The sequence below is a fragment of the Dromiciops gliroides genome, chromosome 2, assembly GCF_019393635.1.
Source record: "Dromiciops gliroides isolate mDroGli1 chromosome 2, mDroGli1.pri, whole genome shotgun sequence".
Classification (NCBI taxonomy): Eukaryota; Metazoa; Chordata; class Mammalia; order Microbiotheria; family Microbiotheriidae; genus Dromiciops; species Dromiciops gliroides.
Window position 1 is genome coordinate 502,014,446 of NC_057862.1, and position 144,179 is coordinate 502,158,624.

Here is a 144,179-nt window from a genome sequence, read left to right on the forward strand (position 1 = left end):
TTAGAGTGATTCTTTTCTGGTGGCAAAGAATTGGAAATTGAAGAAATATTCATTAACTGGGGAATGACTCAACAAGTTGTAGTTTATGATTGTGATGGAGTACTATTGTGCTATAAGAAATGACAAGCAGAGGGGTGGTTTCAAAACAACCATAACATGATAAGACCTATATGAACTGATGCAAAGTGAAGGAAAAAAAATGGAAGACCACTGCACAGTAACAGCAGTGTTGTAATGATGAAGAACTGTGAAAGACTTGACTATTCTCATCAACACAATGATCCAAGACATTTCCAAAAGACTCATGATGGAAAAAAAAATGCTTTTCACCACCCAAGAGAATTGGTGAATTCTCTTTAAAAAAAAAAAGTTTAGATTTTTTTTTTAATTTTAAATTCTGAATTTCAAATTCTATCCCTTTCTCCCCCACCCCCTATCACTGAGATGGTAAAAAATCAGATAGAAGCTATACATGTGCAATTATGTAAAACATTTCCATATTAGTCATTTTGTACAAGTCTCAAATAAGAAAAAAAAGAAAGTAAAAAATAGCATGCTTCAGTTTGTATTTAATTTATATCACTTCTTTCTCTGGAGGTGAATAGTATGCTTTATCATTAGTCCTTTGAAATTACTTTGATCATGGTATTTCTAAAAATAGCTGTCATTCACAGTTCTTCATTAAACAATATTGTTGTTACTGTGTAGAATGTTCTCTTGGTTCTGTTTACTTTACTAAGCATCCATTCATGTAAGACTTTCCAGATTTTTCTTAAATCATCCTGCTTGTCATTTCTTATAGTACAGTAATATTCCATTACAATTGAATGCCACAACTTGTTTATCCATTCACCAATTGATGGGCATTTTTTTGATTTGCAATTCTTAGCCACCACAAAAAAATGCTGCTATAAATATTGTTAGGCAAATAGGCCCTTTTCCTTTCTTTTGGATATCTTTGGGATATAGACCTAACAGTATCATTGTTAGAACAAAGGGTATGTACCATTTTATAGTCCTTTAGATATAGGTCCAAATTACTCTCCAATATGGTTGGAAGAACTGGTGAATTCTGAGTGCAAATTGAATTAGAGTTTTCTCAATTTATTAATTTATTTTTGTGGGTTTTTTTTGTGATATGGCTAATATGAAAATGTGTTTTTCATGATTTCACATGTGGGGTGACTAGGTGGCACAGTGGATAAAGCACCGGCCCTGGATTCAGGAGGACCTGAGTTCAAATCTGGCCTCAGGCACTTGACACTTACCAGCTGTGTGACCCTGGGCAAGTCACTTAACCCCAATGCCCTGCAAACACACACACACACACACACACACACACACACACACATACACAATAAAAAAATCAGTGTGCATGATTTCACGTGTATAATTGATATCACTTTGCTTGCTTTCTCAATGGGTGGGGGAAAGGTTGGAGGGAGGTAGAGAATTTGGAACAGAAGTTTAAAAAGAAAAGAAAGTTAAAATAAATAATAAAATTCTGAAAATAAAAATTAAGAAATATGTGTAAACTTGATTTGCTTTAAACCTATTGATTGCATGACAATACACATTGATCAATTACTTAGGTTTTCTTGACACAACTGTCTCTTATTTCTTCTACCCATTGACTGTTCCTTCTCAGTCTTTTTTGTTGGATGGCAATCCATTTGATAACCCCTAGTTTTAAGTGCTTCCTTAGTCTGTCCTGAGGACTTATTTTCTTCTCCTTCTCTCTCTCTCTCTCTCTCTCTCTCTCTCTCTCTCTCTCTCTCTCTCTCCCCTCTGTGTTTGTATCCCTGACATCAGATGAGATCTAATCAGTTTCATTTTCATGTCTATGCAAATATCTCATAGACCTATATATCCAGCCACAATCTCTCTCTTCAGGTTTATTCCTACATCACAAACTCCACATTGGAAATTTCAAATTGGATGGCTTGAAGATATTTTAAGTTCAATATACCCAAAAGAGAAATCATTATATTTTCTCCTATACAAACCCACTTGCACCCCAAACTCATTATTTTTCTTAGGACACCACCTTTGTTCCATTTTCCCAGATTTGTAATCTCAGACTTATTCTTGTCTCCTTTTTCTCCCTCACTTCATAAGTCCAATCATTTGGCAGATCTTGCCATTTCTGTCTCTACAACATCTCACATCTGAAACTTGCTCTCTACTCATATAGCTACCAACATAATTCAGGCCATCATCATCTAACACTTAAGCTATTGCAATGGTGTCTAATTGGTCTCTCTGTATATGTGTGTATGTCTGTGTGTGTATATATATATATATATATATATATATATATACACACACACACACATACATACATACACTATTAGGTATATATATATATATATATATATATATATATATATACATACACTATTAGGTATATATATACATGTATATATGCAATAAATTTAACAATTCAATATAAATACAAAAGGATAAATCCAAGGGAGGGATGAGACTAGTAGTTATGGACATGAGGAAAGGCTTCATTGAAAAGGTGATGCCCAAGATGAGTCTTAAAGAGAATAATTACTATGAGGCACTGAAATGGAGGATCGCCATTGAAAAGGAACAGAGAGGAACAATGGAGTGGTACATCTAGTGAACAGAGAGAAGGAAAATTTGGCTGAACTATATAATAAAGAGTTGGTTAATGTAAAATGATACCTGTTAGCTAAGATGTAAAGCACCTTATAAGATAAATTAAAGACTTTAGAGTGTACTGTACAGGAAATAACTATCCATTAGAGTTTTTGAGTAAGAGAGTTTCATTGTCAAATCCTCATGACAACATTGTAGAACATGTCTCTCTCTCTCTCTCTCTCTCTCTCTCTCTGTGTATACATGTGTATGTGTATATATACATATACATATATTTACCTAATAGTATATATATGTGTGTGTATGTATACGTACTTTATGCACATTTATTAGAATGTAAGCTCCTTAAGAGCAGGAATATATAAATTCTTTGTGTTTATATGTTACAGTGCCTAACACAGTGCCTGATGTACGGTAGTTGCTTAATAAGTGCTTGCTGTTTGATTGATTGAGCACCCAAACTGTCAACATGGATATATTGTTCATACTACAGACTATTTCATGTATACCTATCATTTTTATTAAACCAAAATGTTATTAACTTGACTAATCTGAGATAGGATCATAAAATTTAGAGCTTGAAGGGATCTCACAGACCATCTTATTCAATACCTCCATTTTGGATAAGTTGAAACAAAGTCCCAAAAAGGGAAAGTGAATTTCTCAGGCTTGTTTTTTGTATTTTTTTTTCTGGGGCAATGGGGGTTAAGAGACTTGCCCAGGGTCACACAGCTAGTAAGTGTCAAGTGTCTGAGGCCTTACTTGAACTCAGGTCCTCCTGAATCCAGGATTGGTGCTTTATCCACTGCACCACCTAGCTTCCCCTCTCAGGCTTGTACATGTAGTAAATGGCATACTCAGAAATAAAATCATGAGCTTCTGATTTAGCATTTTTTTCTACTATGGTATACCTTGTTTTCATGAGAACATAGTTGAAGGTAGTTCAGAAAAAGGCCATATATTTTGCAAAATCTCATAGTGAAAGTTCACTTTGGATGCATCTATATGGTGTCATCAAATAAATTGTTGTCAGGTTGACCTATTTTTTTTTTTTTACTGCTGTCATAATGACCAAGCACCAAAGAACTGATCAATCACTGAATGGTTGATTTAATTGGGTCATTAAGATGCCTGAAATAATCGCATTTGGTTATATATGCCATATTAATGACCAAATGGGATTGACTGCTCCTAGAGTAATTGATCTTCCTTTATGATGGTCCCTAAACAATCAATTTGGTGACATTCAATAAATGTGGCCTATATTTCAATTCATTTATTGAACCAGGTATAAAGTTGTATAACAATGAAACATGCTGAATAGAAGTTAACCCATCTAAGCCTTTATCTTCAAAAGGAAAGTGAGAAAAATTCAGCATCACTCAGTCTATTTCTTTTCAAAATTTAAAACTGATGACAAACTGCTGGCTTGCACACTGAGAAATATTTTGGATGTATATAGTTATCATGCTGTAAGAAATAAATATATAGCCTAATTAAATATATAGGGGGACAGTGAAGTTTTGCCCCAGGAAAGGGCAGGAGGTTTGTTTATGGCAGATATACATAATATAGAAATGCTTTCCCTCAATCTTCATTTGCATAATAGTTAAAGAAATTCCTGGAAGAAAGCCTCTTTTAACCCCAGCCAACACATAGCTCCATGGGTATTATGGTGTGCAGCCTCAACAAAAAGGGGGGGTTTGGAGAAATAAGATTACAATCTGTGAAATAACAAACTTTTGATAAGGACAGACATGGTTAATAGAGTAGATAATTGTAACCTAGGATTTGTTGCTAGCATTTGTTTGCTTCCTAGATAGGAATGGTGGCTTATAGCACTCATACATACATAAAAGCTATAGTTCTCCCTGTCAGGGAGCACCTCTCTAGCCCTTGAACTCCAGAAGATAGACTTAAAGAAGTTAAAGATAGCAACAGCTGGTCGTGAAGCATCTTGATTGTCAGAGTCCCACATGTAAAAGAAAGCCTGCTGATCACAATTCCAAAGGAAACAATGTGATGGAAATGGAATGAAAAGGCATTAATTAAGTGCTTACCATGTGTCAAGTACTGTCCTAAATACTGGGTATACAAATAGAAAATTGAGATAGTCTCTGCTCTCAAGGAGCTCACACTCAAATTGAGTGCCAATTAGTATTCTATGAGCAAAGAATTCATAGAACTAGTATACTACGGGCAAAGTAGAATTGAAGTAGCTCAAAAGAAATGTGAGATGTGCAAATTTAGAAACATTTCCACTCCAAATGTTTATATGAACTATGTGTGCACAACCTATGGTAGAGCATTCCAAGCTCATATCTGTCTGATCAGCCACAGCTGCAGACATTGTACCTTGACCCTAACATAATGATGTTATCCTGGTCCTCTTTGAGGATGAAGGACAACAACCACTTCTTGACTTAGCTAGAGGAAACTTGGTGATATAAACTCTATATGCAACATGTGATTAATTATACATTATTAACGTGAAGGTGAGTGGAGGCAGCATGAGGTAGTAAATAAAGAGCTGGGTTTAAAGTTAGGAAGTTCTGTGTTTAAAGCCTGTCCCTGCTGCTTACTAATTGTATGACCCTCAGGCAAATCACCAGAACCCCTTTCTGACAATGTACTCTACAGTCTAGTGGATCCAGTGACACTGGTCTCTTTTCTGGTGTTGTGTGTGGATGAAGAAAAGAAATAGACAAGGAAACACAACAAGGAAATCAGGATTGGGTTTGACCACAATGAGTTCATATTCTGGCTCATTGAGTTACTACTTGAATAGTTTTGAGTAAACCATTCAGTCTTTCTTGGTGTCAGTTTCCTCATCTATAAAGTGAAGGAGTTGGTCCTTTCCCTTTCTAATGTATGTCACTATGAAAATGCTGCCTAGAATATTTTTTAGCATTGTAAGTATCAAGGACAGCTAGGTGGCACAGTGGCTAAAGCACCAGCCCTGGATTCAGGAGGACCTGAGTTCAAATCTGGCCTCAGAAACTTGACACTTACTAGCTGTGTGACCCTGGGCAAGTCACTTAACCCTCATTGCCCCACAAAAAGAAATCATTGTAAGTATCAGAAATTCATTCCTTCTATAAATATTTATTAAATGCCTACTCCATATAATACTCTATGCTAGGTTTTGGAAGGTAAAAAAATAAATGAACTCTCTGTAACTTATATTTCTCATGCAACTGGAATTGGTGGGTAGGATGGAAAATAGAGACCCCAAGACCCAAATGGGTCACTTGAGGATACAGACCTAAAACAGGGTGTCTGAGATGGGTCAAAGAAATGATGAGCTTGATGATCTTAGAAAAACCTGGATAGACTTGTGCAAACTATTGAAGAGAGAAATGAACAGAACCAAGAGAAGATTATATATAGTAACAACAATATTGTTTTAAGAACAACTTTGAGCTAATACATCATTTAAATTTTGTGCAGGGCAACGAGGGTTAAGTGACTTGCCGGGGTCACACAGCTAGTAAGTGCCAAGTGTCTGAGGCTGGATTTGAACTCAGGTCCTCCTGAATCCAGGGCTAGTGTTCTATCCACTGTGGCAGCTGCCCAATATAAGTAATTTTCACTATTATAAATAACCAAATTAAATACAAAGGACATATAGAAGAAGATGCTATCTGCATCTAGAGAAAGAACAGATAAATAGAGGTATGTATAAAATGACTTTACATATATAATATAGATATTCGTGTCTAATGGGAGCCTTTGCTAGGGTACGGGGAGGGGAAAAAACAAAAAAAAATTACATGATAATTTTATTATATATTTAAAAGGAATAGCAAGTTGTATATAATAGATTTTCAGTTCCATGTACAAAAGCTTTTCATTATAACATGTAATGGAAATCCTTGTTTTATTCCATGAATTAAAATAAATAAATTTAAAAGGAAGACATTTTCCAATTTAATTAATTTTTCTTGGTAACTAGGTGTTAATATAAGTTATTTCTTCAGAAATGGTATAACTGATGAAGGATTATAAGTATTGTCAGCACTCTCAAAATTTTGGTACCCTGAGGGAAAGTCGCTCTTACACTGTCTTAGTCATGTTTCTTCTCACAATCTTTGTCCTCAAAGAACTTCTTGTCTTGGAAGGGAGGTAAGAAATGTTCATAAGAGACTATAATACAAAGGAGGTTGTGAAAGTATGATAAAAGAGTAACAAAGTGATATTTTAATTTAGCAAAGGAAGAAATAAGTTCTGCCTGTATAGAAAAGAGAAGGCTTCATAGAGGGAGGGGCTTTTGAGTTACAGCTTAAGAGATAGGTAATATATGAGTATGCTGGCAAAACTGGAGAAAAAATAGCATTCTGGACAGAAAAGCCAAATACTCCTTGGTCAAATTGAATTTGATTGGTATATGCCCTTACTGCTGAATACCTTACTGTCATGAAATCCTAAGTGAACTTCAGTTAGGATTTCCCATGTTTTTCACTACGCAATTGAATAGTTATCAGCTTTGTACCAGATTCCTAGGAGCTCATTGCTTTACCCCATCAGCAGCAATATAGCAAAGTGAATGGTGAAAAAGGGTTCTTCTAAATAGGAAGATCTTGGTTCAAGCTTTGCCTCTGACAAAAAACTCACTTTGTGGTCATGAGCATGTCATATCTTCTCATATCCCCCAGGAAACTTTCTAAGACTATAAGCCAAAGAGGAGTTGCTGATCTATACATGTGAAGAGATTTTCAGAATAAGTAGTTCCCAATGCTGATGAAATTATAGTTCAGGACAAAAAATATATCAAAGAGAATTGAAAACTGGTTGACTTAATTCTTACTGTTTGGCATTTGACTTCTATTTTATAAATATGCAGGTTGGAGGACAAGTGATAAATGGTAACAATAGGGTGATGGTTAATTCTTTGCTGATCCACATCCAAATAGGCTATAAAAATGGTAATGTATGTATTCATAATTAACATGCTAACTATAAATCATCACTGTTCTAAATTATTAAAATGATGAAACGCACACATCTCTATTAAGGAGGAAAATTTATTTGTGGAAAAGTTAGGAAAGTCAAAACTTCAGATGACTAAGGCATCTTTCTCCTGTCTGCTCACATATGAGCTAGTACATAAACCTGACAGGTATGGAAGCAAGATCCTCCTACTATCCTACTTAAATCTCAGAGCAACATGAAATTTCCAGTCATTTTCAGGGAGCATGTTATAAGCTGTTAAAAAAAAAAGATAGAAACTGCATAAGTTGGAGGGTGATGTAGTAACAGTAGAATATCTGAATTTTATTCCCAACTGTACAATTAATTTTCTGAGTTACCTTGGTACGTCATTTATCTGTTGACAAGTGTCCTCATTTAGAGGCACAGACGTGTTCAGTTGAAGGAGTCATAGGTTCACAGAGTTGAAGCTAAAAGTAACCTTAGAGATCCATTCTAACCCCCTCATTTTATAGCCTGAGGCCCGTGGGGTTTACCCATGATAATTCAACTAATTAGATATATTGCTAGCACCAGAACTTGGGTCTCTATCTACTAGGTGGAGACTGTGATGGGGATAAAAATACCTGCCCCTCTTCCCTTCAGGAATATCATAACAATTAATGAGGTGGCAGGTCTAATTTGGGGATAAGCTGGGATGAGTGAGAACTTCTCTAAGAGTGCAGTGCTTACACATGGAAGATATGTTTATTTTTCCAAGACACTGGGATACCATTTGGTAAATTACCTTTTCCAGGGCACTGAATGGTCCCCTAGTGTCCTCCAAGAATTAATGTGTTCCACATGGGTGAGCTCCTCATGTCCCAAGAGCCTCTTCTTCAGTCTGCCTCACCATAGAATTGAGCCCACTGCCACTGAATTCTATAGGCAGAAGGGCCCATCTCTGAATGGAAGCAGCTAGAAATAACCATTAGGGTTCTGAGTTTTGGCTGCCTTACAGAATTGAGGTCCTTTCATAAATACACTAAATCAGAGGTTTCTAACACGCTTCCCCATGCAACAGTACTAAGTGTTGTCAAACTAGACTAAAACACAAATAGGAAATATTTAATAAAATAAATTAAAATACAATCAAAACAATAGATAACATTACATTTTTGAAACTGTCAATATGTGGTAGTCAGGGAGCCTTAGGTATCACTTGGTGGTTCACATTTCTATTTGAGGTTGACAACCAATGCAATTTGAGTTTAAGGGCCAATGCAAAAAATGCAGACAATGCACACCATATTTTCAGATAAAGGGCTATATTTCATACTCTAGCTTTATTTAAAATGAGTAAATGAGATGCCAAAAAGAACTCCAAACATAACATTAATTAATTCATACTTTAATGTTCAAAATTCTCTTGTGATTGAAATATTTTTCTATTATTAATATTGGTCACCTCACATTTTCCTTGTTCTGTGTTATTTTCTCACTTTTGGAGTACCCATATGGTACATTTGCCCAGGTTTCTAGTTTGCACCTTTTTATCACCTCACTTGAAAGTCACTATTCTGAATCATTAAGCACTACATCAGGGATTTCCTGTGCAATCTGGAGCTGACAGCCTGGGATTATGATTTTGACTTTATAGCACAACTGTCCCTTCCTGCATTTCCAACCCACTGCCAATCAAATAAGGGTGGAGAAATCAATTAATTTCCAGAAATTTGGGGCATCTGCCTTCTTTGTTGGACCACACAGAGTCAATATGGAAAACAGAATATGTTTCATTTTTAAACAAATGCCATCTTCTATTTTATTATCATATATCTAAATGGAATTCAGAGGACATCTCATCCAATTTTACAGATGAGGAGACTGAGACCTATTGGGATATTGAAGGGACAGGTGGGAGAGAGGAAGTCTAATAGAATGGTCAGAGTGCTGACTCTAGAGTTAGGGAGACTGGTTTGAAACAGCCTATCAGGCACTTGGGGTATATGGGGTCTTCAGGGAGGACTAGCACTTCTGGTGTGAGGGCTTGCCAAGTCATTCTCAGCACTGCTCATACACTTTTGGTGTCCACTTGTTAACCAAATCTTACCTGTGGCTCCAAGAAGCTGTAGCATGCACAGTGGCCAAATCCCAGTAAAACTGTCTTGATGGATAGGTTGTGAGTAACCAGCAGACCTCAAACCCATTGGTGATGTAGGGGGATGTCTACCGCAAGCATGTGAAGATTTGCTCCAGCAGAATGGATGGATGAGAACAATTTGTTCCAGTGACTATGAAGGCAGCTGAATCAAGTGCTGTTAGAGCTTGGTCAGACATCGAAGATGCCAAGGTCATGAACTGTAGCCCAGGCCATGTACAGTCATCTTGACTTTTTGTCTTGCCACTGGACTTTAATGACACTGGAAGAGAGACTGAGGCTGATGACTTTATACAACGCTGCCTTTCTTAAATCCATATCATGGACAAATCAAGACATTCTGTGATGCCATTGGTCTTCAAACGAAGGACAAACAACAATCTGGCACATGCTTTATATGTGACCTTAGAAAATCACTTAAATTGTCTTGGTCTGATTTTTTTCAACTCGAAAATGAAGGGATTAGATTAGAAGGTCTGTAAAATAATTTCCAGTTAAGATCTATGATCCTGTGACCTTTCATAACAAGACTGAGGTATATGAGATGGATACCTCAAGTGAGACAGAGATATCCAATCAATCAACAATCAACAAAGATGTCTCAAATGCCTACAATGTGCCAGGCATGGTGTTAATGACTGAGGATAAAATAATGTAAAGGAAGTCATCCTTATTATACATATTCATATACGTGCATATCTGACACACACATTTTGTATGTATGTATAATGTATATATACTATATATATGTGTGTGTGTGTGTGTGTGTGTGTGTGTGTGTGCCTATGTGTATACACACAAAATAAATTATAAGTTAAGGTTTTTTTTCCCATTTTTGGGTGAGGGTTTGAAATATGAGCAATTGGGGGTTTCAAAGAAAATTAGGTAGAAGGTAATGCTGACCTTTGAAGAAGACTAATAATCCATGGCTCTGAGGCTTTTTTCCCAATTCTCACTCACCCTGAAGAGGTTATTTCTCCAAACTGTGGATACCACATCCACTCAGGGATCTAGAGGTAGCACTGAAGGCATTGGGAATGTCTTTTCCAATTCTATAGCTCATGAGCCCAGACTGTTATGCTTTCTCCTGAGATTATCAGTTGAGAATCATTTAATGAGCCATGCTTAAGTAACTTTTAGAAAAAGGTATTTACTAAGGTAGTATCGTTTGTATAAAACATTTCCTTAAAAATCTGTGATGCAGTCTCCTAAAGGAGTCCAAGGAAAAGTAGATTTAAGCTTAGAGAGCTCATGTAGCAAAGGGGTAACTCAGAGTTACCCCTGCTTATTAGAATTCCATTTCTTCCCTTTTTGAGGTGCTTAGGAAATAATCCTTAGGCACAGTATATCCTCTTTGCTGGGTTTCTTTATAGAATTACGAACCTAATTCAATCCACCCTTGTCCTCTAATGTGTGTAGTCATTGACATGAACCACTGTTGTCTGGGCCGGGGGTGGGGTGGGGTGGGGTGGGGATGATGCTAGGAAAGATGGGAAGTTCAAACCACTGAACTCTTGAAAGCTCACAAGGTCCTCCTAGGTCCAGGAAATAAGGTGGAGGGAAGATCAAGATCAAAACCAAAGTGAACTTTTTAAATCTACCCCCAAAGAAACTATTTCTTAGGGGAATTAATTCTAATAATCTCTCCATTCAAGGCTGCCAGATGGCATAGGAGATAGAGCATTGGTCCTAGAATCAGAAAAATGTAAGTTCCAATCTATCCCGACACTTAGTAGGAGTGTAACCCTGGACAAGACACTGCCTACCTACCAACTGCCACCTGCAATGGGGCAGTCTAAAAGGGAGGCAGGAGGCAGCCTATGGCAAGTGAATCAAATCACCCTGATCACCACCTCCCCTCAGACCCTAATGGAAACAGTGCAGAAACTCTGAGCCAAAGAACTTTATGAATAACTGTTCCCCAAATCTCCAAACCTGAAAGACTAATCCAGTCCCCACAAGCATCATTTTGAGGAGAAATTATTTTGGAGAAAGTTTCCACCTTCATCATCATTATCTGCAATAGTTGCTGACCAACTGCTGCCAATAGGCAGAAGAGTACAAGGGCCATGGGAGAGGAAGCACATTCAGACAACTGGTCCTGGTTCTAGTCCAGCCCTCACAACATCCTATATCAAAGCAACTCCTATGGAATTGCTAGGGGTTAACCACAAGTGCTGACCAACTGCCACTCAGAGAGAAAACAAGCTAGCCTACCTGAAGCATCACAATACCCCCAAGGGAGAGACAAGAAGCACCTCCAGCATGACTACCACCACCCTGACCATCATTTGCCCTCTGACCCTGATGGAGATAGACAAGACCATGAAACCAAGATCTCTGGGAATATTGGTACCTTCCCTATCATCAGCTTTGCTTTCAACTCAGTCCTCATAGCCACCAACCTGAGGAGTAACTCCTGTGGCAACTGGTTTTGCAAATATTGGAGCCACAGTTCCCAAAGACCTGGAAAACAAAGTGCTTTGCACCAAAGATGTTGGCATTGCCTAATGACTCAACATCAGAAGCTGTTATGATTTTATCACTGGAAATGACATTGAAGAAGAGGCATTGCCATCTTTTTTCTGTTGCCCCCTAAGGAATTTGTGACATTTCCATTTGTCTTGCTGTCAAAACCTCCATACATTGTCTCCCCCCTAGAATGTGAGCTCCTGGAGAACAGGGACTGTAATTTTTTTTATAAATATTTGTATCCCCCGAACTTAGCACTATCATTTGCACATAGAACTGTTTTATGAATTTTATTCTTTCATTCATAAACGTTATACTCTTCAAAGCATCCCTCCATCTGCTTTACTAATATTTCTGGAAACTGAGGAGGAACAGAGCAAGCTCAAAGTAACAATTGAAGAAGAGACCTTAAAGCTCTAAGTCTAAAAAGGAAATAGTCTTTTTTACAAATAGCACACGTTGAACAATTTTAGCTATTTTAACTAATTACACTAACACCTCTGATAATGACAGGGCTGCAGGAACCAACTACCAAAGGTATAAATGATAAAAGTGACATCAAGAATTGATCAAAAGCATCCAAGATGGAATCCCTTGTAAAATATTAAAAGTGCCAGAAAATAACAAAGTGTATATGGAAAGGGAGGCCTTAGATTGAATTTGGGGAGGTTGGTTAAGAGATGACCTGTGTTTAGGCCTATCTGGAAAGAGATTAGGAAGTCTAAAGTGGGTATATTAGGCTCAGGGAAAAGGACTCTATGTCTCAGAAGAGAATCAGATCAATGATTTTTTATATATTCTGTATAATTTATTTTGCTAATATGTATATGTGTACATGTCTCCTCATGTAAAATATAAACTCACTGGGTGAAGGAACTGTTTAATTAATGCCTGTGTTCCCAGTACTTTTTAAAAAAAATTTTTTTTCGGGGGCAATGAGGGTTAAGTGACTTGCCCAGCGTCATATAGCTAGTGTCAAGTGTCTGAATCTGGATTTGAACTCAAGTCTTCCTGAATCCAGGGCTGGTTCTTTTTCTACTGAGCCACCTAGATGCCCCTGTCCCCAGTACTTTTTAAACTATCTGGTACATAGTAAATTAATAGATTCTCATTGAATGATTGAATTTATGATTTAGAATTGGAAAATCACCTTATTTTATAGAGGAAGTAGTGAATGCCTAGATAGATGAAGGGACTTACTCACAGTTATACACAAAGCTAAGGATCAAAGCCAAGATTCAAACACAAATCTTCCACTTCAAATCCACTTTTATTTCTACAGTGTTAGAAGTTGATGATGCAAGCACCTTGGGTCTTCCACTAATGCTTAGGAATAGTCAGCCCCCTGTATCCTTAGCCAGGCAACTTGTCCTAAGGATCAAGCAAAAGAAGAATATGAAATATTTCTTTTGCCATCTCCCTGCCACTTCCCTCCTTCCCCCAACACACACACCCAAACCCACCCACACACATATCATTCCTGAGCGATTTGCCTGAGGTCACAAAGCAGATTCCTGACTCCTGATCCAGCTACTCCCATTCCAGCTCTACTCTGTCTGGTTCAGAAGCTAAACATAATTTAACCCTAATAGATTCTGCCATTTAAAGGTCACTAAGAAGGTAAGCTAAAGCATCTATGAAATTATAAGTTAATGTGAAAATAGAAGGTAATTATAAATATTCAATTCATATATGTAATCAGAGTGTATGTGCAGACCTCAACACCCTGCTAAGATGATGTCTCCATATGGAAGATGCTAGGGAGTTGATTCTTGGAAAATGATAATGCCATTTGAGGGAATCACATGCATGGACATTCTGTAACTACTTCCAGTAAGCCTACTATATGGTTATGAGGAGCCTTTTCCCATTGACTATATAGCCAGCACAATCAGTATTCTTAAGAAGGCTGAGTCAGCTCTGGATGCATCTTTTTCTGTAATTGAGTCTAAGAAAGCAAAGCAAATTCTCTCAGAGGTTTTGATGGAAATTCCCCCAAAATGGTCCTGGGTCATTGGTTTTTTCTTTTGCTCTTTATCATTATAGGTACAGGGAGTGGGTCTGTAACCTTGGGAGTTTCAAAGGCTGGGAGTAAGACCCACAAGAATTTAGGATTCTAGGAATCCAGGCTGGGTGTTGAGGCCAGCCGAAAACAATCATTTGGGATGGTTTTCAGCACTCCAGTTCAGCAGAAGTCTTTGGATATAAACTTGGTGGGACCAATGCAGTATAGCAGTTAAATGGTAAACCTTTAACTCCACTGAGGTTGTGTGTGTATGTGTAAGGAAGGAATTATTCCCTTGAACATAATAGCTTCCCCTTTTGGGGAAGATATATTCTTCTTCTTCTTCTTCTTCTTCTTATTATTATTATTATCATTATCATTATTATTATTATTATTATTACAGGGCAATGAGAGTTAAGTGACTTGCCCAGGGTCACACAAATGGCAAGTGTCAAGGATGTGAAGCCGGATTTGAACTCAGGTCCTCCTGAATCCTGGGCTGGTGCTTTATCCACTGCATCACCTAGCCACCCCAGTGTATATTTTTTTCTTGTTATTTTCTGAAGTAATCATTTTTTTGTAACAACTATCCAATGTTAAATAGTCACTGAGCCCCTAAAGATGGAGGAAACATGGGGACTCTAGCCAATTTCAGAGAAAATAAATACCATTCCCTCAGGGTAGCTGAGAAATCTGAGAAAGAAGATTAAAAAAAAATGGTCTGACCCTGAGAGAGGAGGGCTGAAGCTTCCTAGGTCATACATATAACTTTCCAAAAACTAAATTATACACAATTGTGCCCCCATGCCATTAATTTAATATTTTGTAAGTGTTTCTATAACATGTGTGTAAATGTATGTGTGTATTTCTCTGTGCTGAAGAGATGTGCTATTATGGAAATAGATCCATGATATTTCCTGGATAATTTCAAAGATTATCTTATATTCTGGAGAAAACCAAACATTTCAAAATTTCAAAAGAAATGATAAGAGAACAAAAACAAAAATAACCATTTCTCTGCCACACTTCAGAAAATTAAGACTGACCTATTTCTCCAAAAAGAAGTGGATATCAAAGGAATGCCCATCAATTGGAGAATAGCTAAACAAGCTGTGGTACATAATTGTGATGGAATATTTGTGTGCTATAAGAAATAACAAGCAGGATGATTTCAGAAAGGCCTGGAAAGACTTGTATGAATTGATATATAGTGAAGTAAGCAAAACCAAGAGAAAGTTGTGCACAGTGACAGAAGTATTCTTTGATGAAGAACTGTGAATGACTTAGCTAATCTCAGCAAGCAATACAATGATCCAAGACAATCCCAAGGGACTAATAATGGAACATACTATCCACCTCCAAAGAAAGAACGGATATTGATTGAACACAGAATGAAGCATTCTAGTTTTCACTTCCTTTCATTTTTTCTTTTATTCAATTTTTCTTATACAAAATTAATAATATAATAATGTTTTACATAATAGCAAATGTATAACCTATATCTGATTAATTAACACTCAGATGGTGGGGGGCAAGGGGAGGGAAGGAAGGAGGGATAAAAATTGGAACTCAAAATTTTAAATGAAAATTTTTATTATTAAAAAATTAAGACTTTGGGTCTAACAGGATAATTAAAAGTACTCAAATTCAGTATGTGTGGTGATCTATCAGGAATATTGAAAAGAGATTCACAGGCTTATCAAATGTGACAGTCAGAAAGGACTTCAGCAGTCATCTAGTCCAATCCATACACAAAAGAAATCCCCATTATAGGCTACCTCACAAGTAGTCATCTATCCTCTTGGAAGCCACCATAAAAGGGGAAAGGGAAATCTACCATTTCTTTAGGTAACTTATTCCAATTTGAAAGCTTCTTCCTCCTATATCTTCATGTATGTGTATGTGTATGTGTGAGTGTGTAACACCTGTTAGATTTTCAAGACATCAGACAAATATATTTTTATCAACCTTTGATAGATACACTCCATCTTTGGCCAGGACTTTATCATCTTTATATTGTAAACCAGGTTGAAAAATACAAATCCTCTTCTCAGAAGCAGCAGTTCCATCCAGCTATTTACTTCCCAAATTATTTTGCCTCTCTAGATCTCTTGTCTTCAATGGACAAAAGTGAGGAAAACACATCCTGTGTCCCCATAGTCTTCAATTTCTTGCCAAAGTCTCCCTAATCTTTGGCAATACTTGTTAAGGTACCTTCTGGCAGTGTCATTTGTACCAGTGTGAATCACCAGAAATGGGTACTTGTCATCCATTTTTGATAAGTCTTTGTTATGTCTTGGATATAAGCCCTGGGAAGACAACAGACATCTCTATTGTTGTAATCAGCTGGATAAATAGCTGCCTCAGTACCCTTCAGCAGGGAATAGCCTATCATTCTTCTTTTTATTCCTTTCTTTTATCGAATGGGTTCTCACCTGACAGCATCATTAGTTAGATGCTATGCCTTTTGGTCTATATGTGTTAAGTATTGATACAAATCCATTGTCTATGGTGCCTTTAAAATAATGTAGTTTCCTTGTTTGTCTGTTTTAGGCATCCATCTTTACTGTTGCTTTTTCTGAGATCATAATTGCCACCTCTGGATTTTTTAATTCACTTGAAGAATAATACATTTTGCTCTAGCATCTTACATTAACTCTATGTGATTCTTTCTTTCAAGTGTGTTTCTTATAAACAATGTCTTGTTGGATTTGCCTCCTAATTCTTTCTGCTATCCTCCTATATTTTATGGATGAGTTCATCCAATTTATGTTTACATGTGTAATTGTTTATTGTGTGAGAAATAAGAAAGTTTGAAAGAAGGAAAGGTTTTAGGGAAGAGATAATGATTTCACTTCAGGACAGATGGAGTTTTTATTTCTCTGAGACACTCAGTTTGAAATGTCCAATAGATGATTGGTGAAACAGTAAGGAAGAGACTGTGACCAGATATATAAATAAGCATGTCTTCTGCATAGAGATGATAGTTAAATCCATGAAAGTTGATCAAGATCACCAAAAGACAGAAAATAGATACTGAAAAGGGACTGGGACATATACATGGGAGATACCCACCATTAGAGGACATAATGTGGAGTTTTAACCAGTAAAGGAAATGGTAAAGGAGTAGTCAGATAGGTCAGAAGGCAACCAGGAAAATATATTGTCCTCAAATTCCAGGGAGAAGAGAGTACCAGAGGGTAGCAAATGATGTAAAATGTGTAAAGAATGATGAGAGTTGAGAAGTAATGGTTTGATTTGGCAAATGAGAGAATAGTTTCAGCTGAGTGATGGTGTTTAAAGCCAGATGGCGAAATTTTAGGAAGTGAGTGAAAGGAGAGGAAGTCAAATTAGAAAGGGCAAATTACTTTTTCTAGGAGTTAGAATAAGAAATGGAAGAAAGGCATAGGGCATTATCTTGAGGGAATGGTCTAGTGAAGTTGCATTGATTTTGTTGTTTTATTGATAGGGCTGATTTGATCTTATTTACAGGCTGCAAGAAATGAACTAGTGGATAGAAAGAGATTGAAGATAAGAGAGAGACAGAGTCCGAGAGAAACAGAGAGTATTTCAGGTTTGTGGGGAGTGGTGAGAAATGATTCTTTTTTTTTTTTAAATTAATATGGCTCTATTAAATGTCTTTGCTTTGAACCAGTCACATCTTCTGGTTAACTAACAAAACAAACAGACAAACAAACAAACAAAAGAAGGCCTCAAAAGTTATATCTTCAAGTAGTTGCAGAACCAAAGAGGACTTAGAACCTGGAGACTATTTTAATTCCAGTTCTCTAACTCTAGATCCCATATTCTTCCCCAATGTATGCCAGATGCAGGTTGTATTTATATAACTTATAAGATTTCTTCCAATTCTGCATTTTTATGATTTTATATGTTCAGAGTAAATTTCTAAGGTGTCTAAAACATTAAAAGTGAAACTTTTAGAACATTGGAAAAAAAGCGATTTTGAAAATTATTTAATATATCAACATAATTATTTAATCAAATAATATAGAGATTGACATCTATAGACTGACTGTGATTCTAACAATTATTACTAAATCCAGTTAACTATTAATAAGTTTCAAGAATTAATAAAAAAAAAATCATACCCTTGGCCTAAATAGGATGTGACACTAATTGCATGTTGTATAGCTTCTGGTTTCTGGCACTTTGCCTAAGGGTGACTTTAAAAAAATTTAAAATAAAACAATGGTGTCTTTGAAATGAAGAAATTGGGCTTTAGCTTTTTTGTGGTAGAGAGGACAACAGAATGGTTTTCAGATAATCCTACTAAAAGATTCATTATATGCCAGCAAAAATATATATATCCTGGAAAGGTAGAAATTAAAGGGTAATTCTAATGGAGCAAAGTATAAAAGCTTCATTTACAGATAACACATTTAGGGGTTCTTAAGTCTATGAAAAAGGGACTTGCTTTTGTCTAGGCACTGAAAAGCAATCCATTTAAATGTCCACTAATGAAAGCACTACTACATGGGGAGCAACTCATATTTAGAGGGCAATTTGAGATGATTTGTTGCCATAATGTCTGTTTTAGTGCAGTGTAAAAGGTTATTTACTTCATTATTAAAAACACTTTTAAAATGTCTTTCATGTTCAGTAAACAGGGGTAATTTGATCAATTGAGTCACCTCCAGTTGATTATAAAACTTTTAGGCTTTGAGTGGTCCCATTTATAGGATGTAGGTCACAGGTGACAGAAATATTGCTAAATGCTTTATAAATATTTCATTCTATCCTGACAACAACCCTGGAGAGAAGTTTATCCTAATTTTGTAGTGAGGAAACTGAGGCAGACAGAATGAATTGCTTAGAGGCACACACCTGGTAAGTACATGAGGCTAGATTTGAACATACATCTTCCTGACTCCAGGCTACCTTGCTCCCTAGAAATAAGATTTAAGACTTTTAGTAGCTACATTTGTATGTGAACAGTTGACAGACATAATGGGTTTATCCCCGTGTTCAGAATTTTCTGTGACTTTTTCTACTTGCTCAGATAAATTGGAGAACCTTCATACGGAGAGTTGGAAAGTGGAGGGAAGCCCACCTCATTTTATTCTTCAGAATTTTCCTTGTGGAGATACAATAAAATGGGTTGGTGATGAGTATTTCACTTCCTCATCTCCCCACCCCATCAATGACATTTTTTTAAAAAACAGAAGCACATGTCCAGTGGAGACTTGTACTTCCAAGTGACCTCAGAAAGGAATTCAAAGATATTATTACTTGAACCCCAACCTTCAATTTAGGAGTACAGCTGCAAAGCTGAGTTGAGTTTAGTGAAGTTAAGTTAAAACTAGAAAGGAGCTTGACTCCTGGAGTTAGATGCCAGAAGAGGAGGTAGAGATAAACAAACAAATAAACATAGGAATGAATATATACATATACATACATACATATATATGTATGTGTGTGTGTGTGTGTATATATATATATATATATACACACACACACACACACACACACACACACACACACACACATACTCCTGGAGTTAGATGCCAGAAGAGGAGGTAGAGATAAACAAACAAATAAACATAGGAATGAATATATACATATACATACATACATACATATATATGTATGTATGTGTGTATGTGTGTATGTATGTGTGTGTATATATATATATATATATATATATATATATATATATATATATATATATATATATATACACATACACACATACATACTAGGTAGGAGGCAGAGTAGATAGAGAGCTTGACCTGGAGTCATCAAGACCTGGGTTAAAATCTTTCCTCAACATTTATTGGCTGTGTGACCTCAGACAAGTTGCTCTGTTTGCCTCAGCTATCTCATCTGTAAAATGGGGTAGTATCGTCAGGATAAAATGAGATATGTGTAAAGCCCTTTGCAAACCTTTAAGTGCAAAGCTAAAGTGTATATGTGTATACATACATGCCTGCAGAATCAGTAGAAGGAATGGTTATCTAAATAATTTACAAGTGTGGTAAAATTATTGGAATTTGGCAGACTGATTGGGATGAGCCACACCTGGCCTGCCCCTAGTGATGTGTGCTGCTGATGTCAGCAGGAGAAACCCATCTCGACAGGCAGTTTTGAAGGACCTCCCCTTTTGGGGGAGGAAGAGTAAACGCTCTCTGCGGAGAGTCGCAGTCTCTTCCAGAGTGACTTTCTCTTTCGGTGGTGTGAGCAGCAGAAGCATGAGAGTCCTGAAGGCCCTGGATACAAGCTGGTTTTCCATTGAAGCTATGGACCCCAGGTGGTGAGTTACTATAGGAGCCCTTCTCTTGAATTAGCTGAACTGGACTCGAGTTTGGGGATTGTATAGACTTAGGTTAGAGTTAGGAAGATTATTCCTATTTCTTTTTCCCTCTCCCCTTTGATTTTATTAATTTCCCCTTTGCTGTTTATTCCATTCCCATTAATAAAACCTAATTCTTTTGTGGGAAAGAGGCTGTTAGGCTCCTTTCTTATTGGCCTGGGAGAAATATCTAAAAAGGCAGTTCAGAGGGGAGGGAGCTTTGGGCCTAGAGGTCCCTCATTATTTCTGGGATCCCAATATTACGGTGAGCCACTCAATTATCTCTCCCTATATTAAATTTGGCCCTCACACAAGTATTGAGGTATGAATATAAAGAACATGTTTGGCCAAAGCAATCAAAACGTTTGTAATTTAGGCCACCATTGTGAGGTCTTGAGGTCTTGACAGTGTTCTTTCTATGGTGTAGCATCTTGTTAGAAAAATTATTCTTCCAGGCCCCATGGGCCTGCTCCTGAGAAAGGTGTGATAGTATCAGGCTTCCTACTGTTTCCAGCTTTGTATTTAGCTGATATTCTGGCCAAGGTACTGCTATGTTCTTTCAGAAAGACTCAGAACTCATACCCAAGGAGAACAGGAGTATTATATCTGTGCTTTTTACCCAGCAAGATACTAGACCCAAGTGCTTAATTCCCAAATCTTTTCACTTAACTTATTACAACTCCACTTTGCATTTGGACTCCTGAGAAGAAGATTGGTTTTCAAGAAGTGATGCTTTTGAATGAGTCTTTCAGCCTGTGTGTAAGCATTTCTCCTATGCATATGAGTGCTGCTGAAAGTTGTCATTGCCAAAGATGGATAAAAACACCTTTTCCCCACCCCCAAGCCTACCCATGATTTACTCTTCAAAATGTACAGAGGAAAAGATGAAGAGCAAATCCAGCAGTTTATAGTTCCTTATCATTAACTAGGTCTCTTTTCAACTGACACAACTCAATTAATTTCCCCCATTCTTAAACTCCAGTCTCCCAGTCTCTCCTATTCACTCACTTAGCTGAATGTGTGGAGAAAAGGCACTTAGGAAATCCACCCCTGAGGATAAATCCACTGTCTCTACAAATACTCATCTAAATCTTTACTTTTATATATGAAGATGACTACTCAAAGTGTGGTTGGGGTTGGAGTGGGAGAGAGAACTATTTAACCTACAATTGAATATAGCCCTCATCTAGGACAGAGATCATTATCCTCCCTAGAGAAAATGGAAATTTGGTAGACCTGAAGTGTCTGCTCACAGGTGAACAACATGGACAGGCATTGCCCAGAATTAAGTTCCTGATTGTTTTTTTACATTGAAGTACTTAGAGAAGTGATGGTGAGGTGGACATATTGGGAAGAGTGAAGGTTAGTATTTGGACTGACCAGAAACCATAATCCTCCTTGCTTTTCAGTACTGCAACTGGCAATATCTGAGTTCTGTACAGTTTTCTTTTCTCAGGAACCATGACAATATAGGTGTCAAATAGCATTTCCCAGTTTGTCCACTATTTTTTTTTTTGGTACAACTCCAAGGGCAAAATCCATGTAATTATGAAAAATCTAGATAATGCCTACCAACCCACAAACAATTATTTCAGAACCAAAAATTTCTATGTTCTGTAAATGAGGAGTTATTTACCTAGAGCATCACAAAGTGTGAATGGACATACCCCTCTCTGTCTTTTTTACCTAGCCCTTTATACTTCAAACGGGGTCACAGTCTAAGAGCTTTCTCCCACACACCATCAGCAAGTGGATTTTTTAATTAAATTGATCAGCAATCTTGGATCAAGTCCACCTCCCACCAACTACACACATTGTGAAAGAAACACCCTAAAGGAGGACTTGGATGATGTCAGTAATAAAAGCAATAGCTGAAGTTTACATAGTGTTTTATAGTTAAAGCACTGTCACAAACTTTAACCCATTTGATCCTCACAACAACCCTTGGATACCTACAATTCAAGCATTGTTATCCCCAACTGAAATAGTAGAAAATTCGTCTCAGAATAATTTACTCTAGGTTACATACCATGTACTATTAGGAGTTGAACCCCAGACTCCAAATCCAGTGCTCAATCTACCACTATGAACCCATCTTTCTCATTTCCAATTAAAAATAAAATAAAGACTGAGTGAAACTGAAATAATTGGTTTCTTTTGTCCCCCCCAGGACATTGATTACTCTGCTTGAGACAGAAAGGTCATAAGGTGATCAAATTTAGGATGGGAAACCACCCTCTCAATCTGTAGAACAAGAAACTGAGTCCCAGAGAAAGGAAGAAACTTACCCCAGGTCATATAGGTTATAACTTTGGAGTGTCCAGCTTTGATTCTCAAATACTGTATTTTTCTTTTTCCTTTTCCTTTTGTTTAGCTGTGGATAGAAAGAGTTGCCCTTGTCTATCTTCAACATTCATTTCAAAAACTTTGGAGTAGTTTGTTATTTTCTTTTCTTTTTTTCCTTTGGCAGAGCTAAGTACTTTGTGGAAGATAATTACTAAGATTTCTTATAGGGATGTTAAACAGAGAAGGGTGGCAATTAGTTCTATTAGAGTGTGGTTGTGTGTATATACTCTAATGCAAGTAATTGCACGCCTCCTCTAATATGTATATATATGCATATATATGTATATATGTGTATATATATAATCCCACCTTCCAAAATGCCCTTTTGCCAACTTTTCAAGCTTTCTGAAAATATCCTGCATTTAGTTGTGGGTGTATATGACCCTGATATTAAATGTATCTTTCATATTGTTTAAAAAAACAAGCTTTATGATGAAGTTTCTCCCACTCCCTCATCTAAATATCTTTTATAGTGTGATGAAACAATGAGATTTAGCAGATACTCAAAGACCCACCTGGAGATTAATCTAGACTGATTGAATCAAGTGAGAGTGATTAACTGCTGATTAGCCTACTTCAAGTTAACTGGATTGTAATCACACCTTAAGAACACCTTTAGAACCAATGGATTTGGATGATGCCAACCAATCAGCTTGAAGCAGTGTGTAAGGACCGCCTCTGTTCCAGACCTATAAAAAGCTTCCACAATCAATTTGCTAGAGAAGCAGGCTTGTGGCAGAGGACTTGAGGAAGAACCAGACCAGACCAGTCTGGAACTCTAGGCTAAATAGACTTTTTTCTTAACTTTCTGAACTCCATGGGAATATCTGTATGCTTTAATAAATGTTTAATGCCCAAGGACTGGTGCTAAAGCTTCAAATTTAAGGCGACCAAAATTTAGATTTTAAACATCACAATAGTGACAGAAAAGCATTTCCTTTTATTTCTGCCACCTACTCCCCAAGGACATAGAAAGCAACTTCTTTAGTCTAGTCAATCATAATCATCATCATCATCAATATTGTTAATAATTATCACTAATAATGACATGTGTATATGACATATTGTGGCTACAAATTATTTTCACATGATATATTAGACATAGCTAGGTGATCCAATGGATAGAGTGTTGGCCTTGGAGTCTGGATTACTTGAGTTCAAATGTGACCTCAGATATTAGCTATGTGACCTTGGGCAAGTGAAAACCTATGTTTGCCCTATTTTTTTCATCTGAAAAATGGGGAAAATAATAGTACCTTACTCTCAAGGTTGTTGTAAAGATTAAATGAGAGCAACGTTTAGCACAGTGCTTGGCACATAGTATGCACTATATCAATGTTAGCCATTGTTATTAGTATATAGGTCTGAATAACTGTGGTATTTATGTTCAACATCTAATTCTCAGAATTTCAGAGTTTGAAGGAATTTCTAAGGCATCTAATCTAATATGTAGCCGGAAAAAAAAAAGATCTCCTTTCAGTCTACCCAACAAGTAGCAATACAGATTTTGATAGAAGATTTCCAAAGAGGATGAAATTACTACCTTCCAAGATAGACCATTAAACTTGAGGCTAATTCTAATTGTTAAAAAGATTTCCCTTATATTGAGCCTAAATTGGCCTCCCTGAAACTTTTACCCATTGATCCAAGTTCTGCTCATGGGAGTCAGGCAGAGCAAGTCTCCACTCTTTTCTTCAATATAGCCTTTAAAATGTTTGAAAGCAAATATCACAACTTCCACAAGTTTTCTCTTCTTCAGAGTATGTGCCTTAAGGTCCTTTAACCAAAGCTTGTTTGTCAATCTCAAATTCCTTGTCCTTCCTGGTTTAATCAATCAAGATGTATTGATTAAGTACTTTTTTCTGTATCAGGCACTGCGATAGGAAATACACTGGTAATACAAAAACAAGAAAAGAAAGAGTACCTTCCTTCAAGGTTTTTATAATCCATTAAGGCAAAAGTCCTTAAAGTTGTTCATGTCTGGTAAAACAGGAAACCTTTTGAAGGTCTGGTGAAATAGGAGAAAATTGGCCTCAGAGCCAAGTGGCTCTGAGAATATGGCACAAGAATAACTTACTAAGAAGTAGAAACTGAAGGAATGTCCATCAATTAAAATATGGCTAAACAACTTAGAATACATGAATGTGACAGAGTGCAATTTTGCACCCTATCCATGCTGCCAGAGGAATTTACCCCAGAGTCTCTGAATCAGCATCTTCTAGAACTGAGCATGCAGTTGTGTGAGAGGGCTGAATGGCTGCTGGGGGGAAAGTGCAGGGGCACCAGCAGGACCTAGGGAGGAATTAGGCTGTCCCACCCCAGCGGAGAGCCAGGAAGAAATCCTGAGCATCTGAAGGTACAGGTGGGGGAGGGGCACAGGCTCATAGAAGCTAAGAAGCACACCATAGAAAGCTTTGCTTGTTGGTTGTTTAGTAAGTAGGCTTGAGGTTATAAATAGGAGTGAGGGATAGGAGGAATAGACTGGGGGAGGGAAAAGGAGAGAGGTGGAATGGGGAGAGGTAGCTCACATGAAGGAAACAAGAAAAAAGTCTATGGAGGGGAGGGCAAGAAGGGGAAGGAGAGGGGGAGTGAGTGAATCTCACTATCATCAGATTTGGCTCAAAGAGGGAATAACATACATACTCAATCGGGTATAGTAATATATTCTTTTTCCCTGAGGAAAAGTGGGAGGAGAAGGAGATAGGAGGGGGAGGAAGAGGGGAAGGAGGGAAGGGAAGTTGGGGGAGGGAACTGTAAAAAGCAAAACACTTTTGAGGAAGGTGAAGACATTCTGCATAACACCACATGTATGACATATATTGAATTGCTTGATTTCATACGGAGAGTTGAAGAGGGAGGGAGGAAGAAAAATTTAGAAAACAGAATTAGCTCAAAGGCCTTAACCTCATCAGAGTGGGCTCAAGGAGGGAATAACACACATACCCAATTGGAAAGAGTAATCTATTTAACCCTACAGGAAAGTAGGAGGGGAAGAGGATAAGGAGGGAAGGGTGAATGAAGGGAGGGTAGAGTGGGGGAGGGGGCAGTCAGTAACAAAACACTTATGAGGAGAATTAGGACAAAATAAGTTAGACAATAGAGTAAATATCATTGGAAGGGAATGGGACGGAGGGAAATAGCTATTATGATGATTGACTACCATGTCAAAACATATGTTACCTACACTTCTGGGCTATTGGGAAGAAAATTCTTTGTCAAGTTTAAGGTACTATATAAAAATTATGATGAACAGGATGCTATCAGAAAAACCTGGAAAGACCAACATGAACTGAAGCAGAGAGAAATGCACTGTATAAAAATAAGAGCATTAGTGTATGATGATTTGCTGGGAAGCATGTGGTTATTTTCAGCAAGGCAATGATCCAATATAATGCTGAAGAACTTATGAAAATTATAGTCCATCTACAGAGAAAGAACTGATAGTATCTGAAAACAGAAAAACACATTTTTTTTGACAATTCCTTAAGCTGAAGTTTTGTTTTTATCTGTTTTCTCTCACAACCTAGATAATGTAGAATTGTCTTCCATGACTACTCATGTATAGTTTATGTTGAATTGTTTGAGTTCTTGGGTGGGGTGGGAGGGGAGGGAGGAAGAGAAGTTTGAACACAAAGGTTTTTTTTTTTTAATTGATGTCAAAATTTGCTTTTATACATAATTTAGAAAATAAAAGTCTAAAAAACAAAAAAGAATTGATGGAAAGGTTTCAGAGAAAGCTAGGAATACTTGTATAAAGTGATGCACAGTGAAATGAGCAGAATTAGGACAATTTGTGCAATATCAACAAAATTATAAGGACAAATTTAAAAGACTTAAGAACTCTACTCAACATAACGACCAACTATAATTCCAAAGGACTCATGATGAAAAGAGACTAATCATCTCGCTTTTTAAAAATCACCTCTTGATAGAGAAGTGATGAACTCAGAGTGCAGATGGAGGCATTTTTTTTTAACATGGCCAATACAGGAGCCTTTTGTTTTTGGTTTGTGTTCTTTTTTTTTTTTACTGTACATATTTTAATATGAGTATTATTTTTCTTCTTTTCTTTAATACTGGGTATGGGGGAAGGGAGAGAAATCAGACCTGAAAATTAAATACAATTGAATTAAATGAACAACAACAAAGAATAACTCACTAGTAGTACTATGGATAAAGTACTGGACCTGGAATCAGAAAGATGTGAGTTCAAATCTGGCCTCAGACACTTAGTAGCTATGTGGTTCCAGGAAAGACACTAAATCTCTGTCTGCTTCAGTTTACTAATATATGAAATGAGGATAATAATACTTACCTTCCAGAGTTGTTGTTAACATAAAATGAGATAATATTTGTAAGGTATTTTTCAAAACCTTAAAATACTACATAAATGTTTATTTTTATAATAAGTATTATCATTATTATTGTTTATAATTAATTGAAGGCAATAATAAATTTCAGTTAGAAAGATAAAACTAATTTGTTTTTCCAATCTAAGTTCACAGACCCCCTCAAATCTATCCATAGTCCATTGTAAAGAACCCTTCTATAAAGGGAAATACAAAATGAATACAGCAGCATATAAAAAAATACTGAGTAAATGGAGTGGGCAGTATATTAGTTGGAGAATTAGGAAATGCCTCATAAAGGAGGTAGTACTTGAGTTGAGTTTTGAAGGAATTTAGCATAGAAATTGAACAGCTTTGGGGGATAAGGGAAAGTGAAGAGAATAAAATGATTCTAAGGTTTTAAATTTGAGTGACTGGCAGAAAGTTAGTGTCCTTGAAAGATAATAGGGATGTTATGAAGAGAGTTGAGTTTGGATAAGATGCATTCTGTTTTAGACATGTTGAACTTGAGATACTTGTGACATCACTTTATAGAAGTACAATAGATGGTTATGTGTGACTGAAGCTCAAGATATAGGGACAGATATACATATAATTGTTGCCTGGAGATTATCATTCAACCACTGAGAGTTTCTGGGATCTCTGCAGTAGGGTATAGAGGGAGATAAAAAGGGCAGAACAGTGTCTTACATATATCTAAACCCTAGTTTTCACCTCTGGATATTTCCAATGTTTTGTCTAAAATGTGAGTCCAGAACTAAGCTTTGAACTCCAGATGTGGTCTAACTAGGTCAGAGAATAGAACTACTACTTTCATTTTGTGGACATTTATGCCTCTTTTTAATGTAGTTTAGAATAGCATTAGCACTTTGGGCTTCCATGTTATATTGCTGATTCATTTTAAACTTGCAGTCAACTGAAACACCTAGATCACTTTTAAAATGAAATAATATTTAAAAAATGAAATAATATCCAAACATATCAGCTGTCCCTCACTCAAAATATCAACCATCCCTTTGTGTCATCTGCTTGCTTGTCTGACAAGCATACAATCTAGAGTATGCCTTTAAGTCAATGATAAAAATGTCGAAATGCAAAAGACCAAAGGAAAGAAACCTGTTTTACTCTTAGAGACCTCTACCCTTAACGTCTAGTGATTTAACCAGTTTTGAATCCACTGAAATGTTTTCTTGTCTAGCCACATGTTTCCATCTTGTCCAGAAAAATTGCCTTGAAAACTGTCAAATGCTTTACTAAAATCTAGGTAAACTACACCTACAGCATTTTATGATTTAATTGCCTAGTTACCCTGTCAAAACAGAAAATGAGGTTAGTCTATTATGACCTGTTCTTAATGAAACTATGCTAGTTCTTAATGATTTTCATTTTTCTTTATAAATGCTCACAAACCACCCCTTTAATAATACATTCCAGAATTTTATCAGGAAATCAAAATCACTGATTTGTCCTTTGCTGACTCTCTCCTCATACCTGAAAAGTGGGACAGCCTTTGTCCTCTAAATTTACAGAACCTCTTCTGTTGTCTGTGATATGTCAAAGATTACTGACTATTGCCCAGTAATCTTATCTATTTTTTCATTTCCTTGATATCTATCTAGATAGCTATCTTGATATATATTTCTAGATATGTCTATAACTATCTATATATCTATCTATACATCCATCTATCTGTCATCTACCTATTTATGAATAAAAAGAGGTTCCATATGTTATGGAACCAGTGATATGTGAACTAAATGTAAATTGAGGTGATTTCTTTATTTCTCTTCAGTTACCCTGGAGTTTAACTCCTGGTTAACCAGTTTTGTTCTTTCTTTTTCCATACAAAACCCTCTTTTCTTTGCAAAAGAAAACAGATGCAAAAAAGAGGTGAGTAGTTTACACTTCACTGTCACCTGTCACTCTAGTATCAATTATATTACCTCTTTTCTCTTCCTCTTGCCCCCAACAAAGTTTTTAAAAAAACAAACAAACCTATTTTTGGACTTAGTCATCATAACCCATCTCAACTCATTTTCTTTAGTGCTCTTGACACTGTTTTTAAGAGTTTACTATTTTTTAAAAATGTATATCCTTAGCTATTTGATCTTCTATCTTCTATGCAAGCTTATCTCACTTGCTTATCAATTTAACAATTCAATCTATCAATCATTTATTAATCACCTGCTATGTGTATATCACTATGCTAGGCATAAGGATACATAGACAAAATGAAGGAGCAAACTACCCTTGGTTCAAAGGGCCAATTATATAGGACTTGCTCCTCATTGGTGGAAATTAATTACTCAATGCCTTATGTGGAGTGGAGTGGTGGGTGGAATTAGTAAATGAGGGAAAGAAGAAAAATTGAGCTCCTTTGGCATCCAGGTTCAAGAGAGAAGATACAGCATACCACCTTCTCCTCAGGTTACTGAACGGAGAGAGGAGAGGAAGCCTGGGAAAAGCTGACATTAGAGTAACTAGCAATATCTATCATATTCCTATCTTTAGCTTTCTATACTATAAACTTTGGGGAATTTTCTCTTGTGTGAGATCTAAGCCTTTCAGATGAACTGTTATCCCACTACTAATGGGAAAGCTAATTCATTCTGCATAATTACACACACATGTATATGTATGTATATATGTGTGTATGTATATATACATACACATACATATATGTGTATACATACATATATACATATACATACACACACACATATATATACATATATATACATATATATACATATATATACATATATATACATATATATACATATACTATGTGTTTGTTATCCAACTGGCATTTGGTGGGAAGGAAGTCAAGACTTGGATATAAAGTCCATGGTCTTTCTTTCCCAAACATGAATAGTGATCAGAACCTTAGTCCTAACCTAAAATTTACCTCCTCTAGATCAGGACTTCTTAAACTTTTTCTACTCATGACCCCTTTTCACCTGAGAAATGTTTAAGCAACCCTGGCTATGTAGTCATATAAAATAAATATGCATAACTTTTTACTGTTGCAAAATTTTTCATGAGCTCCACATTCAATTACATATCTCCATAAGAGGTTTCATCTCACAGTTTAAGAATCTAGGCTCTAGACTAATAATTAGCAGATAAATATAATTCTAGACTAGTGCCTCCTTTCTCTTAGGAGAGGAGAGTGGCCAGCCTCTGCCTCCAGACTTCTGCTTTCCTTTCTCATGGAAATCAATCAATCATTCAATCAACATTTAATCAGGCCCCTACCATATGCCAGGTCCTTTGCTAAGCTTCATCTCTAAAGATACAAAAAGAGGCAAAATAGAAACTTTGCCCTTGAGGAATTCACAATCTAAGTCTCCCTTGTGAGGGCCAAAATTTGATATACAGAGCATTATTTGGGTAACTCACCTTAATATTGGGGTCCTGGAAATATGAAGGACCCTTTTAGGTTCACCCTCCCCTCTGAACTGCCCTTTTTAGATATTTCTCTCAGGCCAATAAGAAAGGAGCCTCTAAGATTTAGTTCACAAAAGGGTCAGATTTTATTACTTGAGAATTACTTAAACAACAAAGGTGAAACTAATAAAAGTCAAAGATAAGGAAATAGGAAAATAGAAATACAGATAAATGATCTTAACTGTAACCTTGACCTATGCTACCCCAGACCATTTCCAATTAAGCTAGTTCAAAGGAATTTAGGGTTTTCCATAACTAACTCACCAACACCTGGACAGTCTGAGAGCAAGAGAACACACCACCACCAGAAGGCCAGAAGACCAAGAGCCAGTTCTAGTAGACCCTAGCATTCCGGAAGCAGCCTAGCATCCTGGAAGAACCCTCCGCCTCCCTTCAGGAACTGTTCAATCTTTCCTCCCCCAAAAGGGGAGGTTACTTGAAAAACTGCCTATGGAGAGTTCGCCTTCTGAGCTCAGGAGCATACGTAATAATTTTTACCACATTACCCCCTTTGTTTCTTTGGAAAACACGTATGGGTTTGCTCAATGAAACAGCCAAAAATAACAGAATATAATACCCTATGCTAGCAAACAATATGTTAATTTCAATATAGAAAAGGGAATAAAGTTTTGTCCAGAGGGGTGGTCCCTCATGAATGTGGTGCTTTGACACTAGCCTGCAGAGGGAGGGCCTCTGCAGAGAGTACATGTTACAGATTGTGTTTATAATAACAGAAGGGAAAAAAACCCAACAAAACAAAACTGTTTATTTAAAGTCTCTGAGCTCTTGTCTTCTTGGAGTGGTAAGATGTCATCTGGAGAACTGGACTCTGGTCTGGAAAGCTGGACTCACTTCTTTAGCTGTTGAATTGCTGGATTTTTACTAATCCTTAGCATAGCATTGTCTTTTTTGTTTTTTTTGTTTGTTTTTTGTTTTGTGGGGCAATGAGGGTTAAGTGACTTGCCCAGGGTCATACAGCCACTGTCAAGTGTCTGAGGCTGGATTTGAATTCAGGTCTTCCTGAATCCAAGGCCAATGCTTTATCCACTGTGCCACCTAGCTCCCCAGCATTGTCAATGATCAAATTAAACAGTGAGAGTTCTTCAAAATATAATTCATACTCAAACTCTGTGTGTGTGTGTGTGTGTGTGTGTGTATTTATGTACATCATATTACATTCCATTACATTCCCCTCCTTTATATAATACAGGGTTGAGGTAGTTATGCAATCTATAACACTTCTTACCACCATGTGTCTGGATCAAAGCCAAATTTAGTAATGTGTCCATGACATCTGAAAATGTTATGGAAAAGTTACCATACCACATCTCATGGTTCCAAGACATCCAGCAATTGTGCTAGGCCACAGGTGGAGGGATTCTGACCATGCCATCAGACTGAGTGAAAGAAAAAGAAAGCTTTTAGGAGAGAGAGAGAGAGAGAGAGAGAGGGAGGGAGGAAGAAACTGGACTATGTCCAGCAATTGTGGTCTACATAGTCAACATCTTAAGCAAACCATGGACTTATGTGTACCTGTCTCTCTTCCTGCTGTTAATATATTCTCTCCAGGGCCTGCATCAAACTCACTGTAAGAACAGTTAGTCTCTGAAATGATAAGTTTCCATAATTCATAAATCTCATATTAATTTCACCAAATACAGTATGATGGTTAAAATGTGTGTTATGCTGCATAACTGAGGATATACTTATAATATATATAATAATTCCAAACCATACCCAGTTGAACTATGAATGTGGTATTAGAATTGTAAAGAATTAATTGTTATTTGAGGTTTTTATGACCCCATCTTTTGGCTAGAAATTAAAAAAAAACAAAACAAAACCTCGGCACGCGCACTAGCCTCTGGGGCTCCGCAAATGGCACAGTATTCCACCCACTGGTTGTAGCTGTTGCCATGGTGCTGGCACCTCACGTCATCACCACTCGCTAATGCCTACATGAGCCTGGCAAAATTATAATGATTGGAAGCCTAGTGAGGGCAGTAGTGACTGTCAAAGCGGCCAGCCAATTGGCTGGGGGCTGCCTGGGGTTTGCTGGGAAGGGGGAGGAAAATTAGTCATTGTAGCTGGAAGCTGGAAAGTGAGAGGACACTGCTGTGTATTCTCAGCTGATTCCTGGGCTGTGGTATTATTCAGGTTGTATAATTTCCCTTTCCCCAATTTATTTCCTTTCCCTTGATCCTACTGATCCTGTTTGTGTTTGTTTGTTTGTTTGTTTTTTTTAAGTTTGTTCTTGTTAAATAAATCCTGCTCTGTTTTGAGGGAGGCTGCCGGTCTCCTTCCTTGCCCCAATATTGAGGCGAGCCACTTAGCTAACACTCCCCAATTAAAAATTGGTCCCCACAGAATTTATTTCAAATGCGGGTATGAAACTTCTACTAACATTAAACACGTGCTCAGTGGAGACAGTCACACCCATGCCATTATACCAAATTTTAGCCCCTTACACCCTTGTACAAGGATGGATGGAGGAGATGCTCTAGATGTCTGTTTTTGCCACACTGAAAATCCTATTTATACATACCTATGAGGACAAACATAACCTATATGGCCAAACATATCACGCTCTCTATAAAATGCAAGATTTTGAATTTTGGAGATGAAACTAGCAAGACGTAAAATCAAGAAAATCTTTAAATGGGATATATCTGCAGAAATGGGATCTCAAAGAACTCCTAAAGTTCTAGAAGGCCATAAAGGACACCATTCTAGGCATGGAAGTTTGTGCAAAGTCACAGAAGCAAATGGTTGAATGCTAAACTATCTGGTCTACTTGTTGGTTACAGGTTGAGTGTCTGGAAAGTGAATACTACCCTGGTTTCCAGATGCTCTGTGGGTTAGTACTCTTAAAACTATAGTTCCCAAGTCCCAGTAGGTATGTTTGCCTTTAAGAATCAGCTAGTAGGGGGCAACTAGGTGGTGCAGTGGATAAAGCACCAGCACTGGATTCAGCAGGACCTGAGTTCATATCTGTCCTCTGACACGTGACACGTATTAGCTATGTGACCCTGGGCAAGCCGCTTAACCCTTATTGCCCCACCAAAAATAAATCAGCTAGTGGACACGATTAGTTCAAAGCAAATGTATATATTAAGATAGCATCATAATAATATTAAAGACTAAACATCTCAAAAATATATATTTGTATATACACATACATACACATATATACATACACATATACACACACACACACATATACACATGTACATGTATATGTGTGTATATTCAGAGATGGTTACTCATTTGGGCTCCTGGGCATTCCCTAAAAAGTTTGTCATGACTAGAAGCAGCTAAGTGACACAGTGGTTAGAACAGTATGCCTAGAGTTTAGATGATCTGAGTTCAAATCTCATATCCGCTGCCAGCAATCATATTCCTAGGAGTTGAATGTTTCTTTGGCTCCCTGGACCTGCTCCAAGCTGATTGTGGTATTTCCTACTGGCCAAGTGTCTATGATGTAAAGTGTCATAGCTGATGGGGTGAGGAAGAAGAAAGAGATTCCCTTTTACCCTTCTTCCCTTTCTGAAAGAGGCACAAGGGTAAAGAGAAAGCACAATTCTTTCTTAAGAGCTTTTTTCCCCCTTTCTCTTTATAACTGGCTCTTTTCTCTGTTGGCAGTGGTCACACTTCACAAAGTTCAGGTGCCTTCACTATGTGCAGAGCTGGCAAGCAATGATTTTAAAGGATATTTTTTGTGTGGTGAATCTTTGGCCAGCCAATGGCTAGTTCTCCTTCTAAGTCCATTAAGGAAGAACTTTGTACCTGGTAAGTAGATAACAAAGCAAAAACCCATCTTTGTACTTATTTTAGTGCATTAACACACTGCTGTCTCCTTACGCTTCTCTTCTGTGATTTCAATTAGGTTGGGGGAAGGGAGAATCAATTGAGGGGACTTAGACTGAGGAACTTACACTGAGTTTAGGAAATAGGAAGTGAGTCAGTTTAGGATTCATGAGGGGCAGCAATGTGTAATCCTGGAAAAACAAGTTAGGACTAGATTATTAATGCTGAATAATGTGCAGTTTATCACAGAAGCAAAAAGGTATTCACCTACTATTTATATAGCACAGGGCTGGGGGTGGAGAGGGTTCAGGAAGGAATAGAAACAGGCAAATAAGATTCTGTCTCTTGCCAATGAATTTGAAGTCTGTAGGGAGTTAAAATGGGAAAATTGAGCATCATAATGTACAATATTGTATAAATAAGTGTATAAAAGAGATACCAAATGTTACATGAGGTCTGAAGAAAAGGCTGCTGCTACTACCAAAAGAGTAGATCGGGGCAAACTTTATGAAGAACTGAACATTGGAATTGAGTTTTCAAGGCTAAATAGTAATTCAACAGTTAAGGAGGAGTGAGGAGACTATTCTATGCAAAAAAAGAATGAATCATGCTTAGGTACAAAGACAAAAGAATGCCAAGGGCAGAGACACAGGCTGTCTTGTTTTCATAGCATAAGAAATGAAGGGAAACTGCTAATATGACACATAACAGATGATGAGTCAATGAGGTATCATTGTGGGGGAGCATATACAGGACATTGCTGTGGATGGTTGTTGAGTCTTCTTCAAGAAATGCTTAATGACACAAAATGGAGGATTATCAGCTGTAGTCCTTACCAGAGTTTTCCAGGAACCATTGTATTCCATGTGATATGAATAGAAAATATTACTATCCCAAATAATTCAGAGGTATTCCATTCTCCCACACCTTCAAAGCAGGATTAATGCATGAATATGATTCAAATCCCACAGTATTTCCATGACCAAATTAGTTTGGGAGACACTGACAGAGAGAATATAAACTACTATAATTGGGGACCACTTATCACAGGATGCTAGGTAGGAGGCACATAGGTTAATGTTCCACACAATACCAGGCACTGTGCTAAGCACTTTACAAATATTATCTCACAACAGCTCTGAGAGGTAGTTGCTGATTGTTTTTTTTTGTTTGTTTGTTTCTCTTATTCATTCCCAATTTTTTTTCTCATTTTATAGGCAGCTGGGTGGCATAGTAGAGGGAGCGCTGAGCCTGGAGTCAGGAAGGCTTATCTTCCTCAGTTCAAATCTGGCCTCAGAAACTTATTAGTTGTGTCCCAAAGGCATTTGGAGAAAGTGAGACTGAAAGTTTCCAGAGAGATTGGGGAAGGATAGGCAGATCTGAGAATCATCAACATAATTTAATATGTGATAAATTATGAGATAACCAAGTGAAATAGTATGGGAAGAGAAGAGAAGTGGTGTCAGGATGGACCCCTGAGGGACACCTAGAGTTGGGGAACGTGATTCAGAGGAGGATCCAGCAGGAGAGACAGAGAAGGAGCCATTAGGTAAGAGAAGAACCAGGAGAGAGTAATGTTTTGAAAACCTAAAGAGAAAATCAAGGAGTGACCAATAGTGCCATAGTCTACAGAGAGATCAAGTAGAATGAGGATTGAGAAAAGGCCATTGAATTTAGCAAATAAGACATCATTAGTAACTTTGGAAAGAGAAATTTCAGTGGAATAAGGATTAGAATTCAGATGCAAGGGGTTAAGAAGAGAGAGGAGAGACAGTAGAGGCACATACTATTTTAAAGGGACTTTCATAGGGAACCAAGATTAGCTTCCTCTGTTTGGCTACAGAGGATAAAATCAGGAACAATTAGTAGAAATGATGGAGGTAGATGTTGGCTAGATGATTACATCATCCAAAGTAGAATAGAAGGATTGAGGGTCTCCTCTCTTCAAACAGAGGCTAGATGACCATTCTCTAGGCATATTATAATGAGAATTACTTTTTCTGGTTTGCACTAGACTAGATCAATGGTTCTAAAAGTGTGGTTCAGTGATTGTCAGGGGTCCACAAGGATCTCGCAGTGGATCCATATGGACAAAACTATTTTCATAATACTGAGACTTTAAATTTCGAAAATAGAACATATCAATAGATATAACCCACATAAGCAAATGTTCTTTGGAGTTTTCAATAATTTTAAAGTGTTTAACGGTGTCCTGAAACCAAAAATTTTGAGAACTATTGGACTAAATGAATGAAAAAGTGTTCGCTATGAAACAAGTGCTATTTTATATTCCGAGAATACAAAGAAAGGCAAAAAATCCCAAAAAACAAAAAAACAAAAATGCAACAACAATAAAACCACAAGCCTCTGCTCTCAAATAGGTCACTGTCTAATGTAAATGTAAAAATATTTACAAGGGGAGTGGTGGTTAGGAAAATGACTTATGATTTTAAGACCTTATATATATTACAAACATAAAACCAGAAATTGTTCTCATTATCACAGCCTTTTTGGAAGCAAAAGTAGTGGTATTCATCAAAGGAGGAAGGGATATAAGTTCAGCAAGAAGACAGAAAATGGTCAGGATGAAAATGAGGGTCTATTGTTTCAGGGAGTGTAATACTTAATAGTTTAAGTACTTCTAGACATTGTCTCTCAGGTCTAGTTTGGAGAATGGATAAACAGCAACAACAGGGGTGGTAGGGACAAAAGTGATCAGGCCTCATCTCTCTGATATTCTGTGATCATGTAAAGAAGTCAATTATCTATGTTTCTTCAGTTTATACACTTCCTCAATCAACATAGAAAATATACTTTTTATAAGAGTTGATAATTTTTGAAAGTTCCCATGTATCCCAGACTGAAGCCTGGTGGAAGCTGGTTAATTTGTTCTAAAACCAAACCAAACCACAATACTACAAATAATCCATCACTGGGCTATGCTCCTGAATATTAAGATTGCTACTATTACTAGCTGTATGACCCTGGGCAACTCACTTAACCCTCATTGCCCGGCAAAAACAAAACAAAACAAAAAAACCAATTGCTACTATATAACAGTGTCATGTTCACTACCCCTTCCTCCTCCACTCTATCCACTCTTTGATTGTTATTAGTAAGATTCAAAGGAACAGAGATTTAGAACTGGAATGCACCTTAAAGATTAATATTGTTCAAATGCTCTATTTTTACAGGCAAATTGTTCATCTTTTGTCTTTGAAGAGGAGCAATGAATTATGGGGTGATGTCTTAACTCATAGGTGAACTGAATTTAAGTGATGCAGAGTAGTGCAAAGTTGTCAGACACATTCTCTCTTCTAGAGTCATCAAAGTCCAGTGGCAGGACAAAAGTCAAGATGACTAGTGATGGCCCAGAATGCAGAGGGTGATCTTGGCATCTTCAATGTCTGACCAAGCTCTAAGCAATCCACAGTGCCTGATTCACCCACCTTCACAGCAATTGCAACAAATTGTTCTCATCTACCTATTATTTTGGGGAAAGTGTTCATATTTTTAGTGTAGACATTCCCCTAACTTATCAATGGGTTTGAGACCTGTTGATTATCCTCAATTGATTTAGCCCTTCTGTCAAGACAGTTTTCCTGGGGTGTGGTCACTGTGCATACTATAACTTCTTGGAGCCACAGGTGAGAGGTGAGTGGACACCAAAGGTTAATAAGGAGACCTGATCACCAGAGGTGCTGGTCATTCCTGAATAATCTATACAGGCAAGTAAACTGAAGTCCATTGAGTTTAAATAACTTGTTCAAGGCTGCACAGGTAGTAATTAGCTGACTCAAGATTCAAATACAAATCCTCTGATTCCAAATCCACCCCTACATACCATGCTAACTCTTAGGTCAGATTCCCCTCTTAAGTGGAGGTCTTCAGTCAAGCTTAGGTATATAAGTGGTAGGTTTACTGAGGGTCTACACAGCTCTTCAAATGATATGAAACTATCCATCAAACATTAACTAAAGTTCATATGAAGGATATTTTTGAAAATTACAGTCCTAATTGCCAAAAAGATTTACATGAACCTCAAATGAAAAGTGAGTGGAGAGAAATATTTTGTTGGGATGCGAAATAACATGCACACTGCTGCCCAATTCATCATTTACACAATCACCACCTTCCATTTGAAGTTTTCAGGAAAGGAACTTCACAAAATGATATAGGACTTTTCAGGTTGCCAATGATGGGGAAATACTTGCAATCAAATTACTCAGAATCATTTTCAAATTGGCTTCCATCTCTTTCTTTCTCTGCTCCAGAAATGTGCTGTTTAAGTGTCTTTGAAGCCATTACTATATCTTTCTGTCATTTCATGGGAGGAAAACTGAGTCATCGAGAAAACCACAGTCCCTTAATATAAGATGAATATGGTGTTAATCTAATTCACTGTCAACACTTGTCAGGCTGTTAATGTCTGTGAACTTACTGCTTCTCCTTCTCCTCTCCCTGGCAAAGTACTGTAAAAGAAATTCCACACCAAAGGGCCATGCAGAGCCCTTAAAGACACTATTGTTATCACACCTGAAAATAAAGTCAATCATTGTAGAACTTGGTTTTCTCCTTTTTTTTAAAGAGACATTTCAAGGGAGTCAGGAAAGGAGAAATTTCCACATTTGAATACTCTTGCAAGTGACAACTCCTATCCATTAGAGTTCCAGTCAATAGAACTTGTCAAAAAGTAAACTGCTCAAGAAGCAGTCTTTATCCATTACTATAAGAGCCTTTAGGAGGATAAATATTCATTATATTGGGTAGCAAAAATTGTTCTTTGGTAGGAAACTGATATGGCTGTGGAAGCCACAGGACTACAGTGAGAGATAGGTAGGAGTGGAGTTCTGAAGGTTTTTTGAAGTCACCTTAGGGGAATCAGTAATTCAACCAAACCATAAACATGGGGAAAATCAACAACTGTTGTCAAGGGGCAGGAGTTACATCACTTAGCTGAGAATGTCCTTCCTTTGTTTATGTGATGGGTGAAAACTGAAATACCTTTGTTCCTCAGCTATTTCAAATTTCACCTATCACATCTATACATCTTCATGTGTTCCTATCCCTCACCTGTTGGAGATGGGCACTCCCCCCTAAGTTATTGCTAGCAGTGGCAGCAGGGGTCTAGCCAGGTGAAGCTCATTTGAGTAAAGCTGGGAGGTGAAGGCAGCCTAATGCACCAGGACATAACAACACAAAATTATCTTATGTACTTAAATGTGGGAAATGATGTTGCACTGTTAGATTTAAATATTCTTCATTTCCCACCTCTTTCTTATCTTAAGAAGCCATGTCTCTTCGTCTGATAATTGAATAAATGTGGTACTCTAATATCAACTCACTCACATTTGTAAATGTGCCTCAACCTTCTATGGACCCTTTGCTTAGCAACCTTTTTCTTTGATGACTGATCCCTATTAGTAATAATTATCTATTGTTGCTGGCAGCATCTACCAAACCAATTTGGCAACAACAGTAGAGATGTGAAATACATTTATGAAGTACATTTTAATCCTGTATTGAAGGGTACAGAAGAAGGGAATACCTATGGAATATTGTGGATAGGAATATTTTAGACCTGTTTTCTAGATTGTCTATCTAATCAAAGGTAATAATATATACCATAGGCCACATTCATACGAGTAATAATGGCTCTGTTTAGCAAGTTCTGCTTATAATCAGCACAATCTTATCTACAAACAGAAGCATCTGGAATTCTCCAGATACATTGGAGTTGTTCAACTTGGAATCTGCAATGGATGTCCTCTTTGATAATGGTGAATATGTATTGTGATCATATATCTCCATTTGTATATCCTACATTTTATCTATAATCAGAGATTTGTCAAACAAAGTTATTATTCCTCGTGATATTTAAAGAAATCCTGCATAATTTTTGTATATGCATAGGTGACATGGTGTTTGAAACTAAATAAAATACATTTTGTAGAATCGTGGAGATGTATGGCTTAGTCATAGAATACCATAGTCTCTAAAGAATTGAACTGATGTGGGCATTACCCAAAAGACAATGGAGGGAGTATGTAAATGTGTTATAAATGAGAATTTATGTAATTTATGTAGTTTAAAGAATGTCATAAAATAAATGTATGACTGGAAAATTGGTTTTCACTTAGTATGAGACAAATAACAGATAGACAAGCTGCATGTTCCATAGATATCAATGCAACATAAAGATAATTTAAAGAACATGGTAGGACATAGAAGATAATCATGAAGAACAGGTAAACATGAATGGTTTATTATTTTGTGTCTAAAGGGAATGTTTGCATAAATGATATCAAAGATCCACTGGAGTATTGAAGTAATAGAAAATATCTCTCCTCCCTATTTTTTGGTATCATCTTTCCAGAGATTTTTTCTTCAATTATCAAGTATTACTTTTTTTCTCTCTCTCTCCAAATCCCCTCTTCCCTGGAAAATGAAAGGCAAAATGTTTTTTTTTTTTAATCATGCATAATGAAACAAAAAAAAAATCCCTGCATTTGCTACTTCCAAAAATGTGTGCCTCATTCTACATATTTAGCCCAAGACTTCTATCATGAGGTGACTAGCATTCTATATTATATGTTCTCTGGAATTATGCTTAATTATTGTGTTCCTCAGAGTTTTTAAGTCTTTCAAAACTGTTTATTTTTGTAATGTTGTTGTCATGGTATCAATTGTCCTGCCATTGGACTTTGATGACTCTAGAAGAGAGAATGTGTCTGACAACTTTGCGCTACTCTGCATAACTTAAATTAAGTTCACCTATGAGTTAAGACATCACCCCATAATCCATTGGTCCTCCTCAAAGACAAAACATGATCAACTTGCCTGTAAAAATAGAGCATTTGAACTATATTATCTTTAAGGTGCATTCCAGTTCTAAATCTCTGTTCCTTTGAATCTTACTAATAACAATCAAAGAGTGGATAGAGTGGAGGAGGAAGGGGTAGTGAACATGACACTATTATATAGTAGGAATCGGTTTTTTGTTTGTTTTATTTTTGTTTTGTTTTTGCCGGGCAATGAGGGTTAAGTGAGGTGCCCAGGGTGACACAGCTAGTAATGGTGGCAATCTTAATATTCAGGAGCGTAACCCAGTGATGGATTATTTGTAATTTGTGTGGTTTGGTTTTGTATTAGAACACATTTATCCTCACTTTATTTTGCATCAATTCATACAAGTCTTCCCAGCTTTCTCTTTCACTGATTATTACACAACAATAGCATTACATAAGATTCGTAAATAATATTTTGTTCAGCCTTCCCTAACATATGGGCATTTGCTTAGTTTCAAGTTCTTTGTTTCTACAAAAAAGTTGCTATAAGCATTTGTAGGCACATAGGATATTTAAAAAAATTTTTTTGGAGATAGTCTTATTGGTGATAAAATTGGGTCAAAGGATAGGCACAATTTAGTACGTTTTGAGCAGAGTTCCTAATTGCTTTCTAGAATGAATAGCTATACCAATTCATAGCTCAAACAAAAGTACATAAATATGCTTGCTTTCTTACAGACCCTTTAAAATTTGGCATTCTACCTTTATGTCAACTTTGCAGTATGAGACTGAGCCTCAGAATTGTGATCATTTACATTTTTCTAATTATTTGTGATTTGGAGAATTTCTTTTTCTTATGGCTATACGTAACTATAGGCTGTAAGTTGTGGCTATAGAGCATGTAGGTGGCTCAGTGAATAGAGTACCTGGCTTGAAGCCAGGAAGATACAAATTTATTCTCAGATACTCACTAGCTTTGTGACCCTGGGCAAATGCCTCAGTTTCTTCAGCTATAAATTGACCTGGAGAAGAAAGTGATAAACCACTGCAATATCTTTGCTGCGAAAAGCCCAAATGAGGTCATGAAAAGTCAGACATAATTGTAACAACTGAACAACAACTACAATACATAGCCTGAATTCCTTCTAATGATATATATATATATATATATATATAAATCCCTCATTCTTTTCTCTGTGGAATGGATACACACACACTCCTCTTTGTAATCAACCATTCTCTATTGTATTATTTCTAAAACAAAGTTTGCATTCTAAACAGCTCTTACCTTTTCTGCCATTTCCCTCTTGCAAAGGAGTTAAATGTATTTTGTCTAAGATAGTTTCTGGAGGGTTTTAGCCTCTTCATTGTAGCTATTGCTTTCTATTCAACTCTATTTTTGTAGAAAATCAATATCAATCCCTTTGTCTTTTTGTTTGCTTCTTAATGAATGGATATTTTAAATAGATCAGGTGGAAGCTTTCATGATTATTAAAAATGTCATCTTCTTATCTGTATACTTCTTGCTAATTTGACATGGATTTTCCACCTTTGTACTAATTAGTTAATGATCTAATAGCTGCTTCTGATAGGAGTTTCACACCAGTAAATAATTTCTCATCTGTTAGAAATTGTCAAAGAAAATCAGTTTTTCCTTCTCTTCTTCCTCCATCCTTCTCCCTCTCTTTTCCTTCTCTTTCCTCTTTTTCCTCTTCCTCCTTCCTTCCTTCCTTCCTTCCTTCTTGATAAGCATGTCTAGCACTGTAAGACTCTCTTCTGGAAAATAGTATTCATGAAAAATAATATTCATGAAAATAGTTGTCATGATCTTCTAAATAGCCTATTAACCTTTGACAGAGAATGAATAGAAGAAAGGAGAGAGTTGAGGCAGAGGGAATAAATAGAAGTCTGTTATAATAATCTGAGTGAGAAATGATGGTCAGAATTCGCATAGTAGTACAGCTGACTTGTGAGGGGGAAAATAAGAAGACAGCAAGAAGAAACAGTTTGAACAAATTCACACAAGAAGGCATGCTACAAATTCAGGGATCTGTTAATAGTCCACTTTGTCTACAGTGTGGAATACCTGTAGCTGAAGACTATGAGGTATATATTGACTGGCCAAACCAGACCTGGTGATCATGCACAGCTGATACATTTGGCATGTAGATTTTTGAAGCACCCAGAAGCATTCCCTTACTGGTTTTGGTGTGTTAGCTACTTGGTGAAGAGAGGAGCTTTTGAATGGTTGCTGAGTCAGACATGAGGTATATTTAAAAGGTTTTAAGTGGACAACATAAGCCTCTTCTTTCTGGTTGTATTTGATTGAGGAGGCAGAGACTACTGCTAGTTCTCAATGGGAAGAGAGGCCTTAGGTCTTTATCTAATCAGAAATAGAATCAGCTAGGTGATGAGGTGGGTGGAATTCTGGGCTGGGAGTCAGGAAGACCTCAGTTCAAATTTTGCCTCAAATACTTATTACCTATGTGACCCTAAACAAGTTATTTAACATCTGTCTGCCTTAGTTTTCTCAGCAGTAAAATGAGGATTGTAATAGTACCTCCCCCTTCCAGAGTTGTTGTAAGGATCAAATGAGATAATATTTGTAAGCACTTATCCCAGTGCCTGGCACATAATACATGCTTAATAAATGCTTATTTCCTTTCTCTTCCATAGTCTGTGGAACTATGGCTCTGATACTCTCTTTGCCTCTGTTCTGCTTATTTTTCCAGCTATTAGGTGAAGATGTTTTGGAGATGGCTTTGAAAGGTCAGAAGAGCAAGAGGGAATACCAGAGATCCAGAAGCTAGACTCCATGCTAGTATTTGCAGGTTGCCAAGCATGGATGAAGTGATCTCTGAAGATTTAAAGAGAAATCTTTTTGATTTAGTCCATCAGTAGTGGCAGAGATATAGTTTCATCAGCTATGTCACATTTGAATCTGTTCTTGATAGAGCAGTGCTCTAAGTGTTAGCCCACTTTTCCTAAGAAATGAAGTGAGAAATGGGAGTGGGTACCTCTTGATTCAGGCCGGGGTGGGGGAGGGTTCTTTGTAATTTCTGTTCTTGCACTATCTTCATTGTAAATATGCCTTATGTGAGAATTAGAATGCTACCAAACTGTTGAGAAAGATACTGCAAGGTAGCTCCGCCATGAAAAGAACGCGTGTGAGTTAGCATCCATAAGTGACCTTTATGTGGTTTAGAAGGTCAGATCATCGTCAGGAAGTGATGTCTGCCACCTATAGGTCCTGTCAATCAGTGCTACCAAACAATTAGCTTGGAGCTGTGTGTGAGGACATCTCTGTTTCCTGTTTCACAGGAGGCTTCTGGGAGAACCCACAGAGGACGGGGATCTTTTGGCATCCCGGACTGGGGCTTGGTGGCAATGACAGGCAGAATAGGGAGAGTGGACAAATCTCATACTTTATCCATGTGTTTCTCTTTACTAAACCCTAATATACTTTAATAAATACTTACTGCCCAAAGATTGGTGCTATACATTTTCTAATTTAAGGCGATCACTCATTAGATTTTAGACATCACAGCTAGAATTTCAGACCTTACAGGGGTTTTTTGTTTGTTTTTGTGGTGAGGCAATTGGGGTTAAGTGACTTGCCCAGGGTCACACAGCTATTAAGTGTTATGTGTCTGAGGCAGGATTTGAACTCAGGTTCTCCTCATTCCAGGGCTGGTGCTCTATCCACTGCGCCACCTAGCTGTCTCAGACCTTACAGTTATAAAAGTCAATTGATGTTAACTGGTTAAATGGTACTGATCAACTAATCACAGAAGATTGACATTAGGGAGAACACACCAGAATGTGGGCTGAAGCCAATTTTATTAAAGGATAATATGCCTAGATCCTTAGGGATATTCTAAGGACAATGAAAGGATGCTCTTTTTTAGCAACCTGACTTCCCTATACATATGGTAGTTGAGATAAGGATGCTTAGAGCTTTAGATGGGCAACCAAACTTTGGAAAAAAATGAGTCAAAGCCAGATTGTAAAGGACATCCAACTAATTGGGCTCTATTCTGGGCAGGTAGGTGCTATAGTGGATAGAGTGCCAGGCCTGAAGTCAGGATGACTCATCTTCCTGGGTTCAAATCTGGCCTCAGACATTTACTAGATTTGTAAAACTGGGCAAGTCACTTAACCCTGTTTACCTCAGTTTCCTCATCCATAAAATGAGCTGGAGAAGTAATACATGCATGTGATCTCTTGTTACTCCCTTTCTTTTTTTAATCATAAAAATATTTTCTTATTTTGCAATTACATGTAAAGATAATTTTCAACATTTGTTTACATAAGATTTTTAGTTCCAAATTTTTTGTCCTCCCTCCCTCCTTTCCCCTCCCCTCCCCAAGACAGAAAGCCATTTGATATAGGTTATATACGTACAATCACATTAAACATATTTCTGCATTAGTCATGTTGTGAAAGAAGAATCAGAACAAATGGGAAAAACCTTAAAAAAGAAAAAAATCAAAAAAGTAGAAACAGTACGGTTCAATCTGCATTCAGAATCCACAGCTCCTTTTTTCTGGATGTGGAGAACATTTTCCAACATGAATTCTTTGCAATTGTCTTGGATCATTGTACTGCTGAGAAGAGCCAAGTCTATCACAGTTGGTCATCACTTAATGTTGTTGTTACTGTGTATAAAGGTTCTCTTGGTTCTGCTCACTTCACTCAGCATCAGTCCACTTAAGGCTTTTCAGGTTTTTCTGAAATCTGCCTACTCATCATTTGTTACAGCACAATAGTGTTCTATTACATTCATATACCACAACTTCTTCAGGCATTTTCCAATTGATGGGAATTCCCTTGATTTCCAATTCTTTGCCAGCACAAAGAGAGCTGCTATAAATATTGTTATACATGTGGGTCCTTTTCCCTTTTCTATGATCTCTTTGAGATACGGATCTAGTATTGGTATTACTGGGTCAAAGGGTATGCACAGTACCATAGCCCTTTGGGCATGGTTCCAAATTGCTCTCCAGAATGATTGTATCAGTTCACAACTCCATCAACAATACATTAGTGTTCCAATTTTTCCACAGCTTCTCCAACATTTACTATTTGCCTTTTTTTGTCATATTAGCTAATCTGATAGGTGTGAGGCGGTACCAAAGAGTTGGTTTAATTTGCATTTCTCTAATCATTAGTGATTTAGAGTATTTTTTCCATGTGGCAATAGATATCTTTGATTTCTTCATTTGAAAACTGCCTGTTCATATCCTTTGACCATTTCTCAATTGGGAAATGACTTGCATTCTTATACATTTGATTTAGCTTCCTATATATTTTAGAAATGAGGCCTTTGTCAGAAATGCTGGCTATAAAAATAGTTTCCTAGCTTTCTGCTTCCCTTCTTATTGCTTTTGTTTTTGTTTGTTTGTTTGTTTGTTTGGTTTTGCAGGGCAATAGGGGTTAAATGACTTGCCTAGAGTCACACAGCTAGTAAGTGTCAAGTGTCTGAGGCCGGATTTGAACTCAGGTCCTCCTGAATCCAGGGTCGGTGCTTTATCTACTGTGCCACCTAGCTGCCCCTCTGCTTACCTTCTAATTTTGGCTGCATTGCTTCTGTTCACACAAAAACTTTTAAATTTAATGTAACCAAAACCATCAATTTTGCATTTCATAATATTATCTATCTCTTGTTTGGTCATAAATTCTTTTCTCCACACATCTGAGAAGCAACCTACTCCTTCCTCTCCTAATTTACCTATGGTATTACCCTTTATGTTTAAATCATGCATGCATTTTGACCTTATTTTGGTATATAGTGTAAGATGTTGGTCTATGCCTAGTTTCTGCCATACTATCTTCCAGTTTTCCCAGCAGTTTTTGTCAAATATTGAGTTCTTATGACAGAAGCTAGAGTCTTTAGGTTTATCAAACAGTAGATAACTATAGTGATTTACTACTGTGTCTCCTGTGCCTAACCTATTACATTGATCCACCACTCTTATTTCTTTCCCAGTTCCAAACAGTTTTGGTAACTGCAACTTTATAGTATAGCTTCAGATTTGGTACAGCTAGCCTACTTTCCTGTGCATTTTTTTTTTTTTTGGTCATTAGGTCCCTTGATATTATTGATCTTTTGTTCTTCCAGATGAATTTTATTATTTTTTCTAACTCTATAAAATAACTTTTATGTAATCTGATTGCTATGACACTGAATAAGTAAATTAATTTTTATTCCATTAGTTCAGCCTATCCATGAGCAATTGGTATTTTCCCAATTATTTAGATCTGTTTTTATTTGCTTAAAAAGTGTTTTGTAATTGTGTTCATAGAGTTCCTGGGTTTGTGTTGGTAGGTGGACTCCCAAATATTTTATATTGTCTACAGTTACTTTAAATGGAATTTCACTTTCTATCTCTTGCTGCTGAACTTTGTTGGTCATGTATAGACATGCTGATGATTTTTGTGTATTTATTTTATATCCTGCAACTTTGCTAAAGTTGTTAATTGTTTCAAGTAGTTTTTTAGTTGATTCTTTAGGATTCTCTAAGTATTTCATCATATCATCTGTAAAGAGTGATAGTTTTGTTCCTCCTTGCCTATTCTCATTCCTTTAATTGGTTTTTCTTTTCTTATTGCTAAAGCTATCAATTCTAGTACAATAATAAATAATAGAGGTGATAATGGACATCCCTGTTTCAACCCTGATCTTATTGGAAATACCTTTAACTTATCCCCATTATATATAATGTTTGCTGATGGTCCAGGCAGATACTGTTTATTGTTTTAAGGAAAGCTCCATTTATTCATATACTCTCTAGAGTTTTTTGTTGGTTTTTTTTTGCGGGGCAAATGGGGGTTAAGTGACTTGCCCAGGGTCACACAGCTGGTGTCAAGTGTCTGAGGCCGGATTTGAACTCAGGTACTCCTGAATCCAGGGCCAGTGCTTTATCCACTGCGCCACCTAGCCGCCCCCCTCTCTAGAGTTTTAATAGGAATGAGCGCTATATTTTGTCAAAAGTTTTCTCTGCATCTATTGAGGTAATCATATGATTTTGATTAGGTTTGTTATTGATGTGGTTGATTATGTTGATAATTTTCTTAATGTTGAACCAGCGCTGCATTCCTGGTATAAACCCACTTTGTCATAGTGTATTATTCTGGTGATGAATTGCTATAATCTCCTTGCTAAATTTTATTTAAGATTTTTGCATCAATATTCATTAGGGAAATTGGTCTTTAATTTTCTTTCTCTGTTTTAGCTCTTCCTTTTTTAGGTATCAACACCATTTTGCAGTCATAAAAGGAATTTTGTTGAAATCCTTCACCTGTTTTCACAAATAATTTGTATACTATTTGAATTAATTATTTTTTAAATGTTTGGTAGAATTCACTTGTAAACCCATCTGGCCCTGGAGATTTTTCCTTAGATTTTTTCTTTTTCTAAGAAGGGCTTATTTAAGGATTTTATTTCCTCTTCTGTTAATCTGCACGGTTTATATTTTTTGAAAATATTCATCCATTTCATTTAGATTGTTAAATTTATTGCTATATCATTGAGTAAAGTTGCTCCTAATTATTGATTTAATTTCCACTTTATTGTTGGTGAATTCATGCCTTTCATTTTTGATATTGATAATTTAGTTTTCTTCTTTCTTTTTTTTAAATTAAAATAACCAAATGATTATCTATTTTGTTGATTTTTTCATAAAACCAGTTCTTAGTTTTATTAATTCCATAGTTTTCTTACTTTTAATTTTATTAATCTTTCCTTTGATTTTCAGAATTTCAAAAAGAGTGTTTATTTGGGGATTTTTAATTTGTTCTTTTTCTAGCTGTTTTAGTTGCATGCCCTATTTATTGATCTTCTCTTTCTCTATTTTTTTTCATGTAAAATTTAGAGATATAAAATTTCCCCTAAGAACTGCTTTGTCTGCATCCCATAAATTTTGGTATGTTGTCTCATTGTTGTCATTCTCTTGGATGAAGTTACTGATTGTTTATATGATTTATTGTTTGACCCACTCATTCTTTAGAACGAGATTATTTAGTTTCAAATGAATATTCTGTCTATTTTTCCATGGTTCTTTATTACATGTAATTTTTACTGCATCATTATCTCAAAAGGATGCATTTACTATTTCTGCCTTTCTACATTTGACTGTGTGATTTTTGTGCCCTAATACATGGTGAATTTTTGTATATATGCTTTATAGTACTGAGAAAAAAGGTATATTCTTTTCTATCCCTATTCAGTTTTCTCCAGAAGTCTATCACACTTAACTTTTCTAAAATTCTATTCAACTCTTTAACTTCTTATTTATTTTGTGGTTAGGTTTATCTAGTTCTGACAGGGAAAGATTAAGATCCCCCACTAGTATAGTTTTGCTGTCTATTTCATCTTGTAACTTGCTTCACTTCTCTAAGAATTTGGATGCTATACCACTTGGTGCATATATATTTAGTATAGATAACACTTTATTGTCTACCTTCTTTATCCCTTTTAATTATATCTCTTTTTGATTTTGCTTTGTCTGAGATAAGGGTTCCTAGCCCTGCTTTTTTTTTTTTTTTACTTCAGCTGAAGCATAATATTTTCTGCTCCAACCTTTTACCTTTACTATGTGTATATCTATCTCTCTGCTTCAAATGTGTTTCTTGTAAACTATATACTGTAGGATTCTTGTTTTTAATCCACTATGCTATTTGCTTCCATTTTACTGGAAAGTTCATCCCATTCATATTCACAGTTACGATTATTGTCTATTTCCCTCCATCCTATTTCCCCCCTTTGTTTGTACTTTTTTTCTTTCACACCATTCCTCCTTACCAGCATTTTGCTTCTGACCACTGCCTCCATCAATCTGCTGTCCCTTTTGTCACCACTTCCCTTTTCTTTCCCTTTTCCTCCCCTGTTTCTGCCCTCCCTTCTGTCAGTGGCCCCCTTTTCCCTTACCCTTTACTTCCCTAAAGAATAAGCTATATGTCTTTATCCAAATGAGTGGGTGTTATTTCCCTCTTTTAACAAAATCTGATGAGAGTGAGTTTGAAACAATGCTCACCTCTCCCCTTCTTTCCCTCTCTTGTAATAGGTTTTTGTACCTTTTCATATCCTGTAATTAACCACATTCCACCTCCCCTTTCCTCTTTTCCCCATATACTCCTTTTTTCACCCCATAATTTTCCTTATATCATCACATCAAGGTCAATTTATACTTATACCCTCTATGTATACTCCTATCTGTCCAAATAGAGATAAAGTTCTCAAGAGATATAAGTATTATCTTCCCCTGTAGGAATGTAAACATTTAACCTTATTGAATTACCCTTTTTTTCCTGTTTACCTTTTTATACTTTTCTTGAGTCATGTATTTGAAGATCAAATTTTCTGTTCAGTTCTGATCTTTTCATCAGGAAAGCTTGAAAGTCCCCTATTTCACTGAAAGATAATGCTTAGTTTTGCTGGGTAGTTGATTCTTGGTTGAAATCCAAGCTCCTTAGTCTTCTGGAATATTATGTTCCAAGCCTTCTAATCCTTTTATGTTGAAGCTGTCAGGTCCTATGTAATCCTGACTGTGGCTCCATGATATTTGAATTTTTTCATTCCGCCTGCTTGCACTATTTTTTCCTTCACCTGATAATTCTGGAATTTGTCTACAATATTCCTTGAAGTTTTCCTTTTGGGGTTTATTTCAGGAAGTGATTGGTGGATTCTTTCACTGACTATTTTATCCTCTGATTCTACAATATCAGGGTAGTTCTCCTTGATAATTTCCTGGAATATGGTGTCTAGACTCTTTTTTCTGATCATGGCTTTCAGGTAGTCCAATAATTCTCAAATAATCTCTCCTGGAAATATTTTCCAGGTCAGTTGTCTTTCTGATGAGGTATTTCACATTTTCTTCTATTTAATGGATGATTGGTATCTTATGGAGAACTGTAACAATTGGAATGACGCCACCTGCTGGAGACTTACTGTAGAAGAGTTCCGCCCATGAAGCGAAGCTAATTTTTAAAGCAATATTTTCTTCAGTAATCCTTTGAACCTCTTTTTCCATTTGGCCATTCCCCCCCCCCATTTGGCCATTTGTATTTTCTAAGGAATTATCTTCTTCAGTCAATTTTTGTGCTTCCTTTTCTAAACTGTTGACTCTTTTTTCAAATTTTTCTTTCTTATACCATTTTTTCTTCTATGTCTCCCATTTTATTTTTTTTTAATTTTTATGTTTTGCAGGGCAATGGGGGTTAAGTGACTTGCCCAGAGTCACACAGCTAGCAAGTGTCAAGTATCTGAGGTCAAATTTGAACTCAGGTCCTCCTGAATCCAAGGCTGGTGCTTTATCCACTGCGCCACCTAGCTGCCCCACCCCCCATTTGATTTGTAAAATCCATTTTGAGCTCTTCCAAGAAGGCCTTTTGGTCTTTAAAGGAATTCATCTTCCCCCTTGAGGCTTTACATGTAGGCATTTTGACAGTATTATCCTCATCTGAGTTTGCGTTTTGGCCTTCCCTATCACTATGGAAGCCTCCAATGGTAAGGGCCCTTTTCTGTTTCTTACTCATGTTTTAGACTATTTTTTGACTTATAAAGTTGAGGTCTGATCCTGGGGCACAGGGGCATCTGACTCAAGCTTCTTGTGCTGGGCGATAGGGGCCTGATCACTGGCTTTCTGCTCTGAGGCCTCTGTGACTTGTATATTCCTTACCACCCTCAGTTTGCTCCCTTAGCTGGGATGGCTTGACCTAGTCATGCCTATCCTGTGGGTGCTTCTCTAGCTGGCAGTTTGCCCTCCCATCAGAGGCTGACAAGTCTCACAATTGGCCTGCTGTGCACCATCAGTCTTATGAGATAAGACCAAGGGGCCTCAGCTGTTAATTTATGATATGGCCAAGAGTCTCCTGCTGACTTACCCAGACCCCCTCCACACTGTGCTGAACTGCACTGACCTCCCATTTTGCACAAGTGAGACCAACCTTTCCTGAAGTATTGTAAATTACCTCAAGTTGGAAGATTGTGTCTCTCTGTCTTTTTGTAGGTTCTGTAGTTCTAGAATCTCTTTAGAGGCTTGATTTAATGCTGTTTCTGAGGGAAACTCAGGAGAGTTCAGGCAACTTCCTGGCTTCTCTCTGCCATCTTGGCTCTGCCTCCCCTGTTACTCCCTTTTATGCATCCTTTGCTCCAGTTAAACTAATATCCTTGATATTCTTCAAACTCAATACCCCATTTTGTTTGGCAAGGCTTTTGCCAGACTCTCTTCCCTACCTGGAATGTACTCTGTCTTCTGCTTACATCTAAGTTGTGCAATGGATACAGTACTCACCCTGGAGTTAAAAAGACCAGAATTCAAATTTTTTCTCAGATACTTACTAGTTATAAGAGTCTGGGATAATCACTTAAACTCTAATTGCCTCAGTTTCTTCAAATGTAAAGTTGGTAACATTGTGATAATCAAATGAAATAATATTTGTAAATGCCTTAGCATAGGGCCTAGAACATTATAGATACTTAATAAATGCTTGTTCCTAATGTTGAATCATTAGCTTTTAACTATAAAGTCTTCAAAGAATACCCCATTTGTTATTTCTCTTTCGTTCTTTAAATTATCTCTTTTATTTCCCTGTTTATTATCATAGGAGTATAAATTTGGAACCTGAAAAGACCTTAGAATTCATCTGGTCCCCTCCTTTTATTTTATAGAAACTGAGACCCAGACTAGTTAGGAGACATGCCCAAAACCATATAGGTAACTTTACAACTTACTGAGGGAAGTCACCACACAAAAGGAGTGGAAAAGCCTGGGGATATGTTTGAGGGGATGTTGACACAATCAGAGAAGTCCTAACTAGTACAGCCAGATGAGAAATGAGGAGATATAATGAGCTGAGTCCCTTCCTTAGACATTTCAGAGTTCATATCTCAACCTTCTAATCAGAGGAACAGAGGCTGGTGATGACTGATAAGATCTTGCATGATGGTGGCAGATTGGAAACAGAGCCAAAAATCAACCCTGTATCCACTGAATCCAGATCTAGTGTTATTTCTCTATCTTCTAACCTGAAATAGACTGTGTTTCTTAAAAAGCAAGGATTATTTTTTTATTTGTTTTTCATTCCTTTTATCTTGTACATAATAGGTATTTAATAAATGTTCATTGGATACAAGAATACATAAATATGTATTTCAGCAATATAACATATAAAGCATCTTTGGACAGCTAGGTCACACAGTGGATAAAGCACTGGCTCTGGAGTCAGAAGCACCTGAGTTTAAATCTCACTTCAGAAACTTACTACCTGTATGACCCTGAGCAAGTCACTTAATCCCAATAACTTTAAACATCTAGTGCCATCTCCAGTCATCCTGATGTATATCTTGTCACTGGACCCAGATGGCTCTGGAGGAGAGAATGAGGTTGGTGACCTTGAACAGCCTTCCTTCACTTAAATTCAATTTACTACAAGTCATGACATCACCTGTATTTCATGGTCCTCATTGAGAATGAAGGACAGGGGGCAGCTAGGTGGCGTAATGGATAGAGCACTGGTCCTGGAGTCAGGAGTACCTGAGTTCAAATCCGGCCTCAGACACTTAACACTTACTAGCTGTGTGACACTGGGCAAGTCACTTAACCCCAATTGCCTCACTAAAAAAGAAAAGGAGAGAGAGAATGAAGGCCAAGCGACAACAAATAACAAAAACAATAATATAAAGCATCTTAGAACCAGAGGTTTAGAGATGGAATGTTTGTTGTTTTTTTTTTTTTTTTTTTGCGGGGCAGTGGGGGTTAAGTGACTTGCCCAGGGTCACACAGCTAGTAAGTGTCATGTCTGAGGCCGGATTTGAACTCAGGTACTCCTGAATCCAGGGCCAGTGCTTTATCCACTGCACCACCTAGCCACCCCGAGATGGAATGATTCTTAGAGGCCATCTATTCCAACCACTCATTTTATAGCAGAATAAAATAGATCCTAGAGAGGATAAATGACCTCCTGGAGTTCTTGCAGGAAGTAAACAGTAGAGACAGGATTTGAACCCGCCTTCTGACTCCAAATCCAAGCCCCTATTCCATTGCAACACACTGAGTCCCAGATTAACTTACTAATATCTCACAGGTTTTACCTAACAAAACTCCAAATTCAGATCTATTTCCTCCTTAACCTACCCCCTACAGTGCATATAATGCATAACATTACATAAATAGATTAGACTATAAGTTCTATCAGGTTATCTAAAGAATGTATGGTGCTCCAGACTCAAAAGGTACTTATGTGTTGAAAGGAATAAGGATATATAAGTGATGGGGGGAAAGAAAGAGGAAAATTATTTCTCTTACAGAGGGAAATGTAACAAAAAGAAGGGAGAAAGAACTGAGAAGGCAAAAACCACAGACATTGAAATTGAATAGGAAAGCACCCTATATATTTAATAAAGAAAGGAATCTAACTGCTTCCCATGTTTTACAGGAACCCAGCTGTGGCACATCATTTGACTCTCCAAGTGTGGGGTTTATTTGAGTGAAGAATGAGGTTGCAATATACTCTTCTAATTTTCTCATGTACAGAGATATCACTTTTCTCATTCCTCTATAGTCATCAGTTTATCTTTGATGATATCTTCATCAAATGAGTTCATGTGAAGTTTATATCCTTCAAATCAATTTCTTCCTGCCACATATGTTCAAACTGTCCCTCGTCTTGGTTCTCATGCAGAATTCTTGCTGGTTTTGAGCAAGCAACATTTCCAAATAAGCAGCTAAATTTCTTTTTTTTAATAATAAACATTTTTTTTTTTTTGGTGAGGCAATTGGGGTTAAGTGACTTGCCCAGGGTCACATAGCTAGTAAGTGTTAAGTGTCTGAAGTCAGATTTGAACTCAGGTACTCCTGACTTCAGGGCTGGTACTCTATTCACTGTACCACGTAGCTGCCCCCACAATAAACATTTTTATTTAAAGTTGTTTTTTTTTTTTTTTGTTTTGTTTTGTTTTGTTTTAGTGAGGCAATTGGGGTTAAGTGACTTGCCCAGGGTCACACAGCTAGTAAGTGTTAAGTGTCTGAGGCCGGATGTGAACTCAGGTACTCCTGAATCCAGGGCCAGTGCTCTATCCACTGCGCCACCTAGCTGCCCCTTATTTAAAGTTTTGAGTTCCAAATTCTATCTCTCTTTTCCTCTTCTCCCACCCCCAGGTGATAAGCAATCAGATATAAGTTATACATGTGCAATTATGTAAAACATTACCATAGTAGTAATTTTGTGTAAGAAAGCTTCAACAAAAGAAAAAATGAAAGAAAGTGAAAAATAGCATGCTTCAGTCTATGTTCAATCAATATCAGTTCTTTCTTTGGAGGTGGATAGTATGCTCCATTTTGGGATTGTCTTGGATCATTGTATTTCTGAGAATAGTTAAGTCATTCACAGTTCTTCATCAAACAATATTGCTGTTACTGTGCACAATGTTCTCCTGGTTCTGCTCACTTCACTATACATCAGTTCATATAAGTCTTTCCAGGCCTTTCTGAAATCATCCTGTTTGACATTTCTTACAACACAACAATATTCCAACATAATCATATACCATGACTTATTTAGCCAATACCCAATTCATAGGCATTCCTTTGATTTTTGATTTTTAACTACCATAGAGCTGCTCTAAATATTTTTATACAAATAGGTCTTTTTCTCTTTTTTTCTGATGTCTAAGGGATATAAATCTAGCAGTGGTATTGCTGGATCAAAGGGTATGCAAAATTCTACAGCCTTTGGGCAAAATGGTCTCATTTTCTTTACTGATAAAATATCACAAATCTGAGGGTAAAAAGTATGCTCATTCGGGTCCTTAGTTAATAAACATTTATTGTATACCATAGAAGGTCCTGGATCAAACTTAATTTTACAGATGAGGAAAACAAGGCAAGTTTAATGACATGTCCAGGGTCACACAGTACCTAAGGTAATTTTCCAACCCAGACATTCCTCCATTAAACCTACTATTCGGGGGGCAGCTAGGTGGTTCAGTGGATAAAGCACTGGACCTGGGTTCAAGAGGACCTGAGTTCAAATCTGGCCTCAGTTACTTGACACTTAATGGCTGTGTCACCCTGGGCAAGTCACTTACCCTTCATTGCCCCACCAAAACAAAACAAAACCTGCTACTATTCTATCTCTCAGACAACATTGCTGTGCTTTTTTCCTGAAATACAGGACAATCATAATAACCTACATCAAGTTGTGATGAACTTATTTTTCCATGCAACTAAACCTGTCTCTATTTAGCCAGGTCTACCTGTATAAACATACTTTATACAATAATGTAAATGGAGATGACAACAGCAAAACAAAGGAAACAGAATGGTGTGAAATAACGACTAGACTTGACCTCAAAGAAAACCTATGAGAAGGAACCTCCCCATCCTACCTCACCTTGACAGAGGTGGAACAATTGGTTGTAGAATACTGCCAATACTATTAGATTTTTTCAATAGGTTTTCAAATTTTTCTGATCTATTTGTTTTTACTTTTATTTCATTCTATGTTATAAGAGATGTGTCTCTGGGAAGGTTCAGGGATGTATTAAGAAATATAGACATGGGGCAGCTAGGTGGCCCAGTGGATAAAGCACCAGTTCAGGATTCAGGAGGACCTGAGTTGAAATCCAGCTTCAGACATTTGACACTTACTAGCTGTGTGACCCTGAACAAGTCACTTAACCCTTATTACCCTGCAAAAAAAACCCCACAAAAAAACAAAAAAAAAAAACCCCAGTAATCAATAAATATAGACATTATAAAAATGTTTAAAGTATTAATCCCTAAAAAAACCTAAGATGCATTTTACTTCTGCAATGCTGTTAGTGGTAGATCTGCATTGCTGTCACACACCATATTTTATTTTTATATGTATATCTACATAATATGTGTGTATACAAACACACCTATACATGTATGTGTACATGTATATGTATATATAATATATGTGTGTGTATAAATATACATACACATAGAGTGAAACAGAGACAAAATGCAGTATGTCTTTAGGGGATACAGATTAAATTAAATAAATCAAAGAAGAGATCTCTTTAAAAAACTTCAGAATCTGTAGTCACATGTCCCTTTGGAACCATAAGCACCACTGTTAGCAGGGAAAGAAAGTCTACTAAACTATCTTAGGATCCCCACACAAATGTGTGATTTCCAGGGAGTGTGAAATAAAGATGTCGTCCTTATAGTCTCAAGAGAGAAAAAGAAAGAGTAAGCTTAAAAAAATACAAATTGACAGCTACTTAGGTATAGGAGTCATGCATCTGAAGAGGAAGTAGGTGAGTACTCTAGATGCTTAGGAATGAGGGGAGGGATGTAGTGGGATGTGGAAAACTTCTGTCTATTAAGTATCACCTGCTTCATGCTTAGTGACAGACAATTTCAATCATAGTTGTCAGCTAAATCAACCAGCTGGATTCTAAATAAGCAGGAGCAATGGAGACTGCCAAGTTTCTCTGCCTCTTATGCTGAATGAAGAGAGACCATGGCTGTCTGGTCTGACCCAGAGACATGGTCAAAGCCTGCTAGTGGGATCTTGGTTTAATATTCTTTACTTATTTTCAAACAAATTGCCATAGCTTTTCTGTTCTGGTTTACACTGTTAAATAGAAAATAATTAACAGGGAACTGTCCAAAAGAATGGCCAGGTACAGGAAATAGAGTGATTGGCATTGTTTAGAAAGAACCTTAAAAACATATGTGTATGCATAATTTCCCCCAATTACAAATAAAATAGTTTTAATATAGTTTATTAAATTTTTTGAGTTACAAATTTTCTCCCCCCTTTCTCGCCTTCCCACTTCATTGAGAAGACAAGCAATTTGATATGAATTATATATGCACAGTCATGCAAAATATATTTTGGTTAGTCATGTTGTGAAAGAAACAGAGACCAAAAAAAAAAGAACCTGAGAAAAATGAAAGTAATGCTTCCATCTGCATTCAGACTCCATCAGTTATTCCTCTGGAGATAAATAACATTTTTGTTTCTTAGTCCTTCAGAATTATCTTAGATCAGTTGTGTTGCTGAGAGTAGCTAAATCATTCACAGTTGATAATCATACAATATTTCTATCTCTGTATTCAATGTTCTCCTGAATCTGCTCATTTCATTTCACATCAGTTCATGTAAGTCTTTCCAGGTTTTTCTGAGAGCATCCTGCTCCTGATTTCTTATAGCACAATAGTATTTCACCAAAATCATATACAACACCTCATTTAGCCATTTCCCAATTGATGGACATCCCCTCAATTTTTAACTCTTTCTCACCACTAAAAGAGCTAATGTAAATATTTTTGTACATATAGGTCCTTTTACTTTTTTTTTCTTTTTGGAATACAGAACTAGTAGTGCTATTCCTTGGTCAAATGCTATGAATGGTTTTATAGCCCTTTGAGCATAATTCCAAATTCCTCTGCAAAATGTTGAATCAGTATACCACTTCATTAACAGTGCATCAGTGTCTCAATTTCCCCATATCCCCTCTAAAATTTGTCATTTTCTTTTTCTATCATATTAGCCAATCTGATAAATGTGGGGTGGTACCTCAGAGTTGTTTTAATTTTCATATCTCTAATCAATAGTGCTAAGAAGTATTTTTTCACGACTATAGTTTTGATTATTTATCTGAAAACTGCCTTTCATATCCCTTGACCATTTATCAATTGGAGAATAGCTCTTATTTCTATAAATTTGACTCAGTTCTCTAAATATTTGATAAATGAGATCTTTATCAGAGAAACTTGTATAATTTTTTCACAATTATGATTACTATGTATTTCTTTTTATCCTATACTCTCTCACTCCTTTCACCCTATCCATTCCCCAAAGCGTTTTGGTTCTTTCACTTCTCCCAATCCACCCTCCCTTCCAAAAGACCCCACCCCTTTTTTTCTATCCCCTTCCCCTCCTATTTTCCTATAGAAGATAGATATCTATGCCCAACCAAGTATGCATGTTATTCCCTCTTTGAGTCAATTCAAATGAGATTATTTTTCACATGCCATCCCATCACCACACCCCCCATTTCCCCCTTCATTGTAAAAGCTCTTTCACATCTTTTATGTCAGATGATTTATCCCCATTCTACCTTTCCCTTTCCTCTTCTCCCAGTACATTCTTCTTTTGCACTCCTTAATTTTGTGTGTGTATGTGGGTTTTTTAGGTAATTATTCCATCACATTCAACTCACACTTACGCCCTCTATTTATACTCCTTTTAACTTCCATAATAATGAAATAGATTTTTAGGAGTTACAAGTATTACTTTCAAATGTAGGAATGTAAACTTTACTCTTGTTGAATCCATTATGATTTCTCTTTCATGTTCACCTTTTTATGCTTTTCTTGATTCTTGTACATGAAAGTCAAGTTTTCTATTCAGCTCTGGTCTTTTCAGTGGTTGTTGTTCATCCTTTGTTCTCAAAGAGGATTATGTCTTCACTTGTGAGTAGATGGGATTTAAGTGAGGCAGAGCTGCCCAAAGTTATCAACCTCACCTTTCTTTGGTCTTTTCATCAGGAATGGTTGAAAGTCCTCTATTTCAGTTAATATTCATTTTCCCCTGAAGAATTATACTCAGTTTTGCTGCATAGGTGATTCTTCTGGCCTGTGCTCTTTACTACTCCAAGTCCTCAGATCTTTTAATGTAGAAACTACAAAATCTTGTGTTATCCTGAATGTGGTTCTAAGATACATGAATTGTTTCTTCTGGCTGCTTGAAATATTTTCTCCTTTATCTGGATGCTCAGGAATTTGGCTATAATATTCCTGGAAGTTTTCATTTTGGAATCTCTTTCAGGAGGTGAATTTCAATTTTTCTGATTCTAGAATGTTAGAGGAGTTTTACCTGATTATTTATTGAAAGATGATATCTAGGCTCTTTTTTTTCTTTTTTTAAAATCATGGCTTTCAGGTAGTATAATAATTCTTAAATTATTTCTCCTCAATCTATTTTCCAGGTCAGGTCAATTAATTTTGTTTGGCAGGGGGAGGGGAGGGCAATGAGGGTTAAGTGACTTGCCTAAGGTCACACAGCTGGTAAGTGTCAAGTGCCTGAGGCCGGATTTGAACTCAGGTCTTCCTGAATCCAGGGCTAGTGCTTTATCCACTGTACCACCTAGCTGCGCCTGTCAATGGTTTTTCAAATGAGATAGTTCACATTTTCTTCCATTTTTTGATTTTTTAAAAATTTGTTTTATTGTTTCTTGACGTCTCATAAAGTCTTTAGCATGCACTTGTCCAATCTTAATTTTTAAGAAATTGTTTTTGTCAGTGAGTTTTTGTACCTCTTTTTCCATTTGACCATTTCAAGTTTTTGAGCCATTTTTCTCTTTATTTGATTTTTGTTTCTCTTTTACCATTTGGACCCCCTTCTTTTCAGGGCAATGGGGGTTAAGTGACTTGCCCAGGGTCACACAGCTAGTAAGTGTCAAGGGTCTGAGGCTGGATTTGAACTCAGGTCCTCCTGAATCCAGGGCCGGTGCTTTATTCACTGCACCACCTAGCCACCCCATGGACCACTTTGTTTTTTAAGGTGTTGTTTTCTTTAGTATTTTGTGTGTCTCCTTTACTAAGCTGTTGGCTTTTTTTCTATAATTTTCTTTCATCACTCTGATTTCTCTTCCCAATTTTTCCTATACCTCTCTTACTTGATTTTTGAAATCCCTCTTGAACTTTTCCATGGCCTGATACCAATTCCTATTTTTCTTTGAAGATTTGGATATAGCAGTTTTGAATTTGTTGTCTTGTTCTGAGATTGTGTTTTGATCTTCCCTGTCACCATAATAACTTTCATAGTCAGGACCTTTTTCTACTTTTTATTCATTTTTTCCAGACTATTTCTTGAATTTTACCTCTATGCTAAAGTGGGGCTCTGCTTCTGGAGTGGAAAGGGCAGTATCCCAAGCTTCAGGATTTTGTGCAGCTATTTTCAGAGATAATTCTGGGGACCTATGTTTTGTTTCTTTCAAAGTGGTATGGTTTAGGGAGAGGTGTGTTTACTACTCTTCTGGCCTGTGCTCTTTACTACTCTTTTCTGCCCTGGAAATATGACAAGGGTTGCAGGTCCCATATTGCCACAAGCTCTGGTGTGCTAGTGTTCCTCCTTACCCTGGGACTGAGATCCAGGACTTCAACCCAGATCCAAGTATTTTCAATTCAATAGAATCCTTCCCCTGGTTCCAAGAAAGGGACCCTTGTAATCTATTTCTGACAAATTGTCAGACCCCCTTATTGTCCTGTGGGCTGAAAGGTCTAGAAACTGTCATTGCTGTTACTGATTCAGTCACCTACTGCTGGCTGCACCTGCAGTGCACTGTGCTCCACTCTCACCTCAGTGCAACAGACATTTCCTGCCCACCTTCTAAGTTGTCTTGGCCTGAAAAATTGTTTCTCTCTATACTTTTGTGGGTTCTGCTCCTCCAAAATTTGTTTTGAGGTATTAAATATTAGAGGAGCTTGGGGTGACCCCAAGAAAATCCCTGCCTTTTCTCCACCATCTTGGCTCCCTACACCGCCACAGAAAGAACTTTTGAGAGGTCTTTATGTTGCTAGTTTCCTCACTACCACACCAGCATTTGACAATCAATGACAATTTATTGAGCTCCTGAGATCACTGTGCTAGGATCTATGATTAATAGCCCCAAATACCTAGAATCAGAGAATGTTATTTCTGGAAGATACTTTGCAGTAGAATTTTATAGGTGATTTTTTCCACCATGCCCTCTGGTTCTAAGAGATGGGTGCAGTTTTCTTTTATGATTTCTAGGCTCTTTGATTTTCAGTAGTCCAATGATTCTTTTTTTTTTAAATCATAAAAGTATTTTATTATTTTCCAGGTACAGGTAAAGGTAGTTTTCAATATTTGTTTTCATAAGAATTTTAGTTCCAAATTTTTCTCCCTCCCTCTCTCCCTTCCCTTCCCCCTCCCCAAGACAGAAAGCAATCTGATATAGGAAATATATGTACAATCACATTAAACATATTTCTGCATTAGTCATGTTGTGAAAGAAGAATCAGAACACAAGGGAAAAGAACCTCAAAAAAGAAAAAATCAACAAAAAATAGAAACAATATGGTTCAATCTGCATTCAGAATCCACAGTTCTCTTTTTTCTTTCTTTTTTTTTTGAGGGGCAATGAGGGTTAAGTGACTTGCCCAGGGTCACACAGCTAGTGTCAAGTGTCTGAGGCTGGATTTGAACTCAGGTCCTCCTGAATCCAGGACCAGTGCTTTATCCACTGCACTACCTAGCTGCCCCCTACAGTTCTTTTTTATGAATGTGGAGAACATTTTCTATCATGAGTTTTTTGGAATTGTCTTGTAGTCCAATGATTCTTAAATGATCATTCCTTTTTCTGTTTTTCCAGCTCAGTTGCTTTTACTATGATACACCTTACAGTTTTTTTCTTTTGTTCAGCCTTTTGACTTTTAAAAAATATATATTCCTTACTGTTTTTTAGAATCACTTCCATTTCAACCATTCTAATTTTCAGGGTGTTTGTTGCTTGCGTAAGGTTTTATAACATTTTTGCCAAACCATTCTTTCTCTAATTTCTTATCCCAGTGCTGTTATTTCTCTTCCCATTTTCCCCTTTACCACTAACATTTAATTTTGAAAATCATATTTAAGTCTTAAAAGAAAACTTTTACTTTACCTCTTTCAAGAATTCTATTTGAAGTTATGTCTAAGATATGTTTTTCTTTGAGTCTTTTCTTATAGATATTTTGGAATCATTCTCTTCTTTTGAATTTAGGTCTTCAATAACTCTGACCCATAATAGCCCTTTATTGTGTGGCTCCTTTTTTGTTTGCACATTCTTTCATTATATTTCCTGACTTTGGGCTTATTTAAAGGCAGAATTCTTCAAGTTTCTGCGAAGCCTGTGATAAATCTGTGTCCTCTTGGGTCTAATTGTTTTATTGTTATTAAGGTATTGAGTATTATATTATTCCAGGAACTCAGAGACAGATAAGACTGGGGACCTATAAACTTCAAAGTACTCCTAAAGTGGTCTGAAAAAAAAACCAATGACAATGACCTCTTGGTCTGACCTCAGCATATTCCTAACCTAGGTTTGGTCTAAGCAACACACCTCTAGGCTTGCTCTTATTTTTAATTCCAACAGTGGTTAAAAGATTCAGCCACTATCAGCTATCTGGAAATCTTTTCAGGCTCAAAGTAAAAGAATTTTAGGCTCCCCTTTTGATCTGAGATTCCTACCTTGGTTATTCCTCTTTGTCTGGGAGTTAGAACTGAGATATAATTGTGTTCCTGGGGTTAGAGGCAGTGTGTTCCTGAACTTATTTCTTGATCATTATACAACTTATGCCTCATGATAGCTCCTTACTCTGAACCAGCACCCATAGGTGAAAGCATCCTCCTCAGTCCACCTTTGATGTATGTTTGATATAGAACTTCATAGTGAACAAAAGAGCTTACAAATTAAGACCTTTTGCCATATCCTATGAATGTCAGAATATTTTTTTGGTGTATAAAGTGCTGGGCATTGAGCCAAGAAGACCTGAGTTCAATTCTAGCCCCAGACACTTAAGAGTTGTGTGACACTGATAAAGTCACTTAATCTTCCTGAATCTAGGCACAGCACTCTCTATCCACTGTGCCCCCAAATACAGTACTACATTGACATAATGTTATTTTGTTATTTTGTAGTTTTTAAATAAATATGTGACCACAGGGATCCATTTTCATTTGAGTTTGACACCACTTTTGATTTACGTAGAGATATTCAAGACCCAAATTCAAAAGCAGATATTCCAAAAGCAAAGCCTCAAAGAAGAACATATCTTAGACATAAGTTATGTAGCAATACCTTGGTTCAGTTAGTGAACTATGTACTCATCCAGAGGCATCTAGGTGCCATTGCAGATACACCATTGAATGTGGCAGTCAGGAATACTTGAATTTAAATTTGACCTTAGACACTTAATAGCTGTGTTATCCTGGGCAAATCACTTAATCACTATGTGCCTTGGTTCTACCATGTGTAAAATTAGGATAATAATAGCAACTACATCTTTGGTTTATATGAGAATCAAATAAGATATTTTTAAAGCACTTTGCAAACTTTAAAGTGCTATATAAATGCTATTAGTATTATTATTTATTTTCCCCTACTGACTGTAGAGCACTGGAGCAAGTGTAAACTCCAGAAAAAACAAACATGGTCACTGTCTTCATGGACCTTAAAGTGTAGTAGAGAGATAAAACACAACATGGTTACGTATAACACATATGATAAATATGCTTGAGAGGTTTAAGCAAACTGCTATGTGATGTCAGAGGCAGTGTAATTGTTACTGACTGAGGTTGGTGGAATAGAAATAGATTAAATAAGTCTTCCTGGGGGTGTTGCAATCTGAACTGACATTTAAAGGAACTCCAAAGGAGAAAGAGAGAATAAAGGACATTACAGATATAGAGAACCACCAGAGTAAAGGTATGGGTTTGCTATATCCCAGGATGTATTGGTGGTTGTGGGGGAGAGCAATCCCTTTTGGTTTGAGTAAGGAGTAGATAGACGCGTTATAATATGAGACAAGTCTAGAAAATTTGAATGAATTTGGATTATAGCAGTCCTTCAATGCCAAACTAAGGAGTTTGAAATGTGCTTGAGTGGGCACTAGGGAACTCCTAAACATTTCTCAGTAGTGAAGTGGTGTGATCATGAATATGTGTAAGCAGTACTATCATTAGGATAGTGTGAAGGACAGTACAAAGGAGAGAGAAGGTGGAGGTGGGAAGTAGTCTAGACAATAGACAAAGGGAAAGGCTGGTCCAGAAGTAATGGCAATGTGAACAGAGTTGGGGAGGATGAAATATGTTACAAACTGGGCAGGTTCTGTAGCTTACTGAACCTGAGAAGAGAAGGGAAAAACCAAAGGCAGGTCAAGATTTTTGATATGGGAGATGGAATGAAGGGTGGTACTATGGCAAGAAATATTAAAGCCTGCATGGAGAGCACTTCAATCAAAGGAAGAAGAATAAATAAAAAGAGGCCATGAAAAGGAAAAGGTATGCAAAACAATAACAAGTGGCTCTAAATATCCATTATCTTTGTAGATATAACAATTTTTAAAAATAGCCTCATGTAAGTCTTTCTTCCCTTCATGAGATCCCGCTGAGTGTGAAGTGGACATACCAAGTTGTGTTTCTTTGAATGACTTTTCTTCAACTTAATTTTAAATTAACCATTGGATATCAAGGCAATGTGGCTTTAGTCTGTCATGTCAGTCAGTGTGCTAAGTGTTGGAGATCAAAAGAAAAGAAAATAGTACCCACCCTCAAAGACCTTATATTCTAATGGGGGGGGGGAAAGAGATGAAGCAACAACATAATAGGTACATGAATAATAATGATAATCTTACTAGAAGCAGAGGGAACCAAGAAAGGCCTTTTGCCAAAGGAGGCTCTTGAGCTGAATATCAAGGAAATTGAAAATACCAAGAGAAAGTGGTGAAGAGAGACAGCATACCAGGAAAGAGGGAAAACTAGTGCAAAGCAATATAGAAGGGAAATAAAGTGTCCTATGTGAGGAAGAGTTGGAAGGCCAGCATATCTAGACTATGAAGTATATGAAGGGGAAGAATATATAAGAAGATTGGAAAAGTAGAATGTGACCAAGTTATGAAGAGCTTCAAATTCCAAATGGAGGTATTTATATTTAATCCTAATGGTAAGAGGGGATAAATGCAGTTTATTGGGTAGTAGATTGACATGGTCAGACTTGTGCTTTAGAAAAAAAAGAAAAAGAAAAAATCATTTGGCAGTCTTGTTGGAGGATGAATTGGAGGAAATGACTTGTGGTAGAACAATCAGTTGGGAGACAATTGGAATCCAAGTGAAGGACCATGGGAGCTTGAACTAGGGTAAAGGAGATTGAATGCTAGACCTGGAGTTCGGAAGACCTGTGTTCACAAGTTCTTCTGTAAATTAATAGGTGGGTAACACTGGGCTAGGCATTGGACCTTCATGTGAATCCAGCACCTTGCTAGTCCTTATCTACTAACTCATAAATAAACTGTTTCTGCATTGATGGAGGGAATTCTGTAGGCTGGTGACATATCACAAGCATAGGATATTATATTTTTTCTAACTTAGGAAATCAACTTTACTATACTCATCACATGGCTATGCTTGCAGAATTTTCAGTTTTTTTTAATTTTTTTTTTTTTTGCAGGGCAATGGGGGTTAAGTGATTTGCCCAGGGTCACACAGCTAGTAAGTGTCAAGTGTCTGAGGCCGGATTTGAACTCAGGTACTCCTGAATCCAGGGCCGGTGCTCTATCCACTGTGCCACCTAGCCACCCCCCTGCTTGCAGAATTTTAACTGAAGAGGACAAAATATACGCCCAAATGTTATTCTATTTTTAATAATAATAAACATTTTTATTTAAAATTTTGAGTTCTAAATTTTGTCCCTCCTTCCCTCCCTCCCCTCTCCCCTTCCTGAGGCAGTAAGCAATAAGATATGCATTATACATGAGCAATTATGTAAAAAATTACCATATTACTAATTTTCTAAAAGAAACTTGAATAAAAGAAAAATATGAAAGAATGAAAAATAACATGCTTCAGTCTGTGTTCAATCAATATAATTCCTTCTTTAGAGGTGGTTAATATGTTTCACCAATAAATAGTCCTTTGGGATTGTCTTGGATTATTGTATTGCTGAGATTAGTCAAGTCATTCATAGTTCTTCATCAAACAATATTGCTGTCACTGTGCACAATGTTCTCCTGGTTCTGCTCACTTCATTACACATCAGTTCATTTAAGTCTTTCCAGGCCTTTCTGAAGTCCTCCTATTTGTCATTTCTTACAGCACAATAATATTCCATCACAATCATATACCACAGCTTGTTTAGCCATTTCCCAATTGATGGGCATTCCTTTAATTTCCAATTCTAAGACACCACAAAAAGAGCTGAGATATATGTGTGTGTGTGTGTGTGTGTGTGTGTGTGTGTGTATGTATATGTATATGTATATGTATATTGCAGGGCAATGGGGGTTAAGTGACTTGCCCAGGATCACACAGCTAGTAAGTGTCAAGTGTCTGAGGCTGAATTTGAACTCAGGTCCTCCTGAATCCAGGGCTGGTGCTTTATGCACTGTACCATCTAGCTGCCCCCTGCTATAAATATTTTTGTACAAATAGGTCTTTATCTCTTTTTTGGGATGTCTTTGGGATTTAAACCCGGCTTTGCTGTATCAAAGTGTATGCACAGTTTTATAGCCCCCAAATGTTATTCTTGAAAAGCATACCTTATGGCCTGAATTTTCTTCCATGAGAATCAGTTTTTTAGTTTAAGACCTTGCTTTCTGAAACACTCTTTTAAGATGCACAAATGCCACCCACCAGCACAGTGAAACCCTTAGGTATATTTTGAAAATGGAACAGGGAAGGTAAATTACAAATGATACAAACCATAGAGTCCATCTATGGTTTTAGTTATGTAGGGGTGAAGTCAGGAGTTAGTTGTGCCACCACCCTCCACCAGCATAAGGCTATTCAGAGCCCAGGGAAACAAACATTCAAAGAGGCAGGAGGATCATGGGAGGGAGATGAAATCTAATTTTATCTAGATAACAACCCTGTGGAAAGTCAATTCTGTGGGGTTATCATTCTAGCAAGGACTTTGTGTCCTTTTCTGTCTGTTCCTTTCAACCCCACTAGGACATGCAGTTATGCAGACCAGCACCTTTGGTAGTATTCTCTCCAGAGATGGGAAGGAGGGGATCAATTCAGGTTGTTTTTCAGACTATTCATCTAGCAACATTTCTTAGTGGGGCTCTTTTTGCTTCTCTCCCATATAACAAATCGTGTACTTGCTTCAAAGGACCAATTATTTCACTGTGTCCTTGAAACTCTTCATACTTTATCTGTTCTTTTCATTGTTGCTTCTGCCTGTTCCTTCACTTCCTCCAGTTATTTAAAGACTACTACCTGTAGTCTCCAACATGTTCTTTATCTCTGTGTATCTGCACACTAAGATTGCTTACACACTCTCAGGTTCAGAGACTCTTGAACTAGAAGGGATTGTAGTAATCATTGACATGCCTTTTTTTGGTCATTTGCCTTTGATCCATTTTTTGGTGTCTGCCTTTGCATAAATCTAAGACTATGGAGTATAGTAGAAAGAATATTAAGTTTGGAGTCTGAGGACAGAGATTTGTATCCTGGTTCTGCCTTTTCCTAGCTATATGATGCTGGCCAAATCATTTTACTTTTTAAAGTTTCACTTTTCCTTATCTGAAAAATGGGTGATTTGGATTGCATGATGCCTAAGGTCTCTTCCAAATATAAATTTACGCTCCTATGATCCCTAACTTCTCAATGTCTTCTGCCTAAACAATAGCTTCTCTGTGAAAGGCCACTGAGATCATTCACTCAATTGTTAAATTGATCTCTAGGTCCAATCATATTATTGCCCTTTTAAATAAACTCAAATGACTTAGTATCAACTGTGGGGTCACATATAAACCCCTCTGTTTAGCATTTAAAGCTCTTTATACCCTGTGACTCTCCTAGCTCCTTACACCTAAGCCCTCACTCCCATATACTTTATAATCCATTGATATTTGCCATTCTTCACATGGCAGCCCATTGAACACCCCTATGCATTTTCACTGGCTGTCCTCATCATTTGTGTCCCCTAGCTTTCTTCAAGTCACAGCTAAAATCAAAGCTTTTGAAAAAAAAAATTCACAGTCCCCATTAATGCTAGTACCTTCCCTCCAAGATTATTTCCAGTTGATCCTATCTGTATCTTATTTGGACATTCCTGTTGTCATGTTGTCTCTGCATTAGACTTTGAGCTTTTAGAGATCAGGGACTATTGTTTTTTATTTTACTTTTCTTTCTATCCTCAATGCTTAGTACATGTCTTGACACATACTAAGTTCTTAATAAATACTTGTTGATTGACTGGAGCTTCCAAGGAGCATAACTGGAGACATCATAAAATCATAGAATGTTAAAGCTAAAAGGGATCTTAGAGACCATGGAGTCCAATCCCCTCTTTTTACAGAGGAAAGAATAGAGGCCCAGAGAAGGGGCTGAGAGGCCTGAGGCTACATGGGCATTAAGAGGCAGGGCTAGAATTCACTCCCATGTGGTTTTACTCTATCCCCAGGTTGCTTCTCAGCACACTGAACAACTTCCTGTTTCCACTAATCTCCTCCAGTCTTCTCCCTACTCCAGAATAATTCTAAAAATTTACTTGAGAATATATTAAGGAAAATAATAACCTGATTATCACACTTGGCTGACAGTTTCTCTCTCCTGAATACAACTTCAAAAGTTTCAAAGTATTCCCTTCATTTTGGTGTTTGATTCCTTCACTGAACAAGTGGGTTTGAAGCATTTCTTGTTGAAATGCACTCCACTGAGTCTTATGGAGCAATAGAACAAGTTTAAAAAGTGACCCCTGCACTTAAAGAGCTTATATGCTATCTGAGGTCCTCCCCTCTCCCAATATCTATTGAATTTTACCCATTTTTCTAAACTAAATTCAAATGCTACTTCCTCTATGATCCTTATCTGATTTTCTTTAGAGAGGCAGCTGGGTAGAATAAAGAATAACATGCTAGACCAGGAATCAGCAAATATTTATTAGCCGCTTCACTCTAGGAAAGTCATTTAACCTCGCAGCCTCAATTCCCTTATCTGTAAAATAAGAATAAGAAAAATATCATAAAAAGAAGCTCTTACCTCACAGGTGCTAATGTTGTGATAATCAAACGAGATAATATATAATGTATTTGACAAATCTTACAGCACTATATAAATACTAAAACCTATCGTTAGTTATTTGTTGGCATTTGTTTAATATTCCTTGGAGTAATATTAATATCTCAAATGGTTCTTAGACAGCTTAAATGAGAAGATGAGGATGATGACAATGACAACAATGCTGATTTATTGGGAAGTTAGGTGATGTGGTAGATGAAGTTACTGGGCCTAGAGTCAGAAAGATCTAAGTTAAAATTCAGGCTCAGACACCTATTAGCTGTGTAGCCCTGGGCAAGTCAGTTAACCCCTCTTTGCCTCAGTTCCTCAGGGAAACAATGGAGAAGGAAATGGAAAACCACTCTAATATCTTTGCCAAGAAAGTCCCATGGAGTTCGTGAAGCTTCAGACACAACTGACCAACTGAACATCAAAAATGAACAATGTTATTAATTTATCACTACTATTGACCTTTCCTGTCTTAGTTCCTCCATAACAATCCGATTATGCCTATTTGATACGTTTATGTAATCTCATACACTATAATTATCTTCTTAGGTGCTTTTTTGTTATGAGGAAAACAATCTCCCATCCATATTTTTTCTAAACTCCATATCTTTATTTATATGTAAACGAGGACAAGTGCTTTGCATACTGGACACAATTACAATATTTGTTAAAAAATTCCTTTAATATTTTGGAACTGAAATATTATCTTTGAAACAAGTAGAAGACAGTAAAAATCAATGTATAACCAACTGTGCCATGATGTGCTACAATCTATAGAAGCAGCATGGTGGATTGGATAGAGAGGACATGGAAGAAGCAATAAATACTGGGTTCAGGGGCAGGTAGGTGGCAGAGTAGATACAGCAGCAGTCCTGGAGTCAGGAGGACCTGAGTTCAAATCCAACCTCAGAAACTTGACACTTACTAGCTGTGTGACCTTGGGCAAGTCACTTAGCCCTCATTGCCCAACCCCCCCCAAAAAAATAAACACTGGCTTCAAAGCCTGTAAAATGGGCACAACATCACTTTGAGTAGTCTATCCATCTCACAAGGAGGTTGTGAGGCTTAAAGGAGAATGCATATAAAGTTTGTTGCAAACCTCAATGCACTACACATACATGAATAGCTATGGTAGCTGCTAGAAAAGTTGAAAGATGGGCAATATGATAGTCTGGGACTAGTAAGTAAAAACTTCATGGCAGAAGTGGATTTTCAAGTCAATTCAGATCTCTTAAGGATATATTAGAAAAAACACCTGAGTAAAGCTAGGTGGCATAGTAAATAAAGCACTGGCCCTGGATTCAGGAGGACCTGAGTTCAAATCCAGCCTCAGACACTTGACACTTACTTGCAGTGTGACCCTGAGCAAGTCACTTAATCCTCATTGCCCCTCAAAACAAAATAGAACAAAAACAAAAAACAAGCAAAAAAAAAAAAAACCACTGCAGCTGTTGTCAGAGTTCCTGGTTTTAACCTCAGGCTGTAAGTCTTACTTATTTCCTATGTGAACTTGGAAAAATAATTGCCTGGGTTAATGATTTATTTCATATTACTTTTTGGCCAATATGTTCTATTTTCTTCTTTTTTTTAGCTTAGTGATCTATCCATATCTTGCCTCCATGCTTTTGCATGAGTTGTTCAGCATGTCTCAAATGCCCTCCCTTCTCACTTCAGCATCTTAGAATCCCTGACTTCCTAAAGGACTTAAATAAGATGCCACTTTCTCTGTGAAGTCTTCCTTGATATCCCTACTTCTTAGAGCACTCTCCCCCTCAAATTATTTTCCATACATCTGCACTGATGTTATACCCTCACACCCCACTCCCTCACAGGACATAGTTCTTTAAAGTAGGAACTGTTTCTTTTTTGGGCCTTTGTTTGCACATCATTTAGTACACTGCCTTCCACGTAGCAGGTGCTTACTAAATGCTTGTTGACCTGAATAGACTTAAGAGGACAAATGCCTGATAAATTGCTGGCAGAAGTGTTTCATCCTACGGGAAGTGTATTTCCCTTAGGTTACATCATGAGCATCTTGCTTGAGAAAGATACTGTTTCTTAGCACCCAGAAGTACTTAAAGATAGACCAGTAGAGACTTTGGAATATAGAATTAATAAACCTCCCTCTTTTCTTACCTGATTGTTTTTCTTTTTCTAAAAGCAGAGGGGGAAATGCTGGAAGACAGCTTATCATTTAGCAGAAAGGTAAATCTTTTGTTTTGACAAAAAGAAAAACTAAAGAAGGTCAGGGGAACCTTCATACTTTCAAGAGGGCAGCAGATGATTTTGATAATAGGCTTATCAAATTGTGAATGCAGAATCTGGCTCCTGCTGGAAAGCAACGTAGACAGACAGACAACAAAATTCATTGACTGTTCATAATGTGCCAGGTCATTATGAGGAGAGATTGCTTCATTCTCTCTAGCTGGCACAGTAGACAGAACACCCAACCTGAAGTTAGGAAGAGCTGAGTTCAAATCATGCCTTAGGAACTTATTAGCTGTATGACCCTAGGTGTGCCGCTTAACTCTTGTTTGCCTCAGTTTTTTCATCTGTAAAATGAGAATAAGCACCTACCTTCCAGGGTTGTTATGAGGTTAGAATGAGATAATAATTATAAAGTACTCTGAATAGTGCCTGGTACATTGTAAGTGCTATATAAATATTAGTTATTATAATTATTCTATTCACTATGCCATACTGCCTCAATACAATGGCAAAACCATACCTAAACACATACACATACACATACACATACACACACACACACACACACACACACACAGAGTGATATTTGGGAAGAGGCAGTTTACCAACTAGCTATGTGTGTCCCAGCCACACCTTCTCAACTTGGACTATTTCAACCTTCTCACCTGAAAATGAGACTCTGCCCTTGGGTGTATCTATTCTCCAGTGAAGTAGGGGAAGAGAGGGTGGCCTGAGGAAAAGTCTTGAGGTTGCTTAATTTGTGTTCACTGCCTCCAGATGCTTTTTTTTTTTTTGGTTCTACTACTACCTTCAATGGGGTCCTCCTAGTACCTACTAAATACTCAATACTCTATCACTATTAGAATCTGGGAAAGGATCATATATCAGTCATTCACTCCTTGATAATAATGTCAGTCTCAGAGTCATAGAAAATAATCACTTGGAGGAATCTTCATGATCATCTCATGGCCCTATATCTTCACAGATGTGTGGTCTTGGGCAAGTCATTTTACTCATATAGACCTCGGTTTCCTCATCTGTCAAATATGAAAGGCATAATTCCTGAAATTTAGGAATTTTGTGGAAGAGGACCTAATTCTATGAACTTTTGAAATTCACACATGGAGTACAAGAAGCACTAGGAAACAAGAGATCTAAATCCCTAGTACCAACTCTGCCATGAACCACCTTGAGATCTTGGACAAGTAACTTGACTTCCCACTTTCTCAATTTTAGAGTAGAAATAGCACTAGATTTTGAATCAAAGGACCTGAATTCAGTGTTCACTGTATGGGTGACCTTAAGTGATTAATTTTACCTTTCTGTGCCTCAGCTTCCTCATCTGTAGAATGAAAGGATTGGGAGTGAGCTCCCAAACTCATGAAACAATCTCTCCAAAAAACATCCAAATAACTCCATAGGAAAATGCCCAGACCAGCAAAACTCACAGAAGAATGTGCTGAAATCATCTTCTAACCAAGAACGGCTTGGAAGGTCAGAAAGAGGGAGCTGCTGTGCTAATACAGGACTCAAGCCCAACCCCACAGTCACCCAGAGGCAGAACCAGTCTCAGGAAGTCCTCACCAGAGAAGCAGACCCCCAGAGCCTCTGAGTCAGCTGAAGCACCAGTGTTGGCTGGAACTAAGCTCACAGTCTGCTGAGTGGACTGAGCCCTGTGCAGGGGCAAGAATACAGGGGTATAGGCTGGTGCTAAGGCAGAACTTGGATTTTACACCCCTCCTGAGAACCAGGAGGTAGACTTGAGTAGCAGATGCTGAGGTTGGGGAGGGGCTCAGGCTCTCGGAGCTAACAACCACAACACACAAAGCTGGTTGATTAGCAAGTTGGTTTGGGGTCATCTAAGGAGCAGGGAACAGGCCAAGCAAGTGAAGAATTTGATTCTCCTTAAATCATACCACCTGGGATTTCTTAAGCTTGGGATACTTCAGCCTGGAAACAGTGCCCCACTTCAAGGAGCTAAAATTCAAGGAAAAGAAAGGCAAGATGAGCCAACAGAGAAAGGTGAGGACCATAGAAAGTTTCTTCAGTAACAAGGAAGACTGAGGGGCACCCTCAGAGGAAGATGTCAACATCAGGGCCCCTATATCTAAAGCTTCCAAGAAAAATATGAATTGGTCTCAGGCCATAGAGGTGCTCAAAAAGGACTTTGAAGATAAAATTAGAGAGGTAGAGGAAAAAATGGAAAGAGAAATGAGGGTGATGCAGGAAAGACATGAGAAAAAAGTCAACAGCTTCAAAAGTCAAATTGGCCAAACGGAAAAGGAGGTACAAAAGCTCTCTAATGAAACAAATGGAAGCCAGTGGCTTTATGAGAAACCAAGACACAATAAAGCAAATACAAATTAATTAAAAAATAGAGGGAAGTGTGAAATATCTTCTGGGAAAAACTGCTGACCTGGAAAATAGGTCCAGGAGAGATAATCTGAAAATTATTGGTCTACCTATAAACCATGATCAAGGAAAGAGCTTAGACATCATCTTCCAAGATATTCTCAGGGAAAATTGCCCTGAAATTCTAGAAGAAGCTAAAATAGAAATTGAAAGAATCTGATAACCTCCATAAAGAGATCCCCAAAGGAAAACTCCTAGGAATATTATAGCCAAATTCCAGAGCTCTCAGGTCAAGGAGAAAATATTGCAAGCTGCCAAAAAGAAAGAATTCAAGTACTGTGGAGCCTCAATCAGAATAGCACAGGATCTAGCAGCTTCTACATTAAAGGACCAGAGGGCATGGAATATGATATTCCAACGGGCAAAGGAAATGGGATTACAACGAAGAATCACCTACCCAGCAAAACTCAGCATAATCTTTCAGCAGAAAAAAAATGGGACTTTAATGAAAAAGAAGACTTTCAGATATTTGTGATGAAAAGACCTGAAATGAATGGCAAATTTGACTTTCAAATACAAGACCCTAGAGAACCATAAAAAATTGGAGCTGGGGGACATACTGGGTGTCATACAGTGGGTGACTGTCTTGTGTCTGAGGCTGGGTTTGGGCTGGGATCCCCCTGGGTCCAGGGGGGATGCTTTGTCCACTGTGTCACTTAGCTAGGTGATGACATCTTTAGGGTTAAATTGAGGGGTGAAGGGAATGCACTGGGGGAGGGGGAAGGGCAGAGGTGAAATCCTACATGAAAGAAATAGGAAAAGGCTTATGGAATGGGGGAAGAGATGGGAGAGGAGCAGAGTAGTAAATGAATTTTATACTCATCAGAAAAGGCTCAAAGACCTTAAACTCATCAGAGCTGCCTTCAAGGAGGGAATAACAGACACACCCACCTGGGTGGAGTAATCTATTTAATATGGGCAGTAAATGAGCCTAACACTCATCAGAATTGGCTCAAAGACCTTAATCTCCTTAGAATTGGCTCAAGGAGAGAATAATGTACACACTCAATTGGGTGGAGTAATCTCTCTAACCCTGCAACAAAATAGGAGGGGAAGGGGATAAAGAGAGAGGGGCAAAAGAAGGAAGGGCAGAGTGGGGCAGGGGACAGACAGAAGCAAATCCTTTTTGAAGAGTGATAGGATCAAAAGAGATGGATAATAGAATAAACATCATGGGGAAGGAAATAGGATGGAAGGGAAACAGTTAGCAATAGTAATCATGAAAAAGAGAAAAGGGGGAAAAATTGTACAAAAAATAATTATAGCAACTCTTGGTGGAGGCTAAGAATTGAGAATCAAGGGAATGTCCATCAATTGAGGAATGATGGAAGAAGCTGTGTTATTTATTGTAGTGGAATGGTCTTGTGCTACAGCAATGCAATGATCCAAGACAATCCCAAGGAACTAATGAGGAAGCTTAGTATGCACCCCTATAGAAAGAACTGATAAAAATAACAATTGTGGATTGTACATATATAACCTGGTTGTGATCTTGTGGAGGGGGGAGCAGAGGGAGGGAGGGAGGGAGAAAAATTTGGAACTCTAAATCTTATGAAAATGAATGTTGACAACTACATGTAACTGGAAAATAAAATAAATGTTTGTTGCAAAAAAAAAAAAGAATGAAAGGATTAGACTAGATTACCTATAAGATTTCTTCTAGCTTTAAAAATGTGATCCTATGAAAAATACTGACCTGACTTTAGAGTGTAATCAATCATTTAAATATAGATGTAAACAAACATGTGGGTATACATAAACATATGTACATATATGTATACATGTGCTTATATGTATATTTTGTATGTATGTATATGTTTGTGTATGTATTGGGCCCTGTCATTGTACTCAGCATTGGGGGAATACAAAGAAGTAAATCATGAGAACTCTGCTCTCTAGGGGTTTATAGTCTAGTTGTGTAGATAAGACACCCACACTGGGAAATATAATTAATAGTACAAAGCTGAATGTGATAAGTGCCAAGTGAGTGGTGTAGACAATAAATGCTAGAACAGAGAAGACTCAGGGGGAACATGATAGCTGTCTTCAAGTATTTGAAAGGCTGCCATGTGTAAAAAGCAATAGACTTGTTCTGCTTTGGCCCAGAGGGCAGAACCAGGAGCATTAGGTAGAAATTGCAGAAATGCAGATTTTAGCTCAATGGAAAGAAAAGCTTCCTAAAGATGAGAATTGGTCCAAAATGGAATGGGCTGCCTCAGTAGATAGAATGGTACATATATGAAGCATTTATTAAGCAATTACTATGTGCCAGGAATTGTACTAAACCCAGGTGATGGCTTCCTTTCTATTAGAACAACATATAAAGAGGAACTGGAAAGTAGGGAATGGGGAAGTGACTCATGAAGGCCTGGGCCTCTAGAAGGTAAAGAAGCTGGCTTCTCAGAGCACAGGGACTCAAGGAGGGAGTCCAAGTTGCTGGTGGGAAGGAAGTGAAGGTGATAGTCTAGATCCAGACTGCATGGCCCAGAGTGGTCAGGGAAGCAAACAGTTATGCAAGTCAGGAGTTCCCCATTACTGGATGTCTTCAAGCAGAGGCTGAATGAACATTGGTCAAAGGTGGCATTGGGTGGTCTCTCATTCACATATAGGTTTGACTAGCTTGCCGCTGATATTCCTTTCCACCCTGAAATTTTATGAGACTGATTTCAGAGGAGGGAGGGAAGACTACAGATCAAGATGGGCATCAAAGGTTTTAGGAAATAGGTGGGGCTTCAACAAGGCCTTGTTTGAGGGGCAAATTAACAGTGTTATTAAGGAAGCGAACAGTGAACAAAAATGATCTTATTTTCTCTTCTAACAATCTTACACATAAAAAAACTAAGGTGAAAAAACTCCTTGCAAGTGCAATGCTCCTCCAGAGCTCCCTGTATCTGGTGAGGGAGCCACAATTCTTCTAATTACTCACATTCAGAACCTTAAAGTCATCTTTTTCTGTCCCTTTTCTCCTTACCCCTGCATTTACCAAAATTTGCCAATTCTTATTCATTCTGCTTGGACAACATCCCTTGGATGTTTTCATTCATGAAGCTACTATCCTCTTTCAGTTATTTATTACCTTTAGATCCATTTTTCCTACCACCAACTCTAACAAATCACTCTTTTTAAAAATTTAAATCATAAAAGTATTTTATTGTTTTCCATTTACAAGTAAAGAGTTTTAAAATTTGTTTTCATAAGATTTTTACTTCTAAATTTTTCTCCCTCTCTCCTTTCCCTCCCCCCTCCCCAAGACAGAAAGCAATCTGATATAGGTTATATATGTACAATCACATTAAACTTGTTTCTGCATTAGTCATGTTGTGAAAGAAAAATTAGAACACAAGGGAAAAACCTCAAAAAACAAAAACAAAAAACCCCAGCCAAAAAGTAGAAATAGTATGGTTCAATCTGCATTCAGAATCCACAGTTCTTTTTTCTGGATGTGGGGAACATTTTCTATCATGAGTTCTTTGAAATTGTCTTGGATCGTTGCACTGCTGAGAAGAGCCAAGTCTATCACAGTTGCTCACCACACAATGGTGCTGTTACTGTGTACAATATTCTTCTGGTTCTGCTCCTCTAACTCAGCGTCAGATCATATAAGTCCTTCCAGGTTTTTCTGAAATCCTCATGCTCATTATTTCTTACAGTACAATAGAATTTCATTACATTCATATGGCACAACTTGTTTAACCATTCCCCAATTAATAGGCATTCCCTCAATTTCCAGTTCTTTGCTACCACAAAGAGAGCTGCTACAAATATTTTTGTACATATGGGTCCTTTTCCCTTTTCTATGATTTCTTTGGGGTATAGACCTAGTAGTGGTATTACTGGGTCAAAGGGTATGCACAGTCCCATAGCCCTTTGGGCATAATTCTAAATTGCTCTCCAGAATGGTTGGATTGGTTCATAGTTCCACCAACAATGTATCATTGTTCTAATTTTTCCACAGCTTCTCCAGCATTTATTATTTTCTTTTTTGTGTAATATTAGTCAATATGATAGGTGTGAGGTGATACCCCAGAGTTGTTTTAATTGCATTTATAAATCGCTCTTTTGCACCCTTCTCAACACTATCGTTCATCCCATTCCAACTCTTTGTCTTTCTCCCTCATGTCCTCTGGGATTCCTGTTTCAGAAATAACAAACTTTCTTTCACTTTTTACCCTTTCTTCTTGTACAATTTCCATTCTCTGTCTCTTCCAGATGATACTGTTCTCTTTCTTAAACACATTATGACATCTCTTTCCTCTGTGTCCTTGCAATGGCAGTGCCCCATTCCTGGAAGATATACTCTCTCCACCTCTGCTCCACAGAATCTCTCCCTTCCTTCAAGAAACTGTTCAAGTATAACTTTCTACATAAAACCTCTCCTAACCCTGCCATTAATTACTGTTGCTCTCACTCCCAAACCCCCTTCTATTTAACTACTTTATATTTCATTGTATTTATTATCTAGATATAGCTATAATCTATTATAAATATATTGTCTACATTTATTGTCTATATGCATATATACATGCAAAATTTTCTCTGTATGAGTATGTATACAAACATTTGCATGTATATATGCACATTTATCTCTCTCTCTCTCTCTCTCTCTCTCTCTCTCTCTCTCTCTCTCTCTCTATCTCTATCTCATCTCTATCTGTAGTCACAAAGGTAGTAAGCAATATATCAGGGATTCCAGCCCATCTCTGCTGACTCTAAATTCAATGTTTGTTACTCCACCATACTGACACAAGATCTCTAAGTTATTTGCCCTTTCTCATCTATTTTTTTCCATTCCTTGTGCCTTTTTATCACCCAGTGTCTTCCTGGTTTTCACCTCTCAATATCTGTACTCGAGAAGGGATGAAAATTCCTTCATCCTCAGGTTTAAATGAAGGCTGACTTAAGAGTGTAACTCCTCCCTCCCTAGTTCTCCCTCTCAAGGGATTTGCAACTTAATAGAGATCAAGTCCTTTAGTTAAAGTGGGATTTGAAGCATCAACTTGTAGAATAGGATTTCTTTTAATGGTGAGAAGGAAACTTGCTGGCTTCTCAGACTTCACACCATAGAGGTGGCTGTTTATTCCATCTCTGTCTCTCCCTCTCTGTATGTACGTATGTATACATAAATACATTCATGCATGCATACAAACATACATGTCTTTTCAGGGTCCTAGAAAACAGTCTATATCTTCAAAGAATTAATGTTCCATTAGAGGAGATAACATGTACGTATTATTATGTACATAATATATTCAGAATAATCACAAGACAATTTTGGGAGGTAGATGATGATAATAATGATATGATGATGATGAAGAACTCTGTGTTTTAGAGAAATGAGTCTCATTGTTGTTCCCTTATCTTGACATTCAATCTTCCATCTTACTCTGCCTCTTAGTATCCTTAGCTTATGTCTAGACAGAGCTCAGGTGCCTTTTCCTACATGTAGCTTTTTCTGATTTCCCCAGTTTTTCCTTCTTCCTCCTTCCTTAGTTTTTCTTGTCCCCAATTATTCATTTACATGTTGTCTCCCACAGTAGAATGTTAGGTCATTGAAAGCTGGTACTTTTTTGGTTTGGTTTGGTTTTTCACCCTTCTCTGTATTCCACTGACTTGGATATAGTAGGTCCTTAATAAATATTTGTTGACTTAAACACCTACATTTTAAAGATGAGGAAACTGAGCCTCAGTACTTTTTCAAGACTTCTTCAGTGTCACAAGCAGAGAAAGAATTCAAATCCAGGGTCTCTGATTCCAGATCCCATACTTTCCCCTTCACACAGAGGAGACACCTTCTTACATGAGGCTTTTGTCTTGAAACCTCCCTCATGATGACAGAACCCAGCGGATTGAAATGAACATTTTAAGGAAATGCTTTGTAGGGCACAGCCAGTTTCCACATTAAAATAGAAACACACTAATGCCCATGCCCACATGCACCATTTACTTTCTCCCTCAGTTTAGATATGGCCTCAATTACTCTCACCTCTAACTTACTCCAGAACTGAAGGGAAGATAAATCATTCTGTTCAGGCCACTCTGCTGCAAGGTCATCTAAGCCCTGGGGAAATCCTGAGATGATCCAGCAGAGGTTATGAAAGTACAATTTTATGCCAACACCCTATTTTCTTCTGTATTTTATTAGCTCTGTGGACCTCACAAGAGAGCACAAAAGAATGGAGAGAGAATAGAATCTCCACATAAGGAAGGGCCTTGTCTAGTTATGCATAGCATAAGCAAAGTAAAAGTAATAAATAGCTCATGTTCCTCACAATTTCAAGTATACATAGCACTGCTTTTAGATTTATTCCAAGCAAAAATTTTTTATCCACATTTTATAGATGATGAAACACAGAGAGAGATGGAATCACTTGTTAAAGGTCTCTTTGTTAAATAATGGCTGTGTTAGGACTTGAACCCTGAATCCCAGGCTATATTCTTTCTATTACCTATATTATAGCCTCTGCCCCCCCACAAGGGAATTTAGAAAGATTAGGCAGCCATCTACATGGTGTGTTCTGACCAACAGGGTATCTGTCCTTCCCACTCCCTCATCCATAACTTTCCATAGTGTCTAAATTTCCACAACCAGAGAAATGAATTATGAAGGTGTCTCAGTCTATAGTAGTTTACTATTAAACTACTCATAATGAGAGCCATGGATTAGAGAGGAGTGGTGGTAGAAGCTGAGGTTTTGAAAAAGATACTGGAAGTTGAAGGGCAGAAGGGCAGAGCCAAGATGAAAGATTGGGATCACCACGCAACTGAATTCTCCTAATATTCCCTCCAAAATCTTTAAAATAATGCTTCAAATCAAATTTTGGATTGGAAAAGACAACAAAGCTTAGGGCAGAGCCAAACTTTAATATATAGCATATAGTTCAAATTCAGGAAGTAGGCTGGAAAAATGAGCAATTTTTTAAAAATCCATAAAAATCTACTTTGGTGCCAAGGAAGACAATATAAACTCAGAAGAAGATAATGTGAAAAGTTACATAGCCATGCATAAAAATGCTAATTAGACCAAAATCCAACAAGAATTCCTAGAAAAGTTAAAGAGATAAGAGTAGTAGAGGGGAAAATGGCAAAAGAAAAGAGAGTGATATAAGAAAATTATGAAATGAGAATTAACAGCTTGGTAAAAGAGGAACAAAAAAAACCCAAAGAAAATACTGTAAAAAGCACATTTGGCCAAATGGTTAAAAAAAAAATAAAGACAAAACCCAACTGAATAGAACTCTTCAAAAAGCTGAACTGGGATAGAACCAAGATGGCAGAGTAAGGAAGCATTCATCCAAGCTCTACCAAATTCCTTTTCAAACAACTACTTAAAAAAGCCTTAAATTGAATTATGGAGTGGCAGAACCAACAAGATATTAGGGAAAACAATTTTCCAGCCCAAGACAATTTAGGAGATCAGCAGAAAAGGTCAATCTCACTAGGGTGGTGGTGGGCCCTGGGAACACAGGCTGTAATTTGGATATACCAACCTTGGTGGCAGTGACAATGGCAGCTTCAGGAGCTCTTAGCACATGAATGTGGGAGTGAGAGAAGTTAGATATCTGCTTGGAAAGAGATTACAGGGGACCCTTTGCTGGTGCTGGATTCAGAACCTTGTTGCATTGCCCATATGCAGCTCCAGGTTGCAATCCCAGGGCCAAAGGATTGGTAGCACTGGTAGTCACAGGGAAGTGGGAGCCCTATCACTATTCTGTAATGGAGAGGAATGCTACCAATTACAGTTACATGAAATCAGGGGAACTGGTCACATTGGTAGGGCTAGAAGGATGGCTACCACTGGTGTCTACAGGGGAACAAGGTCCCTTCCTAGGTAAAGACCAGATCACAGGCCAGAAGAGCAATGGTCATATCTCTCCTTAGCACACCACCTTGGAAACAATAAAAACCTATAAACACTCAGAGCTAGATTTTTTTTTTTGTGGGGCAATGAGGGTTAAGTGACTTGCCCAGGGTCACACAGCTAGTAAGTGTCAAGTGTCTGAGGCTGGATTTGAACTCAGGTGCTCCTGAATCCAGGGCTGGTGCTTTATCCACTGCATCACCTAGCTGCCCCCAGAGCTAGTTCTTAAAACGGCAGGAAGAAATGTCCAAAGCTTGAGACAGTGCCTCCTCTACTTTGGGGAAGAGTTCAACTTTGACATAAAGTTAAAAGTAAAGAAATAGGCTAGAAAAATGAGCAAACAACAACAACAACAACAAAAGAACCTGACCATAGAAAGTTATTATGGTTACAGGGAAGATCAAGACACAAACTCATCAGAAGATAATGAAGTCAAGGCAGCTACATGTAAAGCTTTAACTAAAAATGTGATTTGGTAACAGGTACCCTCTTGAAAAAATTCCTGAAGGAGTTTAAAAAGGCATTTAAAAATAGATAGAAGAGGTGTAGGAAAAATTGGGAAAATAAATTAGAATGATGCAAGAAAATTATGAAGATTAAACTGCTTGGCAAAAAAGGCACAAAAAATGCAGAAGGAAATAATACTTTAAAAAATAGAATTGGCCAAATGGTAAAAGAGGTATAAATAATCATTGACAAATATAAGAAAATAATGGGTTTTGGGGACTCCAAAAGGCTGGAGGCCTAACTGAAAGGCCTAACACAGAGAGGCTGGCCTGACCTTTCTTAAGGCCAGCCCAGAGTCAGGAAGTTACTTCATTCAAAACCACTCCCACCTGAAAGCTTTGTTCCCACCAGAGGGTCTGTTCTCTGGGCTCTGACATCAGCACACACTATGACAAACCACCCTCAAGTCCAGTGAGCCAATAGATTTGAATGATGCTAGCTTTAAGCAGTGTGTAAAGGCAACCTCTTGTCCTTCCCTCAGAGAGGTAAACTGATTGCGCCTTTGGCCCTGTGACACTCAAGGAGGCAGGACATTTCCATTTTTCTCTCTCTTCTCTTTCCTAGCTAGGCTTTCTTATCTTTCATAGCAATGTGCACTCTCTTTACTAATATTTTTGTTTTGGTTTGGTTTTGGTTTTTTGGGTTTTTTTTTTTTTTGCGGGGCAATGGGGGTTAAGTGACTTGCCCAGGGTCACACAGCTAGTAAGTGTCAAGTGTCTCAGGCCGGATTTGAACTCAGGTACTCCTGAATCCAGGGCCGGTGCTTTATCCACTGTGCCACCTAGCCGCCCCCTCTTTACTAATATTTAATATGCTTTAATAAATGCTTAATGCCCCCAACTGGAGCAGTAGCCCCTAGTTTCTAAGTAGTAAGATATTAGAACCCCAGCTAATTTTCCTTAAACTTGAGACAGAAATAGGGTGACCACATGTAATTTTATTACCATAAGAAAATAATTCCTTATGAAAGGGGCTAAAATTGTAGCTAGTATGTCTAAAATATCTAATGAGTGGTCACCAATAAATTATTAGGTTCAGCAAGAGTTTAGACTTTTAAGCATTTATTAAGGAGAATACGAATTTAGTGAAGAGAGAGAAAGAGACCTAGATTCAGTTATCTCAGGGAGCCAATGTCTCCAGCTCTTCTCCCTCCTGAGGTCCTCCAGAAAGAGCCAGAATTACCCCTTCTTCATCCCACAAGCCATTCTGTACACATACACACACACACACACACACACACACACACACACACACACCTCCAAGCTAATTGGCTGGTAGCTTTGATAGACAGTACCCAGGAGCAAATGTTACTTCCTGATGCCAAAGAAAGCTAAATAGCTTGCCCTCACATTCCTTCTCCTCATGGCAGAGCTTTCCTACAGTAACTCTCCAGCAGGTGGCATCACTCCAATAGTTACACTTAAAAATTAGAATTGGGCAAATGCAAGCTAGTGAATCCATGAGACACCAAGAAACAACGAAACAAAATCAAAAGAATGCAAATATAGAAAAAAAAACACCTTGAAATAGTTCACTGGAAAAACAACTGATCTGGAAAACAGATTGAAGAGAGATAATTTAAGAATTTTTTGACTACCCGAAAGCCATGACACAAAAAAAGCCTAGATTACATCTTTCAAAAAATTATGAATGAAAACTCTCTGATATTTTAGATCCAGAGGGTAAAGTAGAAATTGTAAGACCCCACTGATTGCCTCCTGAAAGAAATCCCAAAACAAAAACTCCCAGTAATATTATATCCCAAAATTCCAAGATCCTACAGAAAAGAGAAAATACTTCAAACAGCCAGAAAAAATTCAAATATCTTGGAGCCATAGTGAGGATAATACAAGATTTAGCAGTTTTTTACATTAAAGGAGTAGAAAGATTAGAATATGTTATTACAGAAAACAAAGAGCTAGGATTACAACCAAAAAACAACCCACCCTGCAAAAATGAGAGTAGTTCATCAGGGAGAAAAATGTATACTGAATAAAATAGATTTTTTAAAAAAGAATTCCTGATGAAAAAGACAAGAACTGAAAAGACAATTTGATAATCAGATACAGGACTCAAGAGAAGTATAAAAAGGTAAATATGAAAGGAATCAATAGAATTAAACTGTTTACATACCTATATGTGAAGGTTATACAGGTAACTCCTAAGAACTTTATCATTATTATGGCATTTAAAAAAAGGAAAAGTGGGTTAGGGGTGTGCTGGGAAGGGTACAGGTGTTATATATGTATTTATGCATATACATACATACATATACATATATATTTTGTGCATTTATGAGTTATTTAGGCATTATTTATATAGCAATTATATTTAAACAAATTTGTCATATAAATTGATGTGTATTTGTTGTTTATAAAACAGTTATTTAAGGAATTAATATACTAAATTATATTTATTAGAATATATATAGGTATATCTAAATGTAATAATGTAGAAAATTTACATTACATGTCATATATGTGTCTTCATATATATTATATCTATGTTTGATATACATAAAATATTATTATATATCACAAATAAAATTTTTTTAAAGTTCAAAAAAGTTTACATAGAGAGAGGCCATGAGTGTTAGTCTATTATGTTGGAATGACCTCCAAAAAAGTGAAGGGATGAGAAAGATGGTTTACTGGGAGAAGGGGAAGGGAGAAGTAGAATGAGGAAAATTTCCTCACATAGAAGAGGTATGCAAGGAAGAACTTTTATCATGGAGGGGGAAATGGGGAGTGGGGTAGCAGTCAATGTTTGTACCTCACTTTCTCACTCGAATTGGGTAAAAGAGGGAAGGAAAAAAAAAGATATGTATATATATATATGTGCACATATATGTGTATACATGTATGTATGTATACACATGCATATATATACACACACACACATAAACACACTCGATTGTGTATAGACATATAGCTTACTCAATAGGGAAATAGGAGGGAAATGGGATAAGAGAAAGGAGTGGAGATGATAAAAGGGAGGTTAGATTAAGTGAGGCAGTGATTAGAAGCAAACTAGACTTTTGAGGTGGGACAGAACAAAAAAGAGAGAGAGGATAAATAGAGGAAAATGGGGTGAAGAGAAATACAAAGTAATTCACAGCTGTGAATGTGAATGAGAAGAACTCACCTTTCAAACAGAAACAGATAGCAGAATGGATTAGTGGGGCAGCTAGGTGGTGTAGTGAATAAAACACTGGCCCTGGATTCAGGAGTACCTGAGTTCAAGTCAGGGCTCAGACACTTGACATTTACCAGCTCTGTGACCCTGGGCAAGTCACTTAACCCTCATTGCCCTGAAAAAAAAAAAAGGAATGGATTAGAAACCAGAATCCAACAATATGTTGATTAAAAGAGACACAATGCAAACAGAAACACACACACAAAGTTAAAATCAAGGTCTGGAGCAGAATGTAATATGTTTTAACTGATGTAAAAACAGCACAGGTAGCAATCATGATTTTAGGTTAAGCAAAAGCAAAAATAGACCTAAATAAAAGAGACAATCAGAAAAACTAAATTATCCTAAAAGATGTCACAGAAGATGAAGTAATATCAAAATATTTATAGCAAGTTTCTCTGATAAAAGCTTCATTTATCAAATATATACTGAGTATGCAATTGAGTTAAATTTATAAAAGAATAAGAGCTACCCTCTAGTTGATAAATGGTCAAAGTATATAAACAGTTATGTGTAGTCATATAAACAAATGTTCTAAATTACTAGAGAATCTAAATCATTAGAGAAATGCAAATTAAAACAACTCATATACTACCTATCAGAAATGACAAATTCTGGAGGGGATAGCAGGAGGGGATAGTAACACTAATGAACTTCTGTTGGAATAGTGAATTGGATATAAGCATTCTGAAGAACAATTTGAAACTCTGGCCAAAGGGCTATAAAACCATGTAAACTCTAACCCAGGAATACTAGGGCTATACACCAAAGAGATTAAAGTGTTATGATTAAAAATATGAGAAACATAGTTTCTGGGTAACAATCATTTTATTAATAGGCCAGCAAGTTATTAGTAACTAATATAGAAATATGTTTCACATTGATGTAGGAGGCAAAAAGGGGTTAATAGAAAAACCTAAGACCCAAGTTCTAGTTCAGATATGAGTTCTAAGAGGAATTCAGACCCCAGTTAATGGATAACTTCTTCATTAATATAAGTCAGGGCCTTGCTTCTTGTGTACCCACAGCAATCAGTACCCATAACAGGGACATAAAGGGGCAGGTCATATAACAATGATAAAATTGACAGGCTATAGAAACTCAGACTAGGAATAAATGATAAATGAAGATGTTTTGAAACTAAGCATGGGAATCAGAAAGAGACATACGCAGAAAAGGCCTAATTTGTCCCCAGATTTACATTATGACGTGTAATCCCCCAAAACACACCTCCACAGAAAAAGCTACCCACCTCAGGGGCTGGCTTAGGACCACAGAAACTTCAAATTAGGATAAGCCCTCCCCTGTACCTCCCTAAGGTGGATATTATTATAATGAGATGGATAATCAATTTATCCATACCATAAATATAACTGTCTTTTCTTTCCCTATTTGGGAGATACCTTGATACCTTTCCACTATTCTGGTTCTCCCTCTGTGGTCACTCACAGTATTGTAATAAAACTTGGGAAACTGAGTCACTGAGTCTTGTAATTCTTTGGGGACGACTCATGATCAATTTGACCCAGATTCTAACCCACATCACTAACATTTTGGGGAAGATTAGTTGACTGCCATCTGAGAGCAAGACCCTGAGGGAACAGGCCCTGGGAATGGTAGCCCCTTGGGTAATAGAAAGAAGAAAGTGATGCATGAAACAGAGTTCATCTATTTCTCAATTCTTAATCAACTAGCCCTGAGTAAAACCATGAGGTCACAGGATATTGAGTTAGGTGTAACCTTAAAGTTCATCTAATACAACCTTCACATTTTGGAAATCAGGAAACTGAAGCCCAGAGAGTATAAGTAACTGGTTAAGGTAACACACCTATTAAATGAAAGAGCCAGGACCTTTGATTTCAAATCTGGCATTCTTTCCACTGTAGCCCCTGGCTCTGTGAATCATTTTTTCTTAAACTATTCTTCCTCACTTTGGGTGGGCAATATAGGTCCGCATAGAGCATGGACCTGGTATGGACACACTGAGGCCTCTCTCAATTCCCCTTAGGGTTGTGAGAAAATAATTACTAATAATGGATTTCTTGGGGGGACACAGGAACCCAGTCTTAGTCAGCGTTCTCTTCACCCCCACTCAAAGGTTTAGTTCAGTAACTCTGGCTGGTCTCTTTCAGAGCCAGCCCAAAGGTCCATTAGAGATAAGGCTCTTTGTGACTAGCTCAGTGAAGTAAGGAGATTAAAACCACACCTATTTCAATGCACCTTTGCCCTCAGAGGATCTGTCTTCCACCAGACCAGGATGTCATGAAGGTAGAGCTCATTTTAATATGGACCACCCTCAAGTCATATCAACCAATGGAATTGAATGATGCTAGCCAATTAGCCTTGATCAGTGGGTAAGGAGGCACCTCTATTGAAAGAGGAAGGGGACAGGACTACAGGAGTTTTTGCTCTCTTGCTCTTGGGACTCTCTCTTGAACTAGCCATGCACCCTCTCCTCTCCCTCTTGGCAAAATGTGCTGGTTATATAATTGTTTTAGGCCTGTAATCCTGTGACTAGTGGAGAAGTTAGGGAAATGCTATGTGGTCAGTACTTTATTGATATGTGATATTAATTAATAACAAATGCTTACTGCCCAAAATGGATACAATACCCATTAATTTATAAGTGGCGATTTTTTTTGAAACCCCAGCAAAGTTCCCCAATCATTTAGACAGAAAAAGCCTAGTTCCACAATATTTTCAATAACACAGGGCAATGGACAATGAGAATAATCCTCTACAGTGGGTATGCATCCAATCCCATGCAAGTGGATAGGTAATGTTACTGTAGGCATCATTTATAGCTGATAAGAAGACCTGAATTCAAATCCAGCCTGAAATCCTTAGTAGTTATGTAACTAATCGAAAATCGCTTACATTTCATCTGCCTGCCTTATAGTTTCCAATTCTATAAAATAGGGATAATAATAATATATACCTCCCGGGGGTTATTGTGAGGATAAAGTGATATAATATCTGTAAACTTAGAGTGCTATATAAATGCCAGCCATTGTTATCCATGAACATGAGCCAAAGTAAATGAAAAAGAAGCATTTGCAAATGTAGAAACAAGGAGAAATCAAACGCAAGATAAAGATTTAGGATGATTCTAAAATATCTGAAATTATGAAGGTTTACTTTTTTAAAAAATGAAATACCAAAAAAAGAAGTAAAATAAAATGATATATTTGGAAAGTAAGATGAAACACAGGAGAATATAGGATTTATTGATTCTTTTGTGAAGGCAAAGTAGGTCATCTTTTACTTCAATTCTTACCTAGCCTTTAATCAGTGAACAGGTATTGCCTCAGACAAACTGACCTGGGAAAGACCTTAACTTAAAAAGGCCAAGTTCTACCTCTGCATCCCAACCCATAGCCAATCATTCTGTCCTTTGTCTTGCCCAGGACTCTCATGACTCTGAAAGAGAGAGTGGAGCTGATATCTGCACAGCTCTACCTCACTCAAATCCAATTCACTTGCTGGTCAAGATATCACCTTCCTGATGTCCTTGGTTTTCTTTGAGAACAAAGGATGAACAGAATTCTGTGAGTTGTAGTAGCTTCCCCTCTGGGGAACCCAATGGGCCAGTTCCAGTTGCACAATGCTGCTATCTCCTCCTCTTCCTCCTCATCCTCTGTCTATGTGGGGAATCATACCCTTAATTGTGGGTATTTTGTCCAAAGGAATATAAATTTGATCATTTATATTTCACATGGTATCTTGGGACTTGGGGGCTAGATTCCCCTCACCCCTGCTTATTTATTCCATAATTTGGGGAATTGGGGGTATTTTTTTTAAACTGAGACAATTAACTCTTTTGTCTCACATAGGTTTTATTTATGATTTCTTGAAATATAGCTCTGAAAAACTAGGCTTTGATAAAGCCCATTGGGATTCAAATGGAGATACCTGAATATGCCTTTAAATCCAAATCAATCTGACCCTCAATAATTGGCCAATAATAAGCCCCAGTCCAAGTCTCACTTGCTTTTTGTTTTGGTTTTGATGACTCAGAGTGAGTTTAAATGGCAATTGTTTCTGTTGTGGCCAGAAACTGAGGGTCTTCCCCTCCCAGATTGGTTCTTTTGTGAAGGAAAAATCAGTCATCTTTCACTTCAATTCTTAATTTTTTACTACTGAATGTGTATTGCCTTAGAAAAACTGAGACCTAGGAATGACCTTAGGTTAAAGGTTTTTTACTGCATCTGGGCCCATAGCCTGATCTATGTATTACCATTGGACTCTGAGGACTCTGGAACAGAGAGTTGGGACTGACAACTCTGCACAGCCCTGCCTCGCTCAAATCTAATTCATTTGCAAGTCAAGACATTACACTCCTGATGCTTTGGTATTCTTCAAGAACAAAGGATCAACAACAACAAAACAACAACAACAACCACTCAGCACAGTTCCTGACACATAGTAGGCACTTATTAAAGGTTTATTGATAGACTGATCTTAGCCTCAGTTCCATCTTCTATAAAATGGAGATAATGATATTACCTGTTTCACAGTTGTTCTGAGGATCAAATGATGTATCATATGTAAAATAGTTTGCAAACCTTAAAATCCTTCTTCTTCTTTGTTGTTATTGTTGTTATGGTTATATATAAATTGAGTATGTCCAAGTGGCCAATGGATTGACTGTCATATTTATTGAAGCATTTAAACAGATTGGCTGCACTGGTATATACCTTTAAATAATATACTTTCAAGAATATAAATCAAGGAAATCTCTATTAATTAGAAAGGATGAACACTTATGAGATATTAAAATGTGCTACTGAGGGAGACCAACATATTTCCATCCCAGAAGATTCAGAGGAATAATTTAATGAATTTTTAGAACTACTGGCAATCATCCCTGAAAATTCATATAGGGATTTAAAGGGAAAATTCATCTAGGGGTGCAGAAAAATCAAATGGGAAAGAATTTACCCTAAATCTAAGTTTTTCTAAACGTTAGAATTATTCTGGAAGCTACTGAGGACATCTGCAGAGCACCGTCAGGCCCCAGAAACTAGGGCAATATCAATGACCTTTAGACAGGATTCTTTGGGAAAAGCTTAATTTTGATGAGAAGGAAGAACATGGTAGGCAGAGAGGATGGTTGATGGTTCAGGTAAGGTGGACTGTAATCAGAAAGTGAAAGCTGAGTTCCAAGACAAAGAAGTGTCACAGACAAGAGTTCACATTTTATTTTTTCCCTTTTGTTTTGTTTTGTTTTCTTTTCTTTTTGCAGGGCAATGAGGGTTAAGTGACTTGTTCAGGATCACACAGCTAGTAAGTGTCAAGTGTCTGAGGTTGGATTTGAACTCAGGTCCTCCTGAATCCAGGGCTGGTGCTTTATCCACTCCACCACCTAGCAATAATTATAATTATAAGGTGAGTCATACAATTTTTTTTTGGTTTTCTAGTGCTTATAAAAGTTACCTTTACACCATACCATAGTCTGTTAATTGTGTAATGGTATTTATTATGTCTAAAAGACATACATACATAATTTTTAAAAATTATTGCTAAACATATTAACTATCATCTGACCTTTCAGAGAGTTGTAATCTTTTTTCTGATGAAGGGTCTTGCTTCTATGTTGATGGCTGCTGACTGATCAGGGTGGTGGTTGCTGAAAACAGGGGCAGCTGGGGCAATTTCTTACAATAAGATAACAATGAAGTTTGCTTCATTGATTGACTCTTCCTTTTCATAAGTAGGGTTATTACTGGCCTAATCTCAATATTTTTGCGTCTCCGGGAATATGGAGGCTTGAGGAGATGGGAAGAGAAAGGGAATGGTTGAAGCAGTAAGAACCCACACATTTAAGTTTGCTGTCTTTTATGGGAGTGGTCCATGGTACTCCACACACACACACAAAAATTTACAACAGTAACATTAAAGATCACTGTTTACAGATCACCATAGCAGATATAATAATACAAAAACTTCAAAATACCAAAATGTGGCATAGAGACATGATGTGAGCACATGCTTTTGGAAAAATGGTGCTGATAGACTTAATGCAGGGTTGTCGCAAAACTTCAATTCATAAAAAAGATAAATAAAATGTAAAATATGTGAAGCACAATAAAGTGAAGAGTAATAAAATGGGGTATGCTTATATTGCTTTAAGGTAAACTTGAGCCCTTTCTTCATAATGCTCTGAGGGAGGGAGTATAAATATTACCTTGATTTTTAAAAAAATAAGTCAACTAAAGCTTAAGGAATATAAATAAATGACAGAGTTGAATCTGAACCACTGCTTCTCACTTCAAGTCCATTGACATCTGAGAAGAGCAGATGACCACCTATATGTCGAGATTGCAGGGGTAGGACTCCTGTCCACAAATTATCTTTCAGGGCAGAGGACTAAAAAATGACAGAGATGAAATTCAAGCCTAGGTCTTCTGACTTGAAATTCAGACTTGCTTGCACTATTTTTTCCTCTGAGGGAATCTACAATGACCAGTAGATGGTAATTGCCTGCTCTTCTTATTCACCTGTTCTGGTTATAGAGGCCAATTGGTCCTGTAAAAAGAATCACAGTTGTAACATCTGTGAGATCTACACACTGGTAAGTGAGTTAGAGATGACTAATTTTATGTAAAAATACAGGAATAATCATTTGTAAAAAGTAATAATAATTGCTTGGATATCATTAGCAGTTTATGATTTACAAAGCATTTTTCTCCATACATCTCTATGAGTTAAAGAGTACAATTATTGTCTACATTTTACAGAAGAGGAAACCAAAGCTGTGAGAATTTAAAGCTTTTATTTAACTTAAATAAAACACTACTAAGTTTTGGAAAATCATGTGTTCTATCAGCAAGATGACAGAAGACCTGGATTCAAAAATCTTTAGCAAACCCAAAATGTCAGAAAACAGAATGATTCATCAGATACAGAGTAAATAAAGCTAAATCCATCACAGAAGAAAGCCTACAAAATAAACCCCTCTTAAAATGACATTAGAGAACCCAAATACTTAGGATTCTCACTTAGTACCCACAAGTTCCAACCCACATTGAGCAGGGTATTTAGTGAGCATAAGATAAGGTCCAGATATGTGATTCAAAGTCTGGCCAGAGGATCTCCTACCACTCCTCACCCTGGCAGGGACTCAGCTCAACCCCCCCACCAAAACCCCTTCAAAGTAGCAAGCACTGATTCAGTCCAACCATTTGCAGGAGTAATAGAGGGACTGAAATACACTTTCAGAAGATATGGGTAGTACAGAACAGAGGACAGCCTACCACAGATCCAGTTGGAGGATAAAGGAACATATATTCCTAAAAGAAACAGGGTTGGAAGTCCAGATAAGGCCACTTAGCTCCTCTGGACTCAAATTAGAGCCTTGGGAATAGGCTGTTCCCTAGGTCCTTCAACATGACCAGCAGCCCAGTCTCCAAATGTCTATGAATCACTGAAAGGTCACAGCACAAAATGAGAGAAAGGATAACAGGGGAAAGAAGTTGGGAATATAAGAAAAAAGTTGAAAGTTCAAGAGAGAAAACCTAAATAAAAACCAAGTTTACAAGTAGATGCCCCAAATAGGATGCTAAAAATAGAAGAATGAATGATCCTCAAAGAAAAGGCAGAGCTTATTAAAGAAGTATTAGACTATGAAGGAAAATCAGGTAAATCCTTGATGTGTGTGTATATGTGTATGTGTGTGTGTGAGAGAGAGAGAGAGAGAGACAGAGACAGAGACAGAGACAGAGAGACAGAGACAGAGAGGGACACAGAGAGAGAGAGAAATGTCTCAGGGATCATGGAACAACAGCAAGAAAATATAGGATGATTAAAAGAGAAACAACTTTAAAACAAGGAAATTCAGAGAAAGTAGGTCAGAAATCAGAGTTCTTCAAGCAATTTTGAAAAAACTAACAAAAAAGAATAGAAAAATAAATCTAATATACAATCAATAATCACTCTGAAGAAGAACCTTTGGGAGATAGAATAAGTATTTTGGAATGCAAAAATAAAGATGTGGAAGAAGGCAAAAAACAACAAATTTAAAAGAATACATGAATGGCTGACCATGGAGACAGGCTGCTCAGAGATTACCTAAGGATTTCAGGTCACCCAGAAGAATATTACAAATTTAAGGGGAAAAAAAACCTGGCATACCATCTGGTAGGAAATAATACAAGAAAACTATGTTCAACTTTTGAATATAGAGAACATGAATTGATTAATCAAGTCTACAGATTGCCATGAGGGTTGGGGAGAAGAATAGAGAATTCACACTTCAAACACCAGGAAATTACATTTTATACTTTCAAGAAAAAAAATAAAGCAAATTTTGAAAGTAGCAAAGGAGAAAGACTTTAAAAATTGAAGGAAAGTCACTTTGAATAACTCCAGATTATTCAATAATTATGAGAAATTAGTGAAGAGAATGGCACAGTATATTTGAAAAGCTCCAGACCAAAGCATCATATTGTATGCACCTTAGCTTATACACTGGTGTAAAAAAGATGGATTTTAAAAACAATGAACAGAAGAAGCAAAATTTGAAGAATTTCCCCACTAATAAAAGAACAGTGAATCAGTTATTTGATTTATAAACAGCTCAAACACCAGAAAAACAAGAAAGGTAAATAAGTTACAGTACAAAATTGTTTAAATAATAGAATTGATTCTATTATGTTTAGAGGTCATAGTGTTTATTTTTAAGAATTAATTTGGGATAAAACTATGAGAATAATACCAACAAACAGGAACATATAAGGAACAAATAGAACCTTGGTAGCTAGAGGTTAAAGGGAATTTTAAAAATCCAGAGAAGGAAAGTAGAAAGCCTCAAGTTAGCATTAAATGGACTAACATTCCTATTGCCTTATAAATGAATAATATCTTTTGTGGGAGGGAATAATACAGTGGAATGATAATCTCCTGAGGAAAGTAGAGGCAAGTAACAGAGAGGAATAGGAACAGTGATGGGGTAATTACTTTAGGTACAAAATAAGTTGAAGGGGGAGGCGATTTGGTATAACAGGATAAATAAGAGTGGGGAAAAGTGATGGAGGAGAGGAATTTTACTTGGTGATTACTGTCCTTCATTCTTGAAGAGGACAAAAATGATAAGAACTGGGAGTTACCCCTTTACCATAGGTGCTTTCTAAGTTTCAGCCTACTTTATCCTGAACTTTCTAGGTACTTGTTGGAGAGTATTCAAAGACTTTTTCCTTCTTTCTTTCCTTCCTTCCTTTCTTTCTTGGGGAACTTCTAGCAACTGTTATTACTACAGCACCTCTACACTAAATACCTCTTTTTAAAAAGCTGCTTAAGGCTAGATGACTAAAATGATTTCAAATAACAATTTTGGGAGAAAGGATAGTTGTTTGGGTGTATGAGTTAATGAGACTAGAGATTACTCCTCACTTCTCAGGAGTATTCTTAGAACTTTTAGGGAGAAATATAGCCTTGTTGAGGATCCCAAGACCTATCTGTGAGTGAGAATTGAGATCAAGATTCTTTAAGATTATATGGGATACAAGCATCTTCAACAAGAGATAGGGACCTTATAATGAATATCTTCTAGGAAGGATTTATACATATAGGAGATGACTTTCTGTGAGAAATTGTTGTTCCTTCATGGATAGGATCTGACCCTGGATTAGGAAAATATGTTTCCAAAGAGGTAGAAAAGATATAACTAGAGACAACAGTGAGTTAGATATGTAGACAAATTGTGGTAAGGGCAAGGTATAAAAGAAGACCTAATGACTTTGGAACAGAGAATCATTTCACCAATAACCTACTGCTTCATCTGATGTTATTTCCTTCATGAAATAATATTTCTATATGGGAATGTTTTATGTAATTGTAAATGTATCACCTATATCTGATTGCTTACCACTTCAAGGAGGGTGTCAGGGAGGAAGGGAAGGAGGAATAGAATTTGGAACTCAAAAATTTAAATTAAAATGTTTATGAAAAAGGAAAGAGATGATATTTCTAGAGAAGAAAATTAGGAAGATGGATTAGAATCTAGAAAGATAATAACAGAAATTATATAGAACAGGTCTAGTTTGTACTTCATAAGAATTATATTTATATGGGATAGGAGAGAATAAATAAATGTCAGGTAACTTTATAGCTCATGAATCAGAAAATAAATGTCAGAATTGACAGGAAGGAAAAGAAAATAATATGAAGGATAAAACAAGAAAAAAAACAAGAAAAAACAAGAAAACAAGAAAAAAACAAGAAAAAATCTCAGAAAGGAGTGCAACAAAAGAATATTGCTTTAAGTAATTTTGGAGAGGGGAAGGAAGATTTGAATTACACATTTAACTGGATGGGGAAAGAGCATAGTCACATGTAGGGAAGAAAGAGGGTGGAGGAGGAGAGAGGGAAGATCTTGTTTGACTTTAAATATAGTCATTGCAAACAATTCAGCTGTGAAACATGAATTGGAATCGGAGTCTAATAATACAGAGATAAGGAAGTTTAATTTTGCCCAAGTTAAGGAATTTAGAGGGTGGTAATGACATTGTTCACCAATGGGCTAACTTCTCTGCCTGCATCACTTTGTCAACAATGGTGTTGGGTTTTTTTGCAGGGTGTTGTTGTCATTAATTCTCCATTCTCCAAGAGGACCGATGACATCATGAAGGTGATAGCTTGACTTTCATTTTAATTGGATTTAAGTAAGACTGAGCTTCTCAAAGTTATTAGTCTCATTCTCTCCTCTGATGTCATTGAAGTCCAGTAGCAAGCTATTTAAGAACATGTTTCCTTCCCCTTCACCAACTTGGAATCCTAGTGGTGTGCGATAGCACACTCTATTCTTCTCCTTTCCAATATCCTCAAGAAGGATACCATATTCTCTCCCTCTGTGAGGATGCTTAAAAACACAACATAAAGACAGGGATATTTCTATGCTGGTCAACTGACCATCATGGTCTATGGGAAAACCTACTGGTTCACAATCAGAAGACATGGGTTCAAATCAAAATTCCTGTATTTTCCACCTATATAACCTTGAGCAAGTCATTTATGGCTTCGGTTAAGAAGCATGGGGTTGAGGACAAATCCTTAGGGTTCTCTACTATAGACTTTCCTCTAAGATCATATCAACTAAGAAATGACTATCTTTTTAGTCTGTTCATTCCACCAATACAAAATCTTCCTATGTATACTGTTGCCTAACATATCATTCCAACTTGTCCACCAGAATACCATTAGATTTTTGTCAAATGCTTTGCTGATATCTACATTTCAATAGCAGACTCTATAAATAATGTTTAGAATATTACATAATCCCCAAGTCTAGTGAACCCATCTAAAAAAGAAATCTGTTTACTCTGCAGTGACCTAGAATTAAAGAAACCATGTTTTGCTGGTTGCTTGTGATTACCACTTCCTTTTCTAGAATTTCATTAACTAGCCCTTAATCATGGAGTCTAAAATTCTGTAAGGAAACAAACTACAAGTTCACAAGTCTATAGCTTGCAAACTCTTCCATTTTCATGAAAATCTGTTACAATATGTTCTGACTTGGGGAGAAGGAAAAAAAATTGTAAAGATAGGAATGGAAATATCAATCAGCAAAGAGGGTACATTCTAAAATAGAGTCTGGTTCAGTATCCAGGAGGGAGTGGGATTGTAAAATAATTGGAAGTCTGTGACCATTACATATCATTCATATTTGTTTAGCCTAGTTTCCTCTCTACTCTGAGTACCCTGACAAGCCAAGACTCTTTGCAGTCACTGAAATCCCATAGTAAACATATGCTACTATTGTTTCATCAACCAATAATTTTATATAAAGAGGCTCCAGGAGGCTTTCATTCTCCCCATCAACAACAACAACAAAACCTATCTTACCTGTTGATGCTTCAAATTCTCCTTAATTAAGGAATCTGATATATATATATATATATATAATTGCAAATCCCTTGAGAGGAAGAACTGAGGAGAGGGAAAAGTTATTCCTTTGAGTCAGCTTTTATTTACACCTGAGGGTAAAGGAATTTTACATCCCTTCTCAAGTTCAGATTTTGATAGATGAAAACCAGGAAGACACTGGGTGCTGAAAAGGGGAAAGGAGTAATATAACTTGTGGCAGTAAGATGAAGTGATAAAACCTTAATTTAGAAATTCAGAAAGCGTGGATTTGAATCCCCAAGATGCTTACTACCTATGTGATCTTAGCCAAAACATTTCATCTCTTTTTGTCTCAGTTTCTTTCTCTGGAAAAGATATAATTTGGAATAGAAGATTTATAATGCTCTTTAAAATTTTTAATATATGAACTATTGACTTCACAAGGATCAACTACTTCTCCATGTTATTTTGACATCCCAACCTCTGAGCTCACTTGCTACTCTTATCCCTCATCTCCTTCATCCTCTCTCTCTCTCTCTTAAAATTTTCTCAGAAATATCCTCCTGAGATCTAAGTATTCTCTCTGCAGTTGTATTGGGAGGCAATTTCAGAATGAAAGTGGGCCACCAGCTCACTGAATTCCAACAAAAATTCAATTTATTTCAATCAATGTTTGTTAATCATCTTTTATTTGCAGTGCCATGTTCTGGGGAAACAAATGATACAATGACTATCCTCAGGGAGGTCACCATTTTTTTAAGGCAATAAGTCGCATTCACAATTCTCATATATAAGAATGAGAAAGTTCATAAGCAATGTCAAATAGAGAATCATAGGATATTGTGCATGGAGGAATCTATTCCAAATCCAAGATTCTAATACCTTACAGATGTTTATGTTGCAGGTAACACAACTTTCAAATCTATAAAACTCCACCTGTACTACTTAAATTTCCACTCTTTATTTCTGTCCCAATACCATTTGTAATTATTTACAAATAGAATATACACTGACAATTCACTTCATTATCTATCTATCATCTATTTATTTATCTATTTATTTGTTTGTTTATTTATTTATTGCAGAGCAATAAGGGTTAAGTGACTTGATCAGGGTCACTCAAGTAGTAAGTTTCTAGTGTCTGAGGCCAGATTTTAACTCAGTTCTTCCTGAATCCAGGGCTGGTACTTTATCTACTTTGTCATCTAGGTACCCCCAACAATTCACTTTAAATGAAAAACAAAAGTATCCCATCTACTCATTGTAGCTATAGCTTCCATTTTAATGAGATAAATAAAACTTCACAATTTGAGTCCATGTTGAATTATTTCAAACAGTTTCTTTCTACTAGGACAATTACATAGAGAAAATAGTCCAGCACTTAAGTAATTCTCTAAAATGAAGAAAATAAATAGAATAAATTATGTAGATTATAAGCATCTTGAGGAACTTTCCCTCTCCCCCTTATTGGTATCTCTAGCACTTAACACAATGGCTATCACATAATAGGAGCTTAATAAATGATCCAAGATATAGAAACAAAGAGCAGTTTTTATCAGTAATCAAAGTAGATAACTCTCTTCAAAAGGATTACCAAAGTCAGAGATGAAAGGAAGGCAACCAGCACAACACAGATGGCTTTAGTGAAGTAAATGAGACAACATGCTTTCACTAGCAATCAGAACTGACATAGCAATGAACACAGATGAATATTGTTTTTCAAATTTCCTTATGGATTTATGATCATATCCAAGTAGGCATTTCCTCAACCAATGCAGATTGCAACTCTTCCTCACTGTCTCCTCTTATATAATTCTATTCATGTTTTTCTTTAAATCCTCCATAGATGAACTACTCAATCCATTAGATGCCTTTCTTTAAGATCATTAATATTTTCGGATACCAGAGAAGCATTCTTTCTATCCATCTGTTATCCCTCCCTGTCGATGTACAGACAGCCCATTTCCTTTTCCAATCATGCGTGCCCTTGATAATGTCTTTTCCACTATTTTTCACATGCATGCCATGATTAGTAATATGTTACAGCCTGTCTCCACTCTTTATGAGACTCTCTACACAGTTCTTTGACTGACCCATAATTTCAGTTCTTCCAAAGCTGAGGCATTCTGTGATTTGAAGTCCCATCACATCTCTAGGAGACTCTACAGGTGCTGGAAAGATAGACTGTTGTGTCAGGGAGCAGCTTGGGATCATTGACTGAACTGAGAGATTTCCACAAAGCTGTCTACCTGTTCTCTCCCTTTTATTCAATGTTGCGTAGTCTACCTGTGTTTGTCCAAGATCTATGTAATGATGAGCTAACTTACCCAGGTAGCTGATCAACTGAATAGCCTAATATTTGGAATATAAATTCTTTAATCACTTAGTATTTTTTTCTGTATGTATGTTGTTTTCAGGATCTGAAGTGTTCCCAAACCTTAGATATTATTAATGAACAGAATGTCATCCACAAATAGAAGTACTTCAAGAATCTTACAATAGAGAAACTTTGCTCCATGTGAACTTTGAATAGAACATCCTCTATAACAATATCAAATATCTTTGATTGGTATCTATTTCTTTTTTTTTCACTTAATATAAAGCAGGTTGGTAATATAGTGGGAAAAATCACTGGACCTGGAGTCAGAAAGACTTGAATTCAAATCCTGACTCATCCACTAACTGTGTGACCCAGAACATGTCATTAGACCTCTTTCTGCCTTAGGTTCCTCATTTTAAAAATGGAGGTAATAATAATACCTACCTCCCAGACTTTTTGTGTGAATCAAATGAGTTCATATTTGTAATACACTTATTATACTCCCCATCACATAATAGGTGCTGTATAAATGCAAGTTATTATTATAATTTTAAAAATAAAATATATAAAATGTTTTTGCTAATTTAAAATGGTATGGAAATAATAATAATAAGAGTAATAATAAGTCTTTTATAGTAGTACTTAAATTTATGAAAGAATATGGGGCTGAATAAAGGCAATTAATTTGAATTTGAAATGAAAATGAAAATGAATGAATAAACATATATATGCAAAAATATATGTATACACATATGTAGATATACATGTGTATATATGTATATACAAATGTTCATTGATTATTTTAATGGAGATAATAATTGATCCTACAGGAGCCAATGATATTGCTAAGTAAAAGTATAGAAAGAAAAGAGAAGAGAACCCTTCAATCTTTTGTAACTTCTTCTTACCGTCTAACCCACACCAACATGATATTTTACTTTCCCTTTTTTTGGCTGGTAAGCTTTCCTCAAGAAAGTTAAAAAAGGAAAAGAAAACTGCAGATTAAGTTCATTACAACTTAATCTTAGATGTCTCCTTCCTATGATTCAGAAATTCATCTCTCCATTTATCCTCAGGTAGTTCACTATCACATTCAACACAATGGATAGTCCAATTTTTTTACTCTTTTAAAGTATCCAACTCCATTTTTGCTCTCTACATGCTCCTTTGATGATCTTACTTTCTGTTTTCAGGAATGGGCATAACTAAATGATGTAAATCTCCTCAACTCTTCTTTTTTCTCCACCTAAAAATTCTTCTATAACTTCATCACCTTTTTGTTCTGTGCAGCTCTAAGGCAAATGTGAAGAATACACCAAAGTTTAAGCAGCTATACAGGTAGGGTAGTGTTCCTCCTGTCTGCTCTGGAAAGCTAACTTTTACCTTCTTTTCCATCCTTTGCTGCTTCCTACAGAACCTTTTCCTATCTTTGTCTCTATATGCCTTTATGTATTTTATCTCTTTCTCTCCCCTTTCTCTTTCTCTCTGTCCCTTTTTTTCTGTTTCTGTCTCTTTTTCTCCTATCTTTCTCATAGGCTCCATCCTTCCCATTCCATTTTCCCTTTCTTCCTCTTTTTCCACCAACATATTTTGTTTTAATTTTCCCTGAAAAGGAAAAAAAAACTGAATCCTCTTTCCCCTTAAGCAAGGATGTCATATTTTTTAAAATTTATTTTAACCAACAAATACCTTGAAAGAATGTTTTACACTGGCTGCTTCCAATTTCTCTCTACTCACTGACCATTTAAAATTTCCTTATGTCCTTAACATCCTGCTAAAACTAATAACCTTAGCTAATATTAGCAATTAGCAATTCAAGATTTACAAAAGACTTTCCTCACAGCAATCCTATGAAATAGTAAATGTTTTGTTATTCACCTTTTCTATGTAGCAAAGATGGACTGGACAAAAGAGGTAATATCATTATTACCTCCATTTTATAAAGGAGGAAACAAAGGCAGAAAGAGGTCTTTGAAGCATGCATAGATATGCCCTACTTTAGTTCAGTCCAATGACAACTTGTAACATTGAGGTGATCCTACTTCTTTTTTGTTTGTTTGTTTGTTTGTTTTTTGTGGAGCCATGGGGGTTAAGTGACTTGCCCAAGGTCACACAGCTAGTAAATGTCAAGTGTCTGAGGTCAGATTTGAACTCAGGTCCTCCTGAATCCAGAGCTGGTGCTTTATCCACTGCACCACCTAGCTGCCCTGGTGATCCTACTTCTGACCAATGATTTAGGGGTCAGTACCATATGATAGAAAATTTTCCAGTTCATTGCAAAATATGAAGGAAAATTTATGACTTAGATGTTGCTTGTCAAAACTGAGTGTGTATTAAAAATGGATTTCCACTCTTCCATTATTGCCTTTTCATTTTGCATCTGTTTGAGGCAGGTTTGCTCAGAAGTGCTCCCCATTGCCAAGTATAGGAGGGGAAACAGTCATATGTCCCACCTAACCATGGCAACATCTGTGTGTGTGTATGTGTGTGTGCATGTGTGTGTGTGTGTGTGTGTGTGTGTGTGTGTGCTTATTCTCTCTTGATCTTAGGCCAAAAATATTCCTAGATTGGAAGGGTGCAGACAACATTGTGAATTTAGGGAATACTGAGGCCCCATCTTTGATCAATCTACAAGCCACAGAGAAATGGCAATGGTATCAATGGATACTGGAGTGGTAGTAGTAAATGATAGTCAATGCATAAATATGTGGATGAGGATGGTGACAGCCTGAGGGAATGTAATCTCTCCTCATGGTGAAAGAAATGCAGGCTTTGGACCACAAAAAGGCACTGATACTTGGAGCCCATCAGGAAGCTATGCTTAAGTGGAATATCATGACAAATCCATGAAAGGAGACAAGAGAGTATATGACCAGGGGTAGATGCTATCCCTTTGCCACTCGTGTCATATGTATGCGTGCCTCACTTTCGCATTGACCTATAAGTTTGATACCACTCTACCCAGGAACCTTGTGTATATAAGGGGAAAGTGCACACCACTGTTGGAAGAGGTATTTTGTACCAAATTCTTTTGCTCTACCTTATAAGTAAATCCCTTTTTAAAGGCAATGAAGCTCTTTCCTGTGTACTCTTTTCCTGCAGAAAGGTGAGGACTCACTTATAGTACAGGTGCCATGAATTGAGCTGAGTTCAATCTTAGGAACTGTGGCCCTAGTCAACAGGTCTGGGATTTTGTCATGGGAGAGGTGGTTCTTGGATAACCTCAGTTACAGAATTAAACTGTCACCCATTCCAATCAGAGATAGCATAAGGTTTTATTGCAATAGAGCAACTGTTCAGGGGGACAGATCTGATTTCTCAACCTCTCCAAAGGAAATAAACTGTCAGCTTTTGTAGGGCAGAGTAAACAAAGAAAAATCATGCAAAGAGTCTTCCTTATTTCTTGGGTACTCCCTCTTGTGACACCTCAATGGAATATTTTGTCTTATGAATGTCATGATGCCTCAGAGGCTATATTCTTAGGCTGGGCCATATCTTGGAGCAGATATCAAGATTCTCCAGAGGATCTAACCACATTCCTATCCTCCCAGATGTTCCTTTGGAACTGAAAACCAAAACAATCAGGCCAACCAGACCGGCACAACTCAATCTCTCTCAATGCCATTCTGCTATTTCTGATCCTGTCCCTCACTGAAAATTAAAACAGTCAGGCTAGCTAGTCCGACACAGTTCTTTCCCAGTGCCATTCTGCTATTTCTGATCCCATAGCCCACCTCAGTTTCTGGGTTTATTTTTAAAAAATTGTTCTCAGTTCTATGTGCAGGTAGTAATACCCACCAGATACAAATCAAGCCATGGCAATTTTTGAACTAGGATTCCCAGCTATATGTATAGCCAGCCAGCTCCATTAGGGAAGCCTTGAGGAGACAGGGTGTCTGAGCCTTGTGCCTATGTAGGGCCTTGGGCTTGGAATGTAGAACTATGTTATTTAGGAAATATGCTGAACCTAATATTCTTATCCAACCCAGAGTATGAGGTAGCTGTTGTTCAAGTCTTTCAATCATGTCAGACTCTTCATGGCAAATATACTGGAGTGGTTTGTCATTTCCTTCTCCAGTGCATTCCCATTTTATAGATGAGGAACTGAGATAAATAAAGGTTAAATGACTTGCCCAGCGTCATAGAAATTGTAAGTGTCTGAGACCAGATTTGAACTCAGATCATTCTAACTCCAGGCGTAGTGCTCTATCCACTGTACCACCCAGCTAAGGTTATAGTAGTGGAAAAATTATTCCTCCAGGTATTGGGGATGTATATTAATATATTTATTTTTTCAACTTTGAAGTAGATGGTAAAAGCTTTAAAAAAAGCTAATGGAGTTAACTGGTTGATTTTTAAAGAGGAACACACTGATGGGGACTCATGAGCAACAATATTAGAAGTATACTCCTTTGGGTTTTCCTATCCACAGAACTCAGAGGGACTCCAAACCATGAGTAACAAGTTGGTGAAGTGGTCATAATGTCAGCAAACTGATTTACTGAGAGCATCAATAATTCCCCCAATATCACATGGCTGACATGTCAAAGACCTGAACATAGCTATCCCAACTCTAAATCCAATGTCCTTTACACTATACTACAATGTTTCACAAAGTTTAATAATAATCATTGCATATAATCAATGGATCTAATGTACTTTCCTCAGGAATCATCTTACTTGACCTCTCCAGAATATCATATATATGGTTAACTATCTCTTCATCTGTACTCTCTCTCTTTGCTATAATTCACTATTCCCCTTTACCTTTTTTCTATAGCAATAACTAGCAATTATATACTGCTTTGGGACAGCTTGGTATTGCAGTGGATAGAGTACTGGACCTTGTATCAACAAGAGTCATCTTCCTGAGATGAAATCTAGCCTCAGACACTTACTAGAACTGTGACCCTAGGCAAGTCACTTAAACCTCTTTGCCTCACTTTCCTCATCTGCAAAAGGAACTGAAGAAGGAAATAGCAAACTACTCCAATATTTTTGCCAAGAAAACCCCAAATAGGGTCATAACGAGTTGGACATGACTGAAACAATGGAACAACAATAATATAATGCTTTAAGGTTTGTGGAGTGCTTTTCCAAATATTATTGAATTTATCCTCACAACAAACATATTCATTTTATATATTAGGTTCCTGAGGCAAGCAGAAATTAAATCACTTGCCCAGGGTCACACAGCTGGAAAATTTCTGAGGACAATCTGAATGCAGGCCTTCCTGACTCCAGGTTCAATGATCTATCCACTGTGCTATCTTAAAAGACTAAAAATAATAGCTCACATTTACATAGAATTTTTCAGCTTACAAAATACTTTCCAGCTTTTCTCTCAAAGGTCTCATTCAATTCCATGGCTTCAACAATTGCCTTCAAGAGTATGATTTCAAATTTTACTTATCTAGACCTGATCTCTATCTTGAACACTTCAGAATTGTACTTTCAGGAACTTTTTGATTTTTAACTCCCACTTAACAGGACCAGAAGTAGCAATGCGAAGGGGATTACAAATCCTTTCCTGGCCTACTAATGTTATGTACAGGAGTGGTTCCTTGCTCCCTTTTTATACCTATTTCCAGAAACCACTATAATTACATACATAACTTCATTGAACCTCCAAAGGAAGTTTAAGGGAAACTGAGAGACAATTGTAGAGATAGACAGGAGGGTTTTTCCTCAAGCCTCTAGACACTCAAAATAGTATTTATTGGGAAACAGACAAATTTAGAGAAGGAAAAGGACATAACCAAGATCACATAGTTCTTAAATAGTAGATGTGGGACTTGAATCCAAGTTTTCTGACTTCAAAGTACTTACCCTTTCAACTAAACTATCCTAGTTCTTTGAAAAAAAAATAGTATGAGAATATTTAGAGGTTGTTGGAATAATTGCTAAAAAAACATATAATGGCAGAAGAGATTATCAACAAAGTAGATCAAAAGAAAAAACAGCAGGAAAATAAGATTATTCTCATAAAAGCTGAAAATCAGGGGAAACAGTGAGATAGACTCAGTGGAAGAGAAACGGAGAAGTGGGTACTCCTAAAGAACAAGAAAAAAAATAGCTCAATGGTTTGAAAGAGCTGAGTGAAGTAAGACATTAATTTGGGTAAAATCATAGATATACAGAGGCCTGAGCTAGCATTGAATTTTTTACAACATGATGAAAAGAATTCAATTCTCCTCCTGGGAATACAAAATTGAAGCCTCTGATCCACTGACATAGCCTCTTGTCATGATCCAGTGACATGGATTCAATAACCTCTTAAGACTAATAGTCATAGACTCTTCTGAGACACTGCTACTCTCCCAAAAAGTGCTTCTTGTCCCAGAGCCCCAAACTGCAAAATAGAGGGCAAAAGGCTATAAGGGCAGTCTGTAGCTGTGGAAGAAAGAATAGAATAAACACCCACTATATAGACATGGGACCAGGCATATCCTCATATAAAGTTGAGTATAAAGTCTTTGGTATTGAGGCCTATGATGTATTTACATTTACATGTCTAGAACCTGGGATAGTTCCTGGAACTTAATCAATTCTCTTTGAATTGAGTTGAATTGGAGTAAAATCATGGTTGCCTTTGAGTCTTGAGGCTACTGTTTGGTTTCCTAAGAACTCTATGATAACCAATTAAGCCTAGACACATTATAATATACTCCTAAGGACACAATTAGAAGGTTAAAGCAAAGAAAAGAGAGATGTAATATGTTTGTTTAGTTGTTTGGTTTCTTTAACATATGCATATTCTGACAAGCAGATTGCTAGATTTAAAAAAAGATATGTTCTTTAATTTGCATTGGTTATTGCTCTGATAGTGCAGACTGCATTCTATTCATGTTTTCTTATTCTTTATGAGCATTGCTATTATCAGAACACATCTGGAATAGTGGGTGACATTCTAAGTGTCTCATTTTAGGAAGAGCATTGATAAGCTAGAAAGCCTCCAGAACATGGTCCAGGAAGAGTTCCTCAACTCTGTGTATGGCGACAACTGATGGAAGGATGTTTATAATGGAGAAGAGATGAATTAGGGGGACCAATGAGCTGCTTCCAGTTACTTGCCAAAGTGATTTTTCCTAAAGTAAATGTCACTCCTTTACTTGATAAATTCCAGTCACTCCCTGTTACTTGGAAGGGCAAATACAAGTTCCTCTTTTTGACATTTAACACCCTTAACAACCTGCCTCTCTCCTACTTTTCCTGTCTAATTACACATTGTTCCCTTCCAAAGACTCTACGGTCCAGCCATATTGGGTTCTTGATATTCCTCACACACAACATTCCATCTCTAACCTCCTTTGCTTTTTTCTGGCCCCTGCTTGTGCTTGGAATGTATTGATTACTCTTTAAGAGGTAAACTATTAGAATTCCTAGCTTCCTTCAAAATTGTGCTCAAGCACTCACCTACATAAATCCTTTCAGGATCTTTCTCAGTTGCTAATAAATTCCATCCCAAATTATCTTTTGTCTATTTTGTATACACCTATATTTTATGTATATAACAACAACATTTGTAAAGTGCTTTAAGGCTTTCAAGGTTCTTTACAAATATCATCTCATTTTCTCCTAATAGTAACCATAAGAGGTAGGTGCTATTATTATCTTCATTCTAGAGATGAGGATGAGTAGAAAGATTTTGTAACTTGGCCAGGGTTACACAGATCCTAAGTGTCTGAGAAAGGATTGGAACTTAGGTCTTTCTTGACTACTACTATACCTTTGTATCCAATGCACTCCCCTAGATGTTTTGCTTGCTTTATTATAAGCTCTTCAATGGCAGAGGCTATCTCACTTTAGTGTTGGTATCCCTAGTGCTCAGCAGAGTGCATGGCACATAGTAGGCACTTAATAAATGGGTGCTGGATGATTCCTTTATCTCTGCTAGATCATCTTCCAAACCACACACTCTAACCAAAGGTGTCATTCAAGTTTCTGTTCTCTTCTCTTCTCTCTTTACACTACTTCACTTGGCAATCTCATCAGCTCCTATGGGTTTAATTACTCTCTCTATACTTATTATTCTCAAATGTACCTATGCTGCCTCAACCTCTCTGCTGACTTCTAATCTCTCATCTCTAGCTGCCTTTAAAATATCTTGACTTTGATGTCCACTAGACATCAAAATATACCAAACAGAACTCATTGTCTTTCCCCCAAACTCTTCACCCGCTACTTTTCCTATTACTATAGAGAATAATACTATCTTCCCAGTCCCTCAGGTTGCGACCTAGGAGTCATCCTAGATTCCTCAATACCTCACTCCCCATATTCAACCTTCTATCAAGTCCTGTTGATTTCACCTTTGAAGCATCTCTTATATATGCCCCTTTCTTTCCTCTGACATTGCTACTACTCTGGTGCAAACCCTCATCACCTCATGCCTGGGATTATTGCAATAACTTGCTTGTGGGTCTGCCTGATGCAAGTTTCTCCCTACTCTAATCCATCCTCCATTTCGTCCCTAAAATGATCATCCTAAAGCACAGGTCCAGTCATGTTACTCAATAAGCTTCAGTGTCTTCCAATTCCCTCCAGGATCAAATACAAAACATTTTGTTTGACATCAAAGCTCTTCATAACATAGCCTCCTTCTGCATTTCCACTTCCTGACACTATATCCAGTTAGTTGCACTGTCCTCCTGGCTCTTCTATGAACAAGATACTCTTTCTCTTAGCTCTGGATATTCTCTCTGGCTGTACCCAATTCTTTAGAGTATTTTCTCTCCTCCACTCTCAATACTGACCTCTCTTTCTTCTTAAAATCCTATCTTTTCTAGTAAGCCATCTCCAACCCTTCTTAATTTCAATGACTTTCTTCTGTTAAATTATCTTTGTTGTTATTTAGTTGTTTCAGTCGTGTTAGGCTCTTCATGACCCTGTTTGGGATTTTCTTAGCAAAGACACTGGAGTGGTTTGCCATTTCCTTCTCTACCTCTTGTTTTATAGATGAGGAAACCGAGACAAATTGGGTTAAGTAATTTGTCCAGTGTTACACAGCTAGTAAGTGTCTGAGGACAGATTCAAACTCAGGAAGATGGGCCTTCCTGATTCCAAACCCAGTGCCCTATCCACCACAACCCCTAGCTGCCATGTTAATAATCTATTTATCTTGAATATAGTGTGCCTTGTATATATTTATTTGTATCCTGTCTCCCCAATAGATTGTAAACTTCTTGAGGGAAGGAACTGTCTTTTGCCTTTTTTTGTATTCCCAGCATTTATCGCAGTTCCTGACATAGTAGACCCTTAAAAATATTGATTGATTGATTGAAGATAGTCAAATTTCCTGCTTTTCATAAGGAGGGGGGAAAGTGGATATTTCTAATTATGATTAAATGAATTTGACATGATTTTAATAATATTCTAGATTTCAACTAAAGCAATGGATACTTAGAATTAGAACAGGTGATCAGAAAGAACCAACATGAATTAATTAAGAAAGGACGATGAAAGATTGTATCTCTGTTTTCTTTTGATTTTTAGACTTAATTACCAGATTAGGGAGATATAATGGGTTACTTAGATTATCTAGATATCAACAAGTCATTTAACAAAGTTCACTGTATCCTCATGAAAAAAGATGGGAAAATATGGACTGATTTATAATAGAGTTAAGGGACTTATGAACTTGTTGGCTGACCAAATCTAAGTAGTATAGATTAATTGATTGATGTCATTTTGAAAATAGATATCCAATGGAGGACCTCAGGGCTCGTCCTTAGCACTTTTTGTTTTAGAATTATTTTCAATGATATTAGTGAGAATATAGTTGTCATTTTAAAAATCAATTTAAGAAGGCATGGGCAGGGCAGCTAGGTGGCGCAGTGGATAGAGCATCGGCCCTGGAGTCAAGAGTGCCTGAGTTCAAATCTGGCCTCAGACACTTAACACTTACTAGTTGTGTGACCCTGGGCAAGTCACTTAACTCCAATTGCCTCACTTAAAAAAAAGAAGAAGAAGAAGAAGAAGGCATGGGCAGCTAGGTGGCACAGTGGATAGAGCACCAGGCCTGGAGTCAGGAGGACCTGAGTTCAAATGCTGCCTCAGACACTTAACACTTACTAGTTGTGTGACCCTGGACAAGTCACTTAACCCCAATTGACTCAACAACAACAAAAAAAATTAGAAGGCATACAGCTGGAAAGGAAAGTCAATACACAGATAACAGCACTGTGATCCAAAAAGATCTCAAAAGTCTAGAACAGTGAAAGTAATTTGATCATCTAAAATTTAATAGAAGTAAACATAAATTCCTGAAATTAGGTTTTAAAGAAAACCCAGCTCCACCAAGTACAAGAAGGTACAAGATTTAACTTAAAAGCAGTTTGTGGAAAACAAAAACAAAAAACTTGGATTTTTGTAAATTTCAAGATCAATTTGAATCTAGAACAAAAAAAAATTGTATCACTCAAAAGTGTAGTGTTTTGTGTCACATGTTTTAATTTGTATTGTATAGGTCTGGTTATTAATTTTAAAAATAAGCATAGTTCAGGTTTAGGTTCTTTAATTTGATAAATACAATTATTTCCTTCATGTTTACATATTCAATAAATGAAAAAATAATATAAATATAAATTATATATAAATTATATACATACATATACATATATATGTGTATATATATATATATATATATATATATATATGTGTATATATATATATATATATATATATATATATATATATATATATATAAACTGCCTGGATACATTCCCTAATGAAATATAATCTTATGGTAATAATGAGTACTATAATGTGACAGAGAGCAAATGAAAATTTAGTTTGCTAAAACAGAAGCAAAGTTTCCAGAATAATGGAGTTGGTCAGGGCAAAACTAGCATGCGTTCTATACACTGTGTTCTAGGAGGAATATTGTCAAACTGGAGGAATACAACCAACAGGGTGATTGGACTTAAAATCATATCTTATTAGAAATTGTTAAAGAAACCATGAATATTTAACCTTGCATGAGCTATGATAGTTGACATCAAATATTTAATAGAGTGTCCTCTTGAAAAAAAAAAGTTTACAACTTTTCTGGTTGGTCCCATGTGACACAACTGGGAGTAATGAATGTGAGATTTGGGTGGGGGGCAGTTAATTGCCTCAATGTAAAGAAATTAATTCCTAACAATTACTGCTGTCCAATCCAATTCAATCCAACAAGCATTTATTTAATGCCTTTTCTATACAGCACAATGTGCTATGTTCTAGGAATACAAAGGGAGAACAAAGGTCTCAGGGAGTTTACATTCTACTGGGTGGCTACAACATATAATGAGATAACTTCATGCCTGATGATTACAGATTAAATGAGCCCCAATACCTAGGAGGAGACATGGGATGGGTTGTTGTAGGGGAATGGTAGAGTTCCTGCTCACTAGAAGTTTTCCAGCAGAAGTTAGATAGCCACTTCTTAGGGTTTTGTAGTTTGGACTCATGCTTGGGGTTAGAGTTGAACTAAATGATCTTTGGGTTTCCTTCTTTCTCTGCAATTCTCTGACAAAGAACACATTTATAATAAGCTCCAACCATGGTCTAAGGGGAGAGAGTTCCACAGTCAGGACAGGGTGTCAAAGCTGGAAGGCATCTACATTAAAGATCCTAGCCTAGCCTTCTCATATTACTAAAGTAGAAAATATAGCCCAGAAAGATGAAATGATCATTGTTCAGAATCTTATAAGCAGCTTTTTGACCTCTGACCCTCATATAGTTGTCTACCACCATAAACGACCAAATAAGAAAATCCAATGAATAAAAAGAATCAGATGTCACCAGTTGTTACTGCTTTTTTCCCCCCACTGACAGATCTTTTAAAATGATCCAAACAACCGAGTCATTCAAGCTGGTTTGTGAAAGAAAGAAAAAAAAACCCACAGCCTGGGTGATTCCTTCTATCCTCAAATTTTAACTGGGCCAGACCTGGTAATCATCAACCACAGTGTCCGCCAAGAAGAGCATATGCAAAATGAATTCAGTAGTGACTCAATTCCTAAGTCATTCAACTTCTGTCCCAAACTGGATCAGCACTGAATATAGAGAGCCAAACTTTAGGGAGCTGTGGTCTAGGGAGCCAGCTCCCACTAGCAAGCAGGCTGCTTCCTTCTTCACCAGCTGTGGCCTCCATGTGGCCCTCTGCGGTCGTTATGGCCAAGGTCACACTGCGAAAATGAAGTGTGTCCTGCTGGAAATGTGACTTGAAGGGCACATCTTTTTAAAGAGACAACTCAGACTTCTCATTTGCAAAAAGTTCCTTCAGCACTGCCTCCCCTATATCTATCCTTTTACAAACAAGAATTAAGGAGATGATGTATTTAAAAGTGCTTTGTACTTATAAAGCACTATGTAAACATAAGTTGGTTGTTCCTGTTGTTATTGCCATTGTGATAGGAGTGATAGCAGAATTCCTGTTTTTCTAGACAGCAGCACCTCCTATGGACATGTATTGTCCAGCTCCATGGGCAGTGTACCTGTTCAGTAATTCAAGGTTCCTCGAATCCTCTTTATTGTTCATTCACTAAAGTGGAATATGCTTATACATCAACATGGTGTAGATGATAAGCTGGGTAGACTTCAGATATGGACCAGTCTACTATCAGGAGAAAACTAACCTAGTTATGTGCAAAGGCTCATCACCGGAAGGTTGGTAAATGAAAGACAATTATTTTTGGCTGCAGCAATTCATGAACTGATTTACTAAAACAGGGAAATCACTGGATCCGAATTGAAAGAGTAAAAGCATGAATCATTTGAAGTCTTTTATTATTATTATTATTATTATTATTATTATTATTATTATTATTATTATTATACCTCTCAGTTTCTCCTTGTTTGAATCAAAATTTAACACAGATGCTTTTATCTGATGGCAAGGTTTTTGCTTTCCAGATAGAGAGACTGATTTTCTGAGTAGATGTCACTAATATAAGACTGATTGGTTTTTTCCCTCCTAATCTGTACCTTGACATTCTGGGTAAATAGCAAGTCCCAATGCTTACCAATGCATCTGAATCAATTGTACTATCCTGTCCTTGCTGAGTTGAAATCTGAGTCATTTCAATCTTATCCAGAGGTAGGGCTCAGGCAGATAATGAAATAAGCACTGCTATACAGCTTCTATGCATCAGATTCTCATGCTGTAGAGTCAGTATGGTCTAATGCCTAGAGTATGGAACTGAGATTTGGAAAACCATAGGTTCAAATACCATTTTTGACAATTACTAGCCATGTTACTATGTCTAAATCATGTAATTGTCTGAATCCCAGTTTCCTCACCTATCTAACGGGAATAATAACACCTAACTCTCAAGGTTTTTGTGAGACTCAAATGAAATTTTATATATGTATGCATTGTGTGCATGTGTATATGCATACATATGTGTATGTATGTTTACATGTGTTGTGTGTATACATATACATGCATGCATATATATGTGTGTATATATACACACACACACACACACATATATAATATTTCCCAAAATTAAATCAATCAAACTAAGTAAGAATTTTACCAAACACCCCCAAAAGATGAAGATTTCAAAGTTATGGGTGAAAAGTCTTAGAACTTGTTGATACAATCTATATGGATATTTGAGTGGATAATAGACCTCAAGAAGGGAGGGACCTCAGAAACAACATAGTTCAAACCTTTCATTTTATAGATGAGGAACTGAAGCTGAGAGAGGTTAAGTGACTTGTCCAGGGTCCCATAGGTAGTAAGTAGCAGAGTCATGAGTTGAAATCCTTATCCTCTCACTCTGAATACAGCATTCTTTCCATTTTTCTACACTGCCATTAGCATCATTATTAGGAATTATATTTGACAATTTCTTTCAGGGTCCATCTTCAATAATACTAAGTGGAGGGAGGTAAGTATAATACATCTATAATACTAGCTAATAAAAGCTAACACTTGCAAAACACTTACTATATGCCAGGAATTGTGCTAAGTAATGCACACACATATGAGATCTACCTCTACATACATATACAAGCACACATGTATACATATATGCATGTGTACATACATGACTACATGTGGGTATATATACATATGTGTATATAGAGAGAGACAGAGTAAGTGAGAGATAGAGAGTTCTCTCTCATTTGGTAAAAGAAGGAAACTTGGAGAAGACAATTCACAGGTTTCTGACTATTGCTGAAAAAAGGAACAGCAGAGCAGGGTCCAGAGTCATTTCTAGAGGTTTTTTTTTTTTTCCTTAGAGGCCTGGCTGCACAAAACACATTTTTAATTTAGTTTAGATAGGAAGAGTTGTGTGGACCTTAGATCTATTCAAGGCATCTCCTGTGGAGGCCACAAGAGTGGCATAAAATAGTAAAGGACTTGGTGACACAAAGGAGGTCACATGGAACATATTCACTTTGGGAGAAAGTCAATAACTTCCAGTTTCAGTGAATTGTTCTTGCTAAGTATTATTCTCTATCGTTTCTATGTTTCTGAAGGAAGGGAAGCAGTATCAGCATCCACTAAATTCCAGAGATCTTAAGTAAAGCCCTAGTTATACTATTATTTTGTTGTGGTAATTGTTGCTGTTGTTCAATCATTTCTGTTGTTTCTGATTCTTTGTGATAACATTTGGTGTTTTCTTGAAAATGATGCAGGGGTCATTGCCATTTCCTTCTCCAGCTCACTCTACAGATGAGGCAACTGAGGTAGAGTTAAGTGATTTGACCAGAGTCACAGAACTAGTAAGTGTCTGAGACCAGATTTGGACTCAGGTTTTCTTGACTCCAGGCCTGGAACTCTATCTACTGTGCCACCTAGCTACCACCCTTCTCCCCTTCATATTACTGTAGTTTTGATAATTCTCTCAGCTAAGACAAATCTCAGGCACAAGTTTAAACTAAGTATGATTTGGTATTTCACTGCAGTTTTAATATTAGTTCTTGAAGTCGACACATTCTATTAGGGATTAGGGCCATACCCCCACAGCTAAAATTCCAAATTTTTCTCATGGCAGAGGGGCAAGGAATTAGAATCTTCCTTTCCTTAGCCTCTTCACCTCCAAAAAATTATCCAATATTGCCATCCCAGATTTTATGCTAGGTGGAGAAACTGTGAGTCCTTTGCCTTTAGGTTGCTTCCATGAGTCACAGGACAATCCTGCTACTCAGGATGATGATTCACCATCAAATTAGTGTGAATGAAGTTTGTATAAAGACTTCTGCCTCATTGCACAGTGGAATGGAAAAATCACTGCTCTTTGGTTATGAAGATCTGGGTTTTAGTCCTAGCTCCAAAACTTGTAAGATATATGACCAGGGTTTTAACCTTTTCTGGGACTTAATTTTCTAATCTATAAAATGGAGCTAATAGTATTTTCACTACCCACTATACCTCATAGGATTATTGTGAGGAAAACATTTTGAAGTTGTAAAGTGCTACATAAATGTGAGTTATTGCTATTACCTATTCTCTGAATAATTGTGCTTTTCATCTTTAAGGCATAAGAAGAGGAAAAAAAATAAGCCTATCTGATGTCCGTTTTTCATGATTATCAACCTTATAACCAATTCCCTTCTAACACAATTGTTAAATTGAGAAGAACCTCATAGGCAAACTAGTCCAAGATTCCCCAATATAACATGTCCAGGAAGCAATTATCTTGAGACCATTCACTTCACATTTGGAATGGGCCATTTTGTGGAGGGATTTGAATGCCAAAGGATTTCACATTACATTGCCTGAAGGCAATAGGGAGCCATTGGGATCGATTTAATGGGAGTTGCGGGATAGTACAATCTTTCCTTTAGGAAGATATTTGACAAGTGAGTGTAGGACAGACTGGAGTGGGGAGAAATTTGAGGCAAGGAGTATAATCAGCAGAGACTATATTGCAATACTTTAGAGACTGAAGGCCTCTACCAGTATGGTGGTAGTGTCAGGAGGTATACAAGGGATATTACAAAAGTAAAATAGAACTTCACAACAGATTGGATATGAGGAGGGAGAACGACACCTGTTTGATGAATCTAGGCATCCAAGAGAATTTCTGTCCTAAACAGTAATAAGGAATTTCAGAAGGAAGGGAGATTTTGAGAGGTGATAATGAGTTAATGGACATATTGGTTTTGGAATATTGATTTTAGGATGTTTATAATACATCCAGTTTAAGGTGTCTAATGGGCAGTTGGAGAACTGAGTCTGGAACATAGGAGAGAGGTTAGAACTGAATAAGTAGATCTGATAATTGAATTATATGGGTTGTTTGTTGTGCAGATTTTCCAATAATTCTACAATCATAGAGTCTTATAAAAATAAAATCTGGGTGATTCACCCAGGGTGCCCAAAAGAAGGCATTGATTCTACTAGTGGAGGACCAGAATGTTTATTCTGGACCCCAGAATTACATTCTTTCTAATTCTATAATATTTCCCAGCCTATGTTACTTTTAGCTTCATCATCCAGAAGACTCTCTATCCTAACATGCTTCATCCTGGTCCAATGATTTAAAATTAGCTTTCCTAGTTATGGCCACTCATCTAAAAAACATAACAATAAACAAACAACCAAGCCTAAAAGACGCCTTCTCACTAAAGAAAATCGCTCTACCTGAGCTCTTGATTCTATTGCCTTTGGCTTTTCCCAGAATATTGTTTCGGCAATGATATCCATTCATTCATGCATCCTCATGTTTTCTTCCAATTGACATTAAACTAAAAGGAATCAGAATTGACTTTGTGCAGAAAGCTGAACTGAACATAGTGTCTAACACATAGTTGATGCTTGGTTTTTGATTAACTGAAGGAAAAATGTGAAAAGGCAGTGATTGGCTGAAATCGGGACAGTCTATGCAAAAGTAGACATGGAATGTTGCACAAAAAGAACAGTAATCAGGACAGTTTGGCTGAAATGTAGAGTGTGTAAAGATGAGTAATACACAAGAAACCTTTAAAGATAATTCAGATCCAGTTTAAAAGCTAAACTAAGGAGTTTTCTCTTAACCTAGAGGTAAAAGGAAACCACTGAAGCTTTCTGAAAGCGAGAATAACATGGACTCACACCTTTTCAGATGGTAAATTTAACAACTATGTGAAGAATTGATTGGAGAAAGGAGAGATTTGAGGCAAGGATGACAGTAAGGTAGCTATTTCCAAAGTTCAGATGAATTTTTTCTATTATTTAAAAGAGAATGGCAGCCAGGTAAGTGGGGAAATACATGCAAGAAATAAGCAGATTCCAGAATATTTGGCAAATAATGGATGTGGTGAATTGTAGAGAGAAAAGAATCAAGAATAACTGATGTTGGGAATATCTTCTCGTCCCCTTTAGATAGATACTCTCTGCTCCTATTTCCCTTCTCTTTTTTTCACCCTTCTTTTTCCTACTCTTCACCTACCCCTCATTCTTCCCCTCCCTTTTTTCTATATAACCCCCCACAGCTCTTCTGGAATTGCTACCATCTTGTTTCATCTCTCTTTTTTGTGTGAGGCAGTGTTTTTTTAATCCAGGAGTAGAATTTTATATTTATCTTTATTTTCTTTCATTTTCTTAGATTAACCTGTTTCATGTCTGAAATTGATTTGGAGGGCATGGTGAATATCCATGACAAAACATCAGTGTTACCTAAATGTGTTAACTAATATCAGCAGGGCGCTCAAGCTTGAAGCCCATTAAAAATAAGAGAAAGTATTTTTATTTCCCCCTCCCCTCCAAAAAAAAAGTCATGGGGGAGAATGGTTTGAAGCAGGAGTTACTACATTTAGATATACCCAGATATATTATAGTACATAGAACTTAGTATATTAAATCCTTCCTCTTCCTATTTTTTTTATAAACAGGCAGCTTTCTTTTTTTATATACAAGTAGATAACTGTTTTATAAATAACATATATATATATATAAATTTATATAAGTAATATATGTGACAAATTTGTTTATATATAATTACCATATAAATAAGATCTAAATAACTCATATATGCACAACATATATATTTATGTATGTATCTAGATACATATATATCCTGTACCCTTCCTAGCAGCACACTCCTCTCCCACCTTCTTTTTCAGGTTAAACATTTTTATTTATATTTTTCTCTTCCAATCTCTATTCCTCCTTCCCTCCTTCCCCTTCCCCCTTCCCAAGGTGGCAAACAATCTGATATGGGATATATATAATCATGCAAAATATCACCATATTCATCACTTAATGAATGAATGTAAAACAGCATGCTTCAGTATGTTCCATCAGTATCAGTTCTTTCTTTGGAGGTGGATAGTATGTTTCATCATCAATATTCTTTTGGGATTGTCTTGGATTATTGTACTATTGAGAAAAGTCAAGTCATTCACAGTTCTTCATCAAACATTATTGCTGTCTTTGTGTACAGTGTTCTCTTGGTTCTGCTCACTTCCCAATATATCATTTCATACATGTGTTTCCAAGCTTTTTTGAAGTCATCCTGTTTGTCATTTCTTACTGCACAGTAATATTCCGTTACCATCATATACTACGGTTTGTTTAGCCATTCCCCAATTGATGGGCATTCCTTCGATTTCCAATTTTTAGCCACCACAAAAGTAACTGCTATAAATATATATTTTTTACAAATAGGTCTTTTTCTATTTTTGGGGATGTCTTTGGAATATAAACCAAGTAGTGGTATTGCTGGATCAAAAGGTATGCACAATAATATAGGCCTTTGGTCATCGTAAATACATAAAGTTTAAGGCTTGTGACACAAAACTCTTTGGATTTTTTCTACAATAACACATACTCCATAATAGATTTGTGCAAAAAAAAAAAAAAACAAACCAAAAAACTTTTCCCTTTTCCTTCCATTTATCCCCTAAATACTTTGAAAGAAAAAATATTAAAAAGTCTCATTTTTTGAGCTCTAAAGGACTTTAAAATGATCTGATCAAGCTCCATCATTTTAGAGATGAAAAAACTGAAAAGCAAAGAAATTAAATTATTTGCCTGAGGTCACCCATCTATCTAGGTCTCCTGACTCCTAGTCATATATTCACTAAACTACATCTCAGGGAAGTGAAAAGGGCCATTGTAAAGTGACAAAGAGTACATCAAACAATTCACTATTCATTCAATAATTTCAGCAAATATTTAGAACATAACTATTCTACATTGAGTTTAGTATTGTAAAGGGATCCTAAAGAAGTACATAATAGCCAATGACATCTATATAGTATTTCAAAACTTTCATTGTGCTTTCCATTATTTATATCACTTGAATCTCAAAGGAGCCTATAAGGCAGACATCACACATATTATTATATTCATTTTATGAATGAGAAAACTGAGACTCTGATAGGTTAATTTAGTTACCTATGATCATCAAGCAAGAGTATGAAATGGGATCTGAAATCAGATTCTCTAGACTTTAAGTCTAGTATTCTATCATTCTGCCGAGCCATTCATATAAGATCCTGGCCATGAACCACAACCTTAGATTATTCCTCCCATCTGCCATCTCTGCTCTCACTCACATCTTATTTAATGGGTTTGGAGGGAGTCAGGCAACTGTGCTGACTGGGTATATTACAAATGCATTAGCTAATCTCAGCAGGGCCCTCAGTGCAACAAGACAAGCCTATGAATGCTTTCCAATTCATTCTCTATATCACTTTTCAAAAGAGCTCTTCCAAACCTCCTCTTCTTTCCTATAGACTCCAACAACATACTCTTTCCCCTCCCCTATCAATTGAGGACCTATCTTTGAAGATACATTACCAAAGAACAATCAAGGCCATTCACCATGAATTACCTCCCTGCCCTTTCTCTCAACCCACATTCTCTTTATTTCAACCCCCACAATCTACTTCTTTCCATCAGCATCCAATGAAGATTAAGTTCTTCTCCTCACTGAAGCCAACCCTTCTACATATAAATAGAGATATATTCGTGTATAGAAATGCACATATATTTATACATACATACATACATATATACACATAAACATATAATGCATACATGTATATGTATACATATAAACATATATATGCATATATTTCCCCCCATTAGTATATAAACTCTTTGAGGTCAATCCTTTTGACTCTGCATTCCGAGTGCCAAACACAAGTTTTGGCACCTAATATGACCATAATAAATGTATGTTGATTGAAGAATCTTATGTTACCTGGGGAGATGAGGTTAATATACAAAAAACAAACCCAATGCCCTTTATTATAAAACAATAACATTCATTAAAATTTTAAAATATTTAATATAATATTTTTGAGAAATTAGGAAAGGGAGAAATTCATGTAGGTCAAAGTTATCAGGAAGAATTTGAAGGAGAAATATAGAATATGAGCTAGAATCTGGAGAGGCTAAATTGAGCAAGTAGGAAAAACAGATGGGGAGAGAGGGAGGGAGGGAGAAAGACAAAGGGAGGGAGACATATAGAAGAAGGAAGAGAGAGAGAGAAGAAGAAAGAGGGAGGGAGAGAAAGGAAGAGGGAGAGGGAGAGAAAGAGAATAACAAAGAACATGTTATGTGCTAGAGAGTTTGAGCAGACTTGTCTGCCCATTCTGAAGGGTACCTTTAAGATAGATATTAAAAGAAGAGGATGAGCAGATATTATTAAAGTTACAGAGAGCTTTGAGTTTTAGGATAATGATTCTGGGCTAGATTTAATGAAAAAAATGGAGCATTATAGATCCCTGAGGTCAGGAATTACTGAATGAAAGTAGCATTTTGAAAATATTTAACTTCTTAGTGAGACAAAATGGAATGAGGTAGCTGATTCTTGAGATTCACCCTGAAATGAAAGAAAGAAGCCATTCTGAGGGGAAAAAAAGCAAGGGAAGGAAGCAACAAAAGGTGGTGATATTTTGAATATTGGAGTTAAGGAGAAGAAAGTGTTAAAGTTAAATCCAAGGTTTTGGGACTAATGGGAGAATGAATAAAATGGGAATTTGAGGAGAGGTAATTGAATTGGAGTAAAGATTATGAGTTCAGTTTTGGATATCTTAAGTGTTAGTTGATTTGAAAAAAAAAAAAACTGAGTTTCTCTAAATGAAGATGTTCTGGAGAAAGCCAGAGGTCAGGTGAAAAGTCAGGGAAGAGGAGACAGGCTTAGGAATAATTAACATAAGGATTATATTTTTTTCCATTTCTCTAAAGCCTTGATATTGGGTGAGATTTTCAAGAGAAAAAGCATAAAAAGAAAAGAGCAGCAGTCAAGACTTGAGCCCTAAGGAACGCCTATAGCTAGGAAGCTAGAAAAAGAAAGAAGAGAAACCATTAATGGAGGCAAAGAGGGAGCAATTAGAAAAGTAGGAGGAATGATGGGATAGGCTAGTGTCAGAGGTCAAAAGACAGGAGAATGTCAAGAAGTAATAAATTATCAATATTATACAAAGCAGTAAAGAGGTCAGGAGTATGACAGAGGACAAACATTTTATTTGGCCATGGCCTTCTTTTAAAGAGCAGTTTTAATAGAGTAATGGAAACAAAAGTCTTTTTATAGAAGATTGAAGGACTGAGTATTTAGGAAATGGAGACTGTGTGTCTAGTTCCTCTATGAATTTCAGATATTTAAGTAAGATTAGCTAACGTTTGTTATTAGATAAACAGATTGGAAAATGACTAAAAAATCTGTTCATCTTTTATTTCATTGATTGATGGCAGCATAACATAACAAGTTTTCTCAAGAGAAAACTTGGTTTATAAAACTTCCACCACAGATTTTCAAATGGAAGACACTTTCATACATGAGTAAGATTTTCAGTAATATCCCTAACTATAATAATTGTCATCATCCAATAGGACTCAACAGTGAATGGGTGAGAATAGCACCGCTTTGAGTGTAAATCACATGCAGTTGCCTACAGAAGAAGCAAGTTGAAGCCGAAAGGGGAAAAAATAGGGTATTTACAAATGTGAATCATATAATAGTATAATTGACATTATTCTAGTGCTTTAAATTTAAATGGAGTAAACATTACTCCATTTGAACTTCACAACATCCATGAGGTAGACACTAGAGCTATCATCTCTAGTTTTCTAATGCAGAAGCTAAGACTCAGGTTAAGTGACTTGCTGATGTCAATACAACTAGCAAGCATCAAAGTCAGGACCTGAACTCAGGTCTTCCTGAACATAGACTTAGCATTCTAACCATTACACTATTCTACCTCCTTTTACTGGGTTGTGGTACAAGAGATCATAAACATCAAGATAATCCCAGGCAAAATTTTGAGATTATGAATTTCTCTTCTATGTTTCAGTTTCATTACCTGAAGGTAAAAAAAACACCTGCTTCTCTTGGCACAACCTCTCCTAACTCATGCACAATGATCTAGTGGCATTTTATACTCACTTTCCTCTCTCTATTAAGAACTATTCACAAGAAAGAAACTGTCATTTATATCTTCATGTAAATTCTAGGAATATTTGTACTCTTAGACTCATCTCTGATTGATGAAAAACAAGCCTTTTCTCCCTTATTAGTGGATTTTGAACATACCATACAGCTGATTGAAATATTTAGTGGGGAGGGGAGGCAAAAACAAATATATTAACCACTCATTATGTGGAGTACTTGTGGTTAATGGCAAGGTCAAGGACATGAACATATCCTTAGCTAAAGATGAGTGGAAGAGTAAATCATGGTATTGAAGTAGACTGTGGAACTATGACATGACGGTACTTTAGAAAGTGCTAATAAATATGTTTGAATATCCTAGTATGAGGTCAGGAAATGAAGAGAAAAGACTGTGACCCCAGCACTAAAGTATCGAGGAAGGAAAGAAAATGTCTAGAGGGAAGGGTCAGTAGATAAGATCAAGGTCTAGGTTTTATTATAATTGTATGGGGTCAACTTTCAAGAAGGAGAGGTTTCTTAGTAAGGTGGTTAAAGGAGGTTCTGGAAGTGGCAATGAAAAGAAGAGAGTAATCAAAATACCCATTATTACTGGTAAGTTTCAGGGCATGAAGGAAAGTGTAGCCAGTACTAGAAAGGGTAGCAAGGGAAGGCATGTCATCAGGAGGGAGCCATTTCTCAGTGAGGACAAAAACATGGAAGGAATGAGAAAGAAATAATTTTAAAATGAAAGGGAGTTTGTTAATTGTGGAGCAAGTATACTAACAGACATAGAAGAGACAGGCAGCTCTCTAGTGGGTAATGTACAAGATAGCATTGAAATAGTTATAAGAGAGTGGTGAGTCAGTGACTGTGAATGGGTCTTAAACATTGACAGCCAGGAGTTCAGGATTACTGGGATGGTAGAAGTATAAGGAAATAGGAGTTATGTAAACCACTAAGAAATGGCTCCAGGTAGAATATCAGTGGTTATAGAGAAATCCATTGAGGGAGACAAGAGAATAAACTATTTAAGGTCATTCCTTGAGGTCTAGCTTCATTTCAGAAGGAGATAATACGTCTACTAAAACCCAAAGGGGCCTCGCTCAGCCACCTTTTTGTTATCTTCAGCACATGACATGAGAAAGTGGTCAGGAGGCCAGGGTTCCTTGATCATTCTGGAGAAGACTTTGTGGACAGCAGGACATCAAAGTCTAATACTGGAGTAGGCTCTGGGACAAGACTCCTCTTGAATGGGTGGTAGACAATGGTCCTCTCTCCAGCCCCTTATGGAGTGTAACAATAGGGGTGATATGATCAAACTATGCTTTAAAAAATTCACCTTAGCAATGAGTAGATGTTGTATTTGAGTGAGATGAGAGTAGAAGCAGGGATAATGTTTAGAGGGTTATTATAATATTGAAAGTGAGAGGTGATAAGGATTGTAACTGGAGTTGAGGCTAGGTGTGTAGCGATAAGGGGACATATTTGAGAGATATTGTGAAGACAGAAACAGTAAGATTTGGCTACATATTGGATATGTGGGGTGACTATTAATGTCAAGGTTTACACCAAAGTTTTGAGTGTGGGTGACTAGAATGCTAGCACCCTACTCTATAAGAGGGAAGTTCATAAAAAGGAAAAGGATGGGAGTAATGATAAGGGGTTCTTTTTTGGTTACATTGAGTTGAGATGCCTATGGGACCCCCCCTTTCAAGACATCTAAAATGAAATTGATTATATATCCATGTATGAAAGATAATTAAACTCATTCAAACTGATGATGCCAAGAGCTGTCCATTTAACCTTATCAACATTTCTCATATATACCCCCTTCTCTCCTCTGACACTGCCACCACTCTAGTGCAGGTCTTCATCCCATCATACCTTGACTATTGCAATAGCCTGCTGGTGGGTCTGTTCACCCCACTCCAATTTATCCTCCATTCAGCTACTAAAGTGATTTTCCTGAAAACACAGGTCCAAACATGTCATCTGTCTACTCAATAAATTCCAATGGCTCCCTATCCCCTCCAGAGTCACATTCAAAATGCTGTTTGGCATTCAAAGTCCCTCATAGCCTACCCCCCTTTCTACTTTTTCACTCTTCTTACATCTTCCCAATACTAACTTCAATCCAATGACAATGGCTTCCCAGCTCCTCCACAAATAAAACACTCCATCTCTTAGTTCTAGGCACATTGTTTCTCCCATTCAGTTATAATTTCCTTAAGGAAAGGAACTATCTTTTGCCTCCTTTTATGTTCCAATGTTTAACATAATGTGTAGTACATAGTAGGTGCTTAATACATGTTTATTAATTGTTTTATGAACTCATAAAGTGAGGTGATATAAGGAGACAATAGAATGCCCAGCATTTAGAACCTTTAAGAATACAGTATTACGGGGGCGGCTAGGTGGTGCAGTGGATAAAGAACCGGCCTTGGATTCAGGAGTACCTGAGTTCAAATCTGGCCTCAGACACTTGACTTACTAGCTGTGTGACCCTGGGCAAGTCACTTAACCCCCATTGCCCAGCAAAAAAGAAAAAGAATACAGTATTAGTAGATGTGGCAATTATAAAGACCTAAAAAAGGAGACTAAAAAGGAATGATAAAAAAAATCATAAGAGAACCAGAAGAATGCAATATCTAAAAATACCTAGAGAAGAAAGAATATACAGAAGAGATTCATAATATCAAATGCTACAGAGAGGTCAAGCAGTATCAGGATGAATACAAATGTTTAGCAATGGTTTGCCATGTCAAGGATCATGACTGATCTAGTGTTTTCGTTATTCCTCCAAATTTTGTGTCAACGTTAAATTTGTTAACTATGTCATCTCTTCCTTTATCACAGTTATTGGTAAAATATTAAACTCCATTGGGAACTTCCAAATTGATATTGATCTTTTGGTTTGGCCTCTCTACCAATTTGTAATTGAATTATTTTCTAGCCCATGTCTCTCCATAAGGATAGCATCATTGGCTTCATTAAAACACTTAATTAAGATCTATGTAAACTGTATCTATAAGATTCTTCTCCTGATCCCTTAGTTTAGTAACTCCATGAATCAAAAGAAATGAGACTATATTGGTATGACTAATGTTTTCACGAAGACATTATGGCTCTTTGTAATCACTACTTCTTTTTTCTAGATATTAACTAAGCATTTCTTTAACAGTAATCCACTTTCTACTGCATCATTTATCTTGGGTATCAACTCCTTAGTAGCCATTTTTATCTGTCCTTTACTATCTGAAGGTCATTCTTTTCAGATAAAACACAAGTGAGATGAGTTGATAGGATCTGCTTTCTATCAACATTTATAATAATTCAATCTATCTCTAAGAAGATTTTTATTGTTTCATTAGGCACTTCCTTCTTATGGAGAGAAAACACCACTGTCAACCAAAACTCCTTTTCTATTGTTCATTCTATGCTTCAGAAATCTTACCACTATTCTGCTGTTCTCTACTCCCCTCATTCTCTGGCCTGAATCAGCCACACAACCTGCTACCATTAAATCAGCACATCAGGACTACCTAGATACAGACCAACATCATGCTATTATATTCAAGGTCTCTCACTTTCCCAAATAGGAATCCTATTATGAAGATTGATATACCCTTATTACTTGCTATTCTAGGCCATAAACCCTTATTGGCATGTCTTCTATTTACACAAATTAATCACCATGATACCACTAAATGTTAACCAAAACACTAAGAGTAGGACAAAAATCATGATGTGTTATAACATCATAGTTAATCCATGGTACATGAAATAATGATCCATACCTCAGAATCCATACTTAAATCTTGGTCACACTATCCCACCAATACTCTTTGTGTCTTTGGGGAATAGTTGGCATATACTTATAAAAACATGACATGGAGGCAAATGAGTGGGGAAAAAATTACTTAGGGCAACTTATAAATCTAGCATGCAATTCTCATTGTCCTTTGTTTTTTTCAGGAAGAATTCTTATTACACAAAGCTCCGTCTTCCCTTTTTTGTTCCCACCGTTCTTTTCCTCAGCAAAATACCCTTCAAGTTGATGAAATAGTGAAAATACCTTTGAACCCACAATTGTTCTTAAGATGGTGCTAAAATAAGTTTATACTATTATAGTGACAAGCAATTTTCTTAAGCCAGAAAAATGTAAAGCTCCTCATGTTGGTTTTCTGAGCAATACAGAGAAACCAAGCCAATCCTTCACTCGACGTGAATTTGTTTTGTTCAATGATGCCTCAGCATATGATATAAAAGCATACCTTATAGAAAACCTCCTTAGGTTTGTTCTCTGGACAGTAGAAACAAACGAGACAGTTCTTTACTCAATAGAATTCTGCATCATTCAATAAAATCATAGCATCTTATGACATTAAGGCAGAGCTCACAGAAATGCCTTTTCCTTTCTGTTATTCTCTCACAAACCAATGGGGGCAGAGGAGAACAAGCAGATAGCTTTCACTTCTCTCAAATCTTAGATGGCAATGATGGGCAATAGAAGAAACTTAGGAATGTTCAGCTTTTCTTAATTTGGTAGACTCTTAGAATTTTCTTCAGCCAATCCACAAACTAATGCTTCTTTTCCAATCAGTAAGCTTCCAAGTATAGCAGATAAAGCCTTCCTGTCAGCTGACTGCACCTGCTAGTCTTCTCACTCACTCCTGCTGCCTTGTTAACTGTCCTGTTATATTTGTAACTCCTCTCCCGCTGGGTATTTCACTGCTTCTAATATCTCAAATCAGAGCTTGCTGGTGGTCTTTTTCTTATTAGGTAAAAACTCTTAAAATCTGGCTTTCTGTTAGTTATGAAAGCAACAGACCTCATTTAATCTTCCCACCATACCCAAACAGCTATTTATTAACCTTTTTGTAAATTTTAACCTCTCAAGGTCTAAAAACAGTCACAGGTAAATGATCTGAGAGACTACAATGTCATGTCATTTCTCTGCCTTCGAGGAGGTCCTTTCTGCCCCTGTTCAGTCCTCCCACAGCCTGTGGCTGTCCTCATAAATTAACAGAAAAATAATTTTTTGCCCATGGGTTTTTATCAGTTTTTCATGCACAAGAATATTGTTTTGGTTCAATTCAAAAGCCAGACATTTTCCAAAATAATTCTCAACATGAATTCTTTACTTTCTTTTCAAATTAATTTAATCATATTTCTTTGCTCAGTATTATACTTTCTTTCCCATAAGTTCATTTTTGTCCCGTTCAACACACTAGTCACTTGTGGAAGAAGCAGTAGCTTACATTTACAGTTTTCTTCTACCCTGTCTTACCAGATTTTGCTCACATCTGCTATGTTGTTGTTGTTGCTGTTGTTCTTCTGTCTTGATTTAGTGGTGTCTGACTCTTTATAACTCCATTTGGGGTTTTATTGGCAAAAAATACTGGAGTAGTTTACCATTTCCTTCTTTTGCTCATTTTACAGATGAGGAACTGAGGCAAACAGGGTTAAGTGACTTGTCCAGGGTCACACAGCTAGTAAGTGTCTGAGGGTGGATTTGAACTCAGATCTTCCTAACTAGTATATTACATTGCAGTTATTTTCATGGTGGTCTTATCACATTTTTTTTAAAATCATAAGTGTGGCTCTGTGAGTTCAAATCCGGCCTCAGGAACTTATTAGCTTCATGACCCTGGGTAAGTAGATTAGCATCAGTTTGATCATTTCTCTGAGACTGTATTTGAACTCAGGTCCTTCTGACTCCAGGGCAGCTACTCTATCCACTTATCCATCTAGCATCAATGTACATCTGCTAGACAGAGCTTTTAAAAAAATCTAAGTTGGTTTATGAGTTATTTGCCAATACCCATTTGAATTGCTTCTGAGTTTTTGTTTATTTCTTCAGATATTGAGTTGGGATTTATAGAATAGGTAGAAATTAAACAGGCAAGTAGGAGGGGGCATTCCACACATAAGGAGTAGGGTGATCATATCCAAAGAGGCAGGAAGCCAAATGGCTTATTTGGAAGACACAAATTAAGCCAATGTGACTATAGAATAGAATAAATGGAGAGTTCATATATTTTATATATACACATATATGCATATACATATGTATGCACACGTGCATATATACATGTATATATACACGTATGTATGCATGTATATATGCACACATATATACATGTACACATATACATACTATATATAATACTGGAGAGGAGGTATGGCAGTGTAACAATATAGAATGGTTAGAACTTTATAGTCAAGGAATTAGAAGACTGAAGACTTTTGAGCTGATGAGTTACATGAAAAAGTTTATGCACAAAAATTATTCTCAAGGCAGTATGAAAGATAAATTGGATGGAGAAGAAAGTTGAGGGAAAAGATCTGTAAAAACACCCTTGGCACAATTGTGACTAAGAATTCTGGCACCTGGGACAAATGTATTTAGGAGTTGAAATAATAACGTCCTCAGAACTCTGTATCTCCAGTCCTATAGGAGGAAGTGGAGGGCAAAGAAGGAGGTAGTTGGAGAAATTATTTGGGGGAAGAAGAGCCCTCAGAGGGGAAGGAAAATGTGATAGAATTCTCACCCTAAAGGACCAAGTTAGGCTAGCAAGAGGAAAATAGGCTTTGGTTAAGGAGAGTTTGAAGGAATCTACTTGGCCATCAATGGCCTCAGGCAAAGCCCCTTCAGTCCCTTTGCCCTAGTTCCAGCTTTTGCTGTTACAATAACTCTGGCAGAATCAAACTTAAGTAAGCAATCAAATCCAACCCATTATTTTATAAATCAGGAAACTGAGGTATAGATGTTAAGTTTGCCCAAGGTCACATAGCTAAAAATTGTCTGAAGCAGAATCCAAACTTAGGTTTTCCTGACTCTGGGTCCAGTGCTCTATTGGCTACAGAATGATGTCAGTAGGAGCAAAAAGAATAGATTAGATGTGAAAGATATTGGATTCATATGTACACATATAGTGCTCTCCCTCCCCGACACAAAAGAAGAATGTAAGCTTCTTGAGGACAGAGATTGTTTTATTTGTGTGTTTGTTTCCCTAGCACCTAGCACAGACTCTGATAACATAGTAAATGATAATATAGGAGCATAATGATCAATTACTGAGTAAAATCAATGTGACTTGTTAACTGATTACTTATGACAAGTGATATAGAGGAATAGAAGGGATACAGCAGGCTGAACAATTATCAGAAAGGAAGGGAAAACCCAGCTTGGAGGTGGTTTTCCCAGAGATTCATGACTGCTAAGAAGTGGAGCTGAGCTTTCAGCCGGAGTCTGACCCCAAATGCAATGTTCTTTCCACTACTCTTCACAAAAGTGTTTTGCAGAGGGACAGAGCATTACTAGAAAAGTAAGCTGTCCTTTAAACCTTCCTTCTATGGATAAAGAACCCTTTCTTCTAGAAGTATAAAGAGGGATGAAAACATTTTCATAATCTCTCTTCTGTTCTTTTGAGTTGCAGATGAGTTTATTTTGTGGAGAGGGGAAAGAGAATGAGAGAGAGGAAGGAGCAGTGGAGTGATTTGCCAAGATGCCAATGACTCACTGTTAGTCCTGGTAAGGAAGCTAGAGATTTAGTTTCCCCAAACTCAGGGTACTATGAGGATACTGTCTTGTCAGTTCTTCGGATAATAACTAATGCCAGTGCTTTGTATTTCTATCAGAGAATGCTGAAGTACATTGCAGTATTTTTTTAGGATTTGGTGCCACATGCTTCCTAAGATTTAAACCCGAATATGTAGCACAGTGGAAAATGTTCTGAATCCGGAGTCAGAGGCCTGTGATTTATAACCAAGCCGTACCAGTTACTTTCTGTGTGACCTTGAGCAAGTAACTTAAACTCTGTGGAACTCACTGTGCCAATGAGTAGGTGGGATTAAATGAACCCTAAGGACCTGCCTGACTAAATCTATGATCCTATCATCTAGCACGATGCGATCATTTTATAGATCAAGATGCTGAAGCCTAGGCAAGGAAAATGACTTGGGTAAAGCCACACAGCTAGTGTGAGTTGTGAAGCCAGGACTGAAACTCAGGGTTCTCCAGCTGCAAATTCTTTTCACTTCCTCCCACTAGTTTTCACACGATTCCTCACTATGAGGATATTTTCATTTGTATCTTCACTAGAATATGTGTATGTATATGTAAGTGCATGATGCCATAGCATATATGTGACATGTACTGCTAGAGTTCGTGTATATTTTATTTCATTTTTAACAGAACAATAGAAGGTGCACTATACTGTCTGAATCCAGTGTATCAGAGTGAGCCAGGGCTTTCCCTGCATTCAGAGAATGTTCACAGCTTGGTGCTGAAACCTGCCATGCTATGCTTCCCACGCTTTTTAATTTAAGTTCCCCTGGCTATTGGAGATGGACTGCAAATGATGGTGACTCTCCTGATAATGCCATTCAGAGGTCAGTGTGTAGTAGAAGCCAGAAGCCCAGGGATGAAGTATAGTATTTAAAATAATAAAGATTAAAAATATATATCCCCCAACTCAGTGGAGCAAAGCTAACAACCCACATAAAGAGTCTTCGTGTGGGATGATACTGTCTCTTGGAGGCAGGAGTATTGCATGCAGTTGTTATAAATCTTTTGGCTGCATACAACTGCAGAGGGAGGACCTTGCTAGCAGCACAAAGCAGGAGAGCTGAGGGAAAGCATGAGGTGTGTGGCTGTGTGTGCATGTGAGAAAGAGAGAGAGAGAAAGAGAGAGAGAGAGAGAGAGAGAGAGAGAGAGAGAGAGAGAGAGAGAGAGAGAGAGAGAGAGGCTGGGGGAGAAGAAGGTGCTAGAGAGAAAGACTGGCACACATTTGTGTTATTGGGTGTGAAAATATTTCTCTTTTCTCTCATCTGAAACAATAGCTGTATTAGCCAATTCCAAGCTGTAGATTTACCTGTCAAATTATATTTTGCAGTAAGAGCTTCAGTATGACATCCTTTCTCTCTCTCTCTCTCTCTCTCTCTCTCTCTCTCTCTCTCTCTCTCTCTCTCTCTCTCTCACTCTCACTCTCACTCTCACTTTCTCTCACTCTCTCATGCAGTGCATAGTTCAACAACAGCAAGGCTTCCCTCCTACTCTGTTCCTGAAAAAAATAGTGACTGTTTGCCTGTCAGCTTTTCTCTTTCAAAGCTCTGCCATATTTGCTCTTTCAAAGACAAAAATCATCAATTCCATTTAATGTAGTTACTAAATAGTTTCTCCTTCACCTAGACTGTAGGTTGTCCTGGGAATCATGAGAAGCTAAATATGTGTTATAATTAAAGGCTGAACAATAAGTAATCTCCATAGAAATTTTTGTTTAAATAATTTATACATTTTTATTATTAAGAATGTGTCTTTCCTTTTTAGCTTTGCATTTTAATAGTTTATCGTTGCTGTTTTCCAAGCAACAAGATTGTTTTATTAATTTGTTCTCCCCATTATTTCCTGCCATTGAGCAAATGAATGAAAGAAAAAAAGGAGGAAAGGAAGGAAGGAGGGAAGGAGACAAGGAAGAAAGGAAGGAAAAAGGGAAGGAAAGAGGGAGGAAAAGAGAAAGACGGAAGGAAGAAAGGAAAAAAGGAAGGAAAGAATTCTCAATATATAACTATAACAACATAGTCTGGTTAAATTCTCACAATAGCTATGTCTTAAAATACATGTCTTTTTCTGAATTTAAGTGCATCACTACTCTGGAAAGAAGTGAGTTATGCACTTCATCTTTTTTTTTTTTTGGACTCATGATTTTTCATTATGTTGATCAGAATTCTAAAAATTTACAAAGTTGTTTTCCTCTATTATATTGTTATCATGTAAATTGTTCTTAGTTCTATTCATTTTGATGTGCATCATGTTATAAAGATATCAATTTCCTCTAAAATTCTTCATTTCATCATTTCTTATGATGCAAGAATATTCCATTATATCAATATACAAGAATGTATTTAGACATTTCTTTTTGGAAGATTTGGGCTACCATAAAAAGATGTGATATAAATACATATATATATGTGTGCGTGTGTGTGTGTGTGTATGTGTGTGTATATACATATATATGTATATATACTTGTACATATAATACTTTTCCCCTTTTTTATTCTTTTGGGTATAGACCTAGTGGTGGTACAGCTGTGTCAAAGGGTATGTAAAACTAATAGTTCCAAATTACTTTTTAGAATTATGGGGTCAAGAAAGAGCCATTCCTAATTTAAGATACTCTATCTCGCTATTCATGATGGATAGTTAAAAATACATGTTGGAAATCAGTCTCCTCTATTAGGTTGTGAACTGCTTGAGAGAAGAGCTTGATTTTTTTTTGGTTTGTTTATTTTTTTGTTTCTTTTGCCTTTCTTTGTATTCCCAGAACTAAGCACAGAGCCTGGCACATAGTGCTTAACATCCGTGATTTTACTTGACATGAGAACTCCTGCTCTATGACAACTTTATTTGTTATTCAGTGTATTTAGTGTATTAATTTAGTGTTGTGTTCAAATCAACTAGGAACTAACTTGTATGTGGTACAACTCCTCCAAAAAAGGGCTACTTCAGTTTATCATCAGGGCATGAAGGTAATATTAGATTCTCCAAGGCAATTCCAGGATAGAAAAATTTTTGAAGGTCATATCAAGGTAGAAAGATTTTGAATGTCATTCTAATGTCTAGACTCTATTGATTATTTGAAGATCAGCCTAAATAAGTAGGGGGATGTCCATATGCAAATGATTGACTACATGGTAATGAACTTTATATCTCTGGAGCTTAGATTGTAAAATGAATATGTTGGATCTCCAAGGTCTCTTCCATCTCTGGTTCTTAAGATCCTAAGGTAAAGTTGAATGGAGGGAAGACTTATGTGTTCTCACCATAATTGTTTATTATAAAAATTCACTAGATCTATTCCACTTCAAGCCCATTTGTCATCATCCTTCTTTCAGTATCATTAATGAATGATTTAGTAATATCTGGCTTAAATGTATTGCATAATACACTATCCATTTGAAGAGGGTTTTTCTTAACTTTCCTCATTTTGTTCATTGGAATTGTGAGGCAATACTACTATTCATTTATGAGGTCCTACTTTGGATCCCCATAATTTATATGCAATAGAACACTGAGAAAGAATAGCATAATAGAAAGGTTACCCACTGTCTTTAAGTCAGAGGACCTGGCTCTGACATTTATTATCTGACTTTGTGCAAATCACTTAACCTTGGTAAGTCCTAGTTCCTTCATCTATAAAATTAGAACAGACCCCCCACCCCCAGGTGCCTTTCAGCTCTATAGCTATGGTTGTCCTTTCATATTGTGCAAAAGAGCTTGTATTATAAAGTAGAGTTGCTCTTGGCAACTTTTCTCTTGGTTTGGAATTTGCATTTTCTATCTAATATAGTTTCTGGACTCTGCCAATTTGCCATGAAGATGATTTTGTCAAGTCTACAACAAGCATATATTAAGTAAGCATTTACCAAAGATGGGGGGGAGGGAATCAGACAAAAAAACTTAAGCAATACATCAAAAAAGTCTGAAAATATGTTTAATGTTCAACACTTGGGGAACTCACTTCTGCAAAGGACTGCAGTAGAAATGAGTTACCATAGGTCTTCTTTCAAGCTATGCCTGTTCTTTGTAATTTGGCAATATTTTTTCTAAAATTTCTTTGCATTTACATTGTTTTAGGCATTGTTTATATTGTTTTCTTGGGCCTAGTTATTTCATTCTAAATCAGTTTATGTAACTCTTTCCATTATCCTTTGTATTCATCATATTCATAATTTCTTAGAGTGTAATAATATTCCATTACATTCATGTGCCATAATCTGCTTAGCCATTCCCCAAACAATGTGCATCTACTTTGTTTACAATCTTTGGTATCAACAAAAGTGCTACATTACATATTTTCATATATCTAGGGATTTCCTTCTCAATGGAATCCTTGGGCTATAAGTCCAGTAACCAAATCTCTGGGCCAAAGAATATAATTTTGTTGATAACTTCATTTGCATAATTATTCCTTGCTTTCCAAAATGATTTATAATTCTTCCAAAAATGTACCACTGTACTTATCTTCCAACAAACGGTTCAACATTGACTATTCCAATTGATTGTCATCTTTGACAGTTTGTAGGGTGTGAGGTGAAACTTCAGGGTTGTTTTGATGTGTATTTCTCTTATTATTAATAATTTTGAATATTTTTGTATGTGGTTTTTAACAGTCTATAATTCTACTTTTAAGAAATAATTAATTTGTATCTTTTGACCATGTATCAAGTGAGCAATGGCTTTTAATGGATGGATGGAGAGAGAGAGAGAGAGAAAGAGAGGGAGAGGGAGAGGGAGAGAGAGAGAGAGAGAGAGAGAGAGAGAGAGAGAGAGAATGTTACTTGATTACATATCTTGACAAGTGCATAGAGAAATTTGATATAATGCTCCCATTCAACCACTTCCTTCCTATCCTAGGTATATTAATTTTATCTGTACAGAAGTTTTTTGAGTTTCATATCCAATAAGGTTATCTATTTTAATCCATTGCAATTGTTCCTATCCCTTGTTTGATGAAGCATATATCATCTATCCATTACTTTAACAGGCATATTATCTGTTTCTCTTCAAAATCTTTAAGTGCGATCATATTTAATGATCACATGATGTATGCATTTATAATAAGTTGTGGAATATGGTGAAAAGTGTTAGTCTAAGCCTAATTTGTGCCAGACTGTTACCAATTTTCCCAAAAGTGTTTTTTTAATCAAATAGAGTTCATTATTATGTAACTTATGTCTTCTGGTTATCAAACAATGTGTCTTTAAGGTCCATTGTTTAAGATTTCTCATGTCTAGTCTGCTCTACTGATCTACCTCTTCAATTTGTTAATGAATACCAGAATATTTTGATGATTGCTGCTTGATGATAAAATTTTAGGACTCAAAATATTGTTCTCCATTTAGCCCTACCTCTTTTTGTCATTTCTCTGGAAAGTCTAGAGCTTTGTTCCCAAGGAATTTTGTCATTATTTTATTAAGTTCTGAAAAGTATCTTGTTAAAATATAGCATAGCACTAAAAGCATAATTTAACTTTGCAGCATGTCATTTATTATATTGGTATTGCCCAGCCATGAACATTGAGTATTCCTCATGCTATTTCAATTGTTCTTTATTTTTGTAAGGAGTACTTTGTACTTGAATCTATCTAAGTCTTTTGTATGCTTTGGTTGATTGATCTTGAGATATGTTATGAATTTTGTAGTTATGTAGAAGGGAATTTCTTAGATTTAAAAGAAATATTATATAGAAATGCAGTTGATTTGGAGGGTTTATTTTCTACCTGCTGGAATTATGTTCTTGATTAGCATTTTTTGCTGATTTAATGGAATTTAATGGAATTAATTTAATGGAATTTTCCAAATAACTCATATCATCAGTAAATAGGGATAGCTTCATTCTCTTTATCTTTACCTATCTTTACACTTTTGATATTTTTCTCTTATCTTATCGCTATTGATTGCATTTTCTGAATGCTATCAAATAATAGTTGGGAAAGTGGTCATCATTTCCAAACATATTTTTTGGGGAAAGTTATAGCATATCTCCATTTGATATAACGTTTGCTTTTAGGTTTAGATAGATATTTTGTATATTACAATTTTGTTTTACTTTGTCAAAGTCTTCCCATATCTGTTAAATAACCATGTGATTTTTTTATTATTTTATTATTACTATGTTCTTTCTTTTCCTAGTATTCAACCATCCTTTAATCAAAACATAAATTCAACTTGGTCACAATGAATGATTTCTTAAATATATCTTTATAGATCATATGATAATATTATGTTTATACTTTTTTGATTGATATTCATTAATGATATCCGTCTGAGAAGCTAGGTGGTACAGGGGATAAAGCAGCAGACCTGAGGTCAGAAGGACCTGAGTTGAAGTCCAGCCTTAGACTCCTACTAACTGTGTGGCCCTGAGCAAGTCATTTAACCCTGTTTGCCTCAATTCATCATCTGTAAAATGAGCTGAAGAAGGAAATGGCAAACTATTCCAGTGTCTTAGCCAAGAAAACTCCAGATGGGGTCATGAAGAGTCAGACTCAATTGAAACAACTCAACACCAATGATATCAGTCTATAATTCTCATGCACTTTATCTTTTCGGGCTTGGGGAAAAGGATTATATTTTTTTCATAAAAGGAATGCAGTAGATTGCTTTCTCAATTTTTGAGAACAATTTGTTTAATATGAGCACTAATTTTTCTTTAAAAGTTTCATAGAATTCTCCAGTGAATCCATCAGGACCAGGAGACTCCTCAACCCCTGAGGTAGCTCCTTTAGATCTAATTTTGTTTCTTTGTCTAAGATTGGTTACTTAAGATAGCCATTTGGTTATCTTCTGTTATATTGGATATTTTTGTATTTTGAAGTTATTCTATTTCTTTTATGTTCTCAGTTTTGTTAGCAATTAATTGTGTGTAATAGTTTCTGATTATTCATATTATTTTTTGAGTTTTGTTGTGATTCCACTTTGCTCATTTGTTTGTTTTTTTATTCTTGTTTATTTTATTTTTTTGCCCTTTTGATCATATTGGCTAATGATTTATCAATTTTCTGGATCTTTTCAGAGACTCCACTTTCAGTTTCATTTACCATTTCTAAAGTTTTTGGTTTCCAGTTTATAGATTTCTCCTCTAATTTTAATATCTTCTTTTTTATGCTTATATTAGATATGTTTATTCATTGGATTTCTGGTTTTTAAATGTATATTCAGCTCATTAAATCTCTTTTTCTTTATTTTGTTAAAGTATTTTTGTAAGGATAGCATTTTCTCCCAGAAGACTGCTTTGACTTCATCAGAACATTTTTGGTATGTTGTTTCCTCATTAACATTTTCTTTCACATTCCTTGTTTCTATGGTTTATTCTTTCTAATTCAAGTATGAAGAGGACACACATAAAAGGAACCTGAAAAGCTGGAGTGGATGAGAGGGAAAAGATAGCCATGGTGGGAGGGGATGAGAAAGAAGCCCAGAGAATGAAGTGAGAATGCTAGAGGGGAATGAAGAAGTGAAATTGGCTGTCTTAGTCACTTTCCTTAAAATGAATGAATGTTCTTAAAGACGGTGATCAATCAGAGGAATGGACCCTAAAGGGTAAATCCAGCTTCCAAAGTGAGATGGCATCTCCAGCGTGCACTTGTCCTTCAACTTGGTGAAAGTCTCCTTAGTCTCCATAGTGCATAACTAACAGCTCATGTCTGTCCTAACTCTTCATGTTGGCATCTAGGTTCACTTACAAAATATTATATTTTAGCAGATATTTGATCAAATCCAGATGGGTATTTCCTGAATCTATTCAGAAAATAATTGATGAAATATTTCATCCTCATGCCTTCCATAAATTCCCCTTAGATTAGGGGCAGTTAGATGGCGCAATGGATAAAGCACCAGCCCTGGATTCAGGAGTACCTGAGTTCAAATCTGGCCTCAGACACTTCACACTTACTAGCTGTGTGACCCTAGGCAAGTCACTTAACCCCAATAGCCTCACCCAAAAAAAAATCAATAAATAAATACATTTTTTTAAAAAAATCCCCTTAGATAATTGTAAAATTGGTATATAGAATAGTGTTTTGCATATAGTGAGTATTTGTGAATGAATGCCAAATTGAATCAATTAACAGGAGAGCATTTATTAAGCTCTTACGCTATAGTAGGCGTTTGCTAAGTACTGAGGACCACAAATACAAGAAAGAAAGCCAGCTTCTTCCCCAGTTCTCATGGAGGATATGACTTTAGACCTCGAGTCATGAAGATGTATATTCAAATCCACACTCAACTAATTACTAGCTGTGTAACACCAGGCAAGCTATTTCACATCTCCAGCCTCAGTTTCTTTATCTGTAAAAGGAAGATAATAACATAGCATAACATAACACCTGCTTCACAGGACTGTTATGAATATCAAAAGACATAATTTATGAAAAGTAGTTTGCAAACTTTAAAAGACTATATAAATGCAAGTTATTTTTATTACATGCTAAAGGAGAAAAACATTTAAACATTTTTTTAAAAAAGTAAAAAGGGGGGAGGGAACTATTACATATATGACATCATGTTTTGGACATGAAAAGGAAATAGAGGCCTTATTCCAGGCAGGATAAAGCAAAAGCATCCCTGTCAGAGTCCAGAAGTCAGAAATAAAAATTCCATTTGGAAGAGGTTGAGGAGGTTCTTCTCTATTGCCGTAGAGCAGGAGGTATTGTTTGGAAATGTACAGAAAATGAATTAAGACGTTCCTCTAGGTATTCTAATATTTTGCTTATATACCAGTACTACACTCAGGCTAGTCATCTTTTATCTCTTTGCTGCCATGATCACAAACACCTCTGTTTATAGTCATGCATATCTTCAGTAAGACATTTTATGCCTCTTTATCATAGATAAGTCATTGTTGTCAATAGTAACCGCCTTATTTCCACTCCCATACTTCTATTGCCCTTTTCAGTCACAATTTTTTTTTGATTCTTCAGAGATCATAGCATTCCAGGATTTGCCACTAGGAAATGGTGGTAAATGTTTGTAGTTTTGGCCATTTCTTATTTTATGGAGGCACCAGCTTTTTAAAACATACACTTAAATGTAGAGAGAGCTTTGTCTGCCCACATTTGTTGTTTTAATTTGATGCTTTTTTTTTTTGCTTTTGCCTCATCCAATCGACTGCTCATAGACATCTGAGTGTCTGAAATGATTATTATGTTGTAACTAATCATTTCTTGCCAAAGATATAATCTTTTTTCTATGTCAGATTTTCATAGAATTATATATTAAAGCTGGGGACTGAAAAGGGACCTCCAATCCTTCTAGCTCTCTGTTGCCTCGTTTCTTGAACTATAAATGGAGGTTGTAACAAGATCTATCTGTCAGGGTTGTTGTGAGGATCAAATAAACATCTAAATGAAGTAATCTTTGTAAAAACATTTAGCACTGTGCCTGACACATAACAGGACATTTCAATAATGCTTGTTCCCTTCTTCCTTTCCTTTCCTGCAATTTTTTTACAGATGAGAAAACTGAAATTCAGAGGTTAAATGACTAGTCCAAGGTCACACAACAAAGTAAAAGTTAGAGTTAAGATGTGAACCATATCCTCTGACTCCAAATTTAGTATTCCTACTAGACTGCTGTGCGCTCTTTCTTTGGTCATTTGGTACCATCAAAGTTTTGAAAGTTTTCTTTTTTGCTTGTTATTTGTTTGTTGTTTGTTTTGTTTTTGCAGGGCAATGATGGGTCACACAGCTAGTAAGTGTCAAGTGTCCTGAGGCCAGATTTGAACTCAGGTGCTCCTGAATCCAGGGCAGGTGGTTTATAAACTGTGCCACCTAGCTGCCTCCCCAAAGTTATTTTTAAAGAAAACCATGGTGTATAAGCATGAGACTTCTGAGTAGTTAGCAATAGTTTGGTTTCTTTCTTTCATTTCTTGCTCAAATTTTTTTCCTAACTCAGTTTTGCCTCACTTTCACACTGAAAACAACATATATCAAAATCTTCATAGAATTGCTTTCCTTCTTCACTTTATGCAATGAATGGTGTTGTAGAAACTATAATTATCTTCATAGTGGCCTTTGTTCTTAATACAAGGTAAGATGACATTACGTCATGAAATAATGTTTCTGCTTACCTTTTGATACAAGATGAAATCTACTTTGAATTTCCTTCACTGATTTCCCTAATGTCTGTTTATCTGTGAGCTTTGCACTTAAATGTTATGTCTTTTTTTGTTTACTTAGGCCAAGACTGTCTAGATGTTTCTATTCTTTGAAAAGCCTAACAATTTAGCCATTGGGCAAAGATAGATTTTTATGGTCTAGCATAATTATTTTTATAAATAGTACCCAAATGATCCTGAGGATTATCAAGTAGAAATAGGAGTATTTTTTAAGCAAAACGTCTTGGTTTGGAGAGGACAAGTAATGTCCAGAAAGTGGTATTAAACAGTAAGCTTGTAAATTCAATAACCCAGTGTTTGGAAAATCTGAGAATGGGCATGACTTAGAGTACTGTTTGACAAGAACTACTAGGAAAACTTGAAAGCAGTCTGGTAGAAATTAGTTTTAGAGCTTAGAGCAACATCTTATACCATGTATTACTCTAAGTTCAAAATAGTTATGCAACTACATATTAAGATGCATTGTAGAAAACTAGGAGAGAACAAAATCATGTACCTTTCACAGCTGACTAGAAAGAGTATTTATTAATCAAAAAAGAAATAGAAACAAACCCAAATGATAAAATGGATAATTCTATCTATATATTTTTTAAAATAATCTTTTATAGTAACAAAATCAGTGAAACCTAGATTTTAAAGATGCATACGGAATAGATAGGATATAATCTCAGAGAGAAACTACTAGCACCAGGAAAGGCTTCTTGCAATAAGTGAGATTTTAACTGGGTCATGAAAGAAGCCAAGGAAACTAAGTGAAATTGATAGGGTTCCAGGTATCAGGGACAGCCAATGCAAAGGTAGGAAAGATGGGAGCTGGAGTATAGTGCTCAAGGAAAACCATGAAGGCTGATGTGAATGGATCATGGAGTGTGTGTAGGATTGGAAATCATAAGAAGACCCTCAAGGTAGGAAGAGGTGATGTTATGAATGGCTTTTAATGTCAAAGTGAGGACAGAACATTGCAATAACTGATGATACATTGGTTACTTTTTCTAAGATCTTTTTTCTTCTATTATTTAGCTATCCATTAATTCATTTATTTGTTGGTTTATATTTACAAGGGGCAGATAAATGGACAGGGAAAAGAGGGAAGAAATATTCAGAAATTAAGGTGATGTAAAGGCAAAAAATGTCAACAAAATTAATTGTTTAAAAGAAATCAAGGCTTTATGGGTAGGGGAAATAAGAGGAGGAAACTATGGTGACAGTTGAGAAATGAAACTAGAATACATAAGAAGGCATAAAAATTGCACCCCAAATGATGAGATTATATTTGGGGAGAGCAATAGAAATTATAGATTTATTTTTCAATTACCTATCCCATAATTTACTGAGTATCCATTATGTGCCAGTCATTGTACTAGGCACTGGGGTGGAAGCTTAAATATTATTGGTGGCATTGGATAGGACAACTTCACTGAGTTGTACACAGATAAAATGGCATATGTCCACTCTCGGAATAAGAGTAGACAAATGATCTTCACAATACAAAATCTCCCACAAATTAACCTTAGAAGAAAGAACTGTAATATTCTATCACTTTTGTAACTCATTGTCTTGACTAGTGCAGTACTACTCATTAGGTTGGACATCTAGGTTCTGTGTGCCCTGACCTAAGTTGGGAGTAGTGTTCACTAACCATCTGTGAAAAAGCACAAATGGCCCGACCTAAAAAAAGTCAGAAACAAGACAATCCTCTTCCTCAGGGGACAAAGAAAAGACCCTGAGGTTTGCCCACTGCTTAGGATGCTACCTCACCATAATAAGCCGAGCTTCTTCTGTCTGAAACAAATGTGAGCCCATCACTGGACCATTCTTCTCTGTAGCTGACCATTTGCACAGGAGGAGTTCAGAGATTTCAGACACCTAAAGTGCTGGTAATATCTAAGTGGGAAAAAATGTGCATTCATCTATGCCTCCGCCTTCTCCCACACTTCCCTGAGAGCTAGTTCCGTGCAGGGTGAACTTTCTATCAAGGTGACTTTTGTTTAAAATAGAAAAATGTGAAATACACACACACGCACACACACACACAAAAGGTTGGCCTGAGAACAGTAGAGAAATTGAAAGGCATAAATGGAACCCCCATTTCTCCCCTCTCCTCCCCCAAAGAGGGGAGTGGCAAGTCTACAAGATGACAATTTCTCAGGGCAATGTTTACCATCCCACAGCTGCAGTGCAGCTGTCCCGTGATCTCCTACCGTTTCTCCCTGGCAAGGCTGGTAAGGACCTTGCTTTGCAGGAAGATTGCGCGTCTGCCTTCACTGAGTGATGCCTCAACCGGGGCCAGCCGTTCACGTGGCCTGGGGTCGCTTTCCTGCAGGGCAAGCACATGCATCTCTTTCCAGGAAAGAGGCTGCTTCCACAGGCAGAGGCTACACCATATGGGTAATCACAGGGCTTTATGGGAAAGGACACAGATTTGCATAACACCCAAGTGCATCATTTCACCAACTCCCTTCTCTCAGAAAATCATCCTCTTCATCTCTGACAGCAGTAGGGATTGTGCCTGGTCAGTGATCTCTCTGCACAGATTGTCTTTGTGAATGTGACCTCAGAAAGATAGTCAGATTTCCTCCACACATGCTCCCTGCCCTCCCCTCAAAAAACCCAACCATTAACCATTCTGAGTTTATATCCCCACCTTTTGTAAAGAGAAATAGGAATCTACATGAAGCATACTTAGGTCTTTCTCAAATAAAGTAGGGTATTTTTGTTCTTTTTAAACAATATTTGGAAACACAAGGTATGTTAAATAAGATCAAAGAATCTAAATTTAGAGCTCGAAGGTACTTAGCAGTCATGTAGTCTAATCTCATTTTACAAATTAGGAACTGAGACCAGGGACGTTTAAGCGCTAACTAAATGACAGAGCAGGATTTGAACCAGACCATCTGACTTCAAATTCGATGTTTTTCATTTTGTTTTGTTTTTTCCTTCATACTATGCTGCCTTGCTTTGCTGGGTCTTAGCATCTTTTTATATAAAATGAGAGGGTTAGGATAGATAATCTCTATTGCCTTTCTTTCTCTACATCTGATTAATTCTATCAATAGAACTCTCCATCAGTATGAAGAATATAGCAATGCATATCCTTGAGTAAGTAAAGATATTTCAGAGGGGCTTGTGTGGAGTCCCAAAATGTGACCCCCTGATTATCTTCTCCATAATTTTTTCCATAACGATTCAGGTTGATACATCCACAACCAGGAGTCTGAGTTACTGTGCATCTTGGAAGCCTCCTTCCCTCAACACTGCCCTCCCAGGCACTAAACTTCATCACCAAGAAGATAAGTATGTTAAGGTATGGTAATAGGTCCTGATAGAAAAGACCTGGTACAAAGTATTAGTATAGTGCTAGATGATATATCCAAGATCTGACAACATTTTTAATCGATTAGCTAGAGTGCGTATGAATGAGGATTTGCAGATGAACACTAAAGATGTGAACTTTGGATGGGGGGTGGAGATAGTGAGTGTCTTGAAGGTAACAGGAACAGTTGGGAAAGGGGAAGGTTTGCAGAACCCACATAGGTATTTCTGTTTTGGGACATGTTCAATTATTGCGCTCCTTATGGGGACCCCAAGGTGGTCACAAATGATATAAACTAATATACGGTGGAAACTCTAGGGAAATGTTAGAACCCGATATAGACATCTGGGAACTCATTTTTTCTTGAGTTGATAATTGAACTCATAGGAGATAAAGCAATTAACAGGTAAGAATATAAAGAAGGAAGAGAGAAGAGGGTCCAGTATAAAGCCTTGTTTACAAATAGCATCAGGATCTTGAATGTTTTTGTTTGTTTGTTTGTTTGTTTTTAGTGAGGCAATTGGGGTTAAGTGACTT